The following is a 121896-nucleotide window of genomic DNA, read 5'->3' as shown; positions in this document are numbered from 1 at the left end:
AGAATGTAATGAAGTCATGATTTATATAAACAAAAATCCAGCCTTACATATACTTTTCTCCAATGATTTTTCTGAGTTTAGAATACTTTTAAATATATATTAAATATATGATTCTATAGCTTTTATAATCATACTAGCAGTATAAATTTATCATAAAATTAGGTTTGACAAGTCTATAAAGAGAAATTTTCCAAATATCTCTCTTGATTTAGTAGTCTTCAATATCACCAGCACAGATGGCAAGCAAAGCCTTTTCATAGTGCCCTGAAGCAAAATTCTGAAAAGCAAAAAATATAATTTATTTAAAATAGAATGTCATGATTCTTTAAAAAAATAATAATAATTTCCCTAAAATTCAGTAGGAAGAACTGTGAGTCTTTTTTCCAAAATTATTTACTTTTATTATCTAAAGAATTAATATGTATTGATACTACACTTAGTTGAAAAAAATTGAAAAATAATAACATGGTTATACTTAATAGAATGACGTTTATATAAAGGTGACTGAACCTGTCTATATATAAGAAAGACAGTTTGAAGTAGGCTGCAACCTTCATAACTTTGGAAAGGTATTTTATTGTTATAAAACAGTGTACAGCTGAACACAAATCAATATTTTAGCTTTCAACACTTTAAAAAGTCATATTCGTTAATGCGTAATTCTACTTCAAAAAAGATAGCCAAAGAAAATAATTATAAATTGCTAATCAGCATAGAGATTTATACTAAAAATGTACACCTTGGTATTATATCTAATAATTGAATATGTTAAATAATATACATTTATGTGGTATACTTTACGTACTTTAAAATCTATACATTGGGATACTACAAGTCAATAAGATAAAAAGAAAACATTAATATTTGTATGATTTTTAAAGACAGAAATCAGCTATAAGAAAAATTTATTTCTCCTTCTGTGTTCTTGAGAATTGGGGCAATTTTTAATTATTTTCTATACTTTTATAAGTTCTTCAAAAACAGTGGCAGTAATCAATAAATGGAATTAATTACACAACTTTGTGAAAAGTCAACTCTCATGTTAAATCTACTACTAATTTAATAGCACATAGAGTTGTAGTTATTATAAATAAATATTAGATTTTAAGGTAAATGTGGTTAATTGGAAAAAATAATTAGAGTTAGTTAGTTTATCCACTTAGAAAACAAGTTATGTCATGCATTTCTGAGTGGGAAATATTTATCATCCCTGAAAATTCAGAGCATTGAAGGTAAATATAAGGGAGTTTTACTAGGACAAAGAGATATTTTTAGGGAGTCCAGACATTGGCACACCTGGTTAAGTGCACACATTACAATGCTCAAGAATCTGGATTCAAGCCCCTGATCCCCACATGCAGGGGGAAAGCTTCACAAGTGGTGAAGCAGGTATGCAGGTGTTTGTCTCTCTTCTGCACTATTTCCAACCCCCTCATAATTTCTCTCTGTCTCTTCAAAATAAATAAATAAAGATTAAAAAAATTTTAAAAAGAAATTTTTTAAAATTATTATTCCAGTTCTTTCACTTGGAAACTAGCTACCCAGGAGTCTACAAAGTCTTCTAACTTTACTGGGTTGTTAAAAAAGTTATGACACATTTTTGCATAGAAAAAAATTTAAATACTACATCATGACTTTTCTGACAATCCAATATAATCTGTTGTTTTCAGATTGTTTTTGGATGACTTTTTCAACAAACTGAAAATTTTAGTAAAATAAAATGTAAGCATGGCTGTAACAAATAACTATATGCAAAATGTAAGTGAAGATTTAGTCTCAGGCCCCTGTGCTTGGTTTCAACTTGTGTAATGTTACAACTTTTACAACTGCTTAAAATAAAGGGCCAAGCAGTTTCATTCTCTACTGGGTGCTGAAAAGTACAAAGAACATTCTATATATTCTTATATTTCTTTGCTAGGTGATATTAATATTCAAAATAAAGTTTAAAGGTATCAGAATAAATAGCACTGGTTACTTCTAAATCACTGCTTCTTTGCTTTTAAAAGCTAAAGGTATGGGACTATATGCAATTTTATATAACACTCAAAGTCAAATATCTCCAGATTACTAGTTTATGTGACTTGACTGTCCCTTTATGATGTTAGGAGTTATAAAAAAAAAAAAAAAACACAATACTTTAGAATTTAGCTTATCAAGTACAATTACAGAATCAGAGGATATATATTTAACATTTCTACTTTAACCATTTTGCTTAAAACAAATCAAGAAGGAATAGGCTGTCACCAAGGCAAAAAAAAAAAAAAATATCCCTTCTGTTGGAATTTACTGTTGAGTACAAAAGGCTGATATACTAGAAATAGCTAATTTCTTAGATATTAACAAGAATTTGTTTTTAAAATGTTTTTCTTTCAAAAAAGATAAAATGTGTATCAAGATGAGTCATGTGCAGAAACTTACTTTGATGTCATGAAACAGTGATTTTCCATATCTCTCTTTGTATCGTTTTCTTATGGTCAGTAAGTCTATTTCACTTCTGGCAATTAGAATCCTGATTACAGTTTTATTATGGAAACCATAGTCCTAAAATATGCACAAATGAGGGAAGTGAAAACATTGTAAGTACCTTAAACGAAAACTTAAAAAAAAAAAAGATTAATCTCCTTTATTGTAGGAATGTGTTCCTTTTCCTATCTCCCTTAAGATGGATATCAACATCCTTGGAGTGACCCAGTAAGTTATGAGAGTCACATATGATTCTCCACTCTCACTATATCTTTAACCAAACACATTCTCATTTATGACCCTTCTGAAATATTTGGAGGAGCTCTGTTAGCAATGTTGCAGTCTTGATACTGGCCTTTATTTAGCCTTTAATGACAGATTTGTTATATCTGAGTAGGACAGATAAACATTTTTATTTTATCTATTATGGAAATTTTAAGATAAAAATCCAGGTACTTGAAATACTTGTTGATTTTATACCTAAAATAAAACAATATCCAAATAAATTGAGTAAGTACAAATTCCAGAAAGAATACTTGCAAGTCAATTTCCACTGGTATTTTGCAGTGGAGTATTGGTGACACCCAGTGGCATTAAGTACATACTGATCTTTCACGGTAAATGGTTTGAATGTTTCTAACAATACTCTTTTAAAAAACTGATTAAAATGAATGATCTAGGGGGCTTGGGCACTTAGTAGAGTGCAGATGTTACAAAGTGCAGGGACTTGGGCTTAATCCCTGTCTCCCAACTGCAGTAGGGAATACTCACAAGCAGTGCTGCAGGGGATTCTCTCATTCTCTGTCTCCTTCCCTCTCAATTTCTCTGTTTCAATCCAAAATAAATTTTAAAAAATTGAATGCGGGTTCCCGGAAGATGGCGGACTGAGAAGCTGCTAGTGGCTTGAGCTCTGACCACATCTTCTGGAAACGGTAAGATTTTCTGCCTTTAGTAGGCCAGTCAATAAGGGGTCCTAGCGGTGACACCAAGAGGAGACTATAACTTAATTTGGGTTAAAAAATAGAGTAGAAAAAAAAGGGAAAAATTTTTTTTCTTTTAAATTATTAAGCACACCTCCTCCCCCCCCCCCCCCATAACCAGCCCCTGGGTACCAGCTCCTAGCAGGCTCCCCTGCTGAGCTTCTTTCTTTACCAAGATTCCTGTCCCACCAGGGAATATCATTCATTCTAAGTCTATTCCCTTCTGAAACCTCTGGCCTTTTTTCTTTCTAAGTAGCCAACCCCCCCCCACCCCGCATAGCTAATTAAATAATTAAAAATAAATAAATGAAAAACTCTTTCCTTTCACCGCTTTTATTACTGTTCTTTTTCTTATCTTTTTCTTTTTTCTCTCTCTTTCTTTTTTTTTTTCTTTTTCTCATTCTTGTCATCCTTTCTTCCTTAATCCTACAGCTTCCAAAGCCACAGGCCCAACCCCCACACCACCAAACAGTGTGCTTTTTTGAATTCACTGATACACATTTGGAATTATCTTGGGGAAGAATTCTGACTCAGAGGGGACTCTCACTGCGAGTATCTCTGCTCAACTTCCCTTCCTCCTTTAGCTACCCCTAGAATATACACTGGATAGTAGATTTGCATAACTGTCTATTTCAGCTATCCTTGTCTAGTCCTGAGGGTTTTTTTTTAATTTTTTTTTCTCTTTCTTAACAATCAGCTGCCTCTGATCATGAGGTTTGAGGTAATCTGGGACAGGGTTTTTTTTTACCCTGCTCTATTTTATTATTAATATTATATAAAGGCATATATCTTCCCCCCCCCCTTTAGGTTGATCAGAATTAACTCTTAGGGTATCTTTCATTGCTAGGGTAGTGGGCATCTTATCTATTGTGGGAGGAAATTGTCTTGTTACTACTACCTCCTCTACAGACTCTCCCCTTCCTCCTCCTCCTAGCTAATTAAAAAAATTAAAATTAAATTAAAAATAAAGTAATCAAACAAAAAAATTCCTTTCACTGCTCTTTAATTACATCTCTTTTTCTTATCTTTTCTCTTTTCTCTCTGTTTCTTTTTTCATTTTCTTTTTTTTTATCTTGTCATACACTTCTTCCTTCCTTCTTCTTTGCCTTTCTGAATTTGTGAATTATTTTGGGGAAGAAATCCTACTCAGAGTGGACTCTCTATGTGTGTATCTCTGCTCTACTTCCCTTTCCCCTCTCGTTACCCCTGGAATATACAGTGGATAGCAGATTTGCATAACTATCTATTCTTTCTATTCCTTCTTTCTTTTCTCTTTCTTCTTCACTGGGATTTGGTTACTATTTTTTCATGGACTGGAGACATTGTTTGGCTAACTGGTAGTGATTAAACTGCTTCAATACTTGCTTCAGTTGCTATTGTAATTCCTGAGGTTGGTGAGTGCAATTGTCATAAAGGTATTTAGTACAGTGTTGCTTGTACTCAAGACACAACAACTGAGGAATAACAGAGCATAAAAAAAGAAACACATAAATCAAAAAAATGGGTAGATCAAAAACAAATAAAACTGCTACTCCAATGAATAAAGACAAGAGCCCAGAAGAAACTACAAATCAGCCAGAAGAAACCATAGATAAGAAAAGTATGCAAGCAATAATAAACTTATTAATCACAGAAATGAAAACAACATTGTGGGAAAGGAATGGCAGTTTTAGGGAAACAACAGTTGAGACCCCCAAGGAAAATACTGATTATCTAGAGGCAATTAGAGAACTGATAGATGAAATAGCAGTAATGAAGAAAGAAGCTGAGGCAAGGGAAAGCAGACTAACAGAAGCAGAAAACAGAATTAATAATTTAAAATAAAAAAATTTTCCCCTTTTTTTCTACTCTATTTTTTAACCCAAATTAAGTTATAGTCACCTCCTTGGTGTTACCGCAAGGACCCCTTATTGACTGGCCTACTAAAGGAAGAAAATCCTACCATTTCCAGAAGATGTGGTCAGAGCTCAAGCCACTAGCAGCTTCTCAGTCCGCCATCTTCTAGGAACCCCTGAATGCATGTTCTAATAGAGTTTTTATATTTAATTTGTATTAAATCTACTCAAATAAAAGCTGGGGAAAATGAATTGGCTTTGATTTAGGGATGGTGAATGTAGCTTTTGACCAGTAGTTTATATCTTCAGTCCCCAAACATAAAATTTTCATTAGTTCGACAAATATGCCTCTTCTTTCTTATCATTAACGAATACACATACCTTCCTTTCTGCATTTCAACACACATCATGGATCCAGTGTACCCTCAACTTGGGCATAATGAAAATCAATCTTTGTGATATTGTCCTATACTTATAACTTAAGCTATATTATGCTACTAGAAAAAATATTGTAATCAGTAGCATTGTCAAATTTATTTTAGATAAATTTAATTTTAATATATATTATTATTATTCAAATTTAATAGGATGGAGAGGAATTGAGAGGTGAAGAGGAGATAGCAAGGGAGAGAGATGCCTGAAAAACTGCTTCATCAATAGTGAAGCTTCCCCCTGAAGGAGGGGACTGATCATGGACTTGTAATGAGCGCACACATGGATGCCGATCAAGGAGCACCCGGTTAAGCGCTCATAAATATTAAGAGCAAGAACCCTATCAATGATCCAAGTTCGAGGCTCCAGCTCCCCACCTGCAGGGGATATGCCCCACAGGCGGTGAAACAAGATCTGCAGGTGTCTTTCTTTCTGTCTTCCCCTCCTCAATTTCTCTTTGTCCTATCCAACAAAACAAAGGTGCCAAGAGCAGTGGATTCGTGGTGTCAGCATTGAGACCCAGCGATAATCCTGTACACACAGACACGTGCACTCATGCATGCACGCACGAATGATCGAAAGGGTGCCCCACTACCTGGGCCCCTATTTTAAAGAAATTTTAAAGTCACACTTTATGTTTTAAAATAACCACTGATACATGTTTGTGCTTTTAGACTATGAAGTTTTAGCAATTTCTTTCTAAGAGGTCATTGTTTTACTTTTTTCCAGCTTGATATCATATGTCTTATACATGTGTATGTATAAAATGGGTAGGATGAGTCTTTAGCAGTATACAAAAACATTTGGATTTACCAGCATCTTTATTTGATAAAGTAAGTGGGGACAATATGCTATAAGACCGCACATCTCAGGTACTTTACTTTGTTACAGAAAGATCATTATTTCATAGATATTTTAACCATTAACTCATTATAACTCATTTTAACCATTTAACTCATTATTTAACCACTTTTCTACTTGAACATTTTATTGGAAGTAAATATATTTGCACATAAGCTAAGAAATAGAAGTAAATATTTAAGATATAAAAAGCAAAATCACTCTATGAGAAAACAGACATGATTTCAGAAGGAACATTTTATATATGTGTGCCATACTTACATGGATTGCACAGTACAATCTATAAGCAAAATAAGCTGGTTTATCTCGGACACAGAGAACTAAAAGACATACAAAAACAAAAGAATAATTTTTGATGTGCTGATGTCTTTTTTGCAGAATTGAAATATAATGAAAAAATATTTTCCTGCCTTGATCTTAGAAGATTGATTCTTGTGAGGTATATGTAGGGTTTCTCACTGCACATTGTTTTAAAGTTGCAACACTTAGAATAGAGACTAAATTTGAACTAGTATAGGTAGTTGGACCGTAGCGAAGCGGGTTAAGAGCAAAGAGCAAGGACCAGCACAAGGATCCCAGTTGGAGCCCCGGCTCTCCACCTGTAGGGGAGTCACTTCACAGGCTGTGAAGCTGGTCTGCAGGTTTGTATCTTTCTCCCTACTCTCTGTCTTCCCCTCCTCTCTCCACTTCTCTCTGTTCTATCCAACAACGACAACATCAACTACAACAATAAAACAACAAGGGCAACAAAAGGGAATAAATATTAAAAAAAAAAAAAAAGAATCTGCCACTCTTGGCAGACATTAAAAAAAACGAACTGGTATATTTGCAGTCAATCTGTATTTATTTCTTGGAATACTCCTAGTATTTACTGAAGTATTTACAGAAGAAAATTTATTCTTTCTATATGTAAATTAAATATAATTTCAGAGGGTTATTGTCATTGATAAAGATTTTATTATTATAGTACTCACACTAACACAGTTCTATAAAATTAACATTTTTCAAAATGCTACATTACTCCTTGTAAACTGGTGAGTAGACCTATCATCTCCTAGGAAAAATTTCATGGGCCATAACTGGTCTGGACCAATGTCTACCATTAGAACAGAGTATAGAATCTAGTCAAGAATTTTTCTTTGATGAAAATAATTTGATTATTTACAATTTAAAAATAAATAAATTGATCAGTGAATAATATATTCAAGTCTGTAATGTCTAGTCAAAGAAAAGCATCACCTAAGTATTTGCTCTCTAGTTCAATTGATTGTTTTTGATTGTGAGACCACAACTTTAGCTCTACTTTTATCATGTAATATTACAATCCTATACACATTCCTGAGTCACTGCTAGAGTGTAAACAACTTAAGAATAAGAACAGATTTTTTTTATGATTTTATTATTGGTTTCATTGTCCCATTTCAGTTTCCATTATAGTGCCTAAATCAAGAACAAGAATAATCATAAGTTAAGCAAATGCTTATCAAATAAATGAGTGAATAGTCAAGCATGTTTCTGGTATTTCTCATACCCATTATTTTTTCCCCAAGATCAAAGTTTAGTTTGTGGTCAAGCGTAGAGTGGAAAGAGAAACATCTGGGGGTTGGCTGGTGGCACACTTGGTTACATGCACATAGTAAAAGCGCAAGGCTTCCCACCTGCCAGGGTCACTTCACAAGTGGTGAAGCAGGGCTGCAGGTATCTATCTTCCTCCCTTTCTCCTTCTCTATCCTGCCCCTCCCCCCAATTTCCCTCTGTCCTATCCAATAAAATGTAAAAGTAAAAAAAAAAAGAAAAAGAAAAAAAAAGGAAGAGAGCTATCTTGAAATGGGTTTTGCTATAACTTTACTATTAAATAATTGGTAGAATGTGGAGATGTCCCTTACACTTCTTAGTTTTATTTACAAAATACAGATTTTCAGTGTAATAAAAGTGTGGTAAATGATGCTGACAACTTGTCAAAATATATGTACCTTATTTTCAGAAAAATATTTATACATACCATTATTTAAGGGATTTCATAAAACTCAACAAATCCTTCTTATGGAGCACTAATTGGAAATTTCTTTATAAGATACACTATAAAAATGTTTTTTTCTCTCTCAGCTCTCCTTTTCATATATTTTAATGCTATTGTAGGAATGGAAAATCATGATATTCATTTATCTGACAAGTAAGTGATCACTTGATGTGATCTCTACTAGGGGATTATTTCACAGTGATATTGCATTTGTAGTCACTGAAATGTTTTTTTTCAGATAATAGCATCACAGAAGGTAAAGCACAACTAGTAAGTAGCAGTTTTTATAGGTAGATACCACTGTTTTTCACTCTCTGTTTCAATGTATGAAAATTAAACCGGTTATTAAAAAAAGGTATTAATTCCATTATGTTGCCAGACTGCCTGTTTAATATATTGTATATGTAACTGATATACTTTAGCTCTGAAAATTTAATTCCCACTCTGAATAATAATTCAATTCACAGTAAATTGACTTGATCAAGAACTTACTCATAAATCTTTAATCAGTGTGAGCCAACATTTATTGTGGAATAAAACATCTGCTATCCATTACTACTTACCAATTGCAACTAGAAGCTGCTGAAAGTATCCATCATAACATTCATTGATAGCATCTACTATGTCTTGCCCAGAAATGTTTTGAAATTCCTGAAAAACTTCATAGATTGATATAATTAAACATAAACTTTGAATACCTTCACAGTTAAAATATACACAATGATTAGATTGTTATAAATGTAGAAAGTAAAGTGCAGGATGATTTGCTTTGGAGAAAATCATCTCTAAGAATTTTTACAGACAACTGTGTGTTTTATATATGTAGAAACATTTTTTTTAAGTCTCAGCATGTTGGGAAAAGTCAAAGTTCAAACTAATCTGAGTGTTTTCTAAGATCAACAAGGCATTGCATATGTCAAGTTGTTAATAGTAATAGCCTTTACATTTTTTTTTTTTTTAGATAGAGAGAGTAAAACATACTATAGCACTGAAGCTTCCTTCAATGTGTGGACCAGGCTTAAGCCTCGGTCATGCAAATGACAAGCACACTATACAAGGGAGCTATTTGGCTGGCCCAATAAACTTGATTCTTGATGATTAAACTATATTCACTATGATCTTTTCAAAACAACAAATATATAGTATTGTAGGACTAAGTGAAAGCTTGGTAGAGCTTAGGGAAGCTCTCCCATCCTCGGATGGAAGTCTGGAAAGACACCCCACTTGTTAGCCTCTCTCCTCACAGAGATGAGCCAAGAGGGAAAAATCTCCCAGTCTCAGTTTCTCCTTGTCAGCCTTTCAAGCTCACAGAAACCTACAGGCCTCCCCGACTTAGTTTCTCCCTTCTAGCAGGCCTCCTTTAAGGTTCACTCAAAGTTCACATAGTCACTCAAAGTTCACACATCCACTTCAACTTTTGATCACAAAGGAGAACACATTCTATCATACACCCCAAACACCGGACAGAAAAAACCCCATAACTTCTATTTCCTTATGTCCTTTGATATACATCAAGCCTTGTTTTTCTTCTCCTTATCTCATCTTACTGGTTTAACCCCTATGCCTCTCTTGAATGCCTTTGGATAAGTAACCTGCCTGCATCATGGAGAATAATTGTCTTGACCTTTATGTATCACATCAATTCTTGTCATACCAGCACCCTACCATAGGGGCAAGCTGACCTTTAAGAAACCTGTAATTTCTGACATATTTGAAAAATGTTATTTGTTTAACTTTCTATATATACCCAAGCCCACCCTCAAATAAATTGAGTGTTTGTACCAAAATGCTCCCGAGCCCTTTTTTTTTTTTATCACACAGTCACTAGAACTGGTGAGAGAAGGTCGGTAAGCTTACCTCCTGGCTGAAGCCACCCCACATGAGCCCCAGCATAGTATGTCATGTCTAGTAGGAAGTAAGTTCCCCATAGAGTAAAAGTATTTTCTCAATGGTTTAACATTTTAAGGTCATACATTACAGCTATTAAAAATATATATGGAGACTTTATTCATTTGTAATGACCTTATAAGAGGCATACTTGTATAAACATAATTTGAAAAAAAAAAGACTTTTTTTTTTTTTTTGGAAAGTTCAGTGCTTTATTCACTGTACCACCTCCTGGACCACTAATTTTTATTTCTACAGGACATTATCCTACCGCTTCCTTCCCATTAACTGTTTGCTTTGTATTAGTTATGTCGCTGGAGAGAGACCTAATTAATAAGTACCCAGCCATAATTGTTGGTAGCTCTTGTTACACAGAATCATCTGTAGCATGGTTTTGTGTTCTCCTGTCTTCTGCTGACAGGCCTCCCACAAGACCTGAAACATAAAGTCAGGAAACAGTATTATTACCCCAGATTTTTTTTTTTTACAATGGTTCTAAGTCAGTTTGAGAACTGATTCTAGTTACCATTGCATCCTGAGTAGCCATGGCAGGGTCAGTATAGCCCTCCTCTCTGCTGCCCTGTAAAATAAACACAGTTTCCCTTAGTAAACTTTTCTTTTCTCTCTCTCTCTCTTTTCTTCCTCTTTTGTTTATTTTCTTTTATGTTTTCATTTAATTTTTATTATAGGGACTAGTAGTTTACTATAAATACTGTTGTTGGTACATGTGTATAATTTATGTTTTCTGTGAAACACTCTCACCTCCAGCCTAGGTCCTCCTCCATCATCATGAACCAGGACCTGAAAGCCCCGCCTCACTACCCTAGGGTCCTTTACTTTGGTGCAACACAACAAACCCATACCAAGTTCTTTGTTATGTTTCCATTTTCTATTCTTATTTCTCAATTTCTGTCCATGAGTGAGATCATCCCATATTTTCTCTTTCTGGCTTCTCTTACTTAACATGATTCCTTCAAGCTCCATCTAAGATGAGGTGAAGAAAGTGAATTCATCATCCTTAACAACCGACTAATATATAATTTATCATATATCACAAATTTCTTAGCCACTCATCTGGTTTTGGACACCAAGGTTTCTTCCAGGTTTTGGATATTACAAATTATGCTGCTATGACCATAGGTACCACACAGATCTTTTTCAAATGGGTATGTTTGGTTCCTTAGGATATATCCCCAGGAGAGGAATTGTAGGGTCATAAGGGTAGGTCCATTTGTATCTTTCTGAGAATTTTCCACCAGACTGCTCACCACAAGGGTTTGACCAATTATATTCTTACCAGCAGTGGAGGAGGGTTACTTTGTCCCCACAACCTCTCCAGCATTTGTTGTTGCTATCATTTCTGATTTATGATATTCACACAAGAGTGAAGTTCTTGTTTTTATTTGCATTTCTCTGATTGATTATTACTTCACTCTGTGAGTGTGTGTGTGAGTGTGTGTGTGTATGTGTGTGTGAGTGTGTGGGGGGGTTGTGTTGTGTTTTACTTGCTCATTTATTCTATTTTTACTGCTACTAGAGTATCTTTGAGACATGGTATTGGCACCATGAATCCAACACTCCTGATGGCCATTTTTTCCTTTTTTATTCTTTCTTATGACTTTATTTTATAGGGCAGATAAAAGTTGAGAGGGGAGGAGGTGATAGGGAGAAAGATAGACTCCTGCAAACCTGCTTCACCACTTGTGAAGCAACCCCCTATAGGTGGAGAGTGGGTGCTGGAAACTGGGTCCTTGTGCATGGTAATGTATGTGTTAAGTTGTGTGTGTGGTGTGTGTGTGTGTGTGTGTGTGTGTGTGTGTGTGTGTGTGTGTGTTAAATGGCAATGCTAAATTCAACCCCTAGCATCCACTGCCAGGTATGGAACTCAGTATGATGATAAGATACTACTCAGAGAGTTGGAAAGGAAAAAAAAATGTCAATAATTTTGAAAGTTTGCTACTTCTGAAAAGAATGAAGCAAAAAAAAATCCCACATTTCATAAGACCTATCTTTTATAAATTATTCAAGAAATGTAGACTATTTTACTCTAGAAGATGATACAATTTTTCCAGAAATTATCATTGTCATTGGTTCACAGATGGTTTTGCCTTGATAAACCTATATGAGTTCATTAACGTCTACTGGGAAGGGGCAAGTGGTGGCAAAATCATTATCATGTGTGAGGAACTGGGTTCAAACCTCTGTGACCACTTGTGCATGTGTTTGGTAGGGTGGGGGGGGGCTTCACAAGCAATGGAGCTGTGCAGCAGTTCTTTTTTCTCTCTCTCTATGTATATGCATATGTATATGTATATATCTGTCTCTGACAGAAAAAAATAATGAAAGAAATAGTTGTTAGGAATGGTGGCTTCATGGAGGCACTGACCTCTAGTGATAATTCTGATGGAAAAGAAGAAAGAATGAAAGAAAGAAAGAAAGAGAGAGAGAGAGAGAGAGAGAGAGAGAGAGAAAGGAAGGAAGGGAAAAAGATAGGAAGGGAGGGTTGGATGGGTGAGTGAGAGAGGGGAAAAATGGAGGAAATGGAAGGGAATGGAAGGGAGGGGCCTGCTAGGAATAGTGGATTCACAGTGATGGGACTAGGCCCCAGCAATATGCCTCTTGGCAATAAAAGTAAAATAAAACAAACAACAACATAAACCACATACACTAGTGAACCAAGGTTCAGTCAATAATTTGTAAACAAGTTCACTTTTCAAAACTCGGTAATGACTTACCTCCCATTTCACTCAGAGTAGAAGGCAAAGTCCTTACATCTCATTTGTTTACTCTGACAGTGTCTTCCACTACCACAGTAGCCACGCTCTACTGTTCAAATGATACCAGTTGTTTTCTTTTCTCTTCCTTAAGCTCACTAGGCAGTATCTTACTCAAGAATTTTTTTTTTTATCTTTTCCCTATGCCTGGAAAACCCTATCACTATTAATTGGTTGACTCATTCTTTTATTTAAATCTTTGTAATATATCATCTTCTCATTGATGCCTATTTTGGTCAACCTATGTAATATTAGCCCCAACAATTTCTGTCACTCTTAATCCTATTCTACCGTATCCTTCATCACTTTGTAATTATTTGTATAATGGATCTGCTTATTAAACTATTTAGTTCTCCATATCCTCCCACCAGAACATAATATTCTTGAGAGCTTGTTTGGAGGTTCTAGCATGGGAGCGCAGCTACTCCTATACCCTCGACCTATGCCTGGTCTGTCTCTATTCTGGGAAGGCAGTCCTCTTCAACAGAGCATGTAGCTTTGGGAGGGACGCACATGGAGCTGTGAGGGAGGAAGGGGACACCCACCTAGCCAGCCAGACCAGCTGAATCAACCCTGGCGATCAATGGGGTGACAGATATCGCAGCCAGATCGCCTTCACATCCAGAACATAATATTCTTAAAGACTAGAGTCTTTATTTTTTCTTCACTGATAATCCTCAATTGTCTAGAACAATTCTTTTCACTGTGTAGGTATTCGGTAATGCTTACTGAATTTGTAAATCAATAAAGGAAAACTAAAGAAAAATATTTGAATAACAGAATTCAGAGATTAGTTGGTAGTATGATAAAATTCTCTGAAAGCTTTCATAGTCATCTCAGTAACGTTACATAGCTATGTAAGCATCGACACTTATAAAACTTGTGAGAAATGTTAAATATATTTTTTTCAGTTTCATATAATTGAAATAGATTTTTAAAGATAAGATTTTCAGGTATTTATTTTAAATGGTATTCACCGTTAATATCTCCATGAAGTTAACTACAATGACATTTAAGTCAGACTAGAATAAAGATATATAAATAAGTCAGTCTGAAATTTTTCTTCCCACCAAGAGCAAACCAAACTGTGTCATTTAAGTTTAAGACATCATTGTGGTATGTGTAATTGATATATATATATATATGAAAAAAGGTTATAAATTATTAGAGCTTATGTTAGAGACAAGATACAGATAGAAAAGAACACATTAAGATCTAGCTGAAAATACTTAGAGAAGATTTGTATACTGCATCCAATTACTGAAAACTGAGAGCAAAATCATTCTCAGAGGCCTCAATTTAATAGTTTGAGAAACTGTCATAAGGTAGCTCAGAAAAACCATGATAATAGACTTCAGTTGGGTAGTTCCTATTCTTAATCTTTGAGAAAACGTTATAATCTCCAGAGTAATTTGTACATAAATTTCGTAGTTTGGCAGATATTTCCTGTGAATCTACTTTAATATAAGCATTCAGGAAGTATTTTGAGTTGATTTACAATTCACATTAATTTTCAAGAAGAATTAGAATATAGGAATCTCAAGGTAGTCTTGAAATGAAAGTGCTAACGATCATTGTCATATTTTAAGGAGAGACCAATTCAACCAGGAATTGTTTCCCTACTAGAAATAGTGCCATTAGAAAAAATATATATATTGACTATGTAAAAGATGGTCTCTCAAAATATGACAATGATTGTTAGTACTTTCATTTCAAGAATACCTTGAGATTCCTATATTCTAATTCAGTATAACAAGAAGCAATTTTGTTAAAAAAAAAAAAGAAGATAAAAACTATAGTCTTTCTTTTGATCCTAAAATTAAATAAATAGGGAAACAGAGGACATAATTATAACAATTGAATAATTTTTGGATATTGTATTGGGAGGGAATTGAGAATATAGTTCACAGCACTTAATTTACTTAATATATATTTTAATATAAATTTCAAAAAGGTTAAATGATAAATCATGTGATTCTATACTGCTCACCAGAAACTCTTCTGCCTAGCATCTTGTTCAGTTCTCCAATCAGATGAAACTTCTCTGTTCAGTAAGAGCAGCTTGAGCCAGCCAAATACTTGCTCATGTTGGACTTTCCCACCCACCCTAAAACTTGCCCCTTCCTCCTCTTCTGTGTGAAATGATGTCATTTTTCCAGATAAGGATTCATCATCAATGAAGCCCTCTTCTTTTACTTTAGTCTGCATTGGACTTTGTTCCTTCAGACTAATTTTTTTCCCTTCATACTGTTTCTTCCCTCAAAAAATATAACTGACTTTCCATGTATAACACACAGAATTTAATTATGAGATTAGAAAGCCGAATTGGACATGGCGCAAGGTTGGTGAAAGGTTTCCTAATGTCCCATGCCCCCCACAGGTGGTGATCAGTGGCTTGACCTAGGAAATTGCACATGGTAATTCTTCTTCTTCTAGCGTTTGCCGGCTAGGGAGTCAGTTTCCCCAATGAATGGGTACTCACGAGATGCACCACGGGAAGGTCGATCCAATGCATCACATGGTAATATATGTGCTTAACTTGGTGCACCACTGCCCGGCCCCACAGAAGCAATTTCTAAACATATGCTTCAGGCCAAAACCAAAATAAAGAATAAGAAAATCAAATTATACTTTATATTTGGTTTTTGTTTGTTATTTTTATAATTATATTTATTTTATTTTTTAAAGTTTTTAATATTTATGTATTTTCCCTTTTGTTGCCCTTGTTATTTTATATTGTTGTAGTTATTATTGTTGTTATTGATATTGACATTGTTAGGACAGAGAGAAATGGAGAGAGGAAGGGAAGACAGAGAGGGGGAGAGAAAGACACCCTGCAGACCTGCTTCACCACCTGTGAAGTGACTCCCCTGCACATGGGGAGCCCAGAGCTCCAACCTTACACCTGTCCTCATGCTTTGCGCCATGTGCACTTAACCCACTGTGTTACTGCCCGACTCCCTTATATTTATTATTATTATAATTATTATTGGGGGATTGAACCTGGCACTTGGGAGCCTCAGGCATGAGAGTCTCTCTTTTTTGTTTTATTCTTTTTTTATTAGCTTTATTTATTGGATACAGACAGCTAGAAATCGAGAGGGAAGGGGGAGATAGAGAGGGAGAGAGACAGAGAGACACCTGCAGCCCTACTTCACTCGGAAACTTTGCCCATGCAGGTGGGGACCAGAAGCTCCATCCCAGGTCCTTGTACATTGTAATATGTGCGCTCAGCCAGGTGCGCCACCTCCCGGCCCCTTGAGTCTCTGCATAACCACTATACAATCTACCCCACCGCCTTTTGTTATTTTTAATGGAACTTATATTAATAGAAATGATTATATAGTTACCAAAACTGATTATTTCTATGTTTTGGAGACCCAGTGTACTATGTTGGAGGAATCTGTCAGAGTTATGGTAGGTGAGGGGTACAAACGTCTATCCTGGAGAGATTAGTAACTACATACATAGTAACTATTTCTTTGTAAATTATTAGTTTCCCAACTAACGGTAGCTAATCATAAAACTGACATGTTCATATCAAAATTGTATTTAAAATAGTATACCACGGCATATGGTATAATCAATATTATTTTTCTATAAGATTAGAGATGAGACCAAGAAACTTTCACACATTAGCCTTTTAAAAGATCATTAAAATGACACAATTAAGACTTTGTAAATATATACATACATAAACTTGACTGTAAATGCAAGAAGACTTACCTTTTAAAATATTATAAAGAAAGAATGAAGTTTTTGTTTATTTATATAGTGCTACTCTTTTGGTACTGTATTTAAGATACTGCATAAGAGAGGAGATAATCACACCTAAATATACAATTGCTATTGTAAAATTAGTGCATATTATATTTCAAGAAATGTGTAACTACATAATATCAATTTAGTACAGAAAAATTAAGTGACAGGTTTCTAATCTTAATTTGAAATAATTATCAACAGGATTTGTATAGGCAATACTGAGAACCAATGTAGTTACTTGGATATCTATCTATAGGTTCATCTGCAATTTATCAAATTCTGATTTTTCCCTTTTTTTAATTGAATAAGACAGAGAGAAGTTGAGAAGAGAGGAAGAGAGAAAGAAACACCTGCAGACCTGGCTCATCACTTGTGAAATGATCCCCCCACACCCTGAAGGTGGGGAGCAGGGGCTTGACCTGGAGCCTTGGTAGTATGTATGCTTAATTTGGTGAGCCACTACCAGGCCCTCAGGGTTTTTGCTGGGGCTTGGACTGGTACTACACTGCTTCTGGAGGCCATTTTTTCCCCCTATTTTATTGGCTAAGACAGAGATAAATTGAGAGAGGAGAGGGGAGACACCTGCAGACCTGCTTCCCTGCTTGTGAACTTTCCCTCCTGTCAAACCCAGTTCCCTGTACAGGCTCTTGTACTTCGTATTGTGTGCCCTTAACTGAGTGCACCACCACCCGACTCCTTTTTTATTAACTCTTTAAACAGATCCAGATAGTTTTAATTATCCATTCTTAATTCATTAGGTGCTTATAAGAATATTTACAAGATAGTATTGATATTTTATAGCAATTATATAAATTTTGGGATTTTATACCTGGACCAGGTTTATGAGAGTATCTCTGAAGTGTCCTGAAGTGTCTGAGTAAACGTCCTCTTGAAGGTTACGATTATATTCTGAATAAGAAAACATCCATGTCACACATATGATTTAATCTAGAAACATATGTCAATGAACTCTGAATATGTTAATGCCATTTCCTAACTTGTGAGTGGAAATCACAGGAAATGCAATCAATCTGCCCATATCTTTGTCTTTCATTACACTCTACTTACTCTTAGCCAAAAAACTATGAAAGAATTATAATACCTAATAGTAACACAGGCACAAAACCACTACCTTTGTCACAAGACTGAAAACAAAACTGAAAGTCATTTTACAGACTATTATTCTCAAAACTGAGATTATGTACTCTATTTTCATAGATATCTGCCTAAGTCAGTGATTTTCCAAAATGCTTTGTTTTATTTTTATTATTTTAAGTGAAGATACGTGTTTCATTCTTCAGGGGAAGACCTTGCTTTTATTCACATCCAATATAACTGACTTTCTGGAACATTTTTCTTGATATGCAATGTCACATAATACATGATGTAATGAAATTTAAGGCAATAAAATTTTATAAACAGAAATCATCAACCTTTCTACTTTCAAAATATGTAAGAGTTGAATTTTGAGATAGAATACAATAGTTGTAATGAAATTTATGTAAAGTAAATATCTTTTCACATTTATAGAGTCTAATGAGTAATTATGATACTTTGTCTTATTTTGTCTATGTACCTGCTCTACACAGGGCTTTAGATAAAATGCTCCCTAAACAACTGTGTTGAGCCCTAACAAAAACCCCGAACTCATAGAAACTTGCAATTATTTTCCTTGAAAATGTGCTTAACCTGATAGTCTACGAAAGTTTTCAGTAGTTCCTATCTTAAATATCAGTTTTACTTGGAGAGTTAATTGGTGTTGAGAGAGTCGTAGTTCAGCTTTGAATACCTTAGAAAATTCTTCAAAATATATAAACTAGAGTGTTTTGTGTGTTATTTGGAAAGTATAAAGTTTATAAATGTGTAAAAACAATGCATATATGTATATTTCCTTACGCAAACAGTAGGCTTCTTGTATTTGGAAAATTTCTCCATTTGTTCTTGAAGATAATATATCTATGAGGCAGTTCTCATCAGTGCCAACCCCCTAGAAATAACAAAGGAGAGAAATAGGAAGACATTTGTATCTAGAATAACAATTCACTTTATAAATAGAATGGGATTCAACATTCTTGGTGCTCTGAAGGATGGTGGAGAGAAAGGAAGTGTGTCTGTAAAGAAGATAGCCCAGTTTCAGTTATAGTTCTGCCATTTTTAGCTGCAAAGATAATATATGAAGCTCCGTTCTGTAACTTAGATTAAAACAGTATAGAGATTTATAAATAATATGGAGAGGGTTGGGGAGATAGCATAGTGTTTATAGAAAAAGACTTCCATGCAAAGGTATGAGTTTCAGTCCCTAGTACTATCATAATTCAGAGATGAGCAATGTTCTGGTAATAAAATAAAACAAGATAAATTTAACTTAATTTAATAAACTGAGAAAGATGTTTAAACAGTGCTCCTGGCTATTTCTGTTTTGCTGCTGGAGTATCAATTTTTGGAAAATTCTGGTGAGAAGAAGTGATTTCTAATTACCCAGGGATGTTTCAGGAGCTTCTTCCTGCCTTTTTAAAATGCCATTTGCACACACATTTGTAATAAGCACTATATATATATATATATATATATATATTCTCTCTATATATATATATTCTCTTGAAGTCACATACATGAAGTCATCTTTAATAGAGATTTTATAGATAGAAAGTTTTATAGGAAACATCAAGCAACCATTAGCATTATATGACATACTGATATATTATATATAAAAAGTTCATCTAAGGGGCCAGATGGTGGTGCACTTGGTTAAGTGCACACATTACAGTGCACACGGACACAGGTTCAAGCCCCTGGTCCCTATCTGCAGGGGGAAAGCTTTCCATGTGGAGAAGTAAGACTGCAGGTGTCTCTCTGTCTCTTTCCCTTTCTATCTCCTCCCATGCTCTCAATTTCTTTCTGTCCCTATTCAATAATAAATAAATAAAAGAATTTCATCTAACAAGGGCCAAGCTGTGGCACATATAGTAAAGTACTTACATTAGTAGTGCAAATACTAGGGTTCAAACTCCAGGTTCTCTAATGAGGGGGTGAGGGGGAGTCTCATGAGTGCATATATATTGTTTGGCATTTTTTGCATCATAACATTACCTTCATGGCATGCCAGAGTTCATGAGCATCATACTGTGGTGGTGGGTACATGAGGCCAACCATGACATCTTTAAAGTGATCTGAAAGTTTTTCCTTCAGGTCACTAATAAGGTCCTAACAAGAGAAAAAGCAAATGCTTAGATCAGTAACACAATTTGAAAAGGAAATGGGATAATTATAGAACTTCATCTAATAAAATTTACTTCTTCATGTTATCTTACATAACAAATATGGTTTTGTTTATAGATAATTACATAAGTTATAGGAGTTGATAAACTTGAAGATTAGGAATAGACTCATGTAATAATATCACATATGAGATGTCATAATATGTATACTCTTGTCACATAGCCATAGGATGATTATTTTTCTCTAATTTAACCTCAGACTTCCTTTTAATCTTATTATGAAAAGAAATAAAAATTGAGGCCTAAAACTATTTTAGTTGGTATATTTTAGTGTTTTGTATGGAATTAATGTATACATTGATTTAAAAATGTACATCTTATTTATCATCAAAATAGTCTTTTTTTTTTTACTAAGAATTCCTTGGTTGTATTATTACCAAAACAAAAACACATAACAATAATACAAAAAAAATGTGGGAAATAAATTACACAACTAGGATTTTAAATAGTCACATCACCTATTTATTTAAAATACTGAAAGGTAAACAAAGAGAAAAACAAAATTTTGGATTTTCTTCCTGTAATACAGGTATAAAATCATGAAAATGATTCTTTTAATTTAGACTTATTCCACTAGTATAGAGAAGGTATTTAAAACATATGCTAAATGAGTTTTTGCAGCATTTACAAAGATGCCTAAAAGGTGTTCGTATATTATGCCATTTCTTGCTACAGTATATAGATTATATTCAGTTCTACTTAAAATTTGAAATGTTTTAGTCCTAGTAAGCCAAGAAGGTATAATAAACTTTATTAAAATAGTCATAATATTTTCTTATGTATTACCCTATAACTCCTTTACTATACTGTGGTTTTCTTCTTTTAGGAAATAAAAGTATCCATTCACAGATGGTAATTGGTAACACAGAGAATTTTTGAATTTCTTCTAAGGTTAATGTAATTCACTTGAAATTAATGAATTTTCATGGTGAAGAATATATATGTAGTATAAAGGCATCTATTTCATATTATTTATATTTTTTAAATTTTCTCATTATTCACCATTGACTATTCCTAACTTCTTTACCAAATAATAATCATGGCATTGTTATAAATCAGACATTCTTCTAGGTACAGGTGCTATAATCAACGACTACAACACAGATAGCATGCAGACTTGTGAAGTTTAGCTTTAAATGCATGACTTACAGTAAATATTGTGGAAAAGAATTACATTGCAATAGTTGTTTATTTAATAATGTTTCCTAAATATGGTGATGGACACATTTGTATCACAATCTCTTTTTTTTTCCCCAAAGAGATTCACATCTATAAATAGATATATTACTAAAAATATCAGAAATAATATGTTTTCTAAGGCTTCCAATACTTTTTCCCACAGTATTAGATCCAAAAGCAATAGTACAAGAGTTTTACAAAACTTCAGATAAGAGACCAGAATGGATTTATAGTGGCATGGAAGTAGTGAGGTATATTTAGAAAAGTAAGGATAAGTCCTATATAATAATAAATGGAGTATTGTGATGATTAGTTTTTGTTCCTTTATTTTCAGATAGTGAGGAAGAGAGAGAGAGAGAGAGAGAGAGAGAGAGGGAGAGAGAGAGAGAGAGAATCATAGTATCTAAAGTTCCATCAGTGTGTTGGGGACCAGACTCGAACCTGGGTCTTATACATAGCAAAGCAGTGAACTACCAAGATGAGTTATTTTGTCAGCCTGTGACTGTTTATTTTATATATTAATTTGTTCACTTCATAGCACCAAGACATTTGATCGAACATAAACCATTTCTGCAAAGGTCATTTTAAAATGAGATTAACATTTATTTTTACCAAAACACTGCACACTTTGGATTGTGGTGCAGGGGACTGAATTTGGACTTTTTGTAGCCCAGGACATTAAAGGTTTTCGGCATAACCATTATACTACCCCCCACATGCTTCCTCCCCATGAGGTCAACATTTAAATCAGTAAAGCAAATTTTCCACATTCTGTGAGTGGTTACCATCCAATTAGTTGAAGACCTAAATAAACAGTACTGACCAAAGAAAGAATGCTGCCAGCAGAGAGTTCGGAATTAAATTGCAACATTGCCATGAGTCTCCAGCCTGATGACCTGCTTAATGGATTTGGAGCTTCCCAGTCCTGATGGATGTCTGGGAGGCAGATGGACAGGAAGATGTTGAGCTGAGGGAATAGCTGTCTAGACCTGGAGAAAGGCTGATCTCGGGATATCTCGCAGGATTTCCGGATAGGAAGGCGGGAGATGTTCTGTGCAAAGTCACTTGCGGTTGTTATCTTTGTGCATGTTGTCACACGGGAAGCCTGAGAAGCGACACCTATCACGCAAATATCTATAAAGCATCTGCTGATTCTGTTTCTCTGAAGGGTCCTAAAGCATCTGTCTTAGAGAAGGTGAGTCAGTCGGAAGTGGGAGGAGGGTTCCCTGGGGCTCCATGTTGCCACCTGTCCCCGCAAGTCCCTGTGTGGTCTGGTCTGTATGGGTCCCTCAAGAGCCTAAGAAGCTTTTGGTGACAAGGGAGCTCTGAGCCGCGGCATCCTCTAGTCGTGGGGTAATTTTTGCCTTTTTGAAATTAGTTTCCGCAGGGTCAACCTGGTTAAGCGCATATGCCACAGTTCAAGACCCTGGTCCCCACCTGCAGATGGAAAGCTTCATGAGGGGTGAAGTGAAGCAGTGCTTCAGTGACGCTCTCTTTCCCTATCTCCCTCCTCGCTTCTCAATTTCTCTCTGTCTATATAATAAGTAAATAAATAAATAAATCTTAAAAAGTGAAATGAGGGGCCAAGTTAAGCACACACATTACAACGCACAAGTTCCCAGGTTCAAGTCCTTGGTCCCCACCTGCAAGGGAAAAGCTTCATAAGTGGTGAAGCAGGGCTGCAGGTGCCTCTCTGTCTCTTTTCCTTTCTGCCTCTCCCTCCCCATTTCTCTCTGTCTCTATCCAATAGTAAATAAATAATTTATAATTAAAATAATAAAATGAGTTGTCTCAATGCATTGTGATGAGATATTTAATTAATAACATCTAAACTTATCCATTGCTTTTATTCTGCTAAAATATATATTTTATATGTATGCAAAAGGTGGGAGAGAGGGACAAGAAAATCCATTCAGTAATATGTGATGACAGGGTTCAAACCTGCATCTCACACTCACTGACATATACTCAGGCCTGCTGGGCCACCTCCTGGCCACTCTTTTAATTCTTTTCCCATTAAAGTTTTAATATTGAGTGTTTTTTTTTTTTACATATGAGAAGTCTTGTACTTTTAGGATTAGTTCCTTAGAGAATTCTTAGTTATTATTATCTTTTGTTTTACTTGAATATAATAATCAACAAAAATAATGAAAATATAAAATATCAATGATAGAAATATAAGAATAACTGTAGTATTTTATTACAACCACCCGTAAATTAAGCACTATAATTATCTGACTATATAGAAGAGAAAATACAGCACAGAGAGACTAAATAGTTCTATTTAAACTCTCTAAGTAAGTGTTGAAACTTGTATTTAAAATTAAGCATTCTGATTTTCTGACCCCTCTTTATAAAAAAAATGTAGACTACAAGAACTAACTAATTATACATCAGCAAAATGAGGAATATACTATATAGGTAGTTAATGTGCATTAATGGATATTTAAGTCTAGTGGTAGTATATTGAATAGTTGCAAATTAATCAGCTTTTAGCATGAGAACATAATGATATTTTGTAGTTAGCGTGAAGGTAGAAATATTAGAGCATCTTGCATGAATCTTCCTCTAGCCCTAAGTAAAGTTAACTATTTCATTGCCACCGCTGTTCTGTGATATTTTTAATACTATATTTAATGACCATTTTAAAAACACTGATTTCCCCACAAGTTTTGTCAACAAATGTATTTTCTCACAAATGTTCCTAAATTCAGTCTGGGGATATAGCTCAGTCTTTTAAAATATCAGCTTACATTGTTGAGGACCCAGAGATTATAAATTCAGTTCCTGTCAACACTTTATATCACAGTTGAACACTGTTCTGGTTCATTAATTCTTTCACCACCCCCCTTCTCAGTGTTTTTCTCCTATAAAAAGTCAATCAATCAATATTTATAAAATGTTCCTAAATTCATAATCTAGTTTTTGCCAAGTGCTGAATAAAATATATAGAATGTTTTATTTATATCAAATCTACCCATAAACTAGTTACAATGTACATGAATGAATAAATATTATTATACATAAAAGATAAGGGCAGTTTTAAAGCTGAAAGTTGCATATTATTTATAGCATCTATAGAAACATACTTAGTTACTTCTCTTAGACAGTTGTCTACAGTAATCTAATGTAAACTGAGTAGTAATGCCACTAGATGGTGCTACATATTTTTGTTTTGTGACTCAGGTTGGGTGTATGTGTGTGTCTATGTCTGTCTATAGTAGCCTGCTTTTGTAAAAAGATTTCAATGAAATTGTGTAATTTTGCTTATCACCTAATGTCACTAGCGTGTATATATTCTGGAGGTAGATAGAGTATTCAGGGTTGAATCATGGCTGAACTAATGGACTAGTAGACTACTGAACAACTTCCTGTCTGTTTTCTTATCTGCAAAGTGAAAATGATAACAGCTATCTCAGTGTGTTAGTGACAACATGAATATATTTAATTCAAGTGAAAATATTTTTATTTTATTTTATTGGAGGTTAATAAATTATAATACATTTGTTTATACAGGTGTATGGCTTCCCAGTTCTGGAAAACAGCTCTCTAGCCCATACTTTTGTCCTCCTCATCAAGGGCCCTAGGCCCCCTCTACTTCCACTCTTCCACATATTAAGCTGCAGATATAAATTCGCAATATTAAATTATATTTCCCCTTCTTTATCTATATTTATGTTTCTCACAACTTTTACTTTTAAAAATTGCCAGTATATTATATTATCTTTAACTGACAACTCCATCCAAAAACTGACTTCTTAACCTCTTTGACTGTCTAGGTCACCCTCATAGCTCTCCTATACAAATGTATTAACTTCTAAGACTCCCTTTTGACTTTGCATGCTGCAGTCTACTTTCAGATACCTGACAGTGATCCTATTAACATACAAAAGAGATTAGTCATTCTTTTGCTTAAAATGTCCTCTCTTACATTAATTTCCAAGGTAAACTGCAACACTTTTGTACAGTTGAACTTAGAAGAAATCAAACAAGCTAGGTGTTTTATCTTATATAAGTGCTTATGTTTTGGGTTTTTTTTTCCCTTCTATTATGTGTGTTATTGTTGCTTTTTTGCTTTTTGAAACCTCACACATGCCTGATTTCACTAACCCAAGGCACTTTTTCATTCAGATAGAGAAACGGAGACACAGACAGAATGGGAGACACCACAGCACTGGAGCCCCTCAATTCACATATCACCTCCTATATAGTAACAGGACTTGAACCTGAACCACAAGAAATGAAAATCTTAGGTGCAGGGGAGTCAGGCTGTAGTGCAGTGTGTTAAGCACAGGTGGCGCAAAGCACAAGGACCAGCATAAGGATCCTGGTTGGAGCCCCCAGCTCCCCACCTGCAGGGGAGTCCCTTCACAAGCAGTGAAGCAGGTCTGCAGGTATCTTTCTCTCCCCCTCTATGTCTTCCCCCTCCTCTCTCCATTTCTCTCTGTCCTATCCAGTAATAACTACAACAATAAATACAACAAGGGCAACAAAAGGGAATAAATAAATAAATATTTTAAAAAATCGTAGGTGCCCTAGCTGGTGAACAATCTGTCAAGCACATACAAGATGTTCTTGATCATTTTTTTCTCTCATCATCCAATGCCTTTCATGTTGCCCATTTCTTTTTCCATCTACAGAAAAAAACAGACCTGCTACCATCTCTGCTTTTTGTCCAGCATTCTTTCTTGAATGTTCTTTCCCTGGATATTTACATGGCTCAATCATCTCTCCTCTCTCTGCCTTCTTAAGCCACTGTCAAATTATTCAAAATTACCTCAGCCCTCCACTCCCCTCCACACAAACACACACACAATGTTTTTCATTTTTTTTCCATAGTAGCTTATTAACTTCCAATGTGACATATTTTGACAATTTTTAAAAATTTGTTTCACCTAAGGCTAATGTAAGTTATGTCAAGGCAGAGCTTATGGTTTTATTTATGACTTCTCAGCAATCCATAGAACTGTACCTGCTACATATTAAGCATATAGCAAATTGGTGTAAAATAAGTGAATAAGTAGATACAGAATAAGGACTGCTTGTACCTCAACACTTAATTTGTTTGGAGTCATTATTAGCTACTCACAAATGAACTTTCCCATTTTCACATAGTTATATTTCTTGAAAGGAGTAAGAAAAACAGAAGCTAAAATTAGATTACAATGCAAAAATCTGCTGAGTGCTACTAATAGCAATAGAATATCATAAAAAACACCAGGAAATCACTTTCAGTTAGGAAGATAAATACTGAATAATGTGAATAAATAACTAAACATTACAAATTCAAAGAGGAGCCTTAAAATAGGTTCTCTAGTTAGAATCTTGAATTCTCACTTGGACTTGTGTAAGTAACTTTGCTGATGCAACCTTTGGAGTGTGACTTTGCCCAGCCTGGATGCCTGACCCCCTCCACCCACCCAAGACTTGCCCTAAAGGGACTCTGTGGGAATCACAGCTTGGCCTTGCATTAAGCTAATGAGTACTTTTGAAATCGAGCTGTTCTTTGCAGCTACTAAAACTGCAGATCGTCCATATGTGACTTTATTGACCTCCCCACTTAAATTTAAACTGCAATTTTTCCTCTTACCTCGATCAGATAATGTGTAATCAGGCTCAAGAAATTGAAGAATGACTTTTTTGCTATTCTGAGTATGCTCAGGGAATGGTTTTGTATGATTTTTAAACTTGCAGGCCTTTTATCTACTATAAAAAATACTATCTGTTTAAGCACTCAACAATGTAGGCTTGTATAATGTAACACTTAGAATTTGTCTTAACTTGGGTGTCAGGCAGTAGTACATGTTGAGTGCACATGGCGCCAAGAGCAAGGACCGGGGTAGGCATAAGGATCCCAGTTCAAGCCTCTGGTTCCCCACAGGCAGGGAGGTCACTTCACAGGCAGTGAAGCAGGTGTCTGTCTTTCTCTTCCCTTCTCTGTCTTCCCTCCTCTCTCTATTTCTCTCTGTCTTATTCAACAACAACAGCAGACAACAACAATAATAACGACAACAACAAGGGTAACAACAAGGACAACAAAATAGGAAAAATGGCCTCCAGAAGCAGTGGATTCGTAGTGCAGGCACTGAGCCTCAACAATAACCCTGGAGGCAAAAAAAAAAAAAAGAATTTGTCTTAATTCTACCTACCTCAGTAGTTACTGCATAAAAACTTGTACAGTTTTATAGTATAAAACCAGTTGTGCCAGCTGCTTTGTCACTTTGCAGTGATAACTAAATATTCTCTGGAATGCTTCACATTAAAGACATTGTCACAACTTTTTAATGATTCAGTTTCCAATGGAAACATACTGTTAGTTTTTGTGTAATAGTAACAATACTACTTTAGGCCAGGAGATAGCTGACCCTATAAGGTGCACACCATGCTGTATACAATACCCTAGGTTTGAGCCCCAGCATCACATAGGGAGCACCATGGCTTCCTTGGGAAGCTCAACTAGGCTGCTCTAACAGTTCAACTTAGAGCTTTGGTGGTGGGTGTGGTGTGGAACTACACATTATCATCTGACAATTTTGTAACATAGTATTAATAACAAATAAATAAAATAAATAAACTAAGCAAATAAAACCAAGGATGTGGCTCAGCATGTAGGGTACCTGCCATTTGTGCAGGAGGCTCTGATCTTCACCCCTGGCATCACATAAGAGCATCCACGACCGGTAAGAGTGGGTGAGGCTCCATGGGTGATAGAATAATTATTTGTGTTTTGATCAGTGAAACAGTGCCATGAGTGCCTCTTTCCCCTTCCCCTTTCTTCTCACTTTCTTTCTGCTGCTATCCAAAATAAATTAAAATATAAAAGGCAAAAATATTAACTAAGAAAAAGAAATTCTTGGACTCTTGCAGTCCTAGATCATAATGATAATGAGAGGTTGGCTGAATACAGTGTGCTCCATAATGACTTGGTATACGTTTTATAAAAATCCCTTTGTCTCTGCCACTCCTGATTTTCACAAAAGAAAATTATGGTGTAAGCTGGAAATAATAGCTAAGATCATAACTACTGGAATAATGACAGACTTCTAGTAGTGGGTCTGAAACAAAACCTTGGCACCTACGGAGTTATATCTAACTGAACAACTTTGACCCTGGAAGATCCTAAGGGCAGACTTATACTAACTGACCAAGATTATAGTAGATGGTGGACTTGCCCTGAGCTTGTAGGCTAAGAAGTCTGTGCCATTGCTAATAGATCCTGCTGTAACTAACTAGTTGAAAACTTCAAACCAAGTAGAAAGGTCATCACAAAAATTTAAGAGAGAATTCCAATCAACTTTTAGAAAGAGACCCTGATTATTTATGGGATTTGTTCAACTCATTAGGTCGAGGCTCTAGTGGGGGCACAGTTGGGATCAATACTGCCAATTGGCTGTCCCTTGGAGTCCTTTGATAATTAAATACTGCATGAGACAAATTGATGGATTTGGACTCAGTCTTTGTTGATAGAGTAATAAGAGTGGCTCAGGGATCAGTGTGCTTGTAGAAAAATTGTCAGTAGTGACAATGGCATAGAAATGAGAGGTCAGATTGTTGAGAGTCAGTCCTCTGTAGGCTCATATTTCTGAGTATTTTGTAAAGAAAGACAGCACATTTTCTGTCAACCTTTCCAAGAATGTATAATGAATAACTTTAGAAGACACAGTATTTCCCTTATGAGCAGAGGGAACATACACATTGTGCTTATTATAAATGATCAAAGATTTTTTCACCTTATTCTATTCTCCATGCAACCGACTACAGGTGCTTTTTGGCAATCTCTGCTGAATCTCAGGGGACAGGTACAAAAATTCTGACAAAGTAGCTACCGCTATTATTATGAGTGGTAAACTAACTTTTATCATTGACCCAGGTGTCTCTTGTGTCATATCAGTATCTCTATTACCTTGGGCGTATAACTGAATATCTTGTAAATAGGTTAAAGTCTCAAACTCTTTACAATTCTTGACACAGGATTATACAATATAGCATGAAATTAATTTGTATATTTAGAGCTAATATTTTCAGTCTACATACAAAACAAATGACTACTGTTCACATTATATAAGTACACATCCAGAAATTCATGGCAAAACTACTGGAAAGAAAAATACACAAAGAATATAATGATTTAATTTAGATAAAGAAATAATGCTAAAGTAACCAGAAAAGATGCTCACAGTTACATTTTGTTAAAGAAAAATTCAAGGTAAAATAGTGATGAAATTCCATTTACACATATAAGATTGGTCAAAATGCAAAAATTTTTATGTAACTTTAGAAGAAATGAGTCAACAGACCCTCTTGAGTAACTGATAGTATAGACAGCTGCCCTTATATCTGATGTTTATTCAGTAGATAACAGTGTTATTGACAAAACTTGAAAGACACCATTTAGAGTGAGATAACCTTGACTCAAGTTCTATCTTTGTGCATTTTAGACAAGTTAACCTCTGCAGTAAATTCATATTATGACATATGATAATCTAGAGTTGATTGTTGTGTGTGTGTGTGTGTGTGTGTGTGTGTGTGTGTGTGTGTGTGTGTGTGTGAAAACAGAGAATATAAATTGCTGCATTACTGAATATGAACTCCTTCCGGAATAACTGTCTGAAAGCTGAACTTCTCAGTTATAGAAATTCACCTCCCACAACCTTAGAGACATTTATTATTCCATTAGTTTTATTTCCAGTAGACAAGCACTTGTTTTGGTGTGTTAGATCTCAAATGACCTTGTTAGTCATATTGATAAACATGCCAATTTTCAAAAGTCTTCCAAAGGGCTTTCGATTTCAGTCTATGGATTAATTTCTGCTGTGGTTAAGGCAATGTTGCTAATGAAATTCAGCATAGTGGCGGTTCCCGGAAGATGGCGGACTGAGAACCTGCTAGTGGCTTGAGCTCTGATCACATCTTCTGGAAACGGTAGGATTTTCTGCCTTTAGTAGGCCAGTCAATAAGGGGTCCTAGCGGTGACACCAAGGAGGTGACTATAACTTAATTTGGGTTAAGAATTAGAGTAAAGGTGGTGCAGAATAGCGGACGGGCTGCTCCAGACTTCCCAGGCTGCGGTGGGCAAGGTGGGTGCGCCGGGCATTGTCCTCCGCCTGGGAAGGGAGCTCCTCCGCCAGTTGCAGAGCGCTGCTGGGCAGCCGGCAGAGGACCGGGAGGGAGCACTGTAGCTCCGGGCTTTCTCTTGGGAGTCTCCGGGGACCACCGCGACCCTGAGGGCGGATCCGAGGACTTCTTGAGTACAGCTCTCATTGGATCAAAAGGACTTGGAACTAGTTTTCATTTTTGAGAAATCCTTTCAAAAAGTCTGGAGGGGGGGTTCCCAGAAGATGGCAGAGTGAGAAGCTGCTAGTGGCTGAGCTCCGACCACATCTCCTGGAAACGGTAGGATTTTCTGCCTTTAGCAGGCCAGCCAATAAGGGGTCCTAGCGGTGACACCAAGGAGGTGACTATAACTTAATTTGGGTTAAGAATTAGAGTAGGGAAAAAAGGGGGAAAGACTTTTTTCTTCCTTTTAATTTTCAAGCATACCTCCTACCTGCCCCACCCCATAAGCAGTTCCTGGGGACCAGCTCCTAGCAGGATCCCCCACACCACCAAACAGGGTGCTTTTTTGAATTCACTGATACACATTTGGAAATTTTCTTTCACTGCTCTTTAATTACAGCTCTTTTTCTTATCTTCTCCCTTCTCTCTCTCTTGTCTCTCTCTCTCTTTTTTTTTAATCTTGTCATACACTTCTTCCTTCTTCTTTGCCTTTCTGAATTTGTGAATTATTTTGGGGAAGAAATCTGACTCAGTGGACTCTCTATGTGTGTATCTCTGCTCTAGTTCCCTTTACCCTCTTGTTACCCCTAGAATATACAGTGGATAGTAGATTTGCATAACTGGCTATTCCTGCTATCCTTTCTTTCTTTTCTCTTTCTTCACTGGGAATTGGTTACTATTTTTCATGGACTGGAGAAATTGTTTGGCTAACTGGTAACAATTAAACTACTTCAATACTTGCTTCAGTTGCTACTGTAATTCCTGAGGTTGGTGAGTGCAATTGTCATAAAGGTATTTAGTACAGTGTTACTTGTACTCAAGACACAACAACTGAGTAACAACAGAGCATAAAAAAAAAGAAACACATAAATAAAAAAAATGGGTAGATCAAAAACAAATAAAACTGCTACTCCAATGAATGAAGACAAGAGCCCAGAAGAAACTACAAATCAGCCAGAAAAAACCATAGATAAGAAAAGTATGGAAGCAATAATAAACTTATTAATCACAGAAATGAAAACAACATTGGAGGAAAGGAATGGCAGTATTAGGGAAACAACAGTTGAGACCCCCAAGGAAAATACTGATTATCTTGAGGCAATTAGAGAACTGAAAGCTGAAATAGCTGTAATGAAGAAAGAAGCTGAGGCAAGGGAAAGCAGACTAACAGAAATAAAAAACAGAATTAGTCAGACAGGATGAGTTAGAGAAAACGAAGAAAGAGGTGAAAGAGCTTAAAAAGAGATTGAGAGACACTGAAAACAATAACAGAAACATATGGGATGATCTCAAAAGAAGTAACATTGGTATAATTGGCCTGCCAGAGGAAGAAAGAGAGGAAGGGGAAGCAAACATGCTAGAGGAAATAATAGAAGAAAACTTCCCAGACCTGAATAACAGAAAGGATATCAAGATTCAAGAGGCCCAGAGAGTACCAAACAGAATCAACCCAGACCTGAAGACACCAAGACACGTCATAGTCACAATGAGAAGAAGTAAGGATAAAGAAAGGATCCTAAAGGCCGCAAGAGAGAAACAAAAAGTCACATACAAGGGAAAACCCATAAGATTATCTGCAGACTTCTCCACTCAAACTCTAAAAGCCAGAAGGGAGTGGCAAGATATCTATCGAGCCCTGAATGAAAAAGGGTTTCAACCAAGGATGATATATCCTGCTAGATTTTCATTCAAACTAGATGGAGGGATCAAAACCTTCTTAGATAAACAACAGTTAAAGGAGGCAACGATTACCAAGCCGGCTCTGAAAGAGGTTCTAAAAGACCTCTTATAAACAAGAACATCGCTATAATACTTGCAATATATCAGAGCAAACAAATTTTTTTTGAACAATGGCACTAGAATACATTAAATCCATAATATCAATAAATGTCAATGGCTTAAACTCACCCATCAAAAGGCACAGGATGGGGGGATGGATCAGAAAACATAACCCAACCATATGCTGCTTGCAAGAATCCCATCTGTCACAACAAGATAAAGACAGACTTAAAGTGAAAGGATGGAAAACTATCATACAGGCTAACGGACCACAAAAAAGGACAGGAACAGCCATTCTCATCTCAGACATGATATATTTTAAATTAAATAAAGTAATAAAAGATAGGCAAGGACATTACATAATGATTTGAGGATCAATCAGCCAAGAAGACTTAACAATTATTGACATCTATGCACCCAACGAGGGACCATCTAAACACATTAAGCACCTACTGAAAGAATTTCAAAAATACATCAATAGTAATACAATAATAGTGGGAGACTTCAATACCCCACTCTCACATTTAGACAGATCAACAAAGCAGAGAACCAATAAAGACACAAGAGAATTAAATGAAGACATCGACAGACTAGACCTCTTGGACATTTTCAGACTCCTCCACCCCAAAAAACTGGAATGCACCTTCTTTTCAAATCCACATAACACATACTCAAGGATAGACCACATGTTAGGCCACAAAGACAGCATCAATAAATTCAAGAGCATTGAAATCATCCCAAGTATCTTCTCAGACCACAGTGGAGTAAAACTAACAATTAACAACAAACAGAAAATTATTAAAAGACACAGAATTTGGAAACTAAACAACATGCTCCTTAAGAAACACTGGGTCAGAGACTCACTCAAGCAGGAAATTCAAATGTTCCTGGAAACTAATGAAAATGAAGACACAACCTATCAAAATATTTGGAACACAGCTAAAGCAGTACTGAGAGGGAAACTTATAGCCATACAATCACATATTAAACACCAAGAAGAAGCTCAAATGAACGACCTTACTGCGCACCTCAAGGACTTAGAGGAAGAGGAACAAAGGAACCCTAAAGCAACCAGAAGGACAGTAATCACTAAAGTTCGAGCAGAAATAAAAAACATCGAAAATAAAAGAACCATACAAAAGATCAATGAAGCCAAATGTTGGTTCTTTGAAAGATTAAACAAAATTGACAAACCCCTAACCAGACTCACTAAACAAAAAAGAGAGAAGACTCAAATTAATAGAATTGTGAACGATGGAGGAGATAGCACAACTGACACCACAGAAATCCAGAGAATCCTGCGAAACTTCTATAAAGAACTATATGCCACCAAGCTAGAGAATCTGGAAGAAATGGAACAATTCCTAGAAACCTATGCCCTTCCAAAACTGAACCAAGAAGAACTACAAAATCTAAATGCACCAATCACAGACAAAGAAATTGAAACCGTTATTAAGAATCTACCCCAAAACAAAAGTCCTGGACCAGATGGCTTCACAGACGAATTCTACAAAACTTTCAGGAAACAGTTAATACCCATACTTCTTAAGCTATTCCATAAGATTGAAGAAACAGGAATACTCCCTTCCACCTTCTATGAAGCCAACATCACCCTGATACCAAAAGCTGATAGGGACAGAACAAAAAAGGAAAACTATAGACCAATATCTCCGATGAACATAGATGCCAAAATATTAAACAATATCTTGGCCAACCAGATACAGCAACATATCAAAAAGATTATTCAACACGACCAAGTGGGATTCATCCCAGGAACGCAAGGCTAGTTCAACATCCGTAAGTCAATCAATGTCATTCACCACATCAATAAAAGCAAAGCCAAAAACCACATGATTATCTCAATAGATGCAGAGAAAGCCTTCGACAAGATCCAACACCTGTTCATGCTCAAAACTCTACGAAAAATGGGAATAGATAGGAAATTCCTCAAGATAGTCTATATATAGTCTATATATAGCAAACCTACAGCCAACATCATACTCAATGGACAGAAGCTGAAAGCATTCCCCCTCAGATCGGGGACTAGACAGGGCTGTCCACTGTCACCGTTACTCTTCAATATAGTATTGGAAGTTCTTGCCATAGCAACCAGGCAAGAGAAAGAAATGAAAGGAATACAGACTGGAAGGGAAGAAGTTAAGCTCTCACTACTTGCAGATAATATGATAGTATACATAGAAAAACCTAAAGAATCCAGCAGAAAAGTACTGGAAGTTATTAGGCAATATAGCAAGGTAGCAGGCTACAAAATCAATGTACAAAAATCAGTGGCATTTCTTTATGCAAACACTAAATCTGAAGAAGAAGACATCCAGAAATCACTCCCATTTACTGTTTCAGCAAAATCAATCAATTACCTAGGAATAAAGTTGACCAAAGAAGTGAAAGACTTGTATGCTGAAAACTATGAGTCACTACTCAAGGAAATAGAAACTGATACCAAGAAATGGAAAGATATCCCATGCTCATGGATTGAAAGAATAAATATCATCAAAATTAATATTCTCCCCAGAGCCATATACAAATTTAATGCAATACCCATCAAAGTACCACCAAGTTTCTTTAAGAGAATAGAACAAACACTACAACAATTTATGTGGAACATGAAAACACCTAGAATTGCCAAAACCATCTTAAGGAAAAGAAACAGAAATGGAGGCATCACACTCCCAGACCTTAAACTATATTATAAAGCCATCATCATCAAAACAGCATGGTACTGGAACAAAAATAGGCACACAGACCAGTGGAACAGAATTGAAAACCCAGAAATAAATCCCAACACCCTTGGACATCTAATCTTTGATAAGGGGGCCCAACGGATTAAATGGAAAAAGGAGGCTCTCTTCAATAAATGCTGCTGGGAAAACTGGGTTGTAACATGCAGAAGAATGAAATTGAACCAGAAACAAAAATCAACTCCAAATGGATCAAAGACCTAGATGTCAGACCAGAAACAATCAAATACTTAGAGGAAAACATTGGTAAAATACTTTCCCACCTATACCTCAAGGACATCTTTGATGAATCAAACCCAATTGCAAGGAAGACTGAAGCAGAAACAAAGCAATGGGACTACATCAAATTGAAAAGCTTCTGCACATCCAAAGAAACTATTAAACAAACAGACCTCTCACAGAATGTGAGAAGATCTTCACATGCCATACATCAGACAAGAAACTAATCACCAAAATATATAAAGAGCTCAGCAAACTTAGCACCAAAAAAGCAAATGACCCATCCAAAAATGGGCAGAGGATATGAACAAAACATTCACCTCAGAGGAGATCCAAAAGGCTAACAAACATATGGAAAACTGCTCTAGGTCACTGATTGTCAGAGAAATGCAAATTAAGACAACACTAAGATACCACCTCACTCCTGTAAGAATGGCATACATCAAAAAGGACAGCAGCAACAAATGCTGGAGAGGATGTGGGGAGAGAGGAACCCTTTACATTGCTGGTGGGAATGTCAATTGGTCCATCCTCTGTGGAGAGCAGTCTGGAAAATTCTCAGAAGGCTAGACATGGACCTTCCATATGATCCAGTAATACCCCAAGGACTCCATAACACCCAACCAAAAAGAGGTGTGTACTCCTATGTTCATAGCAGCACAATTCATAATAGCTAAAACCTGGAAGCAACCCAGGTGCCCAACAACAGATGAGTGGCTGAGAAAGCTGTGGTATATATACACAATGGAATATTATGCAGCTATCAAGAACAATGAACCCACCTTCTCTGACCCATCTTGGACAGAGCTAGAAGGAATTATGTTAAGTGAGCTAAGTCAGAAAGATAAAGATGAGTATGGGATGATCCCACTTATCAACAGAAGTTGACTAAGAAGATCTGAAAGGGAAACTAAAAGCAGGACCTGATCAAATTGTAAGTAGGGCACCAAAGTAATAACCCTGTGGTGAGGGGTAGACATGCAGCTTCCTGGGCCAGTGGGGGGTGGGAGTGGGTGGGAGGGATGGGTCACATAGTCTTTTGGTGGTGGGAATGGTGTTTATGTACACTCCTAGCAAAATGTAGACATATAAATCACTAGTTAATTAATATGAGGGGGAAAATCAGTTGTATGTCTCATTTTCTCAAAACACAAACTGAATCTTTTTAATATATAGGCTGTGTATTTGATATGCGGACCCTCTCCAAAGCAGATTAAAGTAGATTAGGAGCATCCAATAGCACAGCTATATACAAGATACTGGGTACTGTACAGCAAACCATAACAAAGGGACTTTTCAAAGTTAACACAATTAACAAATAATGTGATGATAATATTAACTATCGATTGTCTTTTTGAACCCTAAGACAGCAGGAACCTCACATCTCCACTATAGAGCCCCTACTTCCCCCAGTCCTGGAACCCTTGTATAGGGCCCACTTTCCCGTATGCGTCTCCCAATCCATACCAAATAATATTGCATCCACCGATCACAACCTAACAAACACAACGATTGCCACCTCAACATGCTTCACCTCAGAATGTGTCCAGAGACTTCACGTGTGGAATGACAACCCTTCAGCTTCATTACTCAGGTGAGATCTTTCCTTTTATAGTACACTCTTATTCCATCCCAGGTGGATCCCTTTCTAACAAAGTCCCATAACCTAGAAATACACCAGTTTCTGTGAGAGAGAGCTTATGGTCACACATATCCATAAACTACTGCAAAATATATACCTGAAAGCAGAAGTACACTAGAGTTTGCAGTGAATACCTCCCTAACACTTCCTCTCCACTATTCCAAGCTTTGGATCCATGATTGCTCAACAATTTGTTTGGCTTCGTATGTTAACTCTCTTTTCAATCACCAGGTTCCAGATGCCACCAGGATGCTGGCCAGGCTTCCCTGGATTGAAGACCCCACCAATGTGTCCTGGAGTTCAGCTTCGCCAGAGACACACCCTACTAGGGAAAGAGAGATGCAGACTGGGAGTATGGACTGACCAGTCAACGCCCATGTTTAGCGGGGAAGCAATTACAGAAGCCCGACCTTCTTCTGCAACCCTCAACGACCCTGGGTCCATGCTCCCAGAGGGATAGAGAATGGGAAAGCTATCAGGGGTGGGGTTGGGTTATGGAGATTGGGTGGTGGGAATTGTGTGGAGTTGTACCCCTCCTACCTTATGGCTTTGTTCATTAATCCTTTCTTAAATAAAAAATTTAAAAAAAAGAAATTCAGCATTGTTTTCTCTAATATAAAAAGTTAAATTATAAGTACTTAAGGAGCATGGCAAAACCATACTTTACTGGTCGCTTATGAAATAATTCTGTCAAATTTTATTTTTGTTAGTAATAAGTAAAGGTGTCAATAATTAGCATAAAGTAAAGCTCTAAAATCTGCACATAATAGTAAAGGTAATAGGAGATATATCTTGGAAATACTGTGATAGTAAACAGTGGGGCAGGTGCAGAAAACCTAGTTGCAAGTCTGATGATTAAATTGGGGGCAACCAGAATAGGAAAGGAAGTGGCTGTGAAGACAGCATAGTGGTTATGCAAGAGTCTTATGCATGAGGCTTTGTGGCCCCAGATTCAATCTCCAGCATCACTATAAACCAGAGCTGAGCAAGTGCTCTGATTTTTCTTTCTCTCTCACTCTCTCATTATAATAAAATAAATAAAACATTTTTAATAGTAAAATTTAGGCAAATATCTATATATTTATTTTAATTACATAGTAGATAACAAAGGGGTTACTTTGTGTTTTTTTTTCCATTTTGATTGTTTCTCCAAGGCTTCACCTCTCTAAACTGACCTTTTCAGAGATAGAAGACATAGGAAGAGAGGCAGACAGAGGAGAAGAAAGACAGGACATCACTGAAGCCAAACTAATTCTGGTATGCTAAATCTGGTATCAAACCTGGGTTACATTGATGGTAAAGCAGGGACCCTCCTATGTAAACTAGTTCACTGCTTCCCCCTACCACTACCCTTTTTCATTTTAAAATAAAAAAGAAGCAAGCAGAATATAACTCCTTAGATTCATATATCTCATAAATGAAGTGCTGCTTTGATGTTGGATGCTGGCTAAGTTTGGAAGCCGCTAGTCCAGGTTCTGTGGTGATTGTGACATGTAAGAAACATTTTCAGAAGTAGTCAAAGTGCAACTGACTGCCTTAGGATATGCAGTTATCTGTTACATTGTCATTTAACTAGCATGAATTAAAATTGTCATGTCAGACAAACACTTGTGTTGTGTACTAGGGATGAGTTAGATCATTCCAATTTTCAAGGATTTAGATACAAGTAAAGAGACATGAACTAGCTCATTAATGTGTCTTTAGATATGAAAGTATGCAAAGGATGCAGTGGAAACAAAAGTACACTGGGCACAGTTTGGTGAGTAATGTTGTACATTCATTGTCTGGAAAGTTAAGTTAGATTTACAGCTTGTGGAATGAAAAATCAAGGTATTGATGGTAAATGAAATTCTATGATTACTGGTGACAGCAGACCAATAATATTAATTATTAGTACACTATTTTTTCTATTTTATTACTAATATTTTACTACTATTCTATTACTTCATTAATAGTTGAGCATAAAGATGGCCAACAGTCACATGAAAAAATGTTGATCATCAGTTATTTATTGATCATCAAACCCCTGATGATTAGATAGTAATCTCACACCTGTAAGAATGTTCTAGGGGGCTGGGTGGTGGCGTACCTGGTTAAGTACACATAGTAATAAAGGTAAGGACCCATGCAAAGATCTGGGTTCAAGTCTCTGGCTCCCTACTTGCAGGGGGGAAGCTTTGCAAGCAAGCAGAGAATAGGGTGTCTTGTCTCTCCCTCTCTATTTCCCTCTTCCCCTCAATTTCTCTCTGTCCTATCAAATAAAATGGAAAAATGGCCTCCAGGAGCAGTGGATTCAGATTTGTAGTGCTGGCACTGAGCCCCTGGGGGCTTAGGGGTGGGAGAGAAAGAAGATTTATGCCACAAAAGCCTGAAACAAGTGTTGGTGATGATACAAGAGAAAATCTTGTAGACAAATAAAGAAGTGGTATATATACACAATAGGATACTACTCAGCTATAGGAAAGATGAAATCTTGCCATTTGTGACTACATAAGTGAAAACTGAAGGAATTCTGCAAAGTGAAATGTCAGAAAGAGAACCACAGATATAATTTCAATGGTTATGTGGAAGATAAAGAAATGAAGCAAACAAAACAAAAGCATCTCCCTAGTGTCCTGACAACAGAACTGTGGTTATCAAGAAAGGAGTGGTTAGGAGATAAATGGGACAGTTTGGGAGGGTGTATTGGATGTTAGAAAGGGTTGTTAAGTTTTTGTTGGTGAGTGTGATGTAGTATACATTTGTGGAGTTATGAAACTATATTCCTAAATTAAGTAATCAGTGCTACCTCAAATGAAATGCATATGTATAAAATAAGAAAATATTTAAAATGCTGAAAATGACCTCTCTTACATCAGTGTATGTCTCAAAGCATTATTTGATATGAATACCACTATAATTTTTATAGTTTTTACATTTTCTTCCAAAAGAAATCTGGCACTTGTGTCACGGGAACATAGTTTTCTTCGGCGAAAGAAAAACAAAATGGTTTCCTCTTATGGCCTAAATCAGCTTGGTTTACTAGAAAGATTGATTTTGTGTGTGTGTGTGTGTGTTATTAATTTATTCTAAAAATAGAAGGCTATCTTTTATTTCAGATATTTTAAGTGTTCAAACACTGAAGTCTAGAGCTGGAGTAAATTTATATGAACTGACTCCGTATAGAAAGGTTTATAATAGTGTTTCATTAATAATACTTAGTTGACAAAGTAATTGCTATTTCAAGCCCTTTTGGTCTGAAGAGTTTTTGTTCTGAATCTGTGGCTTAAGTGCATAACAAAAGAAAAGAATCTTTAATGGAACTTGCTTTGAAATTAGAATGTGATTACTTTAAAGCACTGTGGCTAGTTTTATTGCCTTAAACTATTTTTAAACTGCCATTCTTTTTAATGGTCTCTATAACTGCATGCTGTGAGGAGAAAAGCTAGCACTGAATGCACTATGGTTGACTTAGGTGAGGACCTGTGGAGAACTGCAGGAAGAAAAAAAATCTTACTTTTTTGACCTAGTGATCATTAGTTCTTTCTCTCCCTTCCCTAAAGCTCCACACAGGGAAGTTTCCAGAGTCATATTTTTAGCCTAATTGGACTAACTGGCAGGACAAGGCTAACAGAACTTTTCATTTTAGAAAGCTGGGTGATTTTTGAGTGAGTGCTGGTGGAGTCTCTTTCTCTGTGAATATGAACATATTTTTAACATAGATATATTTGATGACACATCTTTTTTTTACTTCTTGAACTATGTTAGAAGCATATAAACTTTTTTCAACATATTTTTACAATAAGCCTGAACTCTGATTTGTATGACCAAAAAAAAAAAAAACCCAACAATATCTGTTCTTTGAGACTGTTGTCATTTCTTCGACATTTGCCTTAGATAAAAGTCAAGATGAGGAGACCTTACCCGGCCATACATGCTCTGGTATGCTTCAGCAATCATCAGCCTTTGTGCATTGCAGCGCTGAGTTAGAATGTCAATCAGCATGTCTTTATCACATCCTGAAAAACAGTAGTATTTAATGACTGGGAAAGTTGCTACTCTGTATTTAAGAAGATCCCATAATCTAAGGATCAGATCCAATATGCAGACAATATTACTTTATAATACTAAGTAATTTTAAATAAAATTGGAAGTCACATAGCAGTACTTGATGAAACCTAGACTCTTCCTACCTCTCATTCTGGTATAATAAAAATGCAGAATAAAGTTTTTTTTAATTTATTTTCCCTTTTGTTGCCCTTGTTGTTTTTCATTGTTGTTGTAGTTATTGTTGTTGTTATTGATGTCGTCACTGTTGGATAGGACAGAGAGGATGGGAAGACAGAGGGAGAGAGAAAGATAGACACCTGCAGACCTGCGTCACCACCTGTGAATTGATGCCTCTGCAGGTGGGGAGCGGAGGCTTGAACCTGGATCTTTACGCGGGTCCTTGCGCTTTGCGCCAAGTGCGCTTAACCCACTGCACTACCGCCTGACTCCCCAGAGTAAAGTTTTTATCCAGCCACCTTTCCTGTTGGACCCAGAATAATCTTTTTTTTTTGTTTTAAATTTAATTAGTATTTTAATGGGAATAGTATCTCTTATTTTAGAGGTATGTCTACAGTGATCATACAGTAAGACAAAATTGACTGTTGTAGCTTAGAATTTCTGGAAGAAGACAAGGCAATTCAAAGGGAAGTTATGAAAGTCTAAGGTATAGGGACCTTTTGATTGGTGGTCTAAACTTCTCATGGTTACATAGGAAATGCTCCCTCTCACACATAGCAGACAATGTGTGTGTAGTGCAGTCTCTCTACTTCCTTAGATACCAGCTCATACAAACCAATTGATAGAGCAGTTTTGCTAACATTCAGTTTAAATCTAGCTATGTGTAGTCAGTGACAGAGATGACCTTATCATTCCCCCTGACTCTACTGAAATTTAGAAAGATTTCTTCCTTACTCTAGACCCCCAATTTCCCTTTTCTGAGAACATTTCTTTGGAAATCTTTCAATTATAAGTCAAAGTTACTTCTTTGACAAGTAAATATTCTTCCAGCTTCTGGATAATTTCACAAGGAAGAATCATCTTTCTCAAGGGCTAGGAAACAATCCCTTTGAAAATGTAACTTGTCTTAAAAAAAAAAGAACGTCTTTCTTCTTCTCTCTGTGTGAGAGTTTGTACCTAACTTCTGTAGTGCCAGTTAGCAAACATAGATCAAATCACTTAACCACCAACATTCTTTAGTGTTTCTCCATGATCACACGATAGTGCTTAAAAACTCTCTTGTGGGATCACTCAATTGATCACTTATGTTACAATGCACATGCATGGGGGAAGAAGTTTCACAAGTGGTGAAGCAGTGCTGCAGGTGTCTCTTTCTTTCTATACCCTCCACCCCAATTTACCTCTATCCTATATAAAATAATAAAATAGGGGCCGGGTGGTGGTGCACCTAGTTGAGTGTACATGTTACAATGTACAAGGACCCCAGATTTGAGCCCCCAGTCCCCACCTGCAGGGGGAATGCTTTGCAAGTGGTAAAGCAGTGCTGCAGGTGTCTCGCTCCCTCTCTTCCTCTCTATCATCCCCTTCCCTCTCAATTTCTGCCTGTCTCTATTCAATAAATAAAATAAAGATAATAAATAAAATAAAATTGCTACCTATTCCTCTTCTGAGAATACATCTAAAGGAAACAAATACACCTATCTGAAGAGATCTGTGTATACCTTTGTTCATAGCAGCATAATTTGTAATAATCAAAAAAATAAAACCCCATATGCAGAAGGACAGATGAGTGACTAAGACAGTTATGGTATATGTACACAGTGCACTACTGCTCAGCTGTGAAATAAAAGTCATGAAGTAATATCCTTTGCCTCGTCTTGGATGGAGCTTGAAGGAATATTAAGTGAGATAAATCAAAATGAAAAGGATAAATACTGAGTGATCTCATTTTTAGGTTGAACTTAAGAAATAAGGTCAGAAAAGGAAAACACAAAAGGAAATTTGAACTGGTTTTGATGTATTGCATCAAAGCAAAAGACTCTAATGAGGGAGGGCTGAGAGGCTTTGGGGTCCTGGTACATAGTAGTATAAAAGGACCTAAAATATAGACACCTATCACAGGGAGATAAGAGATTGTACCCAGGTGTCAACAACTGTATTGCAATCCATTTAATTGTATTGTAACCCATTAGCCCCCCAAAAGTTAAATTTAAAAAATCCATAGAGCTACTATTTAAATGTTGTGTACTTCTTAAGAAATCAAAATTAAAACCATACATGACTTAGCATATCTATTGAGTATATTTCTCTAGTAGAAATGAACTAGCTATCATATAGATTCTGTTTTTTCCTATTCATTGCAACTTCAGTTGAGTGAACAATGAAGATGTCAAATGGACACACACAGAAACATAGATGCACAAGGAGTGCATGATAAATACAGACTATCAAAGGATGAAAGAAATCCTGTTAAAGGCAATACAGATGAATCTTAAGGGCATTGTTTTAAAGTAAGTTAGGTAGTAAAAGATGAATACTCTTGAGAGCACTTAAAAGTAAAGTCTAGGGAATTGGGCGGTAGCGCGGGTTAAGCGCATGCGGTGCAAAGCACAAGGACCCGCTCAAGGATCCGGATTGGAGCCCCTGTCTCCCCTCCTGCAGGGGAGAAGCTTCACAGGTGGTGAAGCAAGTCTGCTGGTGTCTATCTTTCTCTCTCCCTCTCTGTCTTCTCCTCCTGTCTCCATTTCTCTCTGTCCTATCTAACAACAACATAAATAACAACAATAAAAACCACAACAATTAAAAACAAGGGCAACAAAAGGGAAAATAAATAAATATTTTTTTTAAAAGTAAAGTCTGAAAAGGTTGAACTCATAGAAATGGATAATCTCTGGAGCATGAGGCAATGGATATACAATGGTCAAAGGGTAAAAACTTTGAGTAATAAGAGAAATAAATTTAGGGACTCTAATATGGCTACAGATAGCAGTAATGTAAAATTGAAAGATGCTAATGAGTATTTATTAATTACTTTTCTCATCATAAATGCAACAATGACAACAAAAACAAAACATTCTTTGAGGTAAAAGATGTGTTAAATATCTTAGTGTTAGTCATTTCACAGTGTCTATAAACATATAAACCACCAGTTATGTACCTTAAATATGCACAATGTTACATATCAACTTTATCTCAGCAAAGGAAGGGAACAACAGCCAAGGAAAACATTAGCAATTGCTTTCCTAGAAGATACTTTGCTAGGTTTATCAGAATGGATAGATTTCGAAAGCAGTTTAGTTGTTTTCTTGTTCTGGCATGCTATAGTAAACACTCTGTAATCAAAAACAAAATGGGAAATTCTCTTGCCTTTACATATTAACAAGCAAAAACTTTCAATTGTAAAAAAAAAACTGTGTTCTGACTCTTTAATTAAATGACAAGAAAGTTAAAACTGGAGTAAAGATTTTTTTTTTTTGGTGACTAGTTTGTTCAACCCTATATATACTTTAAAAAGCAGTGAATCTTTTTGTCATCTCTTTCTAATGATTATTTATATTTCAAAAGGCATGAAAACATTTCAGATTCCTAAAGTTTACTTTAGAAAGCACATTAAAATCTTGTATTGCATTTTTAGAAGTCCTTCTATTGAATAAAGCTGGAGTTAGAGTGTATATGTGTTCTAATGACAACCTTCTCATTAAAGGTTAAGTATTTGCATTCTTGTGAAAGGCTTTGCATGTTTGTGAAAACTTTTATGTATCAATATTTGCCTTTCTATCATAGAAGTCTTAAGTAAGATATGTTTTACTTAAGAAGACTATAGCTATTTATACCCATAGTATAGTCTTACAACAAGGTAAAATGAATAAATTACAATTAAAATGAGAGGCATTACCAAATCCTTGGAGTGCTCCCCCCAGCATTTGGGCATCCATTGTGGGATTGAAATTGGGAGCTGGAACGATGGTTCCTTGTACCTGTTGAGAAGAGTGAATGTGAGAACAATTAGGCTAAATTACATGAATTATTCTGAGGCATACACATAGACAATCTCTTTAAAGAAATATTTATTCCCTTTTGTTTCCCTTGTTGTTTTATTGTTGTAGTTATTATTGTTGTTATTGATGTTGTTGTTAGATAGAATAGAGAGAAATGGAGAGAGGAGGGAAGACAGAGAGGGAGAGAGAGAGACACCTGCAGACTTGCTTCACCGCTTGTGAAGTGACTCCCCTGCAGGTGCGGGGCCAGAGGCTCAAACCAGGACCCTTGTGCTGGTCCTTGTGCTTTGAGCCACTTGGCGTTTAACCCGCTGCACTACCACCTGACTCCCAAGACAATCTTTTTAAATAAATGTTTTTTATATTAAGTACACAGAGAAAATTTGGTTGAGTTTTTTTGTTTATTTATTTTCTAGGTTGGCATCTATTACACACCTAGGAAATAGATACTAGCATCTATAGTAGGAAATATAAGATTAGTATTGCATCAAGGCAAAGGACTTTGGGGAAGGAGAACAGGGAGAGAGAGGGGTGAGGAAATGGAGGGGACCTTTCAGGTTCTGGTGCAGAATGATGGGCCTAATTTGGAGTGAGAGTGTTTTGCAGACGACTGTCTTAGTGAGATGAGAAAATTGGATCCATGTGCCAACAGTGTTACTGTAAACCACTAATGTCCCAATTTAAAAAAAACAAAAGGAAAAGGTTTTAAAAATCTTAATAGACTATAATTATTTTTTCTAGAACTGGAAAATTTTATAGATATTCAAAAGAACTATATTGAGGGTATTTGTATTATTTTAATGAACTATAATACTTTGCCACCATGGATTTTATCTGGAGTCTTAATATAGAAAATTGAAATACTTGAATTTAGATTTGGAATTTCTTAAAATGTAGGTAATATAGACAATGAAGAGATTTTTTTTTTTAGCTAAAGTTTGCAGCTGCAAAAAAAATACATAAAAAATACTCTCTGGAAATAATACATAAAAAATACTCTCTGGTTTTCTATTTAAATTATTTCTCTTTAAGGAAGTAAAGTGGCAGAACATTTAAACTAGGATTGATTCCACAGTCAATTGTTTCACAAAGAACCAGCCAGGACCAGGCACCAAACCATCACATTCAAAATAAGGGCACTATCAAACAAAGGTGTTTATTTATTTATTTATTTTTTTGTAATTATATATTTGTCCCTGTTTGCAAGGTATACCACATATATTTTCTGATTTTTTTTTTCTGTGGTGAGACTTTTAAAAAATCTTTATTTAGTGATGGTGTCACTTATGTTTAGTGATGTCAAACATACTTTGAGATTTTTCAGTGAATTAGCTGGTTTTATATATAACTAACGATGATTAAGCAGTGTATTTTTCTGCATCCCACAATGACCTTGGGTCCATACTCCCAGAGGGTTAAAGAATAGTAAAGCTATCAGGGGAGGGGATGGGATACAGAACTATGGTGATGGGAACTGTGTGGAGTTGTACTCCTCTTATCCTATGGTTTTGTCAGTGTTTCCTTTTTATAAAAAAAAAAAAAAAAGAGAGAGAGAGAGACAAATAAGAGTCAGTTTGGATGGGTAGAGAAATATCTCAGATTTACAACATAGGACTGCAGGCCTGAAGCCCCAATGATTCCTAACACCGCCATATACCAGACCTGCATAATGCTCTGATACCTATCTATCACTCTCATAACTCTCTCTTAAAAATAAACATTTATAAATTAATTTAAATTTTAAAAAGTTAGCTTAAAAGAGACATGTGGGTGGTCAGGGAAGTGGTGCAGTGGTTAAAGCATTAGACTCTCAAGCATGAGGCCCTCTGTTCAATGTCCGGCAGCTGATGAACCAGACTGTGGTCTGGTTCTTTCTCTCCTCCTATCTTTCCTATTAATAAATAAATAAAATCTTTTTAAAAAAAGACAGGTGGGGAGGAAAATACTTCTAGTTGTTGGCAAAAATTCTGCCAACCATGTGTTTAGGAAAATGGGAAAACAGAAAGTTCGACCATTAACTTGCATGAAAAACAAGCTAGAGGGAGGAGTGGCACTTTTTTTTCAAATGGCCACTATATGACTTAAGTCGATATATATCCAGTTTAAAGTATTTCTTTTTTATATTATTGTTGTTGTTATTGATGTTGTCATTATTAGATAGGACAGAGAGAAATGGAGAGAAGAGGGGAAGACAGAGAGGGGGAGAGAAAGATAGACACCTACAGACCTGCTTCACAGTCTTTGAAGCGACTCCCTTGCAGGTGGGGACCCGGGGGCAAAGTGTTTCTAATATATTAAAGGAAGAAAATGCAACAATCTAATTTAAATTCCAATAGTAACATCTTTTAGTATAAAGAAAAGACAAGCAAACAAAAATACAGGTAATATGGGTAACTAAGAAATGCAGGAGAGGCAGAATGAACACCTGAATTGAGGCAAGTAGAGATTCTCAATACATACACACTGCTTGGATAACTGAATGTAATATAATCTAATTTATTTTAAGTTAAATCTATAGTAGGAACATACTTTTAAACTTCTGTGAGTGTCACAGACTTTATTGAGATGTCGCTTCAGGTATTTCTCAGTATTGACATCTTTAAAAGCCATGTCCTTTTTAATGCTCAAAACCATTTATAGTCTTAAGAGAAAATTGGAAATTTTGAATAAAAAGATACTTTTCAATGTGATATGAAAATGTATATATGCTAAAATTCTTTTTGTTGTTTTGAAAGTGGCCAGATTTATAAAGAGTGTCACTTGTCTGGGGCAAAATAAATTCTAATGCCTGTCATTTCAATTTGAATTGTTACCATAATGTAATCAAAATATAATCTTTACTTTTAGTCGCTTGTGAATTTAGGTTTTGACAGTGGACTAAAAAATACTGACTTTTTAAAAGACAGAATAAATTACCACATAAACTCACTGTGCAAAAAATATAATTTGTGGGCTTCAAATTGGTCCTTGAATCTACCTCCTACACAAATAATGAATAGAAGTTTTTCTTTCGGCAACATTTCAAAATTATGATTTGCAACTGAATGCAGACTGAAAAAAATCACAAATCTATGTTCTCATGAAATTGATAAAACTATTTTTATTATTTCATGCCAGTAGGTACATTAGTAAATGTGTACTATTTCACTTATTTCTAGCTCATTTTGTGTTGGGGCCCATAAATCCATATTCTTACAAATCTAATGTTCTGCAATGATTCACATTTTATTCCTTTTGTCATGTAGTTTTTGAAGCACATTTACCCTGAGTGCTTCAAGGTTTTAAACTTTGAAATATTAGTCAAGTGAGATGATGATTTGACTAACTTGATGCTTGCTAGAGTGTAGTTTTCAGAGCAAGACAGGGCCACTGAAGTATGTTTGTTTTAGTGAAGTTGAGATTATTAGACTCTAGTTAATTAGAATTTTTAGCATTGTTCTACAGAAATCTCAAGATTTCCTTTTTCAGTAGGACACTTCTCAACCAGGCATTCACTCAGCTTTGTAGCATTAGTTCTTGGATCTCCATTAGGTGCGACCCAAATACTGCACCCTCTTCTGAAGTTCTTTGAAACTTGAATTCCTTTTCCTTGGATCTGTGGAAAATTTTTTTCTGAAATAGTTTTAGTAGTTTGAAAAACAGCTAATTACAAAGGATGAATTAATGAGCATATTGTTTCTCTCTTGACCTTCACATCTGGAGCTTCTCCCAGTGCTTTAGTATTGGGCCTTGAACACAGTACCTTGTGCATGTTATGGTACAAATCCTTTCTAGACCTTGCAATAGTTTCTTATTTACCCTTTGAATGCTTTACGTCTGTCAGAATATTGATTACACTTATTGCTTCGACAAATTAACTTAAAATAATGCTAGATATAGTATATTAGAAAATTGAAAGTAATCCCTCTGTGCTTAAGATTTAAACAATTGGAAGTCAGATCTATAGCATATAGTGTTATATTATAATTTAACTGTGTATTACACTTGTGTGTAGATTTCAAGTTAAAATATTCATTAGACAATCAACTAGAAATAACTATTTGATGGCAATCAGAAACATTTTTCCTTGTTTTTCACTGTTTATATTTCTATTGAAATTTGGAGGGTTTTGAATTGATTTCATAATGCAATTGGCCTGAAGAGATAGCAAATGATATGGATTGGAGAATGGGTCTTATTCATAAAAGATAAGCATGTAGGATTAAAAAGTTGAATAATTGGGTGACCAGGCAGTGGCACACTCGGTTGAGCTCATGTAATACCATACACAAGGACCCTGATTCAAGACCCTGGCCCCCACCTGCATGGGAGAAACTTCTCAAGAGGTGAAAAATTGCTGTAGGTTTCTTTCTTCCTCTCTCAATTTTTCTCTATCTCTATATAACAAATAAAATATTTTAAATTAAACAATTAATATTGAATACATTTATATGGGGAGAATATATATATAATTAAAATTTGGACTATACAATAATTAGGACATATTTTAGTCATAGAAATGAAGCTACAATAAGCATTCACATTCAAATCTTTGTATGGATATAGGCATTTTATTTTCATTTTATATATCTAGAAGTAGGATGGAATTTTGATTTTATAAATCAAACTGTCATGATTGTACATTGCCTATTTCCTCAGGATAGATGTTGGTACATCTCACCCTGTACTAAGTTTTAAAGATGTAAATCCCAACTATAGGGATTTAGATCTTGAGCTTTTCCCTAGTGACTCTCTTGCTTTCTGAGAAGGTGATTTGTTTTTTTAACGTAATAAAAGATTAAACGAATTTAGTTGAGTAGCATAGCAAATACTATCAATTTTTAATTTTTTCCACTTGGTATTAATAATGTATTTTATTTTTTTTGGAACTGACTTTGATATAAGAATAAAAATGTTAGCTTGAAAAATTATGTGTATCTTGATATATAGCTGCAGATCGTACATTACAGTTTTATAGAATTATATAATTGTAGGTCTTGGGAGAGTACCTGATAGAGTGCACACATTAGTATGCACAAGGACCTGGGTTCAAACCCCCTGATCCCCCACCCTCTGGCTATGGGGAAAGAGCTTCATGAGCAGTGAAGCATATCCACAGGTCTCTCTTTCTCTTTTAAAAAGTATTTTATTTATTTATTTTTACTATCAATAGAGACAGAGAGAAATTTACAGGGGAGGGGAGATAGAAAGAAGAAAAGACAGAGAGACACCTGCAGACCTGCTTCACCACTCTTGAAGCTTCCTCCCTGCAAGGGACCAAGGGTTTAAACCTGGGTCCTTGTAGTGTGTGCACTTTATCAGGTGTGCCACCACCTGGAACCTCATTCTCTATCTTCCCCTTCTCAGTTTCTCTCTGTATCTGTCCAAAAAATAAATTAATTAAAGAAAGAAAGGAAAAGAAAAGAAAGTAAAAAGTGACCACTGGGAACAGGGAATTTATTATGCAGGTGCTGAGCCCCAGCAATAACCCTGGTGATAATAAAAACAGTATATCTATATTATAAGCCTTTATTGGATATTTACATATGTTATTTTATGTAGGTAGGTATAATCCTATTTTTCATGCAAATATTCACTACATAAAGTGAACTATTTTATTTTTACATATAGTGCCTTAAAATATGCTTAATAGGTTGTACAACATGCTAATAAATTTTCTACTGTAAACTTTTTTTATTTTTTTCTTTATATTTTCATTTTATGGGACAGAAAGAAGCTGAGAGGTGAGGAGAGGTAGAGAGGACAGAGAATGGATACTGTATACCTGCTTCACCATTTATGAAGCTTCCCCCATGCCAGTGGGGAGTTGGGGCTTGAACCCGGATCCTTATGCATGTTAACAGGTATACTTAACCAGATGAACCACTGCCCAGCCCATTCTGCACATTAAAATTGTATACATAAGCTATTTAAGTCAGAAGATGAGAAATTATATCAAAAGATGAACACTTTGTTGTGGAAATAATCTTCAAGAGAAAAATAGTAGTCAGGAGAAAACTGAGATATAATATTATATATATATTTTAAACTAGAGCACTGATTAACTCTGGCATATGGTAGTATTGGGGTAAAAACTGGCATCTCAGTACTGCATGTAATAGTATGTTGCATAAGTTGCTGTGTTGTCTCCCTGAAAGAATTTTTAAATTTTACTTATCTTGGGGAGTCGGGCTGTAGCACAGCGGGTTAAGCGCAGGTGGCACTAAGCTCAAGGACCGGCGTCAGGATCCCGGTTCGAGCCCCCGGCTCCCCACCTGCAGGCAGGTCCCTTCACAGGCGGTGAAGCAGGTCTGCAGGTGTCTGTCTTTCTCTCCCCGTCTCTGTCTTCCCCTCCTCTCTCCATTTCTCTCTGTCCTATCCAACAACAACGACATCAATAATAACTACAACAATAAAACAACAAGGGCAACAAAAGGGAATAAATAAAATAAAATTTAAAAAAAGTTTAAAAAAATTTTTACTTATCTTATTATTGACATAGATAGACAAACAGACAGATTGAGAATAGGTGAACATCATTTTATTCTATAAAATGCTGGGGATAAAATTCAAGCAGCTCATGTATTTAAGTCTAATGACATACCTGCTGAATGTCCCAGGCCATTCTTGAAGAGGTTTTATTTGAGGTACAAATCTTAAGTTAGATTGGATTTAAATAAGTAAAAATGCATTGCTGGAAAGTTCTTTAGTTGACTCTCCATATTTATGGGGAAAATTTTATGTGTGAAACTATTAATTCCTTTTTAATTAGTCGTATCTTTTCTAGTTTAATTCAAAAATCCATATAGGATTAAGAGAACAGCATCAAGCAAGGAAAAAAATAAAGCTTATGACATAGTATCTTATCTATTATAGAAAAATATGATTTTTCAATATATCACTCTATATATTAATTACGACATAGCACATATTATGTGTTTATTTTTATATTATATGTTTATATAATGTTTAAATTGATAAAAATAAAGCTATTTACAGTGAAGTATGAGAACAAGATTTATAAAAACTAAATAGCTAACATGTTAATTTTTAATAATCATTTATACAATTTTTGTTTAAGCTTGATAATTTAGAATTAATGTATGCAGTAAAGACAATGCAGGAAACCACTTATACTAATTCTACAACTGTTTGTCCAAATAGGTGTATTGCATCAAAGACTTGGGGGAAAGATGGGGAGTGCTGGCGATGGTGCCCCTAGCGGAGCACAAGTTACAATGCACAATGATCCAATTTCAATCCTCTCATTCTTCTGTCTCCTTCTTTCAATTTCTCACTGTCTCTATCCAAAATAATTGAAGTTTGTTGTGGGATCCTAGTGAATAATGAAACTATACTCATATTATCAGTAATTGTGCTATAAAGCATTAACCCCCTCAATAAAAAGAGGAAAATATATAGTAAAATATATCACAGTGGAATTTACCATACCTTTCATTTTTCTTCAAATAATTGAATATATCTTGCATTTAAATAGTACTTTTCAGAATATTTTTCTCAATTAAAAATAAATATTTTCCATGTCATAAATTTATTGTGAGAGAGAATTCATCTGTGATATAGATAATATATCCTATAGGGCCTAATACCTTTCTCTTAAGTGAAACACCTGGCAGAGTATAATTCAGAAAACAATTACCCATTAATTAGTATGATTGATTAGAAAGGACAGATCACTAGTACCATTATGCAGTCCCACTCTACAAGAGCAATCACATTATCACATTACAATCACTTCATCCATAGATTGGTCTAAAGAATTTTTTCAGCAGCTAAAAGGACAGCATACATCAAAATGAATAAGAACCTGCAGAGCTAAAATAGCTTTTCCCCCAGAACAGAAACACATCACTGGTACTGGTGACTATCATAAGCTAAAAGAGAGGAAATTCTTTTTTTATTTAGTGTTTTTTTTAATAATCCTTTGTGTAGTATCCTATGTAATAAAGTTGAACGTATATTTTTCTCTATGGCTTTGCTGTGTGCCCCTGACACTTGTACAATGACAGAACTACACAGTTCTATAGTCAATTCTTTAGTTTACAAAGTAGATTTTAAAATTTATTATTCATATTTGCAGGTACAATGTAGCCATCTTCACTTGAATTTCCATCTTCACTTGAATTTCTCAGCAGTTTTGTGAGACTGGTAATATTAATCTTACTACACAAATGAGAAAACTTTGAGTCTGAGTAAGGTGCTTAAAGTCATGTAGTCAGTGTGTCATGAAGCGTATACTCAAATTCAATTTCAACTTCACACCTAGTATTCTTTTTATTATAGTTGTAATTTATGTAAAATATAATAGTATGCATTATAGGGTCTTTTTTGCAACAGAAGTTCTTTCTGTTTGTAAAAGGTCTTGCAGGTAAAAATACAATTAATAAAGCATAATATCCTCAGAATATGAAAGCTTTCTCTCCCCCTCCTCCCTCAGAAAGAGGGATTGAAAGAATAAGATGGAGTGCGCTGGCAATGGAGCACTTGTTTGAGTGCACATGTTACAATTCACAAGGACCTTGGGTAAAGCTCAATTTCTCTCTTTCTATGAAACATTAATAAATATATATATTTTTCTTTTTTTAAATTTTTTATTTAAGAAAGGATTAATGAATAAAAACATAAGGTAGGATGGGTACAACTCCACACAATTCCCACCACCCAATCTCCATAACCCACCTCCTCCCATGATAGCTTTCCCATTCTCTATCCCTCTGGGAGCATGGACCCAGGGTCATTGAGGGTTGCAGAAGGTAGAAGGTCTGGCTTCTGTAATTGCTTCCCCGCTGAACATGGGCGTTGACTGGTCGTACTCCCAGTCTGCCTCTCTCTTTCCCTAGTAAGGTGTGTCTCTGGGAAAGCTGAGCTCCAGGACATATTTTTTTAAGAAGAGTAAACCATTCAAAGAAATTCTCATCCATTTGGGGTACTAAAATGCATTTAAGAACAGACTAATATTTAACTTGCAGAATCATTTAAGTCCCTTTGGTGTCATGAACTTTTAATTTTTTATTTTTATTTATTTTATTGTCACAAGGGAAATTACTGGGTCTCAGTGCCTGCATAACACACTACTCCCAGTGGCCTCTGTTTTCCTCCCCCCCCCCTTCTATCCCTGCTCCATCCTCTTCCTCCTTTTTTAGTAGATGAAGCAATAAATTGAGAGGGAAGGGGAGAGAGAAAGAGACACACTGCTGAACTGCTTCACTGCTTGTGGAGCTCTTCCCTACAGGTGGAGGTTGAGAGCTTGAATCTGGATCCTTGTGCATGGTCATGTGTACACTCTACTGGCTGTATCAGCCCCTGTTACAGACTTCATTGAGGTCAGTTGGCATGGCTGCTGATGGCATTTGAAAGAAGTGAAGAATTTAGAATAGAATTCATGATAAGATCACATGCCACTGAGATATACATTTGTCTATCTGAATGGTTCTTAACAAAAATAAATAGAAACAAAACTTGAAGTGAGCAAGAAAATTCTTAATATTTAATACCTGTGTTCCTCTAGCCTCTGACAAGATCCTTCAGGGAGCTAGTGTCACTGGAACAAAGATTTTAGTGAATCTGTTGCAATCCTTTAGGACAGTGCAATAGCTTCAGATTACATTACTCTTGCTATGAGAGGAGTATCTATTGTATGGCCAAGTAAAGTGTAATGAATTATGTCTCCCAAAACTAATGATATTAAGACAGGCTTAGCTGTTACTTTTCCATATTAATTTAATATTTATTAAATTGGTGTTTATGAAGTCTTTACAACTTAGTAGATATGTGTCAAGGAGCATTAGAGAGTATGTCTTGGACTTAAACCTGGGTCATAGAGATGGCATAACAGATGCACTTTAAGGTGAGCTATCTATCTTGTCATTTCAGGACTCAAAATTTTAAACTCAGACAGATTGCAATTTAGAAAAAAGAGCAATCTATGTCTCTTTTCCAAAACATAATACTTCAGAATGATTATAAGACTGAGAATAGAGTAGGAGGATGGATCAGACAACAATCCTATATGCTGTTTTCAGGAATCCCACGTAACTCAACAGCATAAACACAGACTCAAACTGAAAGTATGGAAAACTATCATATAAGCTAACGGACCACACACACACACAAAAAGGGTAGGGACAGCTATTCTCATATCTGTCACAATAGACTTTAAAATAAATTAATAAAAGATAGGCACGGGGAGTCGGGCTGTAGCGCAGCGGGTTAAGCGCAGGTGGCGCAAAGCACAAGGACCAGCAAAAGGATCCTGGTTCGAACCCCGGCTCCCCACCTGCAGGGGAGTCGCTTCAAAGGCGGTGAAGCAGGTCTGCAGGTGTCTGTCTTTCTCTCCTCCTCTCTGTCTTCCCCTCCTCTCTCCATTTCTCTCTGTCCTATCCAACAACGACAACAACAATAAAATAATAAAGGCAACAAAAGGGAATAAATAAATAAAATAATTTTTTTTAAATTAAAAAATTAAAAAAAAAATTTAAAAAAGATAGGCACGGACATTACATTATGCTCAGAGGATCAGTAAACCAAGAAGACTTAACAATTATTAACATCTGTATAGCCAATGAGGGTCCATCTAAATATGTCAAACGTCTGCTGAGAGAGCTCTGAAAGCAACACAGTAGTAGCAGGAGACTTCAAAACCTGTCTCTCTCAAATGACATTATTTAGGCAGAGTGAATAAAGAACGAAGAGAATAAATGAAGAGATAGACAGACTGGGCATTTTTTTTCAGACATTTTCATCCCAAGAAACTGGAATACACATTCCTTTTGAGTTCACATGGGACATTCTCAAAGATAGACCATATATTAGGCCACAAAGGCAGTTTCAACAAATTTAGGAGCATTGAAATTATACCAGCCCTCTTCTCAGACCACAGTGTAATTAACTTAACACTTCAGACAAACATAGGGGCTGGGTGGTGGAGCACCTGGTTGAGCACACACATTACAGTGCAAAAGGTGCTGGGTTGAAGCCCCCCATCCCTACCTGCGGGGGGGAAATCTTCACAAGTGGTGAAGCAATGCTGCAAGTGTCTCTCTGTATCTGTCCCTCTCTATCTCCCCTTTCCCTCATTTCTGGCTGTCTCTATCTAATAAACAAAGATAATTAAATATATAAAACAGAAAATTAGTAAAGTCCCAAAGTGTGGAAACTTAGCAGCACACTACTAAACAACTACTTGGTCAAAGATGAAATTAAAGAAGAAAATAAAATGTCTTTAGAATTAAATGAAAATTAAGACACAGTTATCAAAATATTTGGGACACAACTAAGAGGGTAATTCATAACCATACAGACAAATATTAGGAAACAAAAAAAGCTCAAATAAACATCTTGAGTACACTCCTTCAGGACTTAGAAGAACAAAAGAACCCTAAAGCAACCAGAAGTACTGAAATAATTAAAATTAGTGCAGATATAAATAACATCTAAATAAGAACCATACAAGAGATCAATGAGGCTAAATGTGATTGATTTGAAAAAAAAATTAGGAGAAAAATAGCATTAGCTATCTTTTTTCCATTACATGGATATTGCAATTTCCAATATTGTTTACATTTGAATAGGCTTCTGGATTTAATCCAGTGCTTTTAAGAAGAGCATAGTTTAGTAATTTTACTTAGAAATACAGTGTTAAAATAACATTCCAGATAATCTTTTAGTCATTTGGAAATCTCTGGCATCTAAAGGAAGTCCAGCATATATAGAGAGATTAGATTATAAACTGTGATACACACACACACACACACACACACACACAAGCACTTTGGAGACTAGAAATAATTCTGCAAATTTCAGTGTTATTATTATTTACGTAAATACTCGAAAATATATAAACCTGTACCAAAAGCTTTTTCATAATTTCTTCTTTAAATTTTTAACCCCTCATTCCATTTCAACACTGATTCTAGAATGACAAGTTTTCCCATATATAAATGAAATACATGTTTCAAAAGTGTAGTGACTTGACAATTCTATTATTATATTGCCAGTACTTGTAAGTAGGATGAAAATTGGAAGAAGGAAGAGCAGGTGGGAGGCTACTACAAAAAACTGATAAATGATAGTGAAGTAGCTTGAACTAAAGTACTCATAGTGAAAGTGGTAAGAGGTGGCCAAATTATGAATATAGAAAATGATGGCTTTGTTATCAGGACATTTAGAAATTATAAGAAAAAGAGTGAAGACAGGAGTAATACTGAGTTTAAAAAAAAATTACTTTTTTGGAGCATATATGAAGTTTCCAATAGTAAAGTGAACTCCTGGGATTTATAAGTGATGCATTAAGAGATAAATTCAATGTCTCTATGTATACATTGTAGTTAAAGCAATTATATTAAATACTATGGTCAAAGAAAGTATATATAGAAAAGAGAAAAGCATCAAGTATTTAGCTCTGGTAAATTCTAGCAAAGACAATTGTTACTACTTACTACTGGTATGATTAAGGTTAAGAATTAGGTTAAGTATTCAGGCACATAGAGTTCACTACTTATATAGGTACAATTTTTGTGGAGTGATTTTTGACATAAAATTCAATTAGAGTGACTCAGAGAATTTAAGGACAATTAGATAGAATTTTGCAATGACTTCTACGGAATTTGGCTATAAAAAAGAGACATTGGCTATAATTGGTTGGGGAAGGGGGATGAAGAAACCTTTATTGTGGCAGAAGTTATTTAGAGCAAGCAGTTATGCCCAGTTTAAAAGAATGTTTATATTGCTACTCTTGAGATGGTTGTTACTCAAGTTCATTTGTGGTATTGCATGCATACATACATATATTACTGTATGCATATATAAGTATATACAAATAGCCAAGGTTAATATTAGTAATACCTTCAACTTCATCTCTAAAAGCAGAGCAATTTGCTGTTAAATTTGCTGTTTAACCAGAGATCTACTCAGCTCTGGCTATGGTAAAGTAGGGGATTGAACCTGGGACATTGGAGCCTCTTTGCAAAACCATTATGCTATCTACCCCTGCCAGGAGAGAACTTTTGATATTAGTTTGGGTTCAATTTTAGGTACTTAATAAACTGTTAAAGTTTTTTTTCTCTTTTTGGATGGAGGGGGATTTGTGCTTCAGCTCTTCCTGTGCTCTAATACATGGCCTGTCACTTAGTCTTCAGGAGGCTCTAATAAGTGTTATTTTCATACATGTGTTATAGGTAGGGAAATTGAGACACAAGATTTAGTCATTTACCCTTGGTCACATGGATCTTATGGAGGAAAGCTGACTCTGATTCTATGATTAACCACTGTTTAAACTTGCCTAACCCGTACATTAAAAGCAATCTGTGGCTGTTACAGATGATTAAAAAATCCTTTATCACTTCAAGGAAAAGCTACTAAATTAATTTTTCCAGCCTAGTAATTATTAGTTCAGCAGAAACTTCAGTAACTGTTGAAGTCATAGCCAGTATGATTCATGACTTTTGTTGAATCAAAGTGTGTAAAGTTCAGACAATGTAGTCTTGTGATAGTAAAAAGCAATCTAAAGTATGAATAACCTTTTATTAATATTTGTTCAGTAAGTCATATTACAGATAAAAAATCAAAGTCATATTTCTTGGATGGAAGTTTTTCTTCCAGGAATACCTTTCAACAGGAAAAATCTGCTTTAAACATAATCTTACCTTAATCAACAGTCTATACTCTCTTGGGAGGGCTTCTCAGCCTGCAATTTCTCCTGGTTATTAGGCCATAAATTCATTTCTGATGAGTTCCTGTTTCATTATATGTAATACATACCTAAACAGCAATGCATTTATTCTATACTAGCTGGAATAAAATACCCAATATCTTGTTACTTATACTGAATACTGCCTAAATTGTTGTCTGACTAGGTGTTCTCAAGATATTCTGGGGACCAATTTGTAAGAACATCTTTGTAAAGATTCTATTGTTAATTGTATATGATTTAATTAGATTTACAAAGGATTATCACTTTGCTTCATATTTCTTCTTCTTCCTCCTCTTCTTTTTCTCCTCCTCCTCTTCCTCCTCCTCCTCTTCCTCCTCCTCTTCTTCTATTCCTTCTTCATCTCCTTCATCTCCTCCTCCTCTGCCTCCTCCTCCTTCTTCTATTCCTTCTTTGTCTCCTTCATCTCCTCCTCCTCCTCTGCCTCTTCCTTCTTCTTCTATTCCTTCTTTGTCTCCTTCATCTCCTTCTCCTCCTTCTCCTTCTCATTCTCATTTTTATTCTTATTCTTTCCTTCTTTTTGTGGAAGAAATGGTTTTGAAGTTAGACAGGATCCTGTATGATTACTTGCAGGTTTTGCACTCCTAGTGAAAGTATTAAGCTTTTATGATCCTTAGTATATTCATACAGAAAATGGAAACGATAATACATTCCTTAAAGAGTGTGGACACTATTTTTTAAATTTTTATTTATTCCTTTTTGTTGCCCTTGTTTTTTATTGTTGATGTGCTTATTATTGTTGTTGTTTTTGATGTTGTCGTTGTTGGATAGGACAGAGAGAAATGGAGAGAGGAGGGGCAGACAGAGAAGGGGAGATAAAGATAGACACCTGCAGACCTGCTTCACCGCCTGTGAAGCGACTCCCCTGCAGGTGGGGATCCGGGGGTTCAAACTGGGATCTTTATTGTGGTCATTGTGCTTTGAGCCACGTGCGCTTAACCCGCTGCACTACCACCCGACTCCCGTGGACACTAAATATAATATATGCAAAGCCACTGAACTGAGTAGCTGGTACCTCAAAGAAGTTCATAGACCTTATATGTTCAAGGTTTTTATCTATTAAAATTTGATATGGCCACTAAGTTAAACAAAGTTTACAAAGCTCCAGAAGTGTTGTAGAGACTCAGATTTTTCACAACTATTTCTGTGGTGGGTGGAAGATAGCTCACCTGAGCCCCTGGTTCACCACATGGTAGTATTCTAGCACTGAGGGAAACTTCCATGCTTTCTATGTCTTTCCCCATTTTTCCTCTTTTTCACTCTATCTTTTTTTTTTTTTTTTTTTTGCCTTCAGAGTTATAGTTGAGGCTCGGCTCCAGCGGCACTACAAATCAACTATTCCTGGAGGCCATTTTTTCCCATTAGGACAGAGAGAAATTGGGAAAGGAGGGGAAGACAGAAAGATACCTGCAGAGTTGCTTCACCCCTTGCGAAGCACCCCCCTGCATTGGGGAGCAGGACTCTAGCCAGGATCATTGCATGGGTCCTTGAGTTTCCTACTGTGTGCACTTAACCCGGTTCTCTATGGCCAGTCCCCACCTCACTTTTTCCTCTTTATCTGTAAAAGTTCACCTAGAAGTTTGAAGCACCAATGACAACAACAAAATTCTTTATCTTTAATATGTAATACTATTTCAGTTACGGAATGTTAGTTTTATATTGCATATAGTAATGCGTCTATCAACATTTTTGGTCAGTTGGCGATTGTGTGGGTATAACAAATTTGTCAAATGGATAATTAAGAGAATAGAATTAGAGTCTACTTAAAGGCAAAAAGGAAGGTTACAATCATATACATGAATCAGTAATAAAATAATACTTTACAAAAATGGGCTTATCATTTGATAGAGCATAACAAATCTGTTAATAATTTCACTGGAAGAATCAGAGACCTACCTTAGAAGAATTAGGATAATAAAGAGTAAGCAGTATACAGTATTTTAATTAGTAACTGTTTGACTTCTAGTGACAGGGATAATTGGGATTGCTTCTGGCCTGGAAAAGCTAGCCTTCCCTTCTCTCCTCACTTTTGCCCTCTCCTCCTTTCCCTTCCCTTCCCCTCCTTTTCTGTCCCATACCCTAGTCTGTTCTCCCTTCCCTTCCCTTCCCTTCCCTTCCCTTCCCTTCCCTTCCCTTCCCTTCCCTTCCCTTCCCTTCCCTTCCCTTCCCTTCCCTTCCCTTCCCTTCCCTTCCCTTCCCTTCCCTTCCCTTCCCTTCCCTTCCCTTCCCTTCCCTTCCCTTCCCTTCCCTTCCCTTCCCTTCCCTTCCCTTCCCTTCCCTTCCCTTCCCTTCCCTTCCCTTCCCTTCCCTTCCCTTCCCTTCCCTTCCCTTCCCTTCCCTTCCCTTCCCTTCCCTTCCCTTCCCTTCCCTTCCCTTCCCTTCCCTTCCTTCCTTCCTTCCCTCCCCTCCCCTCCCCTCCCTTCCTTTCCCTTCCCTTCCCTTCCCTTCATCTTTTTTTCTAACTGTATAATAATTTTTAATTATATGATGGATAATATAATACAATATTCCTGAAAGGTGATTCATATTTGAGTAATTAATACATCAGAACAATTACATGCTTGAAATAATAATTTAATTAAATCTTGTTTTCAATAGACAGTCAAGCACATGAATAATATACACTTAAAGCATCAAAAATAAATTCACTTTTTTAATGCAACTAATCCTTTTAACCTGCTTGAATGATTGAGGGTAAACTAAAACTATGATTTTACAAAGTAATTTTAGAGTACTATGTTATCCCTATTTCTTATAAAAATGTAACTACTTTTCTGTGATTCATGCCTTTTATTTGAGATATATATATTCATATATATGTATATAGATATAGATAATCTTTGTAATTGACAATAATGAATTCCTCGATGGTTCAGAATGATCATACATTTATTTTTAATTGTTTCAGATGTCATATAAAGTGAATCAGAGCTACTAAGTAGTCTATTATTAAAAAGAAATACATTCAATAATTGTACACTTTAAATACAGTAACTTTTTCTTTCTTGCCTATGAAAAACTTCTTTTTTATTCATTTGAACTCTATACCAAATGGAGATTAAACATGAAATTCACCTCAAATATCGAGTCTGTTTAAAGAAAAATATCAGCCAGTTGGAATATATATGTCTTACAATTAATAATTTCTTTACAGTATACTGACATTACTTATTTGATGAGCATTTCTTTAACAAAGCTTGCTTATTAGTACACAAAACCTAATATTTTTCTTGATATACAAATCCAAAATACCTAAAACTAGTATTTAGTAATGCTCAAATCTTGACATAATCTATGATTTTCATAATCTTCTCTACCTGTAGAACACATTGAATATAATATTTCTAAGTTGTTCATGAACAGAAAGGGTGGAAATTTTGTATGAATCAAATAACTTGTCTAGTTTATGCCTAATAATGTATTTTGTCTTTCTGTAGTGAAATGCCTTGTAACCAATAAAATAATAATAGTAATTTTCAACTGCAAATCAGATCCCAAAATTTCAAAATAAAATTAAAAGATTCTTAAACCAATAATGATAAAAATAAAAGTAGACAGATTTTAGTTATTTGACTTTGAAAAAAAATAATTAGAGGCCAGGTGGTGATGTACCTGGTTGAGCACATGTGTTACAATGCACAAGGACCCAGGTTCAAGTCTCCAGTCCCCAGCTGCAGGGGGAAAGCTTTACAAATGGTGAAACAGGCCTGCTGGTGTTTCTCTATCTTTCTTTCTCTTTATCGCCCTTTACTCTCTCAATGTCTGATTTTCGATATCAAATAAATAATAATAAAGAATTTTAAAATGAAGAAATGTAATACTTTTTTTTTCAAAAAAAAAAAAGTATACTTTAGGATAAGTGCGCAAGGAGCAAGGATCAGTTTAAGGATCATGGTTGGAGCCATTAGCTCCCCCCTCCCTGCAGAGAGGTCTCTTCATAAGAGGTGAAGCAGGTCTACAGGTGTCTATCTTTCTCGCCCCCTCTCTGCCCCTTCTCTCTGGATTTCTCTCTGTCCTATACAAAAACAACAGCAATAACAACAACAACAATAAACAACAAGGGCAAAAAAGGAAAAAAATAGTCTCTGGGAGCAGTGGATTTGTAATGCAGGCACTGAACCCCAGTAATAACCCTGGAGGCAAAAAAGTGTATTTTTAAAGTAATAAATATTATTTTGTACCAGTTCTATGAAATAATTTTAATTTGGGTTTTCGAAAAAAAATACTGGAATTCTTAGCAACTTGAATAAAAATTTGAGCAACCAGCATAAAGTCACTTTCATATATAACTTCCTAAACTATGTGAAATTAATATTTGCTCAAACAATATTAAAATATTTCAGTGTTTACTAGGAAATTTCAAAGTTTGTGGACTGTTAAAGCAACTGGGTCATAATTCAGTCAAAGAAGAACTGAAATAACAAAACTGGCTTGTAAATTGCATACACTCAACAGATAATTATTTTAAAGTAAACTATTTTTAAGAAACTCTAGATTTAACAATTGTCTGTTTTTTTAATTTCTCATAGAAGTGAATATGCATGCAAAATATCTTTAAATTTAAATTAGACTTCCAAGGTAGGCACTCGGGTGTAAGGGCAACAAAACTGCCTCTATAGAAAACAGATCGTTTGAAATTAGCATTAATTTAAGATTTAATAATATTGCCTTTGTTCAGTAGCAATACTGAATACCCACAAATTGAAATTCTAGTGAAGATAACACACCTTCATTTATTTTTGAAAATGCCAAGTACAAATGAAACTTTTGAAATAATGTTCAAATCTTAAGTTTTATAGGAATAAATATTAATTATACTTACATAGTTCCCACAAAACATTTTGATGATGATTATATTCAAAGTAGCTCAAAGGATTTTTTTCAGTAAGTGTTTGGGAATATAGATTTCACTCCGTAACTAGAATAAATTAAAGTTCACCTTTCAACCAAATTAAAATGTATCTACTATCCACTTCAGTTTCTCAGGCAAGAGAAATGTATGAGTAGTTCTGGATACAGAATGTCTCCAGGTCCAGTATTTATACTAAGCTATCAGTCACAGGTGAGTAGACAGAAATTACTGCACAAAATAAATAGAATGAGTATCCTAACCCCAGTTCATATGTTGGTTTAAGAAACATAAATTGGCCAACCAGTGAGAGAAGAATAATCTTTTTTAAAAGCTAGTGATTTATGGAAAGTAAATTGATTAACCATAAAGTTAATGATTTATTTTCTGTTTTTATCTTTTTTTGACACCTATACTGTTTCATTGACTCATACCTCAGGTTGACATTTCAAATTGAAAAGTTCTAAGTGTGTAGATTCTAGTCTTTACATATTTTCACTACTGTATACTTTAGTATTCTAAATATTACATTTTAGCTACTATGTATTTGATCATATGTTAAAACATGTTGACTATAGATTGGATAATACAGCAATAAAGGTGTTCTGATAAATTATATTTTCACTTAAACATTTTTTATTCACAATTATATACATTTTAACATTTATTTTATTATGTTTTAAGGATACATTTTAAAAGTATCTTCAAAATATAACAATATTAGAAGATATCTTCTTCCATAAGTTTCATGGATTAACCTAAAAATCATTAAGTAATGTGCACATTGTATTTCTGTACTACTTGCTATTTATGTTCATTTAGCCTATAAATATTTTAACAGATTTTGAAGATCAGTGAGGGATAAATCATTCTTTGTTGAAAGAAGACACTATTTTAAAGCTATTATGATTCTTGTCAGCTGACTAGCGTCTACAATTGTAGGATCACAGTTTTCCAAATAAATCTGATGTTAAGATACAAGTAAAATCAAGTTTATGTATAACTATGAGATATATCATAAGTAGAAAACTATCTTAGTTTTGTAGCTCTCAATTCATAATAAAATCTGACGAGCTTATCAGTATACTTGCAGCTACAAAATATGTAAAGAATTCATGATGATAATCTTATGGGTTATTCATGTGTATGTGTATGAACTTTGTTTCTCTATATTTATTTTTTTCTTTGGTTCACCAGGAATTCACGTCTACATGAGTGTACCATTCCTGGCAGGCTCTTTTCCTCTCTTTTTAATTTAAGGTACAGAGAGGAAGAGATAGATTAACTCCACAATATCCATCATATATGGTGCTTCTATGTGGTGCTGGGAGTTCAAGCAGGCTCCTTGTGCACTGAAGTTTGTGCTGGGGGCCAGGCTGTGGCATACCTGGTTAAGTATACATAGTAAGAAATGCAAGGACTCTCTTAGGATCAGGAGTGGAGACCCCTCTCCCCACCTGCAAAGGGATTGCTTCACAAGTGGTGAAGCAGATATGCAGGTGTCTTCTTTCTGTCTTCCTTTCTCCGCCCCCCCCCCCCATCTTTCATTGTCTCTTTGTCCTATCCAATAAAATGGAAAAAATTGGCCACCAGGAACACTTCCTGATTCATGGTGTCAGCATGGAGCCCCAATGATAATCCTGGAGGCAAAAAGTGAAAAGAAAGAAAACAAAAGGAAAGAAAAGAAAAGAAAAGAAAAAGAAAAGTTTGTACTCTATTAGGCATGCAATTTTCTGGCCTCTTCTATGTTTAGACAGCATATGATAATCATTAAATACTATTAACCTTATTACATTATATGACTTAGAATTAGAATCAGAAATTAGCTAAAACTTTCCATTACTCATTCTTTTCAAAAGTTATGTGATTTATTCTTTATGTAGCAAATTTGTCAGTAAAATAAAAACTATCAAATTATTTGAGATAAACTTATATTTCCTGATATATGTGTTGAAGAATAGGATAACTAGAAAATTCCCTTTTAGGCAATAACTGCTTTGTTTATGCTTTTATTCATTATTATCTTATAATTTAACTTCCAAATAAATTCCCCTGATTGAAGCTATGATGATTGGGAATTGTCTTATCGTAATTCTTAAGTATAGATGTGAGAGCTATTGAACCAGTCTAACCAGCTCTTGAAAACTGCAGGGATATGGTTATTAATGCAATTCAATTTTTTTTTTTGCCTCCAGGATTATTGCTGAGGCTTGATGCCTGAACTATCAATCTACTGCTCCTGGAGGCCATTTTTTCCCTTTTGTTGCCGTTGTTGTTTTTTCTTGTTGTTATTGCTGTTGTTGTTGTTCGATAGGACAGAGAGAAATCAAGAGAGAAGGCGAAAACAGAGGGGGAGAGAAAGACAGACAACTGCAGACATGCTTTACCACCTGTGAAGTGACCTTCCTGCAGGTGGGGAGCCGGGGGTTCGTACCAAGATGCTTATGCTGGTCCTTGTGCTTTAGACCATGTGCGCTTAACACACTATGTTACCGCAGGACACCTTGCAATTCAGTTTTTTATTAACCTTAAACTTTTACAAGTTTGAGTTGACTTGTTCAATCATGCTTAATATGGTTTGAGTGTGAACTGTCTGTGCATAGTAATGGTTATGATAAATTAGACTATACATTAGTCACTAATTTAAGAGAACCTACTTATAAACCTAACTTAATTCTTACAACTCTTTGCTTCACTTATCTGAGCAGAATTCAGCCTGATAGTACAAAAAATAGATGCTACAGCATCTAATAGCTTAGAATCACTGTTGTCCTATGGTCATAAGTCACACCTTAAGCAAGAGAAAAGATATACTTAAACAGCCTGAAAAACAGAATGACTTCTGGGTCAGTAATTCATGATTAAAACTTATCAAAGATAATTATTAGTTTATATAAACATAATTATATAAATTTATAATTATTAGTTTTAAAAGCAATGTGGATAAATCTAAAGGTAGATGTATGAGTTAGTAAAAGATAGGTAATTTGCACTAGTTCTGTTAACATCCAGCTGGAAATTTCTTAAGTTAAAATGATGCCTGAAATATTGCATCTTTTACTAAGAATATACCTGTGTTGGAATATTGTTGTTCACAATCTTTCACTGTATGTTTTTCAATGTTAATTTTTTTATTTTAAAATTTTTTATTTATAAAAAGGAAACAATGATAAAACCATAGGATAAGAGGGGTACAGCTTCGCACAGTTCCCACCACCAGACCTCCATATCCCATCCCCTCCACTGATAGCTTTCCTATTCTTTAACCCTCTAGGAGTGTGGACCCAAGATCATTGTGGGATGCAGAAGGTTGAGGTCTGGCTTCAGTAATTGCTTCCCTGCTGACCATGGGCACTGACAGGTTGATCCATATTCCCAGCCTGTCTCTCTCTTTCCCTAGTGGGGAAGGGCTCTGGGGAAGCAGAGATCCAAGGCACATTGGTGGGGTTGTCTGTCCAGGGAATTCTGGTTGTATCTTGCTAGCATCTGGAACCCGGTGGCTGAAAAGAGAGTTAACATACAAAGCCAAACAAATTGTTGACCAATCATGGACCTAAAGGCTGGAATAGTACATATGAAGTGTTGGGGGGCCCTTCATTTTGTAGATAGCTAGTAGGCATATTTTAGTTAAAGGGGCTGTAGCTATACTAGTGTTTTTTGTTTGTTTGTTTGTTTTGCCTGAGCCTGAAATCTGATATGCAGGTAGATGCTAATTATTGTCTGGGGAGATGTTGTTGGGAAAAAGGACCAGAAAGCTAGATCAGGGAAGGAGTAACTTCCTAATATGGGAAAGGGCTATAAATATTGTTAACTGTAAACCCCATCAATTTGATGTGATCTGGGGCACATAATTATCTTCGGAGCCTGTATGACCTCTACATCTCTCTAGATCTGAGCTCACATTCTGTGGTCATGAGTAAGAACATTCCATGCTGCCCCAGTATTGACCCATCTTCCTCTGGTGTAGCATAGAGTATGTTGTCCATCCTCCCTTTGGAGGATAGAACATTCTCTACCATTGTTGATCCAAGTTGAGGGCAAGGTCCTAAGGGGGCCCTTCAAAGGGCTCTATTTTGTTGTTCCTGTTAGAAATGATTGGTAACAATGAAGAGAGGGAGTTATTTGAGTTCTAAGCCTATCAAGTCTGTTTGGGAATCTCAGGACTCTCTGATTAGGGCCCCAGATGGTGGATATTAATTTTTTAATATGGTAAATACGTATACACCTTTCATTTAGGGTTTGGCCTTATGAATTACTTCAACCAACAGAATATGATATACTTTTAGGCACATTGTGTTTTTTTGCTGCTCTTTTCTGTTGTTTCTGCTCTCAGGCAAAAACCATTGTGTTCCAGAAAGCATGAAACTTGAATGAGAAGCCCATGGGACAGGTCATAGGAAATCAATCTATAACCTCTTAGATTTGCAGTAATTAATTAAATACTAACTTTGGTGATATTCTCCCAAATTCTTGTGTGTACCATTTAGACTAAGTTTCTACTGGCTCTTTCCTGGGTACATGTTAAATTTTGCTATATAATTACCACACACTAACTGATTGTGCCACTGGATCTTCTTATATTTTGCTATTTCTATGAATTCCAAGTAATTTTTTTTTAATTTTAACTTTTTTTTTTTTTTTTACCATAAACTCTCATTTCTGGTTCTTTGAGCATGAAGGGTAAGTCATGGTTTTCTTCTGCCTATCTGAGTCACAATAGTTATGGGAATTTCTTAGACTTTTATTTCATTCCAAGTCACAATTTCTAGTTTGAAAGCTTCAAAATCACACTTCTTGCTCATTTAAGAGCTGTTTTCTGTTTATCAAATTTCCTGCTGCCTCTGTCTGTTTTTTGGATGATTCAAATACCTTTATATACTTGACTTTTAATTTTCCCTATTTATTATAATTTTCTATCCAAGGCAGAATTTATAAAACTATTTTACTTGGAGATAATTACTGAAAAATTCTTTACACACTAAAATTTAATTTTTATAAAAAATGATTGATTCATCATAATTTTCCCAGATATAAAATTGGAGGATCAATGTTTCATAATTTTATATGTGTATAATTATATGTGTATAATTATCCTTACAACCTTCACCACAGTTCTATAAAAATGATCCTCTCTGACCTTTCTAACCTCTTCCCTTTTCCCACTGGTAACTATCATAATTTTTCATCCTGCATGGTTTTAGTACCTGAGTATTTTTCCTTAGAATATATATCTTATAATTTCTTTATGTCGTCATTCATCTATGGTCATTTAGGTTGATACCTTATTCTGAATAGTGATGCATGAATATAAAGGTGCCTATGTACTTTTGAATTGGTATTTGCAGATCACTGCATTTCCTGTTATGTGTGTCTATCATTTTTTAAAATTAATTACTCAATATTGATTTACAAAATTATAAGATAATAGGGGTATAATTCCATATGTCCAACCACCAGAGTTCTGTATCCCCAACCCCTCCCAAGGTCACAAATATAGGCTGATTTTAAAACCATATATATATACATGGCCCATATTTTTCTATAGTCTTCCCTTCACTTCCTTTCTAAGTACACCTACACCTATTAGTACTTCTGAGTGCCTTTCCTTTTCTCTCTCAGATAAGAGAAACTGTGCCTGATTTTCTTGGGTGTTTTCCAGGTCTCTTCCTTTTCAGTGATGATATAATAACAAGATTCCTGCTGACACTTTGGGTCTTGTTGGAATAGGAGTACAGAGCCCTCTGGTTTTGTTACCTTTTCCTGTGCACATCTGAGAGTATGAAACAAAATTCTTTAGGGAGTGAAGAAGCTGGAAGTTCTAGCTTCACATCACTGAAATCTAATTTAGAAAGAACTATGAGAGATGTAGATAGATCATTTGACAGACGATGTGTTTTACTGTGCATGTTTTCCTAAGTTGTAGCACTTTAATTTTTTTATATATTTTTAATTTTTTTCTATGCTTTCCTAGTGGGGCAGGGCTTCTGCCCACTTTTTTAAAAAAATTTATTTATTTAAGAAAGGAGACATTGGGAGTCGGACTGTAGCGCAGCGGGTTAAGCGCAGGTGGCGCAAAGCACAAGGACCGGCACAAGGATCCCGGTTCAAACCCCGGCTCCCCACCTGCAGGGGAGTCGCTTCACAGGCAGTGAAGCAGGTCTGCAGGTGTCTATCTTTCTCTCCTCCTCTCTGTCTTCCCCTCCTCTCTCCGTTTCTCTCTGTCCTATCCAACAACGACAACAACAATAATAACTACGATAAAAAAACAACAAGGGCAACAAAAGGGAATAAAATAAAATAAATAAAATAAAAAAAAACTATATATAAAAAAAGGAGACATTAACAAAATCATAGGATGGGGGCGTACAACTCCACACAATTCCCACCAACCAATCTTCATATCCCATCCCCTCCCCAATAGCTTTCCCATTCTCTATCCCTGTGGAAGTATGGCCCCAGGGTCATTGTGGGTTGCAGAAGGTGGAAGGTCTGGCTTCTGTAATTGCTTCCCCTCTGAACATGGGCATTGACTGGTCGGTCCATACTCCCAGTCTGCCTCTCTCTTTCCCTAGAAGGGTGAGTCTCTGGGGAAGCTGAGCTCCTGGATGCATTGGTGGGGTCTTCAGTCCAGGGAAGCGTGCCCGGCATCCTGATGGCATCTGATACCTGGTGGCTGAAAAGAGAGTTAACATACAAAGCCAAACAAATTGTTGAAGAATCATGGACCCAAAGGTTGGAATAGTGGAGATGAAGTGTAGGGGGGTACTCACTGCAAACTGTAGTGTACTACTGCTTTCAGGTATATATTTGCTCTAGTCTATGGATACCTGTGAACATATGCTGTGTCTCCTAGGACCTAGTCTATATCTAGGTATTAGGACTTTGTTTTTTTAGTTATCTTTATTTATTAGATAAAAAAAGCCAGAAATCAAGAGGGAAGTGCTTCATCACTTGCAAAGCTTTTCCCCTGCAGGTGGAGACCAGGGGCTCTAAACCGGGTCCTTGTACATTGTAACATCTTCTCAGACCACAGTGGAATTAAAGTAACACTTAAAAATCAACAAAAGATTAGTAATAGTCCCAAAATGTGAAAGCTCAACAGTACACTCCTTAAAAACTACTGGGTCAAAGAGGAGATAAAGGAAGAAATAAAAATATTTCAAGAGTTCAGTGAAAATGAAGACACAAGCTATCAAAATATTTGGGACACAGCTAAAACAGTACTGAGAGAGAAGTTCATAGCCATACAAGCACTCATTAGGAAACAAGAAAAAGCACAAATAAGCAGACTGATAGCACATCTTAAAGACCTAGAAGAAGAACAAAGGAACCCTACAGCAACTAGAAGGACAGAAATAATTAAAGTTAGGGCAGAAATCAATAACATTGAAAATAAGAAAACCATACAAAAGATCAACGAAAGAAAATGTTGCTTCTTTGAAAGAGTGAACAAAATCCACAAACCTTTAGTCAGACTCGAAAAAAAAAAAAAAAAGCCGCATGTCCACCATCCCCTCACCACAGGGGTTTTACTTTGGTGCCCTACTTTCAATTTAGTCAGATCCTGCTTTTAGTTTCCCTTTCAGATCGTCTTTCTCAACTTCTGTTGATGAGTGGGATCATCCCATACTCATCTTTATCTTTCAGACTTAGCTCACTTAACATAATTCCTTCTGGCTCTGTCCAAGATGGGTCAGAGAAGGTGGGTTCATTGTTCTTGATAGCTGTATAGTATTCCATTGTGTATATATACCACAGCTTTCTCAGCCACTCATCTGTTGTTGGGCACCTGGGTTGCTTCCAGGTTATAGCTATTATGAATTGTGCTGCTATGAATATAGGAGTACACACCTCCTTTTGGTTGGGTGTTATGGAGTCCTAGGTGTATAACCCCAGGAGAGGAATTACTAGATCATATGGAAGGTCCATGTCTAGCCTTGTGAGAGTTTTCCAGACTGCTCTCCACAGAGGCTGTACCAATTTACATTCCCACCAGCAGTGCAGAAGGGTTCCTCTGTCCTCAAATCCTATCTAGCATTTGTTGCTGCTCTCCTTTTTGATGTATACCATTCTCACAGGAGTAAGGTAGTATCTCAGTGTTGTCTTAATTTGCATTTCTCTGACAACCAGTGACCTGGAGCGGTTTTTCACATGTTTGTTAGCCTTTTGGATCTCCTCTGAGGTGAATGTTTTGTTCATATCCTCTGCCCATTTTTGGATGGGGTCATTTGCTTTTTTGGTGTTAAGTTTGCTGAGGTGCCAGTGGGGGTGGGGGTGGGTGGGTGGGATGGGACACAGTCTTTTGGTAGTGGGAATGGTGTTTATGTACACACCTAGTAAAGTGTAGTCATATAAATCACTAGTTAATTAATATGAGAGGGGTAAAATTAATTGTATGTCTCAAAGTTTTTAAAACACAGACTGAGTCTTTTTAATATATAGGCTGTGTATTTGATATACGGACTCTCTCAAAAACCTAGACCAAGTAGATCAGAAGCAACCAGTGGCACAGTTATATAAGATACTGGGTACTACACAGCAAACCCTAAACAAAGGACTTTTCAAAGTTAACCCAATTACCAAATAATGTGATGATAACATTAACTATCCATTGTCTTTTTGAACCCTAAGACAGCAGGAACCTCACATTTCCACTATAGCGCCTATATTTCCCCCAGTCCTGGAACCTTAGGATAGGGCCCAACTTCACACATGCCTCTCCCAATCCATATCAAATAATATTGCATCTGCCGATCACAACCTAATCAATGCAACGATTGCCACCTCAACATGCTTCACTTCAGACTGTGTCCAGAGACTTCACGTGTGGAATGACAACCCTTCAGCTTCATTACTCGGGTGAGACCTTTCCTTTCATAGTATTCTCTAATTCCATCCCAGGTGGATCACTTTCTAACAAAGTCCCAAATCCTAGATATACACCAGTTTCTGTGAGAGAGAACATATGTTCACACGTATCCATAAACTAATGCAAAATATATACCTGAAAGCAGAAATACACTAGAGTTTGCAGTGAGTACCCCCCCACACACACTTCCTCTCCACTATTTCAAGCTTTGGGTCCATGATTGCTCAACAATTTGTTTGGCTTTGTATGTTAACTCTCTTTTCAGCCACCAGGTTCCAGATGCCACAAGGATGCCGGCCAGGCTTCCCTGGACTGAAGACCCCACCAATATGTCCTGGAGCTCAGCTTTCCCAGAGACCCACCCTACTAGGGAAAGAGAGAGGCAGACTGGGAGTATGGACCAACCAGTCAATATCCATGTTCAGCGGGAAAGCAATTACAGAAGCCAGACCTCCCACCTTCTGCAACCCACAAGGACCTTGGGTCCATGCTCCCAGAGGGATAGAGAATGGAAAAGCTATCAGGGGAGGGGATGGGATATGGAGATTGGGTGGTGGGAATTGTGTGGAGTTGTACCCCTCCTACCCTATGGTTTTGTTAATTTATCCTTTCTTAAATAAAAAAATAAATTTAAAAAAAATGGTGGGGAAGAACCCAAATAAATCAAATTGTAAACAAAAAAGATATATAACAGTATGCGCCATAGAAATTCAACATATTATGCGAGGCTTCTATGAACAACTATATGCCACCAAGCTAGAGAACCTGGAAGAAAAAGATGAGTTCCTAGGTATCTACAAACTTCCAAAATTAAGTAAACAGGAACTAGATAATATGAACAGGTCCGTCCCAGCTAATTATATTGAAACAGTTATCAAAAACCTTTCCAAGAATAAAAGACCTGGACCAGATAGCTTTCCAAACGAATTCTACAAAACCTTCAAAGAAGAACTAATGCCTCTACTTTTAAAAGTTTTCCAGAAGATTTTAGACACTGGGATACTCCCTTCTAGCTTCTATGAAGCCAACATCACTTTGATACCAAAAACAGACCAGGACACATCCAAAACAGAAAATTACAGACCAGTATCTCTGATGAACATAGATGATAAAATATTGAACAAAATTCTAGCCAACTAAATACTGCAGTATATTAAAAAGAGTGTTCATCATTACCAAGTGGGTTTTATCCACTTGCAAGGTTGGTTTAATATACGTAAATCATTCAATGTGATCTACTACATCAAAAAAGCAGGACAAAAACCACATGGTCATATCAATAGATACAAAGACAGCCTTTCACAAAATACAGCATCCCTTTATGATCAAAACACTACAAAAAATGGGAATAGATGGAAAATTCCTCAAGGTAGTGGAGTCTATATATAGCAAACCTATAGCCAACATCATACTCAATAGTGAAAAACTGGAAACATCTCCCCTAAGATCAGGTACTAGACAGGGCTACCCACTATCACCGTTATTATTCAACAAAGTGCTGGAAGTTCTTGCCATAGCAATCAGGCAGGAGCAAGGAATTAAAGGGATACAGATTGGAAGAGAAGAAGTCAAACTCTCCCTATTTGCAGATGACATGATAGTATACATAGAAAAACCTAAGGAATCCAGCAAGAAGCTTTTGGAAATCATCAGGCAATACAGTAAGGTGTCAGGCTACAAAATTAACATTCAAAAGTCCATGGCATTCCTCTGTGCAATCACTAAGTTAGAAGAAGATGAAATCAAGAAATCAATTCATGTTACTATAGCATTAAATACAATAAAATATCTAGGAATAAACCTAACTAAAAAAGTGAAAGACTTTTATACTGAAAATTATGAGTCACTACTCAAAGAAATTGAAAAAGACACAAAGAAGTGGAGAGATACTCCATGTTCATGAGTTGGAAGAATTAACATCATCAAAAGGAATATACTACCGAGAGCCATATGAAAATTCAATGCTATCCCCATCAAGATCAAACACACTTTTTAGGAGAATAGAACCAATGCTCCAATGTTTATCTGGAACCAGAAAAGACCTAGAATAGCCAAAACAATCTTGAGAAGAAAAAACAGAACTGGAGACATCGCACTCCCAGATCTCAGATTGTATTATATAGGGCCATTGTCATCAAAACTGCTTGGTACTGGAACATGAATAGACACACTGACCAGTGGAATAGAATTGAGAGCCCAGAAGTAAGCCCCCATGCCTATGGACATCTAATCTTTGACAATGGTGCCCAAATTATTAGATGGGGAAAGCAGAGTCTCTTCAACAAATGGTGTTGAGAAAAATTGGTTAAATCATGCAGAGGAATGAAACTGAACCACTATATTTCACCAAATATAAAAATAAATTCCATGTGAACCAAGGACTTAAATGTTAGACCAGAAACTTTCAGATCCTTAGAGGAAAATATTGGTAGAACTCTTTTCCGTATACATTTTAAAGACATCTTCAATGAAACAAATCCACTTACAAAGAAGACGAAGGCAAGCATAAACCTATGGGACTGCATCAAATTAAAAAGCTTCTGAACAGCTAAAAAAGCAAACAAACAAAAAAACTATTACCCAAACAACCAAGAAACCCCTTATAGAATGGGAGATCTTTACATGACATACATCACACAAGAGGCTAATAACCAAAATATATAATGAGCTTGCCAAACTCAACAACAAGAAAACAAATAACTCCATATAAAAATGGGGAGAGGACATGGACAGAATATTCACCACAGAAGAGATCCAAAAGGCCAAGAAACACATGAAAAAATACTCCAAGTCAGAGCATTTTTTGATTATCAGAGAAATGCAGAGAAAGACAACAATGAGATACCACTTCACTCCTGTGAAAATGTCATACATCAGAAAAGGTAACAGCAGCAAATGCTGGAGAGGGGGTGGGGTCAAAGGAACCCTCCTACACTGCTGGTGGGAATGTAAATTGCCCAACCTCTGTGGAGAACTCTCAGAAGGCTAGAAATGGACCTACCCTATGATCCTGCAACTCTTCTCCTGGGGATATATCCTAAGGAACCCAACACACCCATCCAAAAAGATCTGTGTACACATATGTTCTTGGCAGCACAACTTGTAATATCCAAAACCTGGAAGCAACCCAGGTGTCCAACAACAGATGAGTGGCTGAGCAAGTTGTGGTCTATATACACAATGGATTTGAATGGTAACTTCACTGTTTTCAGGTGATCTTGGATGGATCTTGAAAAATTCATATTAAGTGAAATAAGTCAGAAACAGAAGGTTGAATATGGGATGATCTCATTCCCAGAAAGAAGTTGAAAAACAACATCAGAAGAGAAGACACAAGTAGAACCTAAACTGGAGTTGGCGTATTGCACCAAAGTAAAAGACTCTGGGGTGTGAGGGGGAGAATACCGGTCCAAGAAGGATGACAGAGGACCTAGTGGGGGTTGTATTGTTATATGTAAAACTAAGAAATGTTATGCATGTACAAACTATTGTATTGATTATCGAATATAAAACATTAATTCCCCAATAAAAAATTTAAAAAATATATTGGTTTTCTACCTAGCAGATAATCTCTATAATTTTACTCTGTGTACTTCAGTGTTTTTGGTAAAAAGTAAAAGTATTATCAAATTATATTGCTTATTAGTTTTGAGAATAGATATTTATTTCATATTGCATACATATCCTATTTTAAATGCCAATGTGTTTATAATTTTGTGACAAAGACAATGGTGAAATTTATAGCCATTCTTTCAAGTAAATTCACATATAACTTTATGGATTTCTATGTCATACATAAATGAGCCAAATATGATCTTAAAAAATAATTCTAATAGCTGTTCTTCAGGCAGATTATGATATGCTGATATCCATGTAAGGTTTACCTGGCTGGAAATCTGCACTGACTCTTTCCACCATTTAACAAGAGAATTAATGAATAAATACATTTTAAATGATTTTTCAAGTCAGATTTCCCAAATATTATTGAAGAAAGTTAATTTAAAAGTCCTAGAAAAAGTAATATTCTGTATAATTATTTTCATCACTTTGGAAATTAGATTCTAGCATATTAGTTGTTTATATTATTTCAGAAAAATTCACATTCCTGGAATAGTAATTTTATATACTTTATAGAAATTAGAAGTTAGCAAATTATCAAAAATTGGAAATATTTGTATTGCCAAGTTGACATCATCTGCAATTAATATTAAAGAAAAAGTGTAGTAAATGTATCTAGACCTAATTTGCTTTTTTGACTTATAAATACTTATACATTCATTTTGAAATATAGTACATAAGCTATATCTATTTATGTTTATTGGCATAATTAAATTGGCAGTGGGTGTGAGCATGTATTCCCATAGAGAAAGCATGACCCAAGTAAAGCCTTAAGCTAATCTTAAAATCCATAGGTAAATTTCATTTCATTTATTTTCATTTTCACTTGTGATTAATAATATTTTACAAGACTATATAATTAACTTTTTTAAACAAGTTATCTGTAGATGGGCCTTTAGGCTGCTTTCATTCTTGTTTATTATAAAAAATGTGGCTATGAACATAGGGGTACATATGTCTCCTTCAAAATTAGTTTTTGTGTGTCCTTTGGATAATCTATATCTCGAGCTTTAAAGTATATATTTTTCTGTAACAGCAACTAGTGTGATTAAAATCTCAGTTATAGTTAAAATATATATATTTCTTTAAAATTGTATCCAATTACTTCCTAGTTCAAAATACCAGTAATACCACTAGGTGACAGTAGTGGGCTTTTGTAAAAATCTAATCGGCTTTTAAGGGTTACTTCACTTTTTTATAATGTATCTTTTGAAAAAAATACTTTACTTATTAATTTATTGGATAGACACAGAAAAAATAAATAGAGAGGGAATGTGGATGTAGATACCCACTGCATTGCCTCACCACTTGTAAAGTTTCTTTCTCCTGTAGTGGGGGCTAGGGACATGAACCTTGGTCCTTGTGTATTGTAATGCAGTTGCTGAACTAGGTTCAGCTGAAGGTAATTAAGGGCTAGATTATGCTATAATTACTTGAAAGTCCTGTTCTAAGCACCATTCAAATTCAATATTTTTTTCTTGGTAATTTTATAAGTGGTGATTGATAAATTTCTCAGATGTTATATTTGATTTCATTATAAATTACAATCACTTTTGTGGCACTTTGATTTTGAACTGGAAGGAACAATACCCTGTCTATGGTTATCAGAGATGCCCTAATCATCCTAGTTTAAGAGATTTCTAGGCATTTCATCTTTTTTTCTTAAAAATTCCTCTAGTAGCATATGACTGAATAATACATATACTGCCATTTTAGTTTAGGATTTAGATTGAGATAGAAACATTATATCTTACAGGGGCCAGGCAGTGAGTGGTACATCTGGTTAAGTGCACACATTACAGTGAATAAGGACTCTTGCTCAATTCCGTGGTCTCTAGCTTTAGGGGAAGCCACATAAGTGGTGAAGCAGGGCTGCTGGTGTCTCTCTGTTTTTCCCCCTCTTTCTCCCCCCCTTTCAATTTTCTCTATCTATCCAATAATAAATCATAATACTAAATAAATAAAAATATTAAAAAAACATTTTATCTTTTATTTTAATTAAAATTTATTTACTTATTTATTTATTTATTTATTTATTTTGTAGGTCTCTCCAGAACCTTGTCCTCACTATGAATTATTAGTGGTAGGGACTACCCACTCTCTGAAGAAGGCTGAGTCATCCTACTCTGCCACTTGAGGAAGACTGGTCATGAAATGAGTGCAGCCTAGAATATTCCCTGCTGTCATCATGCGCTATGAACTCAGACTAACCTAGACTCAGAGGTTACACATGCTCCCACATTAAATATGAATATATATGGTCCCTGGGCCAGATAGATGGGGCAGATGGGGTAAATAGTTAATTATATACTTCAAGTTTGCAAGCTACTCTCTGCCCTAATCCAGCTTTCTAGTTCTGTTCTCAACTCTGTAACTATCTTCCCAGACATGTTAGCTATCAAACTCAGGCAAAAATTACTAACGTCATGGGACCCTTGGAACATAGAACTTGGAAATAGACTTCCTTTTGTGGTTTTTGTTTCCCCAGAATGAGAGGACAGAGGCAAGGAAAGATAGAGAGGGAAAGAGGTTGTCTGTCTGCTTAACAACTTGAGAAGTCTCCCCCCTGCTGGTCGGGAGCAGGGACTTCAATCCAGATACTTTTATATGGTGGTCCCCTATTATAGTCATTATTGTTGTTATTATTATCATTATTATTAATTATGATGATGATGATGATATGTGTGTGGAGCTGGGGCCTTTTACACTTACAGTTTAACCTTTTCAGGTCAACGTTCTCATTTCTTTAGAAAAAGAAGAATCAGTGAGGGGGCAGGGTGGTAGCACAGCTGGTTAAGTGCACATGATGCAAAACACAAGGACCGGTTTAAGGATCCCTGCAGGGGGGATCGCTTCACAAACGGTGAAGCAGGTCTTCAGGTGTCTGTCTTTCTCTCCCCCTCTCTGTCTTCCCCTACTTTCTCCATTTCTCTCTGTTCTATCCAACAACAACAACAACAATAATAATAACAATGATAAACAACCAGGGCAACAAAAGGGATAAAATGCCTCCAGGAGCAGTGGATTCGTAGTGCAGGCACCAAGGCCCAGCAATAACCCTGGAGAAAAAAAAAAAAAAAGATCAGTGAGATGGTAGATAGGATGCAGAGGAGTCACCACAATGTTGGAGCTTCTCCTAGTGCTATGACGTTCCCATATGATGTTGAACCCTAAGTCTGGGCCACACTCATGGCAAGAAATGAACCCTAACTTGTAAGCTATTTTTCAGCCCCAGTTACCATCATTTTAATCAAGAAAGTGCAACAGAATGCCAGAAAATGCCAGTGAGATATCATTTAAAATTTCATACTTTCTAAGAAATTGCTACATAATTTAATTTTAAGTTATGAATGAAAACACCAAATACATGTACAAAAATTCTCTCATGAATGTATTTTTAAGGTACATAAAATGATCAATCAGAAAAATTGCCAGAAGGTAATTCTAATATATGTAACTCTGTATTGGGTTTTTTTCTTAAATTTTAGACATTATTTACATGAAAGTACAAAATAATTTTAATATTAAAAAGTGACTTATTTAGAACTGGAGAATTCTTTTTTAAAAAATATATTCAAGAACATATTTTTCTAAATAGCTTTGTATGAATGTTTTAGGATATAAATACTCTACTTGTTTTTTAAACTAGACAAGAAGGCAGTCAAGCATGATTAATAGTGTTGTAGTATAAATTTAATGGCAGTACATAAATACCAGTGGAGGAATATCTGACCTCAACATTATAATTACACACTTTTGACTTTATACCCCTATGCCCCCATCTAGGAAACAGATTGCATAAGTCAAAGTAGTGAAGTACCCAACTTTTGTATTCGCCCGTTACCTTGACAACTACTATTAGGTACAAACAGTTGTTTCTTTTTATGTAGTGAACATGTAACTCTAGTAACTCTAGTAACCATAGTGCACCTGCATAGTGTGATAAAGACAGAGACATATGTATATATAGAATAAGACGTCAACCTGAACCTGATTGGCCAATGGAAATGTAACCTTAAAACCAGAGGCAAGCTAAGCATAAGTAAAGGCTCAGAAACCGGCTGGATGAGGCTCTTTCCTATAGTTCTAGGTCTATTTAATTTTAATACATGGACACTTTCTATACTCACTTGTCATTCTTGCCTTTGGTTAATTCCTTCATAACATGAGTAAGAAAAAAAAAATAACATGAGTAAGAATCTGAAGGCCCTAAAAGGGTTGTAAATTGGCAACATAACTATATAAAAATATCAGCAGACATCTTGTAGGCTTTTTCCTACTAATTACAAAAGTTACACTGGAAATTAAAGGATCCAGAATGGCTGTGTGATTTTTAAAGAAAAGAGTATAGTGATTTTATAATTCTCTGGTATAAAACTTATTATGAAACTGCAGTAATCAAGATAGTACTACGATAAATACACATTTGGCTCTATAGAATGAAACTGTCTATATTATTTTAATATTTCATTTATTGGTTAAAGACAGAGAGAAACCAAGATAAAAAGGTGAGGTGGAGAGAGAAATAGAGACACCTGTAACAGTGCTTCACTGCTGCTGAAGTTCCCCTCTTTCCACACAGGTGGGAACCAAGGGGCTTGAACATTCTAACAATTGTGCTTTACTAAGTGCATGATTGCCTGGCCCAATCTATACAGTTTTTATGTGCAAGGTCAACTTATGTGCAAGAAAAGAAAATATACTCTTTTAAATAAATAGTTTTCTGTCAATTCATATACACAAAGATGGATTTATATCCAGCTCCATACTATAATACAAATTCCCAAAATATCAGATCACAGTGTAGTGGATTAGTCAGTTAAAGTTAAGAACATAAATATTTACGTATACATATTCAACATTTTACATAACTATAAAAAATTATTTAAAACCTTGGTTAGACACAGTTCTAATATAGTGCACCAAAGGCAAAATATGAACATAATATAAGAGTGAGGTGGTGGTGCAGCTCATTAAATGCAGTGTGCAAAGACCCGGGTTCAAGCCTCTGGTGCCCACCCGCAGGGGGAAGCTTCACCAGTGCTGCAGGGCTGCAGGTGTGTCTCTGTCTCTTTACCTCTCTATCTCTCTCTCCCCTCTCAACTTCTCTCTGTCTCTATCCAATAATAAATAAACAAAAATGTCAAAAATTAAAAAAGGTAGTGTTCTGCTTTAAGATAAATAAAAATAATGGGAAAAAAAGATGTGTTAAAGTTCATCAAAATTTCAAGCGTTTGTCCTTCAAAATATGCTACTAGAAAAATGAAAAGTTACAGACTTGCAGAAGAATATTTAAATGTCTTATAAAGTATTTGTATACAGACTATTTAAAGAAATCAGAGAATTCAGTAAGACAAAAGCCCATTTTACAAACAGGCATAAGATTTACATGTTAATTACTTCACAGAAGGAGTTATACAAATGGCCATAAAGCATGTGAAAATACAGTCAGTATCATTATTTGTTAGGGAAATGCAGAAGAAGAAGGGAAATGCAAATTTGGAAACACAATACGATATGATTTTATATCCATTATAATTGAAAGCAAACAAAAAAGAAAATAGCAAAAGTTGATGAGGATGTGTAGAAATTAAAACCTTGTTCATGGGGGCCGGGCATTGGCACAGCGGGTTAAGCACACATGGCGTGAAGTGCAAGGATCCGGGTTGGAGTCCTCAGCTCCCCAGCTGCAGGAGGCCGGGGTGGTTGCTTCACAGACTGTGAAGCAGGTCTGCAGGTGTCTTTCTCTTCCCCTCTATGTCTTCCCCTCCTCGGATCCTTACGCCGGTCCTTTCTCTCTCTCCCTCTATGTTTTCCCCTCCTCTCTGGATTTCTCTCTGTCCTATCCAACAACGACTATAGCAAAAAAAGAAAAAAAAAGGGAGGGGGGTGAGTCGGTAGCGCAGCGAGTTAAGCTCAAGAACTGGCATACTGATCTTGGTTTGAGCCCCAGGCTCCCCACCTGCAGCGGAGTTGCTTCACAGGAGGTGAAACAGGTCTGCAGATATCTATCTTTATCTCCCCCTCTCTATCTTCACCTCCTCTCTCCATTTCTCTCTGTCTTATCCAATAACAACGACATCAATAATAACTGCAACAATAAAAAAAAAACCCAAGGACAACAAAAGGGAATAAATAAATATTAAAAAAAATTTCAAAAAACCCAGTTTGTTGTTGGGAATGTGAAATGCCATAGCCACTTTGGAAACAGTTTAGCAGTTTCTTTATTTTATTTTATTTAATTTATTTATTCCCTTTTGTTACCCTTGTTTTATTGTTGTTATTGATGTCGTCATTGTTGGATAGGACAGAGAGAAATGGAAAGAGGAGGGGAAGACAGAGAGGGGGAGAGAAAGATAGACACCTGCAGATCTGCTTCACCATCTGTGAAGAGACTCCCCTGCAGTTGGGAGTTGGGGGCTTAAACCGGGATCCTTATGCTGGTCCTTGCACTTTGTGCCACCTGGCTTAACCCGCTGTGCTACCGCCCGACTCCCTGCAATTTCTTAAATGTTAAATGTGAAACAGTACTGCAGGTTATCTTTTGTTGCCCTGTTACCTCTTGATTTATGTCTCTGTCCAGTATATTAGTAAATAAAATACATTTTAAAAAAGTAAAAACTGTATTTAAAATGCGAACACTAATAGATTGAGACGTTTTTCATATTTGTCTATATAAGCCAGTAAAAAGACTCACATATGCATAGGCTTAAATTGTGCCATATTTAATCTGAAAAAATTCATAGGTGAGTTAAACTCAGAGGGAACCCAGAGAAGATATTCATTTCTTCACTGAATAGAATAGCTTTAAAAGTTACAAATATTATTCAGCTTTATAAATTCACTGAACTAGATATTGCTATGTCGTGTATGTGTCTCTTGATCCTGGTAGCTACATAGTTGACAAATTTATATCTATATAGTCAAATACTTCCTATATGTAGATACATATTGGATACTATACCCCATCTAAATAAAGACATTCAACTTGCATTTAAATAGCATAAATAAGTTGATAAAGACAATGATTTTAATCTAATTTAAACTTAAAGTAGCAGCTAATGAATTGTTCACTCCGATCATTTGCCTCTTTGCCATACATGTGCTCCATGTTTGACCCGGGCTCCCAGTGCACTGAAGGAGATATCAGTGCTGTGGTCTCTTTCACTCTCTTGGCCTAACTACCTCTCTGTTTCAATATTAGGTGGGGGGAAGGTTATACGCTGTTGTTTTGGCGCCAGATGGTAGCATGTGTGGTAGAGCATGCATCTAGCAGTGCACAAGGACACTGGTTCAAGCCCCTAGTCACCACTTGCAGGGAAGAGGCTCACCAATATTGAAGCAGTGCTGCAGACATCTCCCCCCCACCTCCTCTTTCTTTCTCTCCCTCTCTATTTCCCCTTTCTTGCTTGAGTTCTCTGTCTCTGCTCAAAATAGAAAGATTTTAACAAAAGTTCAGATTTACAAGAACCTAATATATTTTCATCTAAATTCTCTGACAATAAAATTTGGTTGTTTGAAGTGTGTGCTGTTTGTGTCTTTGCTTGTTTTGCATGTGGATATATGTTGCTTGTATATAAATTGTAGTGTGTGTGTGTGTGTGTGTGTGTGTGTGTGTGTGTGTGTGTGTATGTGTGTGTGTAGTATGCATATAGAGGTGATGGGAGGAGAGAAGGCATATTGGGCAGAAGTAAAGTGAAAATTTCCTATGTGTAATTTTTCTTGAGAGATTTGTCTAGAATGTTTCCTTGAGCACATTTTATGTGAATTGTTTTTCTCAATTGTTGCTTCTGTGAGAAGCAAGAATTCATCAGAGGAAAAAAGAATATCCACTACAAAAACCTGCAGAGAGACTCATTATGTAAAAATCCTTGAGAAGTTCTTATATAGTGTCTCCTTGATCATTACTAAAGCAGAAATTCAGAGTCTTTTTTTTTTCCCTTTTGGGGGTATAAATTACTTTTCAAGGCTAGGAAAACTATAAGGTGGGAAAAACACCTCTGTTGGATAGTGTGCTGTTCTGCCATGTACTCTACCCAGGTTCAAACCTGGCTCCCACTACACTGAAGGATGCTTCAGTGCTATGACCCTGTTCACTTTCTCTCTGCCTCTGTGCTACCTTTGTGTCTCTGTTTTTAAATAAAGTTTTATTTCTTTCTTTATTATTGGATAGATAGACACAGAGAGAAATTGAGAGGGAAGGGGAAGATAGAGAGGTAGATAGACAGAGAGACACCTGCAGCCCTGCTCTCCCCCTGCATGTGGTGACCAGGTGCTTGAACCTGCATTCTTGCCCACTGTAATGGGTGCACTTAACCAGGTGTGCCACAGCTTGGGTCCTTACTATCTTAAAAATAAATAAAGTTAGTTTCTAACTCAGCAAAGGACTAATTTAATAGAGCATTCGTTGCTATATATTTTCAGGTACTTAAAATTACATTTTATTTTACTATAAATAGAATATATTCTCTTAATTTTGATAGATAGTAATTTACATTCCTAACTTTGTATTATTATATATGTAAAATCCAAAATCTGTATATACATATACAATTTAATTTAATCCAGTAGTGAAATACATAATATGATTTTATTATTTATTTTTTAATTTTATTGATTATTTTAAAATATATATATTTTTTGCTGTCATCACATCTTCACTACACCACGATGACCTTTTCAGATAGAAAAGCAGAGACAGATACAGATGGAAAGATAACATAGTACCAGAGCTTCCCCCAGCGTGGTAAATACCAAACTAGAAGCTGGATCATGGATATGGCAAGACAAACAATCCATTTTTGCATTGCTGACTATTCTTTTAAATAATTGCATGTCTATGAAGAATTTTGATTTCTTGCTTTTGTTTTATTTTGTCCCTAGAGCCTTCTCCATGCTTCTTTCATTTGCAATTTCACCACTCAGGCCTGGCTTTTTCAGATGTATATCAGACAGACATGAAAGCAGGTAGGCAGGCAAGCAGGCAGAGACAGACAGACAGGCAGGCAGACGGGCCCACAGATAGACCCTGAGAGACAATACAGCACCGGAGTTTCTAGTGCTATTTGTGTTGTACTGGCATTCTAACCTGGGCTGTGTGCATAGCAAGAGTGGCATTCTACCAATGCACCCTAACCCTGACTTTTTATTTTGATTGGACACACAAGGCTAATTATGCTAGTAGGCTCTAGGAAAAGTCTTTATAACAAACAACTTGGACTAAACTTTTTTTTTTTATTTTGATGATCCAGGATGGGAATTTTTAAAATTTATAAAATGGAAATATTGACAAGACCATAGGATAAGAGGGGGTATATTTCCACACAGTGCCCACCTCCAGAGTTCCATATCCATTCATCTCCTTTGATAGCTTCCCTATTCTTTTATTTATTTATTTATTTTTAAAAATATTTACTTTATTTATTTATTCATTCCCTTTTGTTGCCCTTGTTGTTTTATTGTTGTAGTTATTATTGTTGTTGTCGTTGTTGGATAGGACAGAGAGAAATGGAGAGAGGAGGGGAAGACAGAGAGGAGGAGAGAAAGAAAGACACCTGCAGACTTGCTTCACCGCCTTTGAAGCGACTCCCCTGCAGGTGGGGAGCCAGGGTTCAAACCAGGATCCTTATACCGGTCCTTGTGCTTTGCACTACCTGCGCTTAACCCGCTGCGCTACAGCCCGACTCCCAGCTTCCCTATTCTTTATAGTTCTGGGAATATGGGCCCGGCATCATTGTGGGGTTCAGAAGGCAGGAGGTCTGGCTTCTGTAATAGTTTCTCCGCTGAACATGGGCATTGGCAGGTCAACCCATACTCCCAGCCTGTCTCTCTCTTTCCCTAGTGGGGCAGGGATTTGGGGAAGCAGGACTCCAAGACACATGATGGACCGGGTGCTCTGCCCAAAGAGGTCGGGTTGACATCATGGTATCATCTGGAAGCTGGTGGCTGAAAAGAATTAAGATATAAAGCAGAACAAATTGTTGACTAATCATGAACCTAAGGACAAGAATATTGCAGATGAAGATTTGGGGTCTCCGTTTGGAAAAAGCTAGTAGGTCTGTTTTAGGTATATTGCAGAGGACCCGTGGTTTTATTAGTTTTTGCCTGAAGCTGACATATATTATGCAGATGGACCCAGGTAAATGTCTGGGGAGATGGTGTCCGAGTTGGAAAAAGGACTAGGAAGTTGTATCAGGGAAGAGAGTAGCTCCCAAATATGGAGAAAATATATAAATAAATATATAAATAAATATATAAACTATATATTATATTTATATAATATATTATATTATATATAATATATATATATTATATATATATTATATTATATATAATATATAAATATTATATTTATATAATATATAAACTATATATTATATTTATATTTATATATTATAAATATATAAATAAATATATAAATAAATATATAAACTATAAACCCCACTGATTTGATCTGAGGTCCATATTCAGCACAGGAGGACTAGACATTTTTTATAAAGACAGTAAAATGAGGGGCCAGGTGGTGGTGCACCTGGTGGAGTGCACATGTTATGATGCACAAGGATGTAGATTTAAGCCTCTAGTCTTTACCTGCAGAGAGAAAACTTTGTGAATGGTGAAGCAGAGCTGCAGGTTTCTCTCTTATCTCTCTCTCTTTGTCTCCCCCTTCCTCTCAATTTCTGATCTTCTTTAAACAATAAAAAGATTTTAAAAATTGGCAAAAAAAAAGAGGTGGGGGAAGGAAAATAAGAAAAAAAATAAATTTTGGTTTATTTTTCATTACTTTATGTATTTGACTAGTAACTGAAGACTGTTTCTCAGTGGAAACGTGAGATGATTTTCAGTATAGCTTTGTTGTATTCTTAATAACTTGAAATTGGCTTCTAATTTCTCAAAAGATATAGTGAATTATGATATCAGTGGTATTATTTAAATAGAGAAATTGCTAGGGACTCTACTTATTGATTAATCTATTATCTCATAATAAGTGTTTATAAACTAAATTCTCTCTCTCTCTCCTGCTCTTTCTCCCTCTTTTCTTGGAGTATAGATTTTTCTAAAGAAAGTGATCTGTAAAGGAACTTCTATTCAACACTGGAATATCCACTGTATGGATTTGATTTCTGGAAATTATAGGATAATGGCTGTCAATTTAATGTGAAATTCTTGGACCTCCAGGATAGCTCAGTTGGATAATATATTTGCTTTGTTATGAACACAACCCACAGCACTAACGGAAGCTTTGATGCTATGTTGTTTTTTATCTGTCTTTGTCTTTCTATAAAAATAAGCCTGGAGCAGTGAAGTCCCAATGATGAAAAAAACTATTTTAATATGAAATTCTTGGTGTATTTAAAATTCTAGTCTAAATTTGTTGTCTTTTTATTGTCTAATCTAGTAAAGTAGTGACCGAAAAGAAAAGGAAAATGATCAGGACAGTTTTTTTTTTTTTGTCTATGTACTACATTTTAAAAATAATTGGGATACTTTTAAGACTTTTTCTTGCATAAAATGTATCACATATGTGAAGTTTTTATATACCATGATAATTCTGGGAAAGTTGTAGGCCTTATCAGCTCACTAGGTTTTTCATCAATCTAACATTGTATTAATTTATATTCCTACTGTAACTGCCTGGAGACTCTCTCACCCCCATTTTTACATACCCTACTTGATACAAGTCTGTAATTCCAGTCTTGGGGGTGGGAGTCACCAATATTTAAAGTTTATCTCTTAGACCTATGTCCCTAATTCTCAGAAAATCTCTACTAACATGTATCCATTGCAAAAATAATTAATGAGATTTTTATATCCCCATTCTTCTGAATTTATTTCACTTGAAGCAGATTCCTAGGTTGGGAAAGGGGCAACCCAGTGTAGGAATGGCATCGGAGTCTAGCTTAGATTAATGGGGTTTTTTTGCTGCCACAAATACAACAGTAAAAAGTTGTCAGCAGGCTGACTGAATGTTTCTGTCGAGGTATAACTGAAAATGCACTCCAAATACTGCACTGAACTCTGAATTAGAGCAAGATAAATACTCTGCACTTTAAATATCAGTTTGATATGGTATAACAATGTCTTAAGTCAAGTCTGATTCAGATACATGTAAAACTGAATCACAGATTTAGCCACTGTGTCATAGTTAAGTCAAACTAACTAGGTTAACTGAAGATAGCATTATGTACTAGAATGAATAGTTAATAGACATTGTCTTAGTGTACATCTTCTTACTGGAAACTTTTGGTCAGAAAATCATGTTAAGATATGTCAGCAAGCAACATATCAAATGAGAAGATTCAGATAGTCTTGGAGAATATTTTATAAATTTAACTGTGAAATTTGGGATATTTCTGCCCATACTCTTAACTGTAGGTGCTTAAAATAGTAACACACTTTCATTTGCACATTGCTACACTCCACAACTACAAATTCTAGCCTATATTCTGTGATAAAACAAACTTACAACTTTAATACAAACGTGCTTACACTATTCTAGATAGGAGTTATTATAATCAAATTGATGCTATTTTTTTCATCCATTGCTAAATATTCTTTCCTTTGTTATGTTTCCTGATAACAGCAAATATTTCTTTCTCAAATATTTTTTCTCAACTCTCACCATCAACTAACACACAAATAAAATTGTTATAAGGGATGAAACTAATTGTATAAAGAACTAAAATCATTAGACTGTCAGTTGTATAGGAGGACAATTTTTTCTTCTTTATTGTTTATTGTCTTGTGTATGGTTTCTGGAATAGTGTATGGTAGACTATCAGGGCTCAATACATGTTTACTAACAGAATGAACACTTATGAATATATTGATGTGTTATTTTCAGAGAATAAATTTGTCCCCAGATCCTGGAAGCAGTGTAACTCTGTGTATACTAGATACACTGGCTAAAAAAAGTATTTCATGTAGCCTTTTTGTAGCATGATATGCACTCTCAAACTTATATCAGAGGGGCCAGGTGGTGGTGATGGTGCACCTGGTTGAGCACACATCTTACAATATGAAAGGACCCAGGTTCAAACCCCCAGTTCCCACCTGCAGGGGGGAAGCTTTACGAGCGGTGAAGCAGGGCTGCAGGTGTCTCCCTCCATCTCTGTCTCTCAAGTCCTTTAAATTTCTGGCTGCTTCTATACAATAAATGAATAAGTATAATTTATTTTAAAAATTAAAAATTAGGTCAGAAGCTAAGAAGTTTGACTTTGTTTAAGGACAACATAGGTTACTGAGTTAGGACAGTTTTCTTGCTTTGGCTGCTATCAGTGAAGATATAATATGTTTATATTCTCAGTTATCTATCATATAACCAGTATAAACCTATACCCAGAATACATATCCCAGATATATTTTTTATCTGCTGTTTACTAGTGTGATTATCATGACACCTAACATAACTCCTTAATTTTCATTTTTGTAAGACATCCAGAGAATCATTTTTTGGGGGGATTAATGTTTTACAGTCAATAGTAAAGACAATAGTTTGTACATGCATAACATTCCTCAGTTTTCCACAGTTCAACCCCCACTAGGTCCTCTGCTATCATGTTCCAGACCTCAGAGTCTTTTTTTTTAATTTCTTTATTGGGGAATTAATGTTTTACATCAGACAGTAAATACAATAGTTTGTACATGCATAACATTTCTCATTTTTTCATATAACAATACAACCCCCAATAGGTCCTCTGTCATCCTTCTTGGACCTGTATTCTCCCACACCCATCCCAAAGTCCTTTACTTTGTTGCAACATGCCAATTCTAGTTCGGGTTCTACTTTTAGTGTTTTATCTTCTGATCCTGTTTTTCAACTTCTGCCTGAGAGTGAGATCATCCCATATTCATCCTTCTGTTTCTGACTTATTTCACTTAACATGAATTTTTCAAGGTCCATCCAAGACTGACTGAAAACAGTGAAGTCACCATTTTTTATAGCTAAGTAGTATTCCATTGTGTATATATACCACGACTTGCTCAGCCACTCATATGTTGTTGGACACCTGGGTTGCTTCCAGGTTTTGGCTATTACAAATTGTGCTGATAATAACATGTGTATACAAATCTTTTTGGATGGGTGTGTTGGGTTCCTTAGGATATATCTCCAGGAGAGGAGTTGCAGGATCATAGGGTAGGTCCATTTCTAGCCTTCAGAGAGTTCTTCAGACTATTCCTCACAGAGGTTGGACCAATTTACATTCTCACTAGCAGTGCAGGAGGGTTCCTTTAACCCCACAACCTCTCCAGAATTTGCTGCTGCTACCTTTTCTAATGTATAACATTCTCACAGGAGTGAAATGAAGTGGTATCTCATTGTTGTTTTTCTTTGCATTTCTCTGACAATCAAAAACTTTGAGCATTTTTTCATGTGTTTCTTGGCCTTGTGTATCTCTTCTGTGGTGAATATTCTGTCCATGTCCTCTCCCTATTTTTACATGGGATTATTTGTTTTCTTGCTGTTGAGTTTGGCAAGCTCATTATATATTTTGGTTATTAGCCTCTTGTGTGATGTATGGCATGTAAAGATATTCTCCCATTGTGTTAGGGGTCTCTTAGTTTGGGTAATAGTTTTTTTTTTCTTTAGATGTACAGAAGCTTTTTAATTTGATATAGTCCTATAGGGTTATGTTTGCCTTAGTCTTCTTTGAAATTGGATTTGTTTCATTGAAGATGTCTTTATAATTTATACAGAGAAGAGTTCTGCCAATATTGTCTTCTAAGTATCTACAAGTATCTGGTCTAAAATCCAATTCCTTGATCCACTTGGAATTTACTTTTGCATTTGGTGAAATACAGTGGTTCAGTTTCATTCTTCTGCAGGTTTCAACCCATTTTTTCCAACACCATTTGTTGAAGAGACTCCGTTTTCCCCATTTAATAGTCTGGGCACCTTTGTCAAAGATTAGATGTCCATAGTTGTGGGGCCTTACTTCTGGGCTCTCAATTCTGTTCTACTGGTCAGTGTGTCTATTCATGTCCCAGTACTAAGTAGTTTTGATGACAATTTCCCTATAATGCAATTTGAGATCTGGGAGTGTGATGCCTCCAGTTCTGTTTTTTCTTCTCAAGATTGTTTTGGAAATTCTAGGTATCTTCTGGTTCCAGATAAACATTTGTAGCATTTTTTCTATTCTCCTAAAAAAATGTGTTTGGGATCTTAATGGGGATAGGATGGAATTTGTATATGGCTCTCGGTAGTATATTCCTTTGATGATGTTAATTCTTCCAACCCATGAACATGGAATGTCTTTCCACTTCTTTGTGTCTTTTTCAGTTTCTTTCGTTTTTTTTATATAAGAAAGGAGACATTAACAAAACCATAGAAAAAGAGGGGTACAATTCCACACAATTCCCATAACCCGATCTCCCTATCCCATCCCCTCCCCTGATAGCCTTCCCATTCTCTATCTCTCTGGGAGTATGGATCCAGGGTTGTTGTGGGTTGCAGAGGTGGAAGGTCTGGCTTCTGTAATTGCTTGGTTTGTTTCTGCTTTAAACCTTGCAATTGGGTTTGTTTCATCAAAGATGTCTTTGAGGTTTAGGTGGGAAAGTGTTTCACCAATGTTTTCCTCTAAGTATTTGATAGTTTCAGGTCTGACATCCAGGTCTTTGATCAATTTGGAGTTGATTTTGTTTCTGGTGAGATAAGATGGTTCAATTCATTCTTCTGCATGTTATAACCCAGTTTTCCCAGCACCATTTATTGAAGAGAGCCTCCTTCTTCCATTTAATACTTTGGGCCCCCTTATCAAAGATTAGATGTCCATAGGTGTGGGGGTCTTTTTCAATTTCTTTGAGTAATGACTCATAATTTTCAGTATACAAGTCTTTCACTTCTTTGGCTAGGTTTATTCCTAGAAATTTTATTGTATTTGTTGCTTTAGTATAAGGAATTGATTTCTGGATTTCATCTTCTTCTAACAGTGTTTGCATAGAGGAATGATACTGACTTTTATATGTTAATTTTGTAGCCTGACACCTTACTGTATTGCCTGCTGATTTCCAAAAGCTTCTTACTGGATTCATTAAGTTTTTCTATGTATACTATCATGTCATCTGCAAATAGGGAGAGTTTGACTTCTTCTCTTCCAATATTTGTCCCTTGAATTCCTTGATCCTGCCTGATTGCTATGGCAAGAACTTCCAACACTATGTTGAATAATAATGGTGATAGTGGGAAGCCCTTCTAGTACCTAATCTGAGGGTACTAGATCCAGTTTTTCACTATTGAGTATGATGTTGGCTGTAGATTTGCTATATATAGACTCCACTGTCTTCAGGAATTTTCCATCTATTCCCATTTTTGTAGTGTTTTGATCATAAAGAGATGTTATATTTTTTTAAAGATTTTATCTGCATCTATTGATATGACCATGTGGTTTTTGTCCTGCTTCTATTGATGTGGTGGATCACATTGAGTGATTTATGTATATTAAACCAACCTTGCATGCCTGAGATAAACCCCACTTAGTCATGATGAACAATCTTTTTAATATACTGCTGTACTCGGTGGCTAGAATTTTGTTCAGTATTTTAGCATCTATGTTCATCAGAGATATTGGTCTGTAGTTTTCTTTTTTGGTTGTGTCCCTGTCTGCTTTTGGTATCAGGGTGATGTTGGCTTCATAGAAGCTGGCAGGGAGTATTCCAGTGTCTTCAATCTTCTGGAAGACTTTTAAAAGTAGAGGTATTAGTTCTTCTTTGAAGGTTTTGTAGAATTCATTTGTAAAAGTATCTGGTCCAGGACTTTTATTCTTGGGAAGGTTTTTGATAACTGTTGCAATTTCATTAGCTGTGATGGGCTTGTTCATATTATTTTGTTCCTTTTAATTTAATTTTGGAAGTTTGTAGATATCTTGGAACTCACCAATTTCTTCCAGGTTCTCTAGCTTGGTGGCATATAGTTGTTCATAGAAGTCTCACATGATATGTTGATTTTCTGTGTTGCCTATTATGATATCTCCTCTTTCATTTATGATCTGATTTATTTGGGCCTTCTCCCTTTTTTTGTTTTGTGAGTCTGGCTGAAGGTTTGTTGATTTTGTTCACTCTTTCAAAGAGCCAACATTTACTTTTGTTGATCTTCTGTATGATTTTCTTATTTTCAATGTTATTGATTTCTGCCCTAACCTTAGTTATTTCTGTCCTTCTGGTTGCTTTAGGGTTCGTTTGTTCTTCTTCTAGGTGTTTAAGATATGCAATCAGGTTGTTTATTTGTGCTTTTTCTTATTTCCTAATGTGTGTTTCTATGGCTATGAACTTCCCTCTCAGTACTGCCTTAGCTGTGTCCCAAATATTTTGATAACTTGTGTCTTCATTTCCCATCTTTCAGAATGAGCCATGTCGACTTGAGTAGAATGTATAATCCAGTTTCTTGGGGGGAATGATTCTGAAAATGTCCAATTGGTCTAGTTTATCTATCTTTTCATCTAGCTCCCTTATTCTTTAAAGATTTTCTGCCTGAATGAGCTGTCAAGTTGAGAAAGTGAGGTGTTGAAGTCCCCTACTATGACTGTATTGCTGTTAATATATTACTGTAGATCTTTCAGTAGATGTTTGATGTATTTAGATGGCTTCTTATTGGGTGTATAGATGTTAATAATTGTTAAGTCCTCTTGAATGACTGATCTTCTGAGCATTAATTAATGTCCATCCCTAACTTTTTAGATTTTACTGATTTTAAAGTCTGTAATGTCAGATATGAGAATAGATGTTCCTGCCCCTTTCTGTGGACCCTTGGCTTGTATAATAGTTTTCTATTCTTTCACTTTGAGTCTGTGTTTGTCTTGTTGATTTATATGGGTTTCCTGGTGACAGCGTATTATTGGGTTGTATTTTCTGATCCATCTTCCTACTCTGTGCCTTTTAATAGGTGAATTAAGGCCATTGACATTTATTGATAGCAAAGATTGAAGCTATTTTAATTCCATTCTTGTAGAGTTTTAGAGTGTTCTGATATATGACCTATTTATGGTGGTCTGACTGTTTATAGGAGACCTTTTAGAACTTCTTTCAGGACAGGCTTGGTGATGGATGATTCTTTCAACTGTTGCTTGTCTGAGAAGGTTTTTATGCCTCCTTGTAGTCAGAATGACAGTCTAACAGGATACAGTAGTGTTGGTTGAAAGCCTTTCTCATTGAGCACTCAGTAGATATCTTGCCATTCTCTTCTGGCCTATAGTGTTTGTGTGGAAAAATCTGCTGCTAATCTTATAGGTTTTCCTCTATAAGTTACTCTTGGTTTTACTCTTGCAGCCTTCAGGATCCTGTCTTTATCCTTATTCCTTTCCATTCTAAATATGATGTGTCTTCAAGTCTGGGTTAATTCTATTTGGGACCCTCTGGGCTTCTTGAATCTTTATTTCTTTTATGTTATCTAGACTAGAGAAGTTCTCAGGTATTATGTCCTGAAGAATGTTTCTTCTCTTCCCTGTCTTTCTTCCTCTAGTAAGCCAATAATACATATATTATTTCTTTTGAAGTGATCCTATAGATAAGCAGTGTTTTTGTTGGTGAAACAGACTGGAGGTGGTGCCTCAACTGGTAAACTTCCAGACTGTTACCAGCCACGTAATCTCTCCATAGGCACCTCTCTGTTAGGAGCCACACATGTTTGCACTCACCAGTGATTTGGTAGGTTCCTGAAGTCATTCTAGTCCTGCCTTTTTGTAGTTCCAGATGATCTCAATGATTACATGCTTAAGGTCCCTGAACGATAAAGTCTGTACCTTGGTGCAATTTACCAACTCCAGTGCAAGTTCAGCTTAGTGTCTTCTCTTTTGATCCAGATTTATATATATATATATATATATATATATATATATATATATATATATATATATATGTATATATTCCCTTTTGGTGCTCCTGCTTTACCATGCACACAGCCCAGGTCTGAGCCTAACCCTTATCACATTGGAGAGTGCTTCTGTGCTGCCTTCCTGCCCCCATACACACCCTACTGCCTGTCTGCAAAAGTTGATGTAGAGTGTTAAATACTGGGGATTAAACCTGTGACCTTGGAGCCTCAGGCAAAAGACTTTTTGTTGTTGTTGTTGTTTTGTTTTGTTTTTACCACCAACTGTATTTACCGTTAACTCTAAACCATTAATCCCACAATTAAAAAAGATATTTTTTAGCATACCTACTATACTGTCTCCCCGGCCCTGTTAATGATATATTTTGCTTTATTTATTTTTCTGTGAAGCTGCCTAATACCACGATACTAAATTGTTGTCAGGAGTTTAATAGAGAAGAAAAGACATTAAGTATTATGAATTTTGAAGAATAAAGAATTGTGCGCCAGGTGGAGGCAAACCTGGTTAAGAATACATTGTGCTAAGTGCAAGGAAGGACCTATGCAAGGATCTTGGTTCAAACCCCCACTCCCTACCTACAGTGGGGAAAGCTTCACAAGTGCCAAAGCAGGTCTGAAAGTGTCTGTCTTTCTCTTTCCATCTCTATCTCTCCCTCCTCTCTCAATTCCATTCCTTTCAGTCCTATCCAATAAAATAGACCAAAAAAAAAAAAAATGGCCATCAGGAGCAGTGGATCTGTAGTGCTATCACAGAGCCCCAGTGATAATCCTGGAAGAAGAGAGAGAGAGAAAGGAGAGAGAGAGTGAGAATAATTTATAGCAGTCGACCATATGCAATTGTGGCAGTAGCTTGATGAGTCTAGTATATGGTAGGCTACTTAATGTATGTTTTGTCTTGTATCTAAAACTATAGTAAGTCATGCTACTGGTGGACAAGGAACAGTGGATATGTAAAGGAACAATAACAAACTGAAACCTGTATGAACAACATGGATATATGAAAACAAATACCCACAAGGACAATTAAGACTACAACAATAAGCTAGAATCCTATTTTTCTCTATTTACAACCTTGATGTTATAAGTGACCTACAGGAGTAAGTACGACTGGTACCATTTGCTAAGGAGCTTCACATATCAGAAAAATTGAGTCAGACTATCAAACAGTGTTCACAAGCAGCCATGATAGCAATACTGATATACTGAAGTAACCTTCAGAGCATACACATACCTGCTGCTTCACTTTGGATCTCAAATTAAACTCAGATATCTTACCTTTAACATAAAGAAAAAAGTATCCTAAACTTAAGGTTAACTTAGACAGCACTAAAATTCGAGGTCTATTTCCTCCCTAATTTGAGGCCAATCCCCATAAGTCTAATATTATACAATAAATTACACTCATCAGATAAAGACTACAAAAGATGGAAAAGGGCAAGAGACTGGTTAATTACTTTTTTTGGTCTTTTTGGCCAATATCAGGCCTTCCCATCATCTGGTGCTCTAATCAGTGAATCCTTGGATTCCCACATAGATATGATGGCACTTGACCTCTAATAGATCCCATTCTCCACCATCACTGGTCATTTAAATCAGGCCCTCTGTGGGCCTCTCCAGGACATTGCCTTCACTGTAGAGCAGCAATGGTTAGAATCTTCCCCACTCTCTGAAGGTAGGTTGTGTCATCCTACTCTGCCACTAAGAAGACTGGTCTAGAAATAAGTGCAGCCTAGATTGTTCCCTACTGTGACCATAGGCTATGAACTCAGACTAACAGGGACTCAGAAGATACACAGTCTCCTTTGCTAAGTGTGAATATATATGGGTCCTGAGTCAGAGCAATGGGGTAAACATTTATATGCTTTCTTCAAGTTTGGGAGATACTCTCTTCCATATTCCAGCTTTCTAGCCCTAGTTCACCTGCATCTCAAGCTAAAATTAGTAAAGTCATGGGCCCCTAAGAACATACCTAAAATAGACTTAATAGCTTCTCTCCACCATAAGATCCCTATTCTCATCTGCTCTATTCCTACTTTTTGGTTCTTATTATTCAGTTTTATTGTTTTGCATATTGCTGCCTTTCAGCCACCAAGATTCAGATGCTATAATTCCACCTTGACTTCCCTTGGCAGATGACTTCAACAATGTGTCCCAGAACCTCACTTCTCTAGAACCCTACCTGACTAGGGAAAGATAGAAACAGACTGGAGGTATGGCTCCACCTGCCAATGCCCATATCTAGCAGAGAAGTAATTACAGTAGCCAGAACTTCAACTTTCTTCACCCCCAAAATAATATTGGCCAATATTCCCAGAGTGGGAGCAGTATTAGGGGAAAATCACCAGAAGGCTGTGAACTCCAGTTCCATTAAGACCCCATGACCCAGAGAGAGAAGAGGAAAAAAGGAAGGACATTCAGAAATAGCAGTAGGTATAGGTGTGATTTAAAGAAGAAGGCAGGACCATAGGAAAAGAATGGGAATATATATAAATATAGTTACAGAAATAATAGTCAACCCATATCTATGACCTTAGGAGGTCTAGTGCAGTTTCCAGTGGAGGGAATAAGGACAAAGATCTCTGGTGGTGGGGAAGGTGTGAAGTTATACTCCTATGCCTCATAATTTTGTTAATCAATATTAAATCACTAACTAAAAAAAGAAAAAAGGAATCCTAAGAAGTACCAGTTTATTCATGTATACATTTATACACATATGCGCACACCAGAAACATTGCACTTTGCATATTTGTCTACTTACTATTTAATTTTGGAAATTAGATTTTATTAGTTCATATTCACTTTCTCAGTTTTTTTAAATAAAGAAATACTTTTCTATTGTTTGTTTATACTGTTTGCTTAAATCCAAATTCTTTTATGTGGGTTTAAGTTGACTTGGATAGTTCTCAATTACAAAAATGAGTGTGAATGTAGGGGGTTCGGTGGTGGCTCATCTGGTAGAACACACAGGTATCATAGGAAAGGGACCGGGGGATCCAACCCTCAGTTCCTATCTTCAGAGAAGCTTCACAAGTGGTGAAACAGTGCTATAAGTCTCCCTTTCTCTCCCTCCTCCACTCCCTTCCTATAATCTTTCATTCTCCATTTCTTGCTACATCTATTAAAAATAAAAATAATAAAAGTAAAATTATTCTTTAAATGTGCATTCCTGTTGTTGAAGATATTATCTTCAGGGTAAATTATTAGAAGTGAAATAATTGACTTAAGAGATAAATACATATATAGTTTGTTATACATTGCCATGAATACCATAAGGATAAATATATATATATATATATATATATATATTTGCCTCCAGGGTTATCGCTGGGGCTCAGTGCTCATTGTAGGCACTATGAATCCACTGCTCCTGGAGGCTGTTTTTTCCTTTTTTGTTGCTATTGTTGATTATCATTGTTGTTGTTGTTATTATTACTATTCTTATTGGTGTCATTGTTGTTGGATAGGACAGAGAGAAATCGAGAGAGGAGAGGAAGACAGAGGGGGGAGAGAAAGATAGACACCTGCAGACCTACTTCACCGCCTGTGAAGCGACCCTTCTGCACGTGGGGAGCTGGGGTTCGAACCAGGATCCTTACCCCCATCCTTGTGCTTCATGCCATGTCCTCTTAACCTGCTGTGCTACTGCTCGCCACCCCTATACTTATTTTTTGAGGAGATGTTGTTTCACAAGTCTGATGTCACAGGGGTAGAGTATTATTTCACTCCGTAGTGTAAGCCAGTTCACTTCACCCACAACCAAACTGCCATCACCTTCCACCATTGGACCGTAGTATATATGAATGTCTTGTCAGAAGAAAAATATTAGCTTTTTGTATATAAACTGAAACAAAAACTGTGCCCCATTATTGTTTTAATTTTAAGTTCTTAATCATAATTGTAATGGAAAATAGTTTAATTGTCTTAAAGACTATTTTTATTTATTTACTTCAGGAAATTTAAGTTTCTCTGTTTTGATCACTGTATATATGGTGATTTCTTAGAGTTCTCTAATTACTGGGGGCATTATGTAAGCAGTTTTAGAGTCATCACCAATTTACACAGCTGGAAAGATTACAGAGAATAATTTATTTTAATTTTAGTTACTTCTTGAATTTCTTATTAATTCTTAAGCATCTCTACAATCATTATACTGATTTCCTATAAGAAAATAGTACCTGGTTAGAAACTAGATTCCTAGTTCTCTGCAGTATACACTACCATGCCTTATTCCAATTCAGTTCATAACTAATTCCTGTGTGCAGCCAGTAAAATCAATAAAATAGCGCTTGTTGTTGTGAAATATGTGTACATAATGAAAATTTTAATCTCTCCTGTTAGTCTCTCCTCTAAACTAAATTATTCTTTATTTTATATTAATTTTTAAAACATTTCAATGACTTAGATTCATAATATTGTGTCATTACTGAATTTATCTAATATAACAGTTTAAATATTATAAAGATTTGTAGAAGATCCCATAGTACTCTTTTAGAACATGTTTTACTTTATTTTTTTATTTATAAGATGGAAATAATGAGACTATAGGATTAGAGGGGTACATTTCCCCACAGTGCTCACCGCCAGAGCTCCATACCCAATCTCCCCGTTGATAGCTTCACTATTCTTTATCCTTCTGGAAGTATGGGCCCAGGATCATTGTGGGGTGCAGAAGGTAGAAGCTCTGGCTTCTGTAATTGCTTCTCCTTTGAACATGGGCATTGGCAGACTGATCCATACTCTTAGCCTGTCTCTCTCTCTTTCCCTAGTAGGGCTCCAAGACATATGATGGGGGTCCTCTTCCCAAGGAGGTCAGGTTGGCATCATGATATCATCTGGAATCTGGATGCTGAAAAAGAGTTAAGACAAGAATAGTGAAGTTCAATCCCCTGCACCACCATAAGCCAGAGCTGAGCAGTGCTCTGGTGTTTCTCTGTGTATGTCTCTCTACATCTCTGTCAAAAATAAAATTAATAAAAAAAATTTTTTTAAAAAGCACTCAACTGGTATTCTTAATGCTGCTGTGTCTTGGGTCATGCTTTGTTAAAAAAAAAAAAAGAATATTGCAGATGAAGATTTGGGGTCTCCATTTTGGAAAAGATAGTAGATATATTTTAGGTATATTCTAAGGGGCCCATGACTTTATTAAATAGTTTTTGGCTGAGTCTGACATCTAACATACAGGTGGACCCAGGTTATTGTCTGGGGAGATGGTGTCATAGTTGGAAAAAGGACAAGAAAGTTGCATCAGGGGAGAGAGTAGCTCCCAAATATGAAGGAAATATATAAATATTGTTAACTGTAAACCCCACTGATTTGATCTGGGGCCCACATTCATCATAGGAGCCTATGTAACCTCTGCATCTCTATAGGTCTGAGCTCATATTCTGTGGTCACAGCTAGGAACATTCCAGGCTGCACTAATTTTGGGATCCATCTTCCTCTGTTAGTAGGTAGAGTATGTTGTCCAACCTCCCTACCATTGTTGATCCACACTGAGGGCAAAGGTCCTATAGGGGCCTACAAAAAGGTCCATTATGTTGTTCCTGATAGAGATGACCAATGACAGTGGAGAAGAAGAGGTATTTTTGAGAAATAGAACCAATAGGAAACTTATATAAATACAAGCAAGAAAGAAATCAGAAAAAAGAATCAGAGATTTAGTATAAGAAATTCATTTACACAGTTTTAGAGGCTAAGAAGTCCTTGCACCCATAATCAGCATGCTGGAAACTCAAGATAGCCAATGTAAATTTATGGTCTGAATCTAAAAGTTTTAGAAGCAGGAAAGGCAGTGGTATAAATACCAATCTGAAAACAAACAGGGTTGAGACATGAGAAGAGTAGATGTTTCAACCCAAATCCTAGACCAAAAAAGACTAATATTTTGTTTCATAAATCAGGAAGTAAGTATTCCCTTGAACACAGATATTTTGTTTGACTCTGGTCATTCAGCTGACTGAAGTCTACACATGTCAAAAAGATAACTTGTTTTACTCAGTCAATGCATTCAAATGTTAATGTCACCCAAAAACTCTCACTTGGACAAAGTATATTGATTAACTAGTATGTCTGCTCCCCTCTTGGCCTAATTGACACACAAAAATATTATTAAAACACAATGGTTCTAGATTTAAAACAGACACACAGGCAAATGGAATAGAGCTGAGAACACAGATATATAAATAACAAACTTATGGCAATGAGTCAAGAACTCAGAATGAAACAAAGAAATTCTCTTCAATAAATGGTGCTGGGAAAACTAGACAGTGTTATAATGAAAATAAAACCAGACCACTGCTTAACACCAGATAAAAATTAACTCATAGTAGATTAAATAATAGGATGTAGGACCAAAATTTATACATACAAAGACAAAAACAGGTGGCACACTCCTAGAAATAAACTTTAGAAATGTGTTTGGATAATCTGTAATGTTAATCACTTTCTCTGTTGGCTCTGCAGATTTCTTATTTTGGTGAAGATTTTGTTTGAGTTCTTACATGATTTTAATAGGATTTTTTTTTTTTTTAGTTTTTAGTGTACTTTCTTGTTTATTTAGTTCAGTGAGCTCTCTCTCTGTTTTTGCTTTTGGCCTTTTATTCTATTCAGTTGAGTGCCTTTCTGTTTTGGTGATGATACCCTTGATGTGATAAAGGTCTGAGTAGTTTATCTTTGCTTTTGTTTTCCTTACTGTTGGACTTGAATATTTGAAGACATTACCAAAGCATAGATCATGAAGTATCTTCCAGTGTTTTCTTTTTTGTATTTGATAGTTTCTGGTGTAATGTCCATGTATTTGATTCATTTAGATCATCCATCAGCATGAAAAAAATCACTTATCATTTATTAGTTGAAAATTAGATCAGGAACAGAATCAGTGATATTTAGCTTTAATTATTAAATTGAATTTGACTATTGTGTTGAATTAAGTTTGGATTGAGTGCAATAATTTGTTCTGAAAATAGACTATATTTTGTTTAACTTATATTTACTTATGTTTTCATAGGAATTGTGCATAATACATACAACCAAAAAAACCTTGTTCTTATGATTCAGAACTTTTATTTCAGAAAAAAAGCTAACCATTTCTTTTACCTGGCCTGCACTAAGTACTAATACATTACTAATCTGGAGATAAACTGTACTAAAAATATTTGTACTAGAAATATTTTCATCTTATAATATTGACTTTCTTTCTCCCTACTTCAATGCCGTAATTCTTATTTGATTTCGTTTTCTTCAACACCATGGATTATTTGTTCGAATACATATTGTATTGATTAAAAATTAGAGCTGTTAAAAATCAATCTGTGGGGCCAGGTAGTAGCTCGCCTGGTTAAGTACACACACATTATAGTAAGGACCCAGGTTCAAGCATCTGGTCTCCACCTACAGGGGAAACAGAGCTGCAGGTATATCTGTCTCTTTTTAAAACATTTTTTATTATCTTTATTTATTAGATAGGGACAGCCAGAAATCTAGAGGGAAGGGGGGTGATAGAGTGTCAGAGAGACAGACAGTCACCTGCAGCCCTGCTTCACCACTCCTGTAGCTTTCCCCCTGTATCTGCTGACCAGGGGCTTAAACCTGAGTCCTTGATCATTGCAACATGTGTGCTCAACCAAGTGCACCACCACCCGGCTCCTGTCTCTTTTTCTCTATATATTATCCCCTATCCTTCTAATTTCTCTGTATCTATCTCTACCCAATAATACATTTTTGAAAAAATCAATTTGTGCTTTTAAAGGCAAAACTGAAAAAGTAATCTTAGATTTAATGAAATTATTGCTGACTATGAATCCATATGCAGACACATAAATGAAGACAAAACATTTCAACATTTTCTTAAATGAAAGATAGTTTTTAAAATGTGAATAACTTTCAGCTTTCTCTCTTGAAATAAAAATTTAGCTAATGAAAAGCACAGTTGTATATCTCAGTAATATTTTAAATTGTATGTCACAATTCCCACCACAAGAACTTTGTATCCCATTCCCTACCCTGATAGCTTTCCTGTTCTTTAACCTCTGGGAGTATGGGCCCAGGGTCATTATGGGGTGCAGAAGGTGGAAGGTCTGACTTATATAATTGCTTCTCCGCTGAATATGGGCATTGACAGGTTGATCCATACTTCTAGCCTATCTCTCTCTCTTTCCCTAGTGGAACAGGGTTCTGGGGAAGCAAGGGTCCGGGACTTTTAATAATTATCATGAACCTTAATTTTTCTTTGTAAATGTTTTACCATCCTTTGGTTGCATTTATATATTAGTGTGACATTTAATTAGTGGAATGGTTTAAGTGCATCTTTCAGGTCTCTGTATTATATTATTTACAATATGTACGTATTTATTTTTGTATATTCTTTAGAAAGACAGAAAATCTGAGAGTGAGAGAGAGAGACAAAGAGTGACAGAGAGAAACCCTATGGCATGAAGTTTCCATTAAAGTTGTGGGAAGTCAGGTTGAACATAGTTCACTCACTGCAAAGCAGCACATTATTTCACAGGCATTACAATTTATGTTTATTATTGGGTATTTTGTGGTGATAACTAAAGACTGAATGACATAGTATAGGGAATTTATTTATTATGATGAATTTATCCACTCATACAAGTAATTATCAGAGAATTTTGTCTGCTTTAAGAAGTACTTAACACTTTCATACTTGTAATTACATTTTTACTGACTCCTTATATTGTACCGGAAAGAGTTTTCTCTTAATGTATTTTAAATATGTGGGCTCAGGGTTGTTATGTACAGAGGAAAACATTAGGAACAAAGCTTGCATGATTTTGGATTCAGTAGTGAATTTTAACTGAAAATAAATTTGGTTCAAGAACAAGAGATAAATATGCTTCATACTTAGAGACCTGAAAAGAAGTTTGGAAACCAGAGAAGTCATGCATCTATATGTGGCTGTCAAGCCAGTTATCAGAATGTTGCCCTACAGCTTAAGTATCAAGATATAGTTAATTTAAGTATCTACTTACATTTGATGGTGAGGTCTGAATGGTGACGAGATTAAACTAGTAATTAAAATGCCATGCTTAAGTCCTGTGTCTATCCATGAAATTTTCTCATATAGAATGTACTATCTGCTAGTAAACTAACATGATGTATGAAATATCTGTTGTCAGAGATTGGTGTGACATATTAATACATTGTGAAAAGTGAAATAAGACCTAGAATTTGACTGGGCTTAAGTTTTTTTTTTCTTTTTTCTACTAGGGTTGTCACTGGGCCCCAGGGCTAGAAGGGCTAGAAAGATAAATCCACCACTCCCAACTGCCATATTTTTCCTTTTTTTTTTTTCTATTTTATTTTATATGGCAGAGAGAAATAGAGAGGGATGGGGGAGGGAAAGAGACACCTACAGATCTGCTTCACTGCACCTGAAGTGTCCTGCCTACAGATGACGAGCAGGGGCTCCACTGTCTAGCCCCTGAAGGAGTTCTTTTTTTTTTTTTTTTTATACCACAGTGCAAGAAGGGAAACTGAAAACAGAAATAGACAATTCCTCAAGATAAGAAGACAGACAAAATGTAGTTGTAAAAGTCTGAAACAGCTGAAATTTGCAGAGAAGTAACCATGCAATGAAATAGCTTAAGAAACCAGTAGCTGAACTGTTTTGAGGTTTTGGTTGTTTAGTGGTATAAAGTGTAGCTATAGAAATATAAGCAAGAATGACTTACACTAGAAATTGAATATTTTTCAGTGCTCATATAGAACTGGGAATTATTTATATTTGCATTCAGCCAAGTAGAATACTGTTAAACATACTAAATCAAGCATCCAATAAGTTACTAAAAAAAATTAAACTATCAGATTTGGCCTACTGCCATGGCAGCAAGACAATTTATAGAAAATGGCCTAAAAATAATACAGATTATGGGGTGGGAAGTTGTAGATTATACTTCAGAGTAACATTATCAAAACAATAAAGGTACTCAAAGATACAGAAATAAAAGAACATGATCTGGGGATAAGTGGAATATAATAAGAACAAAGATAATTTTCCAAAGGAAGATTAATAGATAAAAAATTTTTTAAATTACTGGGGTGAAAATAATGTAATATTGTGAATGAAAAAGGAAATGAAAAAGAACTAGAGAACTAATTAGAGGGAAAAGTATTCAGGTCAAAAGATAGAGATACAAAAAATAACTTCAAGGAAAGTGAGCAGACTCTTCATTATCTTTCAAACATTATCATAAAGGATAGCATATATGTAATTGGAGTTCTATATGAAGAATGATGAGAAGTAAAGGCAGAAACAATTTGAATGAAAAAGGGCAGGAACAGCCATTCTCATCTCAGACACAATAGATTTTAAATTAAATAAAGTAACAAAAGATAGGCAAAGACATTACATAATGATTAGAGGATCAGTCAGCCATGAAGACTGAACAATTATTAACATCTATACACCCAATGAGGGACCATCTAAATATGCCAAGCACTTACTGAAAGAATTTCAAAAATACATCAATAGTAATACAATAATAGTGGGAGACTTCAATACCCCACTCTCACACTTAGACAGATCAACAAAGCAGAGAACCAACAAAGATACAAGAGATTGAATGAAGAGATTGACAGACTTGACCTCTTGGACTTTTTCAGAGTCCTTCACCCCAAAAAACTGGAATACACCTTCTTTTCAGATCCACATAACACATACTCAAGGATAGACCACATGTTAGGCCACAAAGACAGCATCAATAAATTCAAGAACATCGAAATCATCCCAAATATCTTCTCAGACCACAAGGAGTAAAACTAATATTTAACAACAAACGGAAAATTATTAAAAGACCAGAATTTGGAAACTAAACAACATACTCCTTAAGAACCCCTGGGTCAGAGATTCACTCAAGCAGGAAATTCAAATGTTGCTGGAAAAAATGAAAATGAAGACACACCCTATCAAAATATTTGGGACACAGCTAAAGGAGTACTGAGAGGGAAACTTATAGCCATAAAATCACATATTAAACACTAAGAAGAAGCTCAAATGAACGACCTTACTGCACACCTCAAGGACTTAAAGGAAGAGGAACAAAGGAACCCTAAAGCATACAGAAGGACATAAATCACTAAAGTTAGAGCAGAAATAAACAACATCGAAAATAAAAGAACCATACATAAGATCAATGAAGCCAAATGTTGGTTCATTGAAAGATTAAACAAAATTGACAAAACCCTAGCCAGACTCACCAAACAAAAAAGAGAATTAATAGAATTGTAATAGAATTGTAAATGATGGAGGAGATATCACAACTGACACCACAGAAATCCAGAGAATCCTGCGAAATTTCTATAAAGAACTATACGCCACCAAGCTAGAGAATCTGGAAGAAATAGAACAATTCCTAGAAGCATATGCCCTTCAAAAACTGAACCAAGAAGAACTACAAAATCTAAATGCACCAATCACAGACAAAGAAATTGAAACTGTTTTTAAGAACCTCCCCAACAACAAAAGTCCTGGACCAGATGGCTTCACAAACGAATTCTACAAAACTTTCAGGAAACAGCACCCATACTTCTTAAGCTTTTCCATAAGATTGAAGAAACAGGAATACTCCCTTCCACCTTCTATGAAGCCAACATCACCCTGATACCAAAAGCTGATAGGGACAGAACAAAAAAGGAACACTACAGACCAATATCTCTAATGAACATAGATGCCAAAATATTAAACAAGATCTTGGCCAACTGGATACAACAACATATCAAAAAGATTGTTCATCACTACCAAGTGGGATTCATGCCAGGAATGCAAGGCTGGTTCAACATCCATAAGTCAATCAATGTCATTCACCACATCAATAAAAGCAAAGCCAAAAACCACATGATTATCTCAATAGATGCAGAGAAAGCCTTTGACAAAATCCAACACCCATTCATGCTCAAAACTCTACAAAAATGGGAATAGATGGGAAATTCCTCAAGATAGTGGAGTCTATATATAGCAAACCTACAGCCAACATCATACTCAATGGACAGAAGCTGAAAGCATTCCCCCTCAGATCGGGGACTAGACAGGGCTGTCCACTGTCACCGTTACTCTTCAACATAGTATTGGAAGTTCTTGCCATAGCAATCAGGCAAGAGAAAGAAATCAAAGGGATACAGATTGGAAGGGAAGAAGTCAAGCTCTCACTATTTGCAGATGATATGATAGTATACATAGAAAAACCTAAAGAATCCAGCAGAAAATTACTGGAAGTTATTAGGCAATATAGCAAGGTATCAGGGTACAAAATCAATGTACAAAAATCAGTGGCATTTCTTTATGAAAACACTAAATCTGAAGAAGAAGACATCCAGAAATCACTCCCATTTACTGCTTCAGCAAAATCAATCAAATACCTAGGAATAAAGTTGACCAAAGAAGTAAAAGACTTGTATGCTGAAAACTATGAGTCGCTACTCAAGGAAATAGAAACTGATACCAAGAAATGGAAAGATATCCCATGCTCATGGATTGGAAGAATAAATATCATCAAAATGAATATTCTCCCCAGAGCCATATACAAATTTAATGCAATACCCATCAAAGTTCCACCAAGCTTCTTTAAGAGAATAGAACAAACACTACAATCATGTATCTGGAACCTGAAAACACCTAGAATTGCCAAAACAATCTTAAGGAAAAGTAACAGAAATGGAGGCATCACACTCCCAGACCTTAAACTATATTATAAAGCCATCATCATCAAAATAGCATGGTACTGGAACAAAAATAGGCACACAGACCAGTGGAACAGAATTGAAAGCCCAGAAATAAATCCCCACACCTATGGACATCTAATCTTTGATAAGGGGACCCAAAGGATTAAATGGAAAAAGGAGGCTCTCTTCAATAAATGGTGCTGGGAAAACTGGGTTGTAACATGCAGAAGAATGAAATTGAACCACTTTATCTCACCAGAAACAAAAATCAACTCCAAATGGATCAAAGACTTAGATGTCAGACCAGAAATAATCAAATACTTAGAGGAAAACATTGGTAAAACACTTTCCCACATACACCTCAAGGACATCTTTGATGAATCAAACCCAATTTGAAAGCAGAAACAAACCAATGGGACTACATCAAATTGAAAAGCTTCTGCACATCCAAAGAAACTATTAAACTAACAAAGAGACCCCTCACAGAATGGGAGAAGATCTTCACATGCCGTACATCAGACAAAAAACTAATCACCAAAATATATAAAGAGCTCAGGAAACTTAGCACCAAAAAAACAAATGACCCCATCCAGAAATAGGCAGAGAATATGAACAAAACATTCACTACAGAGGAGACCCAAAAGGCTAACAAACATATGAAAAACTGCTCTAGGTCACTGATTGTCAGAGAAATGCAAATTAAGACAACACTAAGATACCACCTCACTCCTGTAAGAATGGCATACATCAAAAAGGACAGCAGCAACAAATGCTGGAGAGGTTGTGGGGACAGAGGAACCCTTTTAATTATTGGTGGGAATGTAAATTGGTCTATCCTCTGTGGAGAGCAGTCTAGAACTCTCAGAAGGCTAGACATGGACCTTCCATATGATCCAGTAATTCCTCTCCTGGGGTTATACTCCAAGGACTCCATAACACCCAACCAAAAAGAGGTGTGTACTCCTATGTTCATAGCAGCACAATTCATAATAGCTAAAACCTGGAAGCAACCTAGGTGCCCAACAACAGATGAGTGGCTGAGAAAGCTGTGGTATATATACACAATGGATTACTATACAGTTATCAAGAACAATGAACCCACCTTCTCTGACCCATCTTGGACGGAGCTAGAAGGAATTATGTTAAGTGAGCTAAGTCAGAAAGATAAAGATGAGTATGGGATGATCCCACTCATCAACAGAAGTTGAGTAAGAAGAGCTGAAAGGGAAACTAAAAGCTGGACCTGACCAAATTGTGAGTAGGGCGCCAAAGTAAAAGCCCTGTGGTGAGGGGTAGACATGCAGCTTTCTGGGCCAGTGGGGGTGGGAGTGGGTGCGAAGGATGGGTCACAGTCTTTCGGTGGTGGGAATGGTGTTTATGTACACTCCTAGTAAAATGTAGTCATATAAATCACTAGTTAATTAATACTAGAGGGGGAAAATTAATTGTATGTCTCAAAATTTTTCAAAACACAAACTGAATCTTTTTAATATATAGGCTGTGTAATTGATATGCAGACTCTCTCAAAAGCCTAGACCAAGTAGATCAGAAGCAATCAATATCACAGCTATATACAAGATACTGGATACTGTACAGCAAGCCCTAACAAAAGGACTTTTGAAAGTTAACCCAATTACCAAATAATGTGATGATAACATTAACTTTCCATTGTCTTTTTGAAACCTAAGACAGTAGGAACCTCACATCTCCACTATAGAGCCTCTACTTCCCCCAGTCCTGGAACCCTTGGATAAGGCCCACTTTCCCGTATGCCTCTCCCAATCCTTATCAAATAATATTGCATCTGCCGATCACAACCTAACCAATGCAATGATGGCCACCTCAACATGCTTCACTTCAGACTGTGTTCAGAGACTTCACGTGTGGAATGACAACCCTTCAGCTTCATTACTTGGGTGAGACCTTTCCTTTCGTAGTATACTCTAATTCCATCTCAGGTGGTTCACTTTCTAACAAAGTTCCAAAACTTAGATATACACCAGTTTCTGTGAGAGAGAGAGAGCATATGTTCACACGTATCCATAAACTACTGCAAAATATATACATGAAAGCAGAAGTACACTAGAGTTTTCAGTGAGTATCCCCCTAACACTTCCTCTCCACTGTTCCAAGCTTGGGCCCATGATTGCTCAACAATTTGTTTGGCTTCGTATGTTAACTCTCTTTTCAGTCACCAGGTTCCAGATGCCATCAGGATGCTGGCCAGGCTTCCCTGGACTGAAGACCCCACCAATGTGTCCTGGAGCTCCGCTTCCCCAGAGACCCACCCTACTAGGGGAAGAGAGAGGCAGACTGGGAGTATGGACCGACCAGTCAACGCCCATGTTCAGTGGGGAAGCAATTACAGAAGCCATACCTTCTACCTTCTGCAACCCACAAAGACCCTGAGTCCATGCTCCCAGAGGGATAGAGATTGGGAAAGCTATCAGGGGACAGGGTGGAATATGGAGATTGGGTGGTGGGAACTATGTGGAGTTGTACCCCTCCTACCCTATGGTTTTGTTAATTAATCCTTTCTTAAATAAAAAAGAAAAATAAATAAATAAAATAAATAAAGAAAGAAAGAAATAATTTGAATGAGTAATCTTCCCAAATGTGACAGATACCATTAAGTCACATATCTAAAAGCAGGTACACAGATAAACTCAATGAATCTAATATAAGATAATCATAGACATAACTGTTGAAAAGGACATTTAAATTTTTTCCTAAAATCCATGGATAAAGAGAAATTTTAATTTAAGTGCAGTCAAAGAAAAACACAATGTAGGTAAGGAAATAAAGTTAAAAGTTTACAAAGACTTCTCATAAAAAGTAATGTGACTTAAATAATAGAAGGAAAGAATCTTCAAAGTGTTAAATGTAAAAACAAAACATACTAGGCTATACTTTTTCACACAGTATTAAGTCACACTAAATTAATGTTAAAAATCTTTGTAAATATTTTTCATAAATAAGAACTGACAGAATTAGCTGCATTGGATAAAAGTCTGTAAGTATATCCTGTTAGTCTAATGAAATATAGCAAGTAAGAATGATAATATTTCTGTTAGCCAAAGTTAACTTGAGGTCAGGGTCTATTATCAAAATTAAAGAAAGACATTTAATAACAAGGAAAGAAGTTCATTAAAAATACGAACAGAAGTTTTTAGAATGAAAGAACAAGTTGATTGAGAAAACATAATAATCATACAAGTTAATGTGTCTATTTATACAGCCATATGTGATGTAAATCTGGTAGAATTAATGTGTAAGCATATCCACAATTATAAAAACTTCAGCTTTATATTGCAGAATTTAACAGGGACAAAAAACGGGAGAAAACAAAGTAAAACTTGCATTGCATTTGATGTTTTGCACAAAAGCAAAAGACCGAGGAAGGGGGCTTTGCAGCCCTGGTGCATGATCTGTATAAAAGGTCCCAAATTAAGGATGAGAATGTTTTGCAGACAGCTGTCATGGGGGAGTAAGAAATTGTATCCATGTGTCAATAACTTTACTGTGGATCATTAACCTCCAATAAAATGATAAAAGAAAAAACATCAGCATTCCACTGCTACTACTTTTGTTCAGATGAAATAGTCTGAAGATATTAAGATGTTCAATAGCCACATGAAAAATTGCTCAGTCACAGGTCAGAGAAATGCAAATCAAGACAACAATGAGATACAATTCTACTCCTATAAGAATGACATCAAAAATGCAGAAACAGTAATTGCTGGCTGGTATATGGAAAGAAGGGAACTCTTCTTCACTGTAAGTGGGAATGGAAAAGTTTGGAGATAAAAAAAAAAAATCAACCTATTTGTAACTCATTGACTTTTCTCATAGACATCTATCCAAAATAATGTTGCGTGAAATAAGCCAGAGGAGAAATATGGATGCCAGATGATCCTACTTACAGATGGACTCTATGAAAAAAAGCAAAAAACAATACAAGGTGAATCCCCAATGGACTTAGTTCAGCACATTAGATTCAGATTTGGGGACTTGAAACGAAGAAAGAAGGCTTACTAAGGGAGGTTGGGGACCTAAGTCCCAATGGTAGAACAAAATGATGGATTAACTGAGGGTCCATGGTTCTGATAGATATCATGGGGAAAATGTGGGAATTTACTCTTTTGATGACAAAATTCCATAAATCAATATATTTTCACTGAATTGATGCTGGAGTTGGAAAAATTGTAAACACACAAAAAAATGCACGTGTTTTGTCTACAGAAAAAGAAAACACAATAATCTGACTTTAAAAAAAGGAAAACTAGAAAGAACATTCAACAATTTGAATTCTAGACTGAACAGCTGAAGAACATTTATGTTTTATGGTGAACATGAAATATTTACCAGTACAGACCATATTCTGGGACTCAAAAGTAGTTTCAGCAAATTTCAAATGACTAAATTCATACAGAGTATGTTATGTGAATAAAATGGACTAAAATAAATAATAAAAGATTTTTGGAAAGATTTGACAGTCTAGAAACTAAATAACATAATTCAAAGGAAAAAGAAAACTGGAACTCACCATAATTACTCTGTCTCATATTCATTGTGTATTTAGTATTTTTTGTACTATAGGTTATCATTCTATATCACATGCACTCCTATTTTTCCATTGAAAGAAAAATTTACTGATATTTCACAATGGGTAATTTATGTTAGTACATAAGCTGTAGTAGTTGCATGTGTATTTTTTTCTTTGCAAGAGAAAATAGTTAAGTTCATATTATAAAATTGTATGCATGGGGCTGATAGATACCTCACCAACTAAAGTGCACATTTAACATGCATGAGGACCTAAGTTCAAGCCTCTAGTTATCAAATAAGAGTAGCAGGCACATTGGTAGTTATGTAAATGGAGTGGTACTGTGCTGTCTCATCTTCTCTTTCTGTCTCTTATCTTTTATCTAGAAGGAGAAAAAGTAGTCTGTTAGCTTGATGGAATTGCGCAGTTGTGAAACCGTGAATTCCTTCAGAAGAAAAAAAGTCTGCGTGGAAAGTGTACTCTGTCTCAAACGTATGTGTCAACATTTTCTGTGTCCACTTTCATTATATACCTTTAAGTAGGAAAAGTTAATTATTAAGTAGTAAAAGTTTTGTATTAAAAGTATTGAAAAAAAAAGTTATGAAAGGGGGGATGAAGTTTTCATTTCAAAGTCTTTCATCTTATATGTCCCTTCATATGGAAGGAAATTTATTAAAATATGCTAAACATTGAGCCAAATGATAGGTATTTGTTACATCAGAATATACTGCACATGCCTTCATGCATACATTGTACCCATCATATCCATAGTATCACTGAATGTTTTCTTTTATCAGGGGACAAACATAGTTGTATATCTTGTCCTCAAATTATATTTATTTAAATATGAATTTAAATATGAATTTGAAAATTAATGAATGTCTTAAAATTAAATGAATTTATAATTAATTTCAATCATTAATGAAGTGATTTAAACCTGCTTTTTTTTTTGCTCAGTTAAAAAAATCTCCGATGTCATTGGAGTAAATTGCAAAGTCCTTACCATAAGCTATGTCCCTCTTTCCCAAAAGCATGGCTATTTTAAATAATTTAACATAACCTTTCTCTTGGAGTTTCTTTCTATTGGTTAGGTTTGTTGTGAAACAAAAGCATCCAAAGCACGTTAATGTGATATCTAACGACTGTTTCTCAATAACACAGGGCACAACTTGGCCTAGGCTCAAGCTTAAGATCTTCTTTTCTAAAGTAAATTCTTCTAGCGTTTGCCCTTCTTCCATAGCCAGTCAACAGCATCAGGTTGAGCCTGATGTAAAGTTTCGAGACCTCCTTTGAATCTGGAGAGGTGGCAGTCATTGACTATGTGGGTCATAGTCTGTCTGTAGCCACAGGGGCAGTTCGGGTCGTCTCTGGCTCCCCAGCGATGGAACATAGCGGCTCACCGGCCATGGCCTGTTCGATAGCGATTGAGGAGGGCCCAATCATAACGTGCTAGGTCAAAGCCGGGTTGACGCTTGCAGGGGTCTGTGATGAGGTGTTTGTTCTTTACCTCAGCTGACTGCCAGCTCTGTTTCCAAGAGACTGGAACAGAGAAGTTCAGTGTAGGCGTAGGGGACCAGATTGGGTGACTAGACATCAAGCGTTGGATAGGGTGGGCGAAGATATCCGAGTATATTGGCGGGTCCGGGTCCGGTGGAGCGTAGACGTAGTAAATGTACTCATGTGTTGCATCCAGCTGCATGTTACAATGGACATGGACCTGGGTTAGAGCCCCCAGTCCCCATATGTAGGGGGAAAGCTTCATGAGTGGTGAAATAGGGCTGCAGCTATCTCTGTCTCTCTTCCTTTTTGTCTCCCCATTCCCTCTCAATTTCTGACAGTTTCTATCCAATAAATAAATAAAGATAATAATTTTAAAAATAAAATAAATAAATTAGGGAAGGGAGTAGATGATCTCTTGCAACCCACTGCCTCAGGAGAAAATATTAAAAACTTCCTTTTCTCACTCTATCAAACTAGGTGATAGGAATGGGAAAATATACTCTACCTCTTTATGAGAGACTCTGAAAAATGACATAAGAAGAAATGAATTGTGGTCAGATGAGGATGAATAGGATGACTTTTTTTCTTTCTTTCTTTCTTTCTTTCTTTCTTTCTTTCTTTTTTTTTACAAATAGTTGTCACAGTACATAGCTGTATGATAAACTACTTTGGAGCTCTGCTTTACTATTTTATGACACAAAGGATTCTCCTCATCAGCCTATCACAATCAGCCTGATAAAGAATAGGATAAAAATGGGTCCAGGTGGTGGTGGTGCACTGGGTTAAGTGTGCATAGTAAAGAGCAAGGGCTTGCATAAAGATCCTGGTTCGAGCTCTCACCTCCCCACCTGTAGGGGGAGTCCTTTCACAGGTGATGAAGAGGTCTGTAGGAGTCTTTCGCTCCCCCTCTATCTTTCCTTCCCTTCTCAATTTCTCTCCACTCTAGTCAATAAAATAGAAAACAATGGCCACTAAGAGCCATGGATTCCTAGTGCTGGCACTGAGCGCCCCAGCAATAACCCTGGAGGTCAAAAAAAGCAGAATAGGATGAGAAAATCGGAATGATTTCATGAGGATGAGTAATGATTGCATATATTATGTTAGCATATGCTGATAAGAACTGGAATCTGTGACAATAATCGGTAGTGAGCTGCAACAGAAGAGCAGGGTGAAGGCAATTTCTTCTAGCGTTTGCCCTTCTTCCGTAGCCAGTCAACAGCGTCAGGTTGAGCCTGATGTAAAGTGAAGGCAATGAAAGGGTATAGCAAGTAAATTGAATGTAGGTAGATGAGGAAAGGGGGAACTTGTCAAAAGCATTTTGCTTTGTTTTAGTTTTGCCTTAAGTAGCTCTTTTTTTTTTTTATAAATATTTTATTTTATTTATTTATTCCCTTTTGTTGCCCTTGTTGTTTTATTGTTGTAGTTATTATTGTTGTTGTCGTCGTTGTTGGATAGGACAGAGAGAAACGGAGAGAGGAGGGGAAGACAGAGAGGGGGAGAGAAAGACAGACACCCGCAGACCTGCTTCACCGCCTGTGAAGCGACTCCCCTGCAGGTGGGGAGCCGGGGTTCGAACCCGGATCCTTAAGCCGGTCCTTGTGCTTTGCGCCACCTGCGCTTAACCCGCTGTGCTACAGCCTGACTCCCTTGCCTTAAGTAGCTCTATACCTCGAGTTCTTTTAAAAATTTGTATTAGTGATTTACAAGATTATAAGATAACAGGGGTATAGTTCCACCTGACTCCCACCACCAAAGTTCTGTGCCTCCATCACCACGGATAGCCACCGAAATTTTCCCAAAGGCTTCGTGAACTACTTTTTTCCCTCCAACTTCATGTGTTTCAGTTCACTATATTCCACATATGAATGAAACCAATAGTTGTCTTTAAATTCCTTACTCTAATCATATTCACCTCTAGTCTTAACCATCTTTGTCCCAAAGAACACAATATCATCTTTTTTAATGACCAAGTAATACTCCATTGAGCATACGTCCTATAACTTCTTTATACAGTCATCTGTCGATGAGCACTTTAGTTACGTCCATATTTTGTATGCCTCAAGTTCTGAGGAGGTTTACTATAAGTTATTACAACTGAAACAATAATACAAAAGTATTGACAGGACAAATTGAGAAATAAATACTTTTTCCTGCTATTTTTTTTTCCTCCAGGGTTATTGCTGGGCTCGGTGCCTGCACCATGAATCCACCGCTCCTGGAGGCCATTTTTTCCCCCTTTTTGTTGCCCTAGTTGTTGCAGCCTCGTTGCAGTGTTGCCCTAGTTGTTGCAGCCTCGTTGCAGTTATTATTGCCATTGTTGACGTTGCTTTGTTGTTGGATAGGACAGAGAGAAATGAAGAGAGGAGGGGAAGACAGAGAGGAGGAGAGAAAAATAGACACCTGCAGACCTGCTTCACCGCCGTGAAGCGACTCCCCTGCAGGTGGGGAGCCAGGGGCTCGAACCGGGATCCTTACGTTTTTCCTGCTATTATGGAGGATAGAAGTCCTATTTGAGTGTACTCGCATCTGTAGTCAGGCTCCCTGGCTTGTAGATAACCACATTTTCATTGTATCCCTACATCACAGAGAGAAAGCCAACTCTTTTCTTACAAGGAAACTAATCTCATCATAGGGTCCTTCTTCTCTTTAGAAAGACTAGAATCTCATGAAAATCACTTCTTCCAGTCTCCATCTCCAAGTACATGGCAATAGAGCTTCAACATATGACCTTTGGTGGGATGCACACTTTCAATCCATAGTAAGGTTTGATAACTGAGATTATAGTAACAGTAGTAGTGAGTACTAATATACATGTGATTCAAAGATCAATTCCATTATTATTGTGGATATATCCTTGACAAGAATATACACAGAGGAAAGTCAATTGCATTTTCTAATTTATTTTTTTAGATATATATAATTTATTTATTTTTCTTTTTTGCCTCCAGGGTTATTGCTGGTTTTCGGTGGCTGCACTACACTGCTCCTGGAGGTCATTTTTTTTTTTCCATTTTGTTGCCCTTGTTGCTTATGGCAGAGAGAAATCGAGAGAGGAGGTGAAGACAGAGAAGGCGAGAGAAAGATAGACATCTGCCAACTTTCTTCACCGCTTGTGAAGCGACCCATCTGTAGGTGGGAAACCAGGGCCTCGAACCAGGTTACTTACACTGGTCTTTGTGCTTCACCTGCTGCACCACCACCACCACCCCCACTTTCTAATTTCTACTCAGATGACTCTTCAGTAAGCATTGTAAAATTATCTTTTAATTCACATAGAGAACATGAGGTACGAAAGTCCTGGGTAATATCCATTAGTCATGATGGAGCTAGAAAGCTCATAAGCATTTCTAAAGAACAAAGGACAAGCAACAGTATATATGTAGGCAAGAAATAGAAATTATGGTTCTGTTAATTTATCCTTTCTTAAAAAAAATAAAAAGAAAAAGAATGGAGATCTTAAAGTGTTTCAATTAATTCATACTTAAAAATGAATGCTTCTAGAAGTATTTTTGTATCTCCAAGAATGTGATTAGTGCAAGTATAACAACTATTAGATTAATACCTGGCAATTTATCTCAAATTGGTATCAGTCACACATTTTAATGATGCATTCATTATTACTAATTAAAATATTTTCACAGCTCATAAGACACACTCTTATAACAGTTTATTTCTCAAGATCAGCACTAGCTGGGCAAATCAGACAATTAAGGATAGTTTTAAACATGTATTATAGATCTAATTTCTATGACATTTTTAGATTTCAGAGAAGGATGCTTTTTAGTTAAGTGAAATATCAATTTAAACTTGCATCTGATTAAATGGTAGGTAAGATAATCAGCAAAAGGGTAAACAAAATATTTTTGAATTGAATCTAATATGTCAATTTCTTTTTCTAAGATCTGATTAAGGCACTTATTAATACTACATATTAAATATAATTTCAAAACAAACATGTACATGCACAAAGCAATTACATCACTATGCAATATTTATTAGAGCTATCATTCGTGATAGTGCTAGAAAAAAGAAGAAGGCTACATGTACCAGAGTAAAAATACCATTTTACACAGATCTTCCTTACTTAATTAATTGTACCAAGGAATGAGCCAGTTTCTCATGCATGTGGAATACCACAACTGAATTAGGTCACATTTTTTCTCTCTTTCTTTCTTTCTTTCTTTCTTTCTTTCTTTCTTTCTTTCTTTCTTTCTTTCTTTCCTTTTTTTACTTGGGGGAAGGAATGAAGGAATAAAGAGGAGAGACACCTACAACAAAATTCCATCATCTATCAATTTCCCCTAGTGCAATCCATGATGCTACTATATGGTGCTGCGCCTAAAACCCAGGACAATAAATATAGTAAGACATGTCCTATACAGCGTCAGTGAGACGTATATCACCTCCACATTTTCTTTTAACCAGTTGTTTTTGTATTGTGCAATGAAGAACATCCAGCTTCTGTCATCTTCCAGGTTCATACCACTAGAATGAATTTGACACTGTTCAGCTTTGGTTTATGGTGGTCACACCTCAGATTTAAGCTGGGACCCTCAGCCATGAAAACTTTTTTGCATGATTTATGCTATCTCCCCTGCCACTAAGGGGACAAATAATAGATGATCTTACTTATAGGTGAAACTAGAGATATAAAAGGAAAATGAAAGCATAAAGCAAAACTTGGACTGAGTGTGCTGTATTGCATCAAAGCAAAGGACTCTGGGAAAGCAGAGAAAAGGATTGATGGAGAGAGCATTGAGGTACTGGTACAAGATGGTGGAAACAACCCAAGTTGGGGACTAAAACTGGTTTTCAGATACCTGTCATGAGTAGATGAGAAATTATACCCATATCTTAGCAATACTATTATAAATCATTATCCCTCCAATAAAATTATTTGAAAACTTGCAAAGTGAACATCTTTGCTCTTTTCAAGTGCTTGTTGACACAAGTAACTTCTATTTATTGCCTCCTATTATACACCACTGTAGTTTTCTTATTTTATTTTATTTATAAAAAGCAAACACTAACAAAACCATAGGATAAAAGGGGTACAACTCCACAGTTACGACCACCAGAACTCCATATCCTATCCCCTCCCTTGATAGCTTTCCTATTCTTTAAACCTCTGAGAGTATAAACCCAAGGTTATTGTGGGATGCAAAATGTGGAAGGTCTGGCTTCTGTAATTGCTTCCCCACTGAACATGGGTATTGAAAGGCTGATCCATACTCCCAGCCTGCCTCTTAGTCTCCCTTATAGGGCGGGGTTCTGGGGAGTCAGAGCTCCAGGACACATTGGTGGGGTTGTCTGTTCAGGGAAGTCTGGTTGGCATCATTCTAGCCTCTGGAACCTGGTGTGAGCTCAGATCTACAAGGATGCAGAGGTCACATGGGCTCCTAAGCTGAATATGAGCCCCATATTACATCAAATTGATGGGGTTTACAGTCAATAATATTTGTACACCTTTCCTGTATTTGGGAGCTACAGATTGGGAGCTGGATTCCCTGATCCAGCTTTCTGGTCCTTTTTCCAGCCATGATATCATTTCCCGAGACAATAACTTGGATTCACCTGTATATCAGATTTCAGACTTGGGAAAAAAATAGTATAGCCACAGGCCCTTTGGAATATAACTAAACTATGCCTACTAGCTATCTACAAAACTGAGCTCCCCCAACTCTTCATCTGCACTACTCCAGCCTTTAAGTTCATGATTAGTCAACAACTTGTTTGGCTTTATATGTTAGCATCACTGTACTTTATCAAGTTAATTTTTTTGTCTCCAGGGTTATCACTGGGACCCTGTGCCTACACTACAAATCCATTGTTCCAGTGGCCATTTTTTTTTTTTTTGGATAGAATTGAGAGAATTTTAAATAAGAGGGGAAGATAGAAACAAAGACAGATACCTGCAGACCTGCTTCACTATTTGTGAAGCAACACCCCTGCAGGTGGTAGTTACTTAAATTTTACAGTGACCTGAAATATAGAAAAAACATATATCAAGTGTAAAAGTATGTCTAAAACTTACTTATCTGAGGTTGGGGCATTGACTGCACAAGCTTTGCAGGTGTAAGGCTCTGAGTTTGATTCCAAGCATGACATAAAAATGGTGGAGTGCAGTTATGTTCACTCACTTTATCTCACTGTCTCTTTGTCTCTCTCACACACAATAAGTATAACTATTTTACTCCAAACTTTAACACTGGCAAATGATACATCTGGTCTTAATCTACTATGTATGACATCAAAAACTTTTAAAATTTTGATAGCGTGAGTCCAACAATAACTTTCTCCAGTATTCATTTAGAGGCAATTTTGGAAGGGTAGATCTTGTATAATTATACTATTTTAAAAAACACATTTATTTGTGCATTTCTTAGAGAGATACAGAGAGAAAGATATACAGAGAGAGACCAGAGCACTGCTCAGCTGTGGGTTATGGTATTTCTGGGGATTGAACCTTGGTGTCTCAATCATGAAAGTCTTTCTGCATAACCATTATGCTGTCTCCCCAGCCCTAATTATTACTACTTTAATCAACTATCAACTGTGATTATTAAAATAAATTCTTCTTCTTCTAGCGTTTGCCAAAATAAATTCTTATATTATTTATCTAATGCAATTTAATTGAAATCACTTTTTCACTGTCATCTAAAAGTTATAAGGATTAAATAGATATACATATGAAGAATTGTTGCATTCTTGTTTCACAAAAAGAACTCTACAAATAAGAACTTACAACTGTTAACAATATCACTAATGCTCTCTTAAAAAATATAATTACAATTGCTAGACTCTCTGACATGAAAAATGTGATTCTTTAAACAAATCAATTACCTTGTCATCTTCTTTGATTCCTTAGCAGTAAAGCAGGAATTATAATTTTTTAAAAAATCCCTCACAGGATTGTTATAATATTTACACTGGGATTTATATTGAGGTATATATCTTAGTATAATGACAGATGCAGTTTCTGTTCAGTGAAGGTAATTTATTTCCTTCCTTTTCCTTACGTTTTTATATGAAGTTTTTCACTACAAAATGTATGTATAATATGACTATTTATAATGAATCACTTCTCTAACTTTACAAAACATTATAGACCCCTTTGATATTTCAAATTATCAAATGATCCCCAACTATATGAGATAAGATATGCTTGTTAATTATCCTTAGTGGCTAGTGTAAAGTGTTGGGTAAAATAACAACAATAAAATGTTTGCATACAAATTAGGCAAACTCAGAAGACAACCATATAGCAGTTTCTACACCTGTATTGGTGAACACCAAATAGAAGGAACTAAAATATGATCTACAAAATGATGACATTAATGGAAACAGAATGTTGTACTAACAAATTAAATCTTATGCGTTTGTCCTTCTGAAATGTATTTTATAGACAGAAACAAAAATTTTCTTTATCAAATATTTAACATTTTGCTGTTCATAAGTAACAATTTATTCACTTAAAGCTTTCCAGTCTCACTGACTCCACAGCCTTCAGATTTTCTTCATTTCCAGAATTTGATGAAGGATTCCATGTTAAAGTCTTCTCTCTAGATTATAGAATTATTTTCATTTCTTGAAGGTTAAGTTTATTTCTGTTTTACTTCTCTTTTCCATTCCACTCTGTAGTATGCTAAACTATAAGGTCATTGATCTCAGTTTTATTATCTTCCCTCATCTAAGGATCAAAAGGGTACAAGAAAGATAAGTGAAAAGCAAATAAGAGCAAATTAAACTCTGGTCTTGTATGAGATGTCATGAATAAAGGGTTGGTTGACTGAAGAGAAGACTGATTTTTCAGATACTAAAATGAATGAAATTTCCTATCTAGTTATGTATAATTCTCTATGTATCCAATCACTGGTGCAATGATTTAATTAACCTATTCATTTAAGGAGCATTTATTGGAATTTGCTGTGTGGCAGTACTCAAACTCTGCTGACATGATTTCAGCACTCATTCTCTTAACCATGCTTTTTACTGCTGCTTATAATGTATTCTCCTATGAATGTATACCCTTTTTTGAGCATATTGGCAGAATTTTGCTACTTTCTGTATACTTCGGACGTTGTATAGTGCTATTTTATCATAGACAAGAAGCTGAAATGTCTAAGTAAACTGGAGAGATATACTTCATCATTCAGTTTATTTCATTGAGTAAT

At 35.9% G+C, this 121896-nt stretch overlaps 1 protein-coding gene across 1 annotated transcript; it reads right to left on the bottom strand.

Moving 5' to 3' along the window:
• Nucleotides 1-208: 208 nt before the first annotated feature.
• On the bottom strand, nt 209-51735 carry ANXA10 (annexin A10). The gene is made up of 13 exons (XM_007524538.1): nt 51715-51735; nt 48574-48726; nt 45029-45110; nt 41050-41144; nt 20105-20218; nt 18911-19001; nt 17844-17923; nt 11005-11058; nt 10820-10913; nt 9155-9250; nt 6833-6891; nt 2419-2541; nt 209-277 (listed from the first exon to the last, which is right to left on the bottom strand). Exons 1-13 carry the CDS (start codon nt 51733-51735, stop codon nt 209-211), a joined length of 1131 nt encoding a protein of 376 aa, XP_007524600.1.
• Between the last annotated feature and the right edge of the window lie 70161 nt (nt 51736-121896).

The sequence above is a fragment of the Erinaceus europaeus genome, chromosome 2, assembly GCF_950295315.1.
Source record: "Erinaceus europaeus chromosome 2, mEriEur2.1, whole genome shotgun sequence".
Classification (NCBI taxonomy): domain Eukaryota; kingdom Metazoa; phylum Chordata; class Mammalia; order Eulipotyphla; family Erinaceidae; genus Erinaceus; species Erinaceus europaeus.
This window is presented reverse-complemented; position numbering and strand designations above follow the sequence as displayed.

Bases quoted from the DNA above. Each gene is read 5' to 3' on its own strand.
- ANXA10 (XM_007524538.1), bottom strand. From the start codon at position 51,735: ATGGCCTGGGACATTCAGCAG. The intron at 17,924-18,910 runs GTAAGGAAATAT...TTTCTTATTCAG, and splicing joins ACAAGAAGCCTACTGTTTGC to AATATAATCGTAACCTTCAA. The intron at 6,892-9,154 runs GTAAGTAGTAAT...TATGTCTTTTAG, and splicing joins GCAGCTTCTAGTTGCAATTG to TTCTCTGTGTCCGAGATAAA.